This window comes from Hetaerina americana, unplaced genomic scaffold (genome assembly GCF_022747635.1).
Source record: "Hetaerina americana unplaced genomic scaffold, ioHetAmer1.1.p SCAF_11, whole genome shotgun sequence".
Lineage (NCBI taxonomy): Eukaryota > Metazoa > Arthropoda > Insecta > Odonata > Calopterygidae > Hetaerina > Hetaerina americana.
The window spans coordinates 31,470,491-31,589,919 of NW_027286181.1; the positions used below are offsets into that span (position 1 = coordinate 31,470,491).

Here is a 119,429-nt window from a genome sequence, read left to right on the forward strand (position 1 = left end):
GTTCACAGAAGGAATGGATACATTTCAGAGAAAGTTGAGCGTGACGGGCATTTGAGAGGAATTATTCTCTAATAGGTCCACCTGGCTCGTCTTCTTATCGTAACAATGTAGCAGAAATGGAATCCAGCAGATTTCCTCTGAACTTAATCTAATTTTTCATGAATGATTTTCCCCATGGATCCCAAATACTATACCAGTGGTTCCTTTAAGTGTTCATCGTCTCACTACGTTTCCATATCTTCTCCAACCACTTTTTATCATAAGTGGTAGTCTAACGCGTAAGGCCAGGTTTTCGATAGAGCCTGTACACCCTGCTATACCCGTAAAACCGAATAGCACGACCAAAAATATACATAAAGCTACCCTACAACACTAGTGGGGGCTAGTTCTGCACTAAAGGGAGGATAATGAATACACTTCACATCGATTTTCGGCAGATTTACAGCAAAACAATTGCGTTTCTTGGCTGTGTATTATCATGCTGCAGCATCCAGCCTGTTTTACGGTTACCATCGAGTGGGTGGGCACCCAACGGAACTTATGAATTCGATGTTTTCAGGCGAAACTTTGTGGAAACCTATTATAACTGAAGTAAAAATAACAATGTATCTTTCCACTCAATTTTATTCGGCACAACTAGTTTCGACACCGGGTTCTATTCCCGGGCAAGCCTCTCTGGGCACCTGCAGCTCCACCCAAGTTATGTGATTTTTTCCGGTACCAGAGTTTCCTGAGAAACCTTAACCGGCACAGGGAAAGGAACTGGCCCCCTACCCTGATGGGTGAATTTCACACGCCATCGGGCTTAGTACTGGGTGAACTCTACCATCACCTACCTAACCAACCTTCGGGTTGATTAGTTTAAGGTTTTATAAATGCATACATACATATGTATATATATCGGAAATCTTCATATAGATATGCAACCTCGAAGTGCCAAACGAAACCCAATAATGAATGCAATGGAGGTCAATACTTAGCTTTGTTTACGTTCTGTTTACACGTAAGCGTAGACAATACTATTTGACGCATGAATACACATTAATTTTAACTACCAAATCTTTCAGGGCAACCGCCCGCAAGAGAAGCAGAGAAAGGAACTTCCTCCGCTACCCTGTTAATGTGCGAACGAATTCTTACGCCCCAGGGCTAAGTGAGAGATGAGCTGTAGCCCTACAAATCCAACCAAACTTCGGGTTGGATAATGAGTTGAGGTTTCGGGCCTCACACTCTACACCACGCAACCCACCCTCTCCTTGGTGGTTGCGCCCCTTCATTCGACATCTAAATCCGTCCTCACACCTTGGCTTTAACTGTTAGCTATCTGAGAATCACGTGGAGGAGATCACACCTACGACACCAACTCCCCCCTTGAGACAGTCAATACATTTCCCAGAAGGGTGGTTGGGAAATCCCCCAATTTCTTCCTCTCCGTACCACGTCCCACTAAACGCTCGGCGTGAACTCCGGTTGTCCGTTCTTCGCTCGGACAATGTCACCGCCAACCGAGCCAAGGTTAGCGACTTTGAAGGGCTAACTTTCATTTCGCGCTGCAGTTATGAACACACGGGTTTTTTTCCACAGCGTCCTAATTTCGTTATGAGTGGGCGTAGGTGGTCAAAGACTCCGAATGAAGAACCAAATGTTTTGGTGTATTCGCCCATGTGTCATAGTTTCATCGCTTCTTTTGCAACTTTGTTTGCATTTTTTTGAGTATTCAAAACATTTTACCACGCACGAGGTCTGTTCAAAAAGGATCGCGAATTTTAAATTTTCGCGGGATACGGATTTCGATTTTTTTGTGGCGTTATGTTGGTACTTATGTCTCTCACTTATGCCGATAAGTTCGGCATTTTGAATGTTAGGTTAATTGCTAACAGCTGTTTTGCTTGGAAGTGTTCTGGCTTGTCTTCGATTAGTGCCTGTTCCCAAAAATGGATCAAAGAATCTGTAGCAAATTTTGTGTGAAAAACGAAATAAAGTGCGCGGACGCATTCCGAATGATGACTGTGGTATATTGAGAAGCTACCTTGGACCGAAGCAACGTTTATCGGTGGTACAAAATATTATCAGAGGGCCGAGAAGATATGAATAACGAAGAGCGTGTCGGACGCCCGAGAACGTCAACTACAGACGAAAATATTGATGAAGTGAGTAAAATAGTATTGGCCAATCGTCGAATCACCGTTGGAGAAGCTGCTGACGACCTATACATATCGATTGGCTCGTGCCATTCGACTTTTACCAATGATTTGAGCATGACACGGGTCGCCGCGAAATCCGTACCAATATTTCTCAATTTCGACCACAAACAGCAACGCAGTAACATTGCTATTGAGGCGTTGGACTCTGTCCGCGACGACCCAAATTTGCTCCAGAGGGTGGTGACAAATCATGGGTTTATGTTTATGACTGGAAACTAAAGCTCAATTATCCCAATGGAAGCCGCAGCACGAGCCAAGACAGAAAAAAGCGCGCCAAGTTCGGTCGAATGCGAAAGTGTTGCTTGCAGTTTTCTTCGAATGCAGGGGCATGGTACATCATGAGTTCTTGCCACAGGGTAGAACGGTAAATAAGGAATATTACCTACAAGGTATGCGCAATTTGCGCGAAGCAATCCGCTACAAACACCCAGATTTGTGGAAGAACAAAAATTGGCTTTTGCACCATGACAAAGCCCCTGCTCACACATCGTTACTTGTGCGCGAATATTTGGTCAAAAAGAACACAATAATGATGCCGCTGGCACCGTATTCACCAGATCTGGCTTCCATTGACTTTTTCTTGTTCCCGAAACTGAAGAGGAGCATGAAAGGACGACGCTACGCTACGATTGACGAGATAAAGACTGCATCGAAGGAGGAGCCGAACAAGATCACGAAAAATGATTTTTTGAAGTGCTTTGAGAATTGGAAAAAACGTTAGCACAGGTGTATAATATCTAACGGGGATTACTTTGAAGGGAAAAAAAGAGATATTAATGAATAAATAAATAATTTTTGAAAAAAAAACAAAATTCGCGATACTTGTTGAATAGACCTCGTATTTTGATCGAGAGCAGTGGCTCAAAAAAATGAACTCTAACCCCTCCAAATATATGGCAAGGGGTATTATTTCTGTAGTTGTGGCAAGGGAATTTTCCTTGCTAGTTAGTCTTCTCCTATTAAAATAATACAATTAATGGAAACAGTACGTGTATTCGAGTATATAGGAATAGATTGGGGGAAAGGAGACTTATCCACAACCTCTACGCATCTGAGACGGCTCAGGTGGGAGTGTGGGATGAAGAGTCCGGATGGCAGTATTAGGAAGGCGTGTCCGTAATCACCTGTGGTGTGCAATGTATAGGTGGAGGAAATGTTTAAAGAGGCATGGAAAGAACTGGAGATAGGAATGCGAGTAGGAGGGGTATCCGTAAAATCAGTTCAGTTAGCGGATGATCAAGCTTAGTTTGTCAGTCAGCCGAGGTTGCAAGAATTACTGAATAAATTGGAAATAATGTGCGATAGATATGGGATGAGGATAAATATAAATAAAACAGAGATATGCAGTTTGAAATAGTAAGGCAAAAACTAGAGCAGGTGGAAGAGTTTACGTTTAAAAAAATGCATACGAAAATACCGTTTATATTTATACCTCGGAAGTGTTTCGGGCCAAAATGATTAATGCAGTACGGACAGGAGCAGAAGAATTGCACAAGTCACAGAAGCTTTTACAAAGATGACGAATGATTTACCAACAGTAGTTACAGGGACTATTGGTAAGGATGCAAAGAAGCGACTCGTCAAAACTTTGATATATAGCGTAGTTTTGTACAGGGCGGAAATATTCGTCATTGAAGCAAGATGATATGCTTAGTTTGGAGACATTTTTAATAAGGGTGGGGAGAAGGATGGGAAAGAGGAAGTGGACTGAAAGGAAAACAAACAAGGAAGTACTAGTTATGGTGGGGGATGAGAGGGTATTGTTGAGAGAAATCCAGAGAGGCAGGAAAGATGATTGCAGAGCATTTTGATTGGCAATTGGATGTTGAAGACTGTGATAGAGGGGAGAATGCTAGGGAAGCGAGGAAGGGGGTAGAATAGGATAAGGATATTGGAAGAAATGAAAGGAGGAAGAAATCATGCGGAATTGAAGAGGGACTTATTGTAGTGTCGGATGTCATTGTGTGCTGTGTTGGGAGAGGAAAGGAAATTTGCCGCTGTACCGTTGCACAGTCTGTGTCAATCCAAAACCTACCTTAACTGAAATGATATCAATAATATTCATTAATATATGTATGCATTCCTCTTTCATTGGTCTGCCTTCTACTTGGGAGGGTTGAGGCGAAACGCTTATCACACGCGAACTTCATCACGGACAAGGGAGAGGAACGGTGGCGCCCCTGTCGGTACCCAGTTAGGGGGAGGCCCCACTCGCCCATAAGTCCACCTCCTACTCAAGGTTGGTCACAAAATCCGCGACACGGAGAGGGAGGGGGGGCTTATCGGCGAGAACGATTTTGCGGTCAACCGAGAAAGAGGGGCGCACACGTGCATTCGCCACCGAAGATGAACGGTCGACGCGGCTCACGACAGTCGGAAATAATTGCACGGGACTGGAGGCTTTATCACGAGGGATTGCCTCACACAATTCTGGAACTTTCTGCTGAAACGTTTCGAAAATAAAGATTTGAATGGTCCGGGCACTCAGGGGTGCTATACTCGTGTTGATGAGTTATATCAGAGTCGGAAATCGTTAAAAAAAACTTTCCGGAAAAAAAGATGTCAAAGACTTCGTAATTAAATTACATATTCATCATTCCTTGCAAGCCATCATTATGGTGTGTTGCAAAGGGGTTCATCCACACTATGTTACAGTAATGTACAGTACCATGTAAGTCTTATAGTTACATAGAACTTGTCATATTACACAATGAAAAGAATTCTCATTACATTAAATGTTAATATTCTCATTACAAAAAATGCCTTGTCACATAAAACTGGCTGTGATCAATTTTGTGAGCACAAGGTAACTTATTCTCCCTTGAAAGAGTGCAATGAAATTCATTTCCTCCTCTCAAATAATCCCTGGTTGCATTCAGGCTGGCTACTGACTGTGAGAGATGTAATATCATTCCAGAGGATATAATGGTAAAAAATGTAATTCAATAATCAGTTTAGGTAAGTATATTAGAAAAAAAACTAGCCCAATGGCTAAGTCCACAGCACACTAATATTATGCATTAACTGAAGAAATGGAAATGATATGGATGGCACATCATATACAGATAACAGCAATAAATACCATGAAAATGTTTAGTTTACATACCCTTACAGATACTAGCACAGTTGATTATAATGCATCATTAAAAAACATAAAAATGACAAGATGGAAAAGAATTTATATTGTGGACATTAAAGTTCCAAGTATGAATGAAAATAGGTAAAGAACATTTATTATTATTATGAGGTAATCTACTGGTTAAGGTAGGCTTTGGATGGACCAACTACCAAATAAATATTTTGTGACTCCTAACAAAACACAATCCAGCAACCTACTCTAAATCAAGTCATCCTTCATCTCTGTCTACTTCCGTCCTCCCTTTATCCCATACAACATCCGTCACATCGTTCCTGCCCTATTCTCATTTGCCAAACATTCTCCCCTCCATTACAGTTTTCAGAATCCCAATCATGATCAATACGCCCTTCATCCATTTTTCCTGCCTCCTTAGGATTTCTTCCAACAAACCCCTCACCTCACCCACCATACCAAGTACTTCCTCATTTGTTTTCCTTTCAGTTCATTTCACCCTCTCCATTCTTCTCCACCCCCACATTTCAAAAGCCTTCAATCTATGTCTATCCTCCTGCTTCAATGACAACGTTTCCACGCCGTACATAGCTACGCTCAAGATCAAAGTTTTTATGAGTATTTTCTTAACATCCTTAGTCAACGTCCCTATCATCAACTCCCTCCTCCTTAAGAATGCCTCTTTGCCTAGTGCAATTGTTCTAATTAAATCCCCACTACTTGACCATTTTGGTCCAAAACACTTCCGAGATATGTAAACTGTTCTACCTGCTCTATTTTTCGTCCTCCTATTTTAATGTTTACCTTAGCCTTTTTTTTCTGGAAAACCTTATCATCTTTGTTTTATTAATATTGATTCTCATCCCCGATCTATCACAATGAGCTTCCAATTAGATTAGCAATGCTCGCAACCCCTTGGCTGACTAGCAAACTAGAGCTTGGTCATCCGCAAACCTAAGTGATTTTACATATTACCCTCCTACTTTCATTCCTACGTCCAGTTCTTCCCATGCCTCTTTAATCATTTCCTTCACATATACCTTGAACAGCACCGGTGATAATGGATAACCCTGCCTTACACCCATCCAGACTCTCCGTTCCCCACCTGCACCTTAGCAGCCTGAGACATGTACAGTTCGCAGATTAGCCTCCTATCTCTCCCATCTATTCCTATTTTGCGCATTATACTAAAGAGTTTTTCCCAATTCACTCCATCAAACACCTTTTCAAAATCTACGAAACAGGCAAACACCTCCTGATTGTATTCTATATTCATCTTGATTAGTATTCTCATTGCTGCACTGGCATCACGTGTGCCTCTCTCCTTCCCCAACCAAACTGTTCATCCCCTAAGTAATCATTTACCTTACTCTCTATCCTTTTGTTGATGATCCTGAGAACAACTTTAGCAGCGTGGGAGCTCAAACTTATTGTTCTGTAGTCCTCACACAATGTAGCCTTCACCTTTTTTGAAATAGGAACTAACACTGATCTCACAAAGTCTTCCGGCCAGATTCATTTCTCAAAGATACTATGAATCAGTCCACATAGTCTTCCTCTCACATTTTCCTGAACATTTCAGCAGTTCTGCAGGAATGTTGTCGACCTCCACTGCCTTATTTGATTTCATCTACCTTAATGCCCTTTCTATGTCATCGTCGAGTATGTCTGGACCTAAGCTATCTTCATCTACGTCATGCTCCTTTTCTATGTCAGTCAAGGACATTATCACTGAGAAAACCAATACCCCCCATAACAAAGATTTAGCAAAAATCACTGGATCAGAATAAGGGAACATGCAAATAAAATATGTTAGTTCACAGAGGTATAAAAAATTGATTTTACACAGAAAATATTGATGATAAACAATTTCAGTTATATTTTAAAAATTGTGTTCAATATTACTTACACAGGGGCAACCTCCTGCACCATTCAAGTATCAACCAGGCCTGGAAATATAAGGTTTCCCCATAGTTATTCCTCTCAATGTTTTCTTTCTTCCATCCTCAAGTTATTGCCTTAATTTCTTGCCAATAAGAATCTAGAAATGAGGATTTCATTGAATCAATACCCACTTTTTCAAGAAAACAAAAATGTTAACTTCCCTATTTTAGTAAAATAATGCAAAATGATAGTAGGTATTGGCTGGACTTGGAAGGAATTAAATGCAAAGACTCTTTTTTAAAACTATTTTGAACATTACTCTTAAAATATATGTACCACCTTACTTTTTGACTGGCATGCCAGTTTACCAGTTATCCTTAGTAATAAGATTCACATGCATAACCATTGAATGCATACTGTGAATGTCTTCTAAAGCATTCAAACCCCATTCTTCAGAAGACAACTACTTTATAAACAATGAAAAAAATCACATGAAATAATCCCGCAACTATGGCGGGTAAGAAATTTAGCAAAAGAAGTGTGGTGAGAGACGGAGCAATGATATGGAAAGCCTATGGAAGGATGAAATTGGTGCCAAATAAAGGAAGGTTAAAACTCTGATAGGAGATAAGAAAGGGAAAATTGTGATTACAATCAGAATTACATAAGGAAAATTATAAAATGAACCAGGGAAGATTCAAGATAGTAGGAATATTTGGAGGAACTATATGGTAAGGATATCAGGCCAGAAATCTTAGATATAGACAGAGAATAAGACATACATCCGGATAGCTTAGCTCCAGGCATTCTGGATGGTGAGATAGAAAGAACATTAAGGAAATTTAAATCAAATAAGGCCATGGGGGAAGATAAAATTCCCATGGAACTACTTAAAGATTTGAGAAAAGGCAGGAAGAAGAACTAGAAGAGAATGCTATTATCTTCACCTTGTATTTCCTATATTCATTCTGTCCATTCCATTAGAACTTCTCCAATGATTAAAATTCACTTGGTTCTATCCCTGATAGTTTTAACTAATTTACAATTCATAAAACCTGAAAATTCTTTCCCTTCCTGAATAGTATGACCATTTTCCTTTGCCACTGTTAATTTTCCATAACCATACTCTTTCCCATATTCTTTCTACCTAGATTCCTTTGCCCTATTAGTATATATCTGCATAATCATATCTTCTGTGAGATTCATGACTTCCTAACCCTTTTTCTATTTGCCAGCCTTTTTTTAGATATCCCCACCTTTCTTCTTCCCATCCCTTTATCCTTCTTCAGAATTGTATTCACTGCCCCCTGACATTCTTTCCTCGACTCAGTGGCCTAACTTAGTAGTTCCTGAATATATTCTTTCCATCTTGACCGAAACTTTCTCTTTGATAGATATTCTACCTATAGCATCTCTAACATTGCCCAAGGAAATTTATTTCTACCATCCCAACAGTCCTTCACCTTTTCATACAGCACACTTAACTATCTGTAAATTCTTCATATCCTCCCATAGCTCTTTCCACCCAGCTTTCTTTGCCTTATTAGTTCATTACCTCAGTTTATTCTCTCTAATTCTATGTTCATGTTCTTCCCTTGCCTTAATTCATCCATATTCCTAATCCTACCTTCTGTAATCCATGGCTTTTCAACTCTTTTTCTATATACCATTCCTATTTTTTATTTTCTGCTTTTGTCATTCATTACTTAGGATATTCCAATCTTTCTTCATTTGCACCTATCCTCTTTTCTTAACTCAAGTATTTTATTAACTGTCTACTGGAAATCTTTCCATTTCCTTCCCTTCCTCAGACTGCTTATCAGAATGTACATGGATGACCACTAGGTTGATGGATTTGCTCTCATTTCTACTAATAATATTGTCTCCCACAAGTGACACATTTACTACCCTTTCCCATTACCTTTTCATTAGGCTAGCTACCTCGTTTTGACTTCCCACCACACACAAGGTCTATCCCAAAAGTAGCATGACTTATTTCTGGATAGACCTGGACAGCAATTTCTCAGGCTGGGGTTGAGGGAGGGCAGTCTCGGGAAAGGCCTGTGGCAGTTGGCTCCCTGCATTTGCAGAGTGCAGGTTGTTCGTTTGCTAAACATATATAACATGATCTCGTAACACTTTGTCATGAACCAGTTATTAGAACAGAACTAAGCCATCAAATTTTGCGAGAAACTGGGCAAAACCAGGTGCAAGGCTCATGACAAGTTCAAGGCAGCTTATGGTGATAACTCCATGGGTAGATGAGGTGTTTTTGAGAGGCAAAAGTTGTTTCGGGAGGGAAGAGAAGATATTCATGATCCTGAACGTTCAGGATGCCCTACAACATCAAAAAGTAACAAAAATGTTGAAAGAATGAGGATTTTGATGATCAGGGATCATAGATTATGTGTTTGCATGATTTCCGATGAACTTGGCACCCCTAAAAGTGGTGTGCATTGACTTGTGACCCAAGACATGGGCATGAGATAGATGCGTGGCAAGTTGGGGCCCTCAGTGCTCTCAGACGAACAAAAGGAAACTCACACATGGATCTGCCAAGAGCTTTTCCACCATGTAAGCAAGGATCCAAATCTTTAAGGCAATGCCCCACCATACTTCCTTTTTTCCCACCTCAAACCTGTACTTAATGGACGTCACCAAAGTTCAGTGGAAGCATTACCACAGGCTGGGTCAAGGGAGCTGAGCAGCATTCTGGGCACCACCTTCCAGAAGGTGTACAAGGTATAGAAAACCCACTGGTATCGGCGTGTAGACGCTTGAAGAGTTTTGAGGGAATGTATCAATCCTCGTAATTATTTTTTTTAATCAACCCTGTCTTCTGGGACAGCCCTTGCACATTTACAAATATTGCTCCCATTACCTGCTAATCTTCCATCTCAGTTTGAATAGGCCAGACATATTTCCTCTTCCCATCTCTCGCTCGATACTTTTCAGCTTCCTTATCCTCAGTATCATCCTCACATTCCAAGTCCCTATTCTAACTGGTTTGGTCCTCTTCTTTTCTCCTGCCATTTGCACAAGGGTTCCATATACTGATGAGAAGGAAGGCAAATTCCAAAGAAACTGCGGGAGATGCCGCAACAGTAACTTTTTAACGGAGTCATTTGCTAATGTGCATTTCAATGCAACAATTTCAGAGTGTAAAAATCATTCGCCTTGACTGGGATCCGAACCCAGATCCCTCAATATCCGGTTGAGTGCTTTAGCCACTTAAACTACCGAGGCGTCCTCTTAAACTCTGAAATTTTGGGGCTTTTAAAGGAACTAGATGTTGTGATGAAATACCGTACATACAATGTCACAGGCAGGTGTTTAAAGTTGGCTTTAACCTCGTGGACTGTGGCGCCTTGCGCACGACTACGGATGCCTGTGACATTGTATGCACGGTATTTCGTCACAACATCTAGTTCCTTTAAAAGCCCCAAAATTTCAGAGTTTAAGAGGATGCCTCGGTAGCTTAAGTGGCTAAAGCACTCGACCAGATATTGAGGGATCTGGGTTCGGATCCCAGTCAAGGCGAATGATTTTTACACTCTGAAATTGTTGCATTGAAATGCACATTAGCGGATGACTCCGTTAAAAAGTTACTGTTGTGGCATCTCCCGCAGTTTCTTTGGAATTTGTCAAAGTGAAAACACCATAAGTGTTTAAAGTTGGCTTTAACCTCGTGGACTGTGGCGCCTTGCGCACGACTACGAATGCCTGTGACATTGTATGTACGGTATTTCGTCACAATATCTAGTTCCTTTAAAAGCCCCAAAATTTCAGAGTTTAAGAGGACGCCTCGGTAGCTTAAGTGGCTAAAGCACTCGACCGGATATTGAGGGATCTGGGTTCGGATCCCAGTCAAGGCGAATGATTTTTACACTCTGAAATTGTTGCATTGAGAAGGAAGGCCTTATCTTATTCCACTGCCAGGCACAACACTCAGCCCAAGGCACTTCCCATAGCTGCCAAGACTCTCATTCATATTAGGTTCCATAATTTCTTGGAATAATTAATTGAGATGTTGTCCCAATGCATTCCACAATAGTGTTTTCAGCATAACATGATCATTTAAACGGCCACCCCACTAGGGTCAGAAGTCTTTGCAGCCACCTCACTGAGGAACAGACTCTGCACAGAACACATTTTCACTAGCTCACAACCTTTGACCTATGGATGAGACTCTACGAAAAATTACCATTCCTCCCAGCACACAGCTTTATGGGTCATAGGTGCATACAACCACTTCCATCATATCAGAGTTAGAGTCCATTAAGATGGACAGCTCATTATATCCCCCAAAGTTACTGTATGATAGGTTAAAAGTCCTGCAGCTTCTTGTTTTGGAATTGATACCATTCGTATGTGCAAGGAACAGAAAAGGCTTTGATGTTACCTTGATAATAAAAAAGTTACTTGTCCATACTACATTGTTGAAACTTGAGTTTTCTCTTATTACCCTTTGTCTGTGTTGGAGAATGTCATGATTCCAGTTTCATTGTCAGTATTTCAATCTTAAGATTGGTATCCTGCAGGCCTCAATTTTTCTCAATTGGGTCCATTTCCTTACCCCCTATAGCTTATTTGTTTTACGTCCTTCTTTATCTCTCCAATGCACTTGGATTCCAGCTTGTGCTTAATTTATTACACACCCTTGCAACTTGTAACATGAAGCATAAGATTTCACTGAGAGTTTTCTTAAAACCCCAAAAAAATTCACCAACACTTTTTTTGAATGGGTCTTTTCTTGATTTTAAATATGGTTTTAGAAGATTCAATTTCACATCACATACTGAGTTTTTTCATTAAGCTATCCTGGTTGTTAGATGCTGTCATGATTGACAAAGAATATCAATATTGCTTTCAATGACAAGTTCTGTGATGTTATAAGCTAAGGAGGTTAATGAAAGTATTTACGCATTGATATATGCAAAAGGAATGAAATACAAAATATTAGAATTTCACATGGCATTAACCTGAAAAAATATAAAACAAAACATAAGAGAGAGGTGGAGATAGACAATTATATTGACTGGTCAGTAAGACACTTCATTACTTGCAGCAATAGGTTGAAGGTAAGCAGGGTGCAGAATAATTATTATGAGATGTTACACTAATATTCCATCTGAAGTAATAACTTCTGCCTCTAGTAATTTACTGCAATTGTGACACTATAATACAAAAAAATTGAAATAAATAAATTAGCATTCCCACCCAAAAGCTGAGAAATCGATGGGTTTAAAAACTCTAATCTTTGACAGAGGCAGCCTACATTATTACTTTTCTCCACCCATATTATTATAGCTTTTTTAGCATGCATTTAAATCATGGGCCTAACTTCTATCCACACTTGCAAGGGCAACTACCATCCTCTCACATCATGCATATTATTTAACACAGATGGATATAAATTAATTATTGGGTACCAGATTAAATACTACAATTGTGGAAAGGGGATTTGATTTAGGGACATGTCATTTCATTCCAAAAATGGTACAATACCCTAAATTGTATACTGTGAACATGTTTAAGAAGCTTTTTGTAAGAGATGATTTGAATAAAATAGATGAAATTCCAAAGACAAAAAAGAATTGAAAATGAAATTACTGAAATAGAAGATTAAAAACTTTTGTTATTTGTATATTTTTTAGCTATTCCTGAAATGGATTGACAGTAGCATTCATTCAATGCATTAAGGTATTTTTTTCAGCCTTTCCAGTATTCTTAATGTTTCTTAAGCATTAAAAAAGACATGCAATTTTTTAAATTCTCTTTATTGATGGAATATCTATGATCCTTAATGAAAATGCATGTAATGCCTTTGACTGAGATCCTGCAAAAATTATAAGCTTCTGCCTTAACTTAAAAGTTTTAAAGCATCAATTCATATAAATGCATAACAATGATGGCCACTTACAAATATGGAGAGCAAAGGTGCTAACTCCTAACACATATACCAACTGACATGGCATGGCTCTAATGAACCATACAATAAGACTCATTTTTTTGATATTGTGTATTTCAGTTCCTCCTCCAATGGAAGGACTCCAATCACCTTTCAAACATCCAGCATTTTTTTCCAGCTGAGCTTGTCTTCTACAGATAGTAAAAAAACAATTATTTCAAACTAAAAAATTTGATATTTATAGAATATTAGTAGTTCACCTAGCATTGCGATGATATCTGAATCCATGTAGATGAAAATTGGTCCACGATTATAAATTAGCTGAGCACTACTTGTCCAGAGCTTCATTTAACACAGTTGTGTTCACCCTATTCATCACTTGCTTAATCAGGGCACAATTATGTATAGGATTCCTCCTGTATTTTTGAGAAATGTTGAAATATATTATACTTTCTTTAAAGATTTAGGAGAGATAGATAAGCAATTAGATCAAAAAAAATAATCCAATACCTTCTACAATTAACTTTGAAATTTCACAATGTATTGACATGCAAAATTCATGACAATAATTTTCATCTTTTTCCAACTTAGATAGTATATTCTTGTTTGCTTCTGCCTCAATAGCATGAGCATTGTGTTCCATTTATCTACATTTAGATGACTTGGAAGTATAGCCACATAGTCCCGCAGCATTGATATTGAAATTCACAACATTTACATTGGTAATGCGTAATAACAACTTTTACACATTACCAATAGAATCAATACTTTACTTTCAATTCGAAAATATGGTTCATAGTATGTACATTAAGCATGCCTACATTACTAGGCATAAAATTGGTAAGAAGAGAAAACAAAACAACATGCTAGGGGGAACATGCAGCAGAAAATCACAATAAGATACCTAAATAGCTTTGCAATCTGTAAATATTTCAGAAAATAAAATACATAACAAAATAGACTGAAAAATTAGGATAGCACCTGAGCTTCAATGAACAATAAAAATGTAAGTAAAACATTGCAAGGATTAAACTAAAGACATATTGATTCATGGGGTCAAACATACATTATTACAACAATTCAAGTACTTTATTGTACACCGATTATGCTCTTGTTCACATACAGTAATAAAGCCTCATGATAATTTTTGATTGTAGGAACTTGGTGAGAAAATATAATGCACTATTACAAGATAAGAAGTGATGCTTTTTCTTGAGTTTTGGGCAATCAATCCACATGATAGGTAGCTGGATGTGGACCACTCACCATAAGCTTGTCCCTCAAATGGAGGAACATATACTCGTAAACAATCTAGTTCTTGTGAATCTGTGTGCTCTTAAAAAGCTCACTTTTTGTCATAATAAAATACTGCTTGCATTATGGAAATGTTATTCATATCTTCAAATGTACGTATGCAACATGAAATGAATTCACTGAACATGTATGACCTCAAGGACATCGTATAAACTGGTCCACTGACACATTAATGGACTGCTCAGCCATATCATCTAATCAAATCCCTACTACATTCATAAAAACAATTACAATAGTATTAAATCAAGCATTATAAATTTCTTCTTCTTCACCACTTTTAGTACCCTTCGTGGCTTATGGTATAAACACATCAACTATAAACATCAGCTAGAATGAACTTTCTGAACAAATAACAATAATTTATCCCTCATTTAAATCAAGTTAGGTACTCTTGATTGATGATGACATATTAGAACATACTATATAATAACAATAATTATCAATGCAAAAATCTTACATTAGTATTAAAAATACATTTTCGTTTGGAATATACAAAAAATGTGCATTAAGTAAAAAAATTATACTCGATTTAATCAGTCCATGTAGATTCAATTATAAATAAATTTGACAATTTTTTAACTTAAAAGTTAAACGCCGTTAAGGAGCTCTAACTCACATCATACAGGACTTTTCACACATCACATTTTCAGGCACACAAAACCCTTACACACCGTCAACAAAACACACTTTCCACATCCAGAAAAAAACTTTAACTCACCTAATTGAGTTTGCATGCATTGGTGCTATGCACTGAGTATAAATGTAATTATTGATTTCGTAATTACTCTCAACAAAGGAGGGGGGGGGCCCACAATCAAAAAAGAGCACCCTATGAAATGAGAGAAACATCAGACTTCATCATTAAAATCCATTCATTAACATGTCCGTTGGTGGATTGTTTTTGGCTTGACATTAGTCACATTTTAAACCCACATACACACACACTTGATATTCATTGTGAATAAACTAGGTAATGTGATGCGTCAAAACAAGGAAAAACAACTCAACAGAGGAGGAAACAAACAGGACGGAATTCTGGGAGCACGGTGGCAGCAAGTCAGGATGCGTGGGGGCAATCAACCAGGGCGCCAACCACCCATCCTCTGCCCTCGTCGGCCACTCCCAGGCCCACCCTCACAGTTAACATCAGTGGGAACATTTAAGCGTGGTGGCACTTGAACACAAGTTCTGCTATGTACCACCGACCATGAAGGTCAGGCCATGGTTGGGTTAGGTACGTGACCAACCCGTGAAGCCTCCTCGGGTGAGTCAAGGTCCAACTCCGACTCAATCATTGTTGTGTCCCTTAAGAGTCGGAGGTGGTTGGCTGTTGGCGTGGGAGGCAGTGGGCTGACACTCCCGGGAGATGGGATTTCCAACGGTTCTGAGTACGTCGGTGACAATGCTTGGATGCTGGCTGTATTTCCAAAAGACAACATCAAGGATTGCAAAATGAGCCCATGCAAATTAGAATGTGTTCACATGCAAAATAAAGGTTCCCCAATGTGGTACGGGATGACACTCCTACATTAATTAATCATTCATAATATCTATCGCAAGAAATAATGGAAGTTTAAGTGTTTATCTAAAATCTGAGGAATTGTTAGAGGTTGATGGTATGGACTAAGGGAATATATTTAAAAAAATAAGATTTTTGATCGATTTCACAGTTACCACATGGAAAATCACTGAAATAATTTTGAACAACGTTAAATATTTTATTTAGTTCACCATAAATATGAAATATACTGCCCTTGCACAGAACACATGAACAGAAAAGTTCATAGTTCAGATAATTAATGTAATCTGAAACATGTATCTTGTGATTTACCAATTGTTTGTATTTTTGATCAAAATGCTGTGTGCTTAAATTTATGTAAACATAATGTTTGGACCCTGATTCAAAAAATATTTTTAATTTCCACAGAGATTTAGCATCTGTCATACCTGCATGGATATGTCATGAGGGAAAACAGTCATATGGATTCTCATAATTGTGGATGCGAGCATTGTGGATACAGATTTATATTTCACTTTAAAAATAAAACAAGACAATGAAGCCAAAGGAATGCATAATGAATATTTTACAGACTTATCCGCAGAGGAGATTTTATATAAATGATAAAGACACGATGGTGATGGTGTTAACAAAATAGCATGAATAAAAGAATGTGTCATTTAAAGTGTCCCAAGTGCTGGAATATAAACCATCGAGAAACACGTCCCTAAAAGAAAAGTTTCCACTAAATAAAACCATAAAATTCTCTGAGAAGTGAATGAAATTTCTCACTTGAAGTGTAGACATTGCTGCAGTAAAATAGTAGCTCTTCTGGCCATTATAAGATTTCCAATTTTACAATTTGTTAAAAAAAATTAAATTCAGACTCACATAGAACATCTACAAATTAATTCAGTGTAGAGTTTAAGAAAGAATTTACCACAGAGGATATTATTTATTTTTCATATTTTTGACTAAATTATATATTTCAGAATAAAATATAATTAATGAGCCACCAAGTGAGCTATAATAAGTTAACATGCCACGTAATATCTACCATTTAGATTGGCTACCACATTATGATCGCAACTTGTCATAGTCCAACCTTGATTTGTATGTTTCACTCATTAGTACAATTAGAATTCTGGGTCCCTTGAAAGCATGACATAGACTGAATAGTTCACTGAACCAATTTCTTTGAATATTCAATGAATCCACATACTTGACCAAACAGTTTCTACCTTAGCAAAAATATAATAGTGCTTAAATAGATTCTCTTCTCTAAAATGGTTTGCAAAATAGTATTTTGAATTAAAGTGACTTATGGCTTCAGATATATTCCATATTTGTAAGAACATCTGAGTTGCCACAATGAGTATTTGCTGTAAAATGTTGTCAAAAGAAAATCTAAGGGAAATTATAGGTAGAAAAAATAAAGTAAGGGTTGATGCAATGGACAGAGGCAACGTTTGGGGAGGGGAGTGAATAAAAGTATGCACTTTCCACTCACATCCATTTGCCCATTGCCCAGAATATTTAATTCAAAGCCAAAAGTAAACAACTTTCGTAATATAAAGATATAATTTCCCGAACAATTACATAAATGTGATTTCAGAACCAAAGTTCATATTTATATTGATGAAATGACCTTTACACCAACTCTCATCATAAACATCGCATATATTTCTCCAGGGACAAGGTGGTGCAAATGACCTTGAGATCTCTCAGATGTCTTTTAGTACTGGCTCATGGCTAAGGTAGTACATGTACAGGGCTGTCAGGATATACATGTATTGTATCAATCAGGACATTCAATGGATTTCTACCATCATGAATTATTTTTGCCAATTAAATTTTTCAAAAGAATGTTATTATGTCCCAAAGTCAGTTATCTCATATACAACAAGTCACTGACAGGGTGACTGATATCAGATTGTGCAATACGTTAAATAAGAACTCAGAGATATCGTGTGGAATATCTCTGCGATTATGGCATTAAAGGCCATAGATTCCAATTACTCTCAGAATAATCTCAGAATTTCTCACACGTTTCAGAGAGCTGTTTGCACTAATTGGTTGGGTATGTGAGACATCAAAACCAGATATTATTGGAAAATGGTAAGTATTTATTCTTACAATGGAACAGTTCCACCAATTTACCCAGTTAGAAATAAAGAATTAGCACTAAATTTTTGAAAACACTTCTAAAATCATTAGGGAAAATTAAAAATGTCCATTATTGCCAGGTTGACAATGGATGCAAGAACATAAATTAATAGATAACTTTACTCTAATGCTTGCTTGAATGTTTATCTTTTTCACTAAGACCAATGTCAACTAGTTGTAAATAATTTTTCCCTTCAAACATGGTCAATGGGCTTCCTCCATCAAAGCATATTCCAATGGTTCTGTTTTGTGTTCACTCCACATATTTAATGGTATAGTCATGCTTATACCATTAAAACTGTTCACTTACCTTCCCTTGGTCTATGGGTCTCATTCCATATTTTGACCTTAACTCTGAAGTACCCCACATAAAATATTTACTTTTATCTTGATAATGCAAATATTACCCAATATTGAGCTTTTGTGTTTCATGTGACGTAATTTTGTGTAACTTGTGGACCTGCACTCAAGCATGACAGAGAGCAATATCACTAAACCTGGTTTACAAACTGTAATGGGATGAGATTAGATGGAAATTTTCTATTTCCCTCTGATCTTTGAACTTTTGAAAAGTTTATTTTATCATGCCAGAACTTTTTTTCATTCTCTTACCAACCCAAACAACAACCTTAATCATTCAAGACCAATGGATGCTGTTTCATTCCAAATTGCAATCAATTTCAGGAATAACCATGATTTGACAACTCAAGGACTTGTTTTTGCTAGAGATGGTGTAACTAAGTGGCAAAAAGAAATGAGCATGACCTCTGTTCAATTCCAAGTTGTATTCTTAAGCTGCAGATTCCAAGTTATGCTACTAAGTTATATTCTTGCGTAAGGTGTGAACTAGATCTAATTGCGGTGGATGAACCAGATCTAATTCCCTATCCTGAAAGTCTATTGTTAATTCAGTATCCCCACTCAGCCCATCACAAGCCGTTTCCTCTTAAGTGAGAATCAATCCGAAATTTGAAGCACTGTAATGATCATGATGGATTAGAAGGCTTGATTAAGTGAATTAACTGCCAGTACTGGTCACTGCTTACCCATTTCATCCACCACACATTCCTCATCATGGGGAGAGGCAGCAGGGTTGACTCTTGGAGTTCCAATGCTCCCAGGGATGTCTTGCACAAGGCGATGTGTGGACCGACTCGATGGAGGGGATGAAGACGATGATGTGGGGGGGAGGGAGGAGATAGGTGACGTGGGTGAGGGCGGAGGGGAGGAAATTGGGACCATTTGAGTCATCTTGGTCGGTGACTCCAAGTGGGCGATTCCATTCTGAAATGGATAGAATATAATCAAATGCTTTCCGACAAAATGAGGAGAGGTGGACTAGGGTCAGAAAGAGTTCAAGACTAGAAGATGATAAACCAAATCAATACACAGCAAGCCACTCAAAGGTGTGTGACAGGAAACGCAAGCACCAATGGAAAGAAATGGAGATGGGAAAAGGATTGGATCAGGAGTCAGAGACTTAAAATTTCTATGCATCAGAATTGATTGTGAAAAATAAACCTGTACCTAAAGTATTGATTTTCTAACTAATTTCTTATTCATAGTACATTAGGCACATAAATAATGGATATTGAATAACTGGTTGGGCTTCAAGTTTCTCAAATGATTTCACTATTCTGTTATATTTCCTGCACTCTAATGCTGGATCAACATGGACAATTATCAAAGAAGAATCATCTGCCTTTATCTGCATTAAAAATTGGATGCACCAAATGCAGGTTAAGTGTGTGAAATTGCATCAAACATCCATTTCAATTTAAGGTGGACTTCAAAAAAAGGCCACGCAAATATGATGCTCACAGACTTGTAGTTAACAATGTGAAACAAGTATCCTTAATTTCTTCATTCTCTACCACCCACCATGCTCTCCAAAATGCTTATTCTTTTCTGCATCCTACTTAGCATCAATAACATTGTCCTTTCTTTCATAGTCTTCAATGTCGCACTGCCTCTAACAGGTGTCCAACACAATAGGCTTATTTCCTGGTTTTATTTAGGGATGAGGAAATTGTAATACAGCATTAATTGTTCATCTCACACACCTTATTGCCTAAATCCTGGTGTTGACAATTGGTTGAGCATCAAACATGAGTCACATAACTGACCTTTTACCCAAAATGTTAAACCAATGAACAAATACAATAATTGTTCATGTATTTTTAATCCATATTTATTTTGAGTTATGAATCCTAACCATTTTTCAAGTGTGACTTTTAGAAAGATATCAAAGGCTCTATCTGTCAAGGAGAGATTTTTCAAATGAATTTGAGCTTTTCCTCTCTATGTACTGTCACATTAAGGACCAGGATTTCAAAGAGAAATTTACTTAGATAAATATTCAGCAAGGATAGAGGTTTGATATTGCCTTACAGATCTATTTACTTCAAGTTTGTATACATATTATTCCCTTCGACATATTAACATCTTCCTATAACTTAATACATTTTTTATCTCTTAGTTTCCCATCCAAGTAAAAAATAAAGGCTTTATTGTATCTTGGCTACAATGGAGCAGCGATTGTCACAGCAAGGGCTTACTGTTTTTTCTCAAACATCTGTGGTTAATTCAGGTAAAGCATTTGGTAGTGAAACAATATATATTATTATTGGTATTCTACTGGTTAAGGTAGGCTTTCGATAGACAAAGCCTATAAAATTGTACAACAACACTCTCCCTATGGGCTACAACCTTGATGTGGTGGAAGGGCTAGTGCATTCTGATGACCATTATAGCTGTTCTGTCAGGAGCAATGATAATTGCTCATGGGATGGTCACCCATGCCAAATTGGTCAAAGGGTATGAGCCAGACAAAAAGTGGTCCACATGGTGTCTATTCTACAGTGAGGCAGTTGCAAAGGCATCTGACCACACTGGGGTGGCCATTGAGTGATATACACTATATAGGAAGGCAATGGGAAACCACCGTAACTATTTATTCCAACCTTAGTACACTGTATAGTGAAATAATTAGATATCTGACATAGTGAAATCACCTTTAGAGTCCCTTCCTTAACAATGTACGTATTCCGTACATTGAAATATACTGTATGATTCAAACTTTTCTCACTGTTTCAAAATGGTGAGTATAACTATTCATTTTCCATTTTATTTTTGGATTGAATGGGATCTGACAGGTTCAGGAAAACAATGGCAATAGAAGTTTTCATAATTAGCATTTTTTTTATGAAAAAAAATCTACTATGGTTGACCCATTGGTGAATAAACCAAAAAGAAAATGCTTCAACTCAGAAAAGCTAAAAATCATAAGAGAGGTAGAAGAAAGTAAACTTTCTAAAGTAAACATTGCAAAGTATCATGGAAATAATCCACCAACAATTAAGAAAACTTGAAGTAATTCTGAGAAAATAAAAGAAGCTGTGTTATCTGGGTGAACTTAATGCAAGTAGCAGAAATGTGCCAAATAAGAAGATTTGGGTTAGCAAATATCCAAGCGTTTTTGTGAGTTTCATGAAAAAAGAATTCCCATAACTGGAAATTTGTTGGAAAAAATATCAAAAGACTGGAAATACCAGGTCCATTCAATTGTTCCAAAGGGCATATAATGCAGTCCAAATAATCTCACAAAATTAATCATGGAATACACATAATTTTGATGAAATTGGCTTGTTTTTTTCTGTACTGCTGTACTTAACACTTGGTTTAAAGAGTGAAAAGTGTCAAGTGGGAAGGAAATGGTGCTAGATTCATATTACAGTGTAACATAAACTGTGTGTGTGTGAACCAAACTGATACTGTAAGTTACCTAATATGTCCTTCTAATTCTGGAGAGACTTCAGTCAATGCGACATTATAACCGCTGAGAGAGGCTGCCAATGAAATAGGAATGTCATGCTGCGAAAGTCATTATGAGGAAGATGTGGAATAGCAACCTCCAGAAAAGTCTGCAGCATTGAAATCCTTATGTATCATTCATCAATTTAACTTTGTTGAACCTGGAGTGCAACCAAATTCAATACACATCTCAACGAGGGAGAAAACATTATCACTGATCACTATGAAAAGAAAAACTTTGAAAATAATCACAGACCATTTCAAATAAAGTTTCAACTCATTTTCAGTACTCTTTGTTTGACATCTTCTAAATGAAGTAATACTCTAGTAAACAATACCTGTTTATGAACTTAATTATAATATGTATCTCCAAACTGGATTTAAATCATGCCTAGGTGTAAAACTTAGCAAAGCTTTTTCATTAAATGAGCATGTGCTTGCATAATCCTGAACTCTTACAAAACCCCATATTTTTTGTACGACTGAGTTTTACATTAACTGTGTAGAGCGGCATATCACCACTTTTATTTTATCATAAAGACATGATTAACATCACAACACTAAGAAGTGAAATTTGATAAGATGAAATAGCTCAATAGCTTATGTTAGGATTAATAAGATTTTTGAAGGCATGAATGAAGGAGCTCATATAAAAGGAGCTATTTAAAATAAAATGACTTGATCACCTGCATTTCAGGCAACATGAATTAATGGTTTTCTTACATCAACATTGAGGGTATGGTAGTTCAAAGGTTAGAGCATTGGACTACTGACTGGAGGGCCTAGTTTCAATTCTGGGTGATGCCTCTGTGCACCCTCAGCTTCAATCAAGCTGCGTGATTTATCAGGTACCAAACCATTGGTATCCCTACCCTGATCCCAAATTTCACATGCCATTGGGCTTAGTACTAGATGAGCCCTTCACTCACCTATCAAACCATTTTTGGGCAGAAAACTTTGGTTAAATATCAACACTGAAAGAACTTAAAAAATTTTTTTTCTTGATCTTAGACATTAACCAAATTTTGATGCAACTGGGACACTGATTATAATAAGAGATATGAAAAGCTTACAGATGGATGTGAGTTCCACACAGTCCCATATGTCTTCCCTCCGAGTGATACTACATCTCTACAATCTTCTGCAACCCCACGAAGCCCAGAGTCTGGAGATGAGGTCAAATGCTGAGTTGAGATCACTCCTCTTCGATCTACATAGCAGAAATAGACCTTAGCTGTTGTGACACTAGTTTAATTAAATGTATAAACACTATGTTAACATATACAGTGCCTTATTTAAAATAATCAATTGATTCAAGAAAATATTACACAATACAAAAGATGTACACAAACAGTACTTGTGCTTAATTTTTGAAATAGAATATTTTTCTATGAATTTAAGTGCTTGAGTCATTATGTATTTCATTCAAAGATTAAAATAAAAAGTATGTGTTGGTGGAATGACTGAATTTAAGGCTAAAAGTTAGTTAAAATGTTATTTATGATTTTAAAAATAAGCAATATACATTGAAAGAAGAAATTATTGTTTCACTGTTTCCACTACCACAGGTAAGCAGAAGTTAATTGAACGATTGTACAGATATTGAAGGTTTGCTTACCCAAGAGGCTGGGAGGTGTTGGACCACATAACACATACAAACAATTAGAACACACATTTCCTTCACTATAAGGATTGAAACTCTCCTGGCCTTGTTTGCTACTAAATGATCCCTTGATCTACAAAGAAAATGCAAGATAATTACAATTAAAATTTTGCAAACATTGCAAATTATAGAAAAAAAAACAATAGCATGAACAAAATGTCATTTGAAATATTCAGAACTCCGGACTTAAATTATTTTCTTTTCTTTTAAATTATCTAGTGATTCCCCAATGTTCTTATATATTTAGCTATCAAATACCCAAAATACAGCATTTATAATCATTAGCTAAACATGTGCCACAGTCAATCGAATGGTATTTACAGAAATCAATGAATACTTGAAAATTCCAAAAAATTCAATTTTTAATGCACAAGTATTTGGATGCAGTGCATACATGACTTCTAGAGGATCAATAAAATATTATTGATGAATATTTATCAATTTTATGACCAGAAGCTAAAAACTTTATAACATATACACAAAGAGTAAAAAAACTCAATAATCAAATTTTTGCCACTACATGCCAGTGTGATGAAAAACTTAACAATTCACAGAGTGATTAACTTACATCTTCATTTGTAGTTTGATTAGATGTGGTGAGATAAGTGTGAAAACCAGCTAGTCCCAGGATACTCCAAACACTGAAGAAGCAGACGACACCAACCACGACACTTGCTGGAGTCTCTCTTACTGCTTCCAAGAAAGGTCTGTTGTCCCTAGTTACTGCAATTATGAAAAATAGAAAACCTAAAAAATGCAATTTGCAAGCGATATAACTTTTATACTAGGTCTCAATTTGTAACAGACATTAAAAGGCTAGAAATATGAGTAAAACTTAAAAAATATATATAAAATTGGAAATTACACTGAAAATCGTTTGACAGAGTGATACTCCAATTAATGTTTTTAAATCCATGGATATTCATGACTTTCTAAGATAAAAAATGTACTAATACTCAAATATTTTGAAAGTATAACTAAACTATGATAACTATAATATAACTCAAGCTAGATGACTCAGACATAATTTTATAATAGTAATTGGAAGGTGGGTGATATGAACCCTAATAAGGCATTTCTTTTCTAATTGTTGTCCAAACTTCACAAAAATTCCATTCCTAAGAGTGCAGTCCATCTTATCAATTTTTAAGGAAATATCAAGTAATTACTCGGAATATTCTTGTTTTTAATCACTGCATTCTTCTTGGGGTTTTGACCATCCCTGATGGCTTGGGTGTACAAAAGTTTTGCCAGCATTCCAACCCGTCTACAGTTGAAGGTGCAGCTTTCATCATCTGGTCACATTCAAAGACACTAGCTGGTGAATTTGCTTTCTACCCAAAACAATAATGGAAACGAACATCGGAGAAACTATGTCTAGAATATCTCCAAATGTATCTCTGTTTTCAGGGATATCAACGTGTATGAATCAATACCAATGATTCTAATATGCAACACTTGCTAATACAGTGTGCTTGTACATTCCTACAAAACTATCCACTATATTTAAGGCACGTTGTGAATTTGTTGAACCTGAGTATATGAATAAAAGGATTTCATTGGTGAAAAACATACCAACAATTTTAAACATAAATCTAAAACTACCAAAAATGTCTCACTTAATGTAGGTTGAATCTTTCAATTCTGCTCATCCTTAGGCATATTCAAGTACCGAGTGTAGAATATTGTTCTCCAAGAGCAAAGTTTACAGGGTACTATAGATAGCAAAAAAATTATATTTTTTAACTATTCACCTATTCAGTAATTATGCAAAGATTATTACAAAATAAATGTGGCCCACTGAAGAGAAAAAATCAATATCAGGATAAATATATTCGAGGATAAACTCAAAACTGTAACAATATTATAACAATTTTAATTCTATTGCCATAAATGTGTTGTCATGGTATAATCACCTACCTTCATAATACAATTGTACTCATTAAAATAAAAATTTGAAGCCTAGAAGCAACAGACTAACTGCTGCATAATATATATATTTCACCATAGGTAGCATTGATGCATTGTATTGATATTAGATGAAAATATGATAAAACTCAGAAACTAGCTTAACTTAAAAACTTAAACACCATGTTCTATATGTCTTGGCAAGCTGCTTTGTAATATTTGTGTACACTGATTAATCACCTCCAAATTATACAGAATAATTTATGTCATCCAGAATAATGTCATTTTGGTATACTGTCCATGCTACATCTATTCATCTGTAATAATTTATCTCATAATGTCTAACTTTTAATTCAATTAGAAAATGCAAAGAATGTCTTGAACATATTTTTCTAATAAACCCCTCTGTAATTGAAATACTTCAATTTTTAATCCAGCCATTCTCCTTCTTTAATGTATAAATGCATTTTACTTCTGCTATAGAATCAGCTTCTTAGAACGAAAATTCCCAGCCGAGACAAAAATCCTGATTCATGTAATCATATCTTTGCAGTGGTTATGAAACTCTGGCGTCAGATTACATCAAACAATTTTTTGCCCAAATATCCAATGTAAAATGAGAACTTACTGTAATTTTTACAAATTTTACATTCTTCTGCACCCAGAAAAAAATGAGCTGTGCTATTCAGTGATTTAAAAGTAAAAATGTAACCACAAGTCCATCTCTACTGAAGACACAAACAAATAAAGTTAAAAAGAAATCAACAATTTTAATAGTTTAACCATCATAGTTGTAATAAATACTAATATGAACATAGCCCAAAAAAACATTTTTAAAGACAGATATAAAAAACCAAGAGAAGTTTGCAAGATGATTACCATAATTTGAATAATATACAACGAAAAAGTTTGAAAATTTAGTTTGAAAATATACATCTATAATTATGAATAAAGACACTTGAGAGCAAAGATAAAAATGAAGAGATTCACTTATATATTGATGCATTTTGATCATATATATTCCATTCAAAACAACTGCTACTTGGGCTACGTAATTAACATAGTACAAAAGTAGCAGCTATGTTTTCCAGTAGAAAAACAAAAAAGTAATAATAACAAATAAACTGGTTAATGATAGAAATATTTTTAAAAATCCTGGCAACCAGGAAACTCACACAAAATTAGGTGTGTAAGAGAGCAGGCAAAGATGAATACACAGAGGAATGCTAATGAAACAATAAACATGTAGAAATAACGATAGTTCCGCTTTCCAACACAGTTTCCTACCCAAGGGCAGTGGTGGTCAAATCGCTCTGTGAAGAAAGAACAAGTAAAAATCAGTTTACAACGCCATTTTAAGAATGGCACATCTGAACTAAATAATACCCAAATATTGAAGAGCACTTTAAGATACCTACTTTATATTTGGATTTTATAAAATGTATTCCACATTAGGATACCATTAATGAACTACATCCACTTTTTTTGGAATAACCAAGCCCTAAACAGACCTTGGATGACATTTCCATAAACTCCCGAGTTCTTAACAAAATCCTTTAACACATACCCAGAAAACTGGATATGTAGTGTAAAATGGTTAGTATATTATTCTCAGCAAGTTTACCCTAACATTAACCTAACTTAATTTATCAATGTCCCAATATCATTGCAAAAAGTTAATAAATCACAAGGTTAGATTTTAAATCACAAGAATGTTCTTTTATTTAGTACAGTGAGTAGCTTAAAAATCCCAATAATATCTAAATAATTATGTGAAATTAAGTAAGTGTAAAGAATTTCAAGTTCATTTAATGACTACACAGGGGAAATGTATCCATAATGAGGAATTACCTCTAGCTTCCCCTTTCTTCAGCCATTTCTATTGTACTGATCCTGATTTTTAAAGCACACACAAAATTCTCGAGTTAGTACAATTGACCCTTTTGAACTTGCAATTATAAAAAAACAGAGCGCTCTGGCACATTTTGAAATGAATGTGCCAATATTTTTAAAAATGTACACATGAAAATTCACAATATCTACAAGATTTTAAGCAACAGATAATGTGAAGTATTTAAACAAATCATACCACACAAACTTATTTGAGCTGTCATCTGACATTTGTGACCTTTAGAACAAACTAAAGCAATATTTTTTATGGAAGAGCTACTTCATGTCTATGCCCCTCTCATGTCATTACTAAGGAGTGGCCAATGAAAGGCAATCTGTGGTTGCAAAATGACCTTCTTAGTAATCACGAATAAAAATGACATGGCACCTCATCCATTGGAGGGTACTCAGAAAGTGGTAACATACTATGAATTCATTTCTTTCCTACTGTAATTGGGGCTCCTTTATTTATTATTATTGCTCCTTTGTTTATTATTTTCCAAAGTGAATTCAAAAAATAAATAAAAGGAGGATGTAAATACAAATGTTTAAAAAAATCAATCACCATTCATCTTGAAATAGAGTATGAACCCTGGTTGATATATTCTCTTATTTTCGTTGATTTTTTTCTGCTATTGTTGATGCTGATATCCATTGTATCATCAAGAGGAAATTTATGGCATTCACGGCACGCAACCCACAATACAAAATTGACGTGCGGGTTGCATTTTAATAATTGCCCTTCTCATGCCTTAATAATTAAGGCCAGTACCCGACATTATAAGGCCAATAACAGACTTACCCTCAGGCAAGTTTGAAAATAAATGTCATCTTCTATATACATTCTACCACATGCAAATATTTTTAGGCAGCAAAGCCAAGGCACCCTTTAATAGGTATATTAACAGAGTTGATGTAATTTTCTTTATGAATTAAGTTTTATTTCTCATACGTAAAGACATTTTTCAATGAATTATCCATGGAATGATATGAACAGCACTATACATATGCTTAAGTCAGGCTTTATAACGTATTGTTAAACTGAAGGTTAACTTTAACCTCTGGTTAAGGTCAAAACTTATTTTATATATCTGTATGTCATTTAACCTTTTTAATAGGGGCAAAATTGAGCCTACATAATCCTTTCTTCCATCAAACTCCTAAACATAACATTAAAGACAATTACAATCACCCATGCCCAGGGAGAAACCACCCTAGATGGGAATCGCACCCGTGACGTCTGGATTGGCAGGTGAGGACCATTGCCCCACCAGCATTGAGGCCTGCATATGACCAATATACACAAGAACAATGGTTTATGACCGATAATTAAATTGAAAAGCAATTTTTAAACTGCTCAATACCTGACAGATCGTATTCCTATGGTTACAATGCTCATATTCACTAATAAGCAATCTTATTTGTATATGAAATCAGATTCATCAGTTATCTCCATGCTATGTGAATGTTCACATTGATTAACAATTACATTAAAAAAGACATTATAATCTGGGCCTCAGTGTGCTAATAACATATTCAGGATCTCTCTAGAGAATAGCTAGGAAATATTTAGGTATCATAATACTTAAATGAAATTACATGAGTGGAAAAAACAATAATGATGCCTTACACAGTAACTTCTGAAGTTCCATATACAATGATATGTTTCCCAATTTCTATTTACCCAGCAGTTTCATATAAAATGGTAAATACAATAAAGGGCTACTTCATATTTATATCATCACCAAGGTGCTCAGGCAAGCTATGCTGATTGAGAGGCTAATATACATAGGCAGTGATATAAATGATCATGGATATTTAATTTTTTATTCATCTCTGTATTTGAAAAAAGGGGTACAACTTCCACTGCCCCCCATGGAACATAGAGGTCATAATAGCACTGAACTCCCTAATCTAGAGTCTAACTAGATTTAAACAGACATTGCATTCATGATTTTTCCTTTTGGGAACATTTAACCGTTTGTTCTGACACTGTTAAGGAAAATTTCTCCAGAGAATTCCAAAACATATTATTGCATACATTTTTACAGCACTCAGATTTATAATGAAGATGAGAATATTTTGTAGTCGAAATGTTTCCAATCTGCAGAAAATATAACTCATCTCACACCAAAAAAACAAGAAGTTCCATTTAAAAAGGAATATTTCTACAAGTCTCATCATCAATTATACAGGGTACAGCGGTTAAATCCAGACAAATTTCAATTTGAATTTCTCACCATATCGTAGTTTCACTGGAGGTCACGATAGGCATTTCTAAAAGCTATAGGCATCTAGTAAACAGTCAAATTCAATTGGCCGAGATGTTACGTACAAGTGCAGAGTACAATTGAAGAGCCGCTATTATCGAAAGTGTTCGTGCTGGGTATTATATTTCAAAATAGTTCGATTCTTCTGGTACCCCAAATCAACTGTTTACAATATTGTGGCTAAGTATAATGCTCCGGAGAAGTCTGGGGAAGGTTTCGCTAACCTGGCCAGGAAACCTCATTCGAGGAAACGCGTGCTTGTCTGGTGCCACGAGTGTTTTGAAAACCAAATATATTTTCACAGTCAAATAATTTTTCAAATGATCAAAGGCTAACTGCACTGGAAAACATATATATTTACATGAACACTTTCCACTTAATATAGAGAACAGGGGAATCTGATGATGGACTACTGTCGTCAAGCTTTTCACCCTAACATCACTTCCTTTATTCAATCAATAACCTAGATATCACTGGATCAATTAATGCAGGGGTGCCATTTTTTCTCACATATTGCATGAAATCATTAATTGAATCCTCTATCAATTATCTAATAATTAATGAATTATTTAAATATTTTTACAAAGATCTTTCTACATTTGCCATTAATAATGTGGTAATTGTAGCATTCAAACATTTAAGAAAAACAAATCACGGGCTAACCTCTCTTTACGACTCACGATTCACAACCCTTGCTATGTCATTCGTCTCAAAAAGTAAATACATTTTATAAGTTCATAGAGGGAACTTACCTATTTTGACTCAATCTGCAACTACACATTACCATTGTGTGTAAATTGGTGAACTACCAGCACAGTAAATGGTAAACAGAAATGTAGTATTCGAATTTAATTTCTGGGTAAAGTGGGGTTTTGGACTACATGCAGTGCTCAGTACCTGATTCAACCAAAAATCCTTTAAGATCATACAACTCAAAGAAATAATTAGTATTTAAAACAACTTACCCACACAATTATCACATAAACTACAGTGAGAAGCTCGTGGAGGGCGGAATATTTTGCAAGTGAAACAATACTTGAGCTTAACTGGATGACCTCTGATAAGAACCTCCCTTGTTCGAGGGGGTGGCCGGAATGCTGCTGAGGAAATGAGGAAAGATAAATTGCACAAATTAATAGGTGAATACAACAGTATAGCAAAACATTTATGCATCAAATAATAAAATACAAAAGTTGCATTATTTTCCAAAATTGAAGAATTAGATTCTTGGAATAAGTAGACTTTTGAAGAGCCAGTTTGAAGACTTCAAAGTCTTTCAAATTTTTTTAATCATTCTCACCTAATCTAACAAGTTAGAACACTAAAACTAATAGTAGTGTTATTATTTTGGGTATTAATCATGATTACTATATGCCAACTCACATTTGTCGCTGCAGTATTAGAATGGATTTTATTTAGGATTAGGATGGATTAGATTGATTTTTTTAATTTTTAACCCAGACAATTTCAGTATAGAGTAGGTACTTGCTTTATGATGGGTTTATAATACAATGAATTCTTTTTATGATGTAATTTTGGACAACACTTGTGGTTTACATTAATATAAGAAATAATCATGAAACGGGGCTTTCAAAATTTAATGCCCTATCTTTGTTTCACTTAAGTTAGTCTTCCAAAAAAACTGCCGGAGATGTTTCAAAATTTCAGAGTTTAGGAGGATGCCTTGATAGCTAAACTGGCTAAAGTACTTGACCGACCATTGAGGGATCTGGGTTTGAATCCTGGTCAAGGCGAATGATTTTTACACTCTGAAATTGTTTCATTAAGTTAGTCTTATTTTTTGCCTCAATCCCTACAGCAAAATTCAATATAAATAAGGAACTTAATGCAATTAAAACGTAAGCAGTAAACAATGGCTATTCTGAATATTTAATTAATAAACTTTACTGGAAGAAACTTATGAAAATAGCCTTCAACCACATTTGCAACCCCGAATATTTAAAAGATTCCACTGCCAAATGGCAATGAATACTCTACATAGGGAATATTTCTCAAAATCCAATCAAAATTTCCCCTAAAGAAAAGTTTAAAAGTGCCTTTTACAGTGGTTCATGCCTTAAGAACCTGATCTCTCACACTAAAGACAAAGTTCCCAAAAACGAGAGGAATGGAGTATATGAATTAAAGTGGTTGGAATGTAACACGAAGTACATTGGGCAAAAAGGACGAAAATTTAAAGTAAGGATAAAAGAACACCAAACGCGTTAAGAATAAGAACATGACATCCCTCTTTGTGAAGCACCTCATTAAGAATGACCACAAAAGTGACTTTTTGACTAAAATTCTTCATTTTGAAAATTAAGGTCAAAGGCTCGATGCTTTGGAGCAGTTGGAAATTTTGTCTCCCTCCAACTCCCCACTCCTAGACCTACCACTCTTCCAAGTCAACAACACCGAAAGATATGATTCTCGTTTCCTCCCAGCTATATTTTAACCTTTTTACCCCTCCCTTTCCCTCCCTCTCAGACCAACCCCCATCCCTTGATTAGAAGGCATTGATTAGAAGACACCAAGTTTGCTTCTATGAGGACCACCTGATGATGACATTCAACATTGAAAACTGGGTTGTAATTTTGAATAAAGTGTGTGGAATTAAAAAGTCAATGATTTCATTTCAATAAGTTAGTCTTGGTACTCATTATTTCTATCAGAAACTGAGTCAGAAGGTTACTCATGTATCAGTGGATTTTTATTTAGCAACCCTGATTCAAAGAGGGCATAAATAATTATAGTATATAACTAAAATTATGCAGGCCCTCAAACCCAAGTAAGTTATTAGTTTCCACCCCAAATTTTTATTCCATAGGTCCAATAACATTTTAATATGCTATTTCTGTACATTTAAAATGCATTTTAACCCCAGTAATTTGCAATTCTGACAAAAGAAACACCATAAACTTTCATCAATAAATTTAATCTCAATCAATAAGTCAAAAGCACACCTGTGTGTAAAATCTTAGCATTGCTTTAAAGTGACCTCTGGGTAATTATGTGCTATTCCATTTCTATTGATACACAACTTCACTGGGAATTGAAAGGTATTTACTGCTGGAAAGGGGTACTAAGTACAATTACTTTTCCACATTATCTTACATAAAACCAAAGTAAGCCAACCCATCAATCTGTTTTAAACATATAATTGTTTTTCAGTAATCTATCGATTAAGGTTGGTTTTGGATGGACACAATTACTAAATCAATATTTTGTGACTATTAACAAAACACAATCCAGCAACCTACTATACATCAAGTCCTTCTTTATTTCTTTGCACCTCCTTCCTCTCTTCATCCTGTTCAACATCCTTATCCTGTTCCTGCCCTTTCCTCGTCTGCCTAACATTCTCCCCTCTATTACAGTTTTCATCATCCCACTGCCGATCAATATGCCCTTCTTCTATTTTTCCTGCCTCCTTAGGAGTTCTCCCAACAAATACCTCCCCTTGCCCACCATACTCATACCTAGTACTTCCTCATTTGTTTTCTTCTCTGTCCGTTTCACCTTCTCCATTCTCCTCCACAACCACATTTCAAAAGCCTCCAATCTACGTCTATCCTCCTGCTTCAATGAGCACGTTTCCACACCGTACATAGCTACGCTCCCTATCAAATTTTTTATGAGTCTTTTCTTAATATCCTTACTCAACGTCCCTGTCATCAACTCCCTCCTCCTTGTGAAAGCCTCTTTGCCTAGCGCAATTCTTCTCCTTACGTCCCAACTACTTTGACTGTGTTGGTCCAAAACACTTCCAAGATACGTAAACTGTTCTACCTGCTCTAGTTTTTGCCCTCCTATTTCAATGTTTAGATTAGCCTTTTTCTTTCTAGAAAATCGCATAACCTTTGTTTTATTTATATTATTGACTATCATCCCATATCTTTTGCACTGAATTTCAAATTAACTCAGCATTACTAGCAACCCCTTGGCTGAATGACAAATTAGAGCTTGGTCATCAGCAAACCTAACTGATTCTATGAATTCCCCTCCACCTTTCATTCCTACCTTGTTCTTCCCATGACTCTTTGATCATTTCCTCTACATACACGCTGAACAGAACCGGTGATAATGGAAAACCCTGCCTTACTCCTCTTCCTAACATTGCCCATCCAGACTCTCCGTTCCCCACTCGCACCTGTGCAGTCTGAGACATGTACAGGTTGCCGATTAGCCTCCTGTTCCACCAATCTATTCCTATTTTCGGCAATATGCTCATGAATTTTTCCAAATTAACTCTATCAAACACCTTTTTGAAATTTACAAAACAAGGACATATTAAAATTTGTTGTCTCAGGCGTAACTTTGTGGAATTTGCATAACATATTGAAATGTAATGAAATAATTGACTTTGTAATTCCACACACTTTATTTAAAAACACACCTTGCCGAAGACATCCTCATCCGGAAATCCATCCCAGTTCCAGTTATAAGTGAACTTTGTGCATTACTTAAGACGTGTGTTTCCCAAAATTATTTCATTTTTAATGGTACCTATTTCCAACAACCCAATGGTTTAGCCATGGGCTCGCCCTTGTCCCCACTCCTGGCCGATATGTATATGGACAATTTTGAAAAAGTTTTGTTCTCCTCAGCCTACCCTCTCATTAATAATGTATTTTGTTGGTTAAGATATGTAGACGATGTCTTCTGTGTGTGGACAGGTTCTGATAGGCAACTAGATCAGTTTCTAGCACATCTAAATTCTATCAATTCTAATGTACAATTCACGTGTGAAAAAGAGGAAAAAGGTTCCCTGAATTTCCTCGACCTATCCATTTCTAAAGACAAAGATGGGTTACAGTATTCCATTTTTAGGAAAGAAATGTATACAGACCAATTAATTAATTCCTCTTCAAGGCATTGCTTCACCCAAAAGCTTTCGGCATTTCATGCAATGATCCACCGTTTGACCGCTATCCCTATGTCAAAATTCAATGTAAATAAGGAACTTAATGTAATTAAAACGTTAGCAGTAAACAATGGGTATTCAGAAGATCTAATAAATAAACTTTACCGGAATAAACTTACAAAAATAGCCTTAAGCCACATTTACAACCCCGAACATGTAAAAGATCCCACTGCCAAATGGCGGAGAATACTATATCTTGGGACTATTTCTCAAAAAGTAATTAAAAGTTTACCTAAAGAAAAAATTAAATGTGCCTTTTACAGTCGTTCATGCCTTAAGAACCTGATCTCTCACACTAAAGACAAAGTCCCCGAAAACGAGAGGAGTGGAGTATATGAGTTAAAGTGCTCGGATTGTAGCACAAAGTATATTGGACAAACAGGACGGAAATTTAAAGAAAGGATTAAAGAACACCAAACATGTGTAAAAAATAAGAACATAACATCCCTCTTTGCAAAACACCTCATCGAAAGTGATCACAAAAGTGACTTTGTGACAAAAATTATTCATTTTGAAGAAAAAGGTCAAAGGCTCGATGCTTTGGAGCAGTTAGAAATTTTGAAATGTGTCCGTTGGAAAGATGATCTTGCCAACGAAATTTTGTATCCCTCCCACTCCCCACTCCTAGACCTACCACTCTTCTAAATCAAAAATGTAATTCTCTTTTCTTCCCAGCTACATTGTAACCTTTTTTACCCCTCCGACCTCCCTCTCTGACCAACCCCCCCCTCCTATGATCAGAAGGTATATATAGCCAGCGTGCTTCTATGAGGACCACCTGATGATGACGTTCAACGTCGAAACCTGGGTCGTGTGTTTTTAAATAAAGTGTGTGGAATTACAAAGTCAATTATTTCATTACATTTCGACATATTACCTGATTATATTCCATATTCCTATTGATTAATGATCTCATTACTGCAACGGCCTCACGCATGCCTCTCCCCTTCCTAAACCCAAACTGATCATCACCTAAGTAATCATTTGCCCTACTCTCTATCCTTTTGTTTATGATCCTGAGAACCACTTTAGCTGCGTGGGAGCTCAAACGTATTGTTCAGTAGTGCTCACATGATGTAGCCTTCACCTTTTTTGAAATAGGAACTAACACTGATCTCACAAAGTCTTCCGGCCAGATTCATTTCTCAAATATACTATGAATCAGTCCATATAGTCTTCCTCCCACATTTTCCTGAATATTCCAGGAGTTCTGCAGGAATGTTGTCTACCCCCACCGCCATATTTGATTTCATCTCCCTGAATGCCCTTTCTATCTCATCATCAGGTATACCTGGACCTACGCTATCTTCCTCTCCGTCATGTTCCTTTTCTATGCCTAACCTTGTTGGCCCAAGTTCTTTACCATAAAGTTTTTCTATATATTCCTTCCATCTCTCTTGGATCTTTTCTATTTCGACTATAATCTTACCCGAATAATCTGTAACTGTTAGCACAGATCTTCCCTTCTTACTTCCCAATAGTGATTTCACCTTGCTGTATAGCACACCAATTTCACCCGTCCTCTGTAAACTTTCCATATCCTTGCACTGTGTCTTCCACCATGCTTCTTTTACTTTATTTGTAGTCCGTCTCTCAATTTATTATTTAACTCCTTGTACTTTTGCTATATTCTGTGCCTTTTGCCTATTTCTGTGTTTACATTCTTCCATTTTCTTCCCTCACGTACCTTTGTAATCACCTCATCAAAACATCACATCAAATAAGCAAGATAATAAAAATAACGTCAAGATGCATTAAATTATTTTTGCCAATAGAACACAAGAACAGCCACAATCTCTGAAGAAAAATAAATAACTCTTTAAGTTATAAATTCCTGATGAAAATAAAACCTTTCAGTCCTATAGGTCAAGAACCCACAGAGCAATGAGTTAATATCATACCTAGAGAAATGGTCAAACAAAAAAAATTAACATTGCCTGGGCCGACACTGAGGGGGCAGCCCATGGTTCTGACTCCAGACATTCTTTTACTAACACTACATGAGAGGCATGCTTAGGTGAACAAGGGGAAGGCACCGGAGGGTAAGCAAAAAATGCGATGGAATGACAAGACGAAGAAAACTGAAACTTCAAACACAATGGAGAATTTTTCCTATCAGCTTTAGTGTTAATAGTGTGCATAAGAATATAATGATTTTCTGGAAGTTTAACCACTGGTTTCTTGACATCTGATATCTCAAGTAATTGGCTCCAAGGTTGGTTTGACAAGTTAAGATAGAGGTAACCCAATAACCCCATACAGTGAGTGATATTCACACATTATCAGGGTAGGGTGACCAGTTCCTTTACCTGGGTCACATGCAGTTTCCCAGGAAAATCTGACATTTAAAAAATTACACAGCTCAAGTGAAACTAAGGGTGCCTAGAGGCATCACCTGGACTGAAACCAAGACCCTCTGGTCACAAGCTCAGTTCTCTACCCACATTACAATACCCCCCACTTCTGAGATGCATGAGTAAAATTCCCTTTCACCTCTCAAGGTTTGATGCTCATTCAAAACAACTGTTAAAGCAGAAATTATATATCCATCTGGTGCAGCAGCAATTTGGCAAAAGAACAAATACCAAGGCATCATTTTCTAGCAATGTATCCAGTGGTATAAATAGTTGATCTTGAGTCAAATATGGTAAACTGTAGCTATTGCGAATCATATATTACCCTGAGAATTAGATGCCATTCATTGAGTGAAATATGATGACAACTCTTCCAGAGGTTTGGATTTTTGTCAATTACAAACATGCATGAAGTCAGTTGATGATGAATCAATACTAGAGTTTACAACTAATCCAAATGCTTAATTTTCACCTGGGTTGCCATCCTGAGCCACAGCAGACACGGCAGCTTCTGCCGCCTGCCGCTCAACATGAGCAGCTTCTTCGGGAGTTGCCCGTGGTATGACTCCAGGATCACTGAAGCTTGTGCGAAGAAGCGAAGACAACACAAATGCAAATAGGGCAGCACCCACGACTGGAATTGCTGGAGTGAGACGAAGTGCAAGGAATGGGCAACTGGAGAAGAAAAAAATGCAGCTATTAATTTTTTGTGATCAACCAAAGCTTGACTGTAATGTTATTAAATATTAGGTCAGCAGTAGAATAGAAAGAGATGCTAGAAGGACCCAGGGAACTATTTCATAACAACATGGTCATCTCTTTTCTGTTTTTCAAAGGATTTCAGAAGCACAGCACAATAAAAATGCCATTACATGTTTTAGCTTCACACACTTCTCCCCTCTTTCAGGCCAGCCAAAATACCCAAATTCTCTTCTTCTCTCTTTCCTGTTTAGCACATCTCAATGTTGACTACACATTTTTTTTTTACCATCATTGAATTTCCCACAACATGTGTATGCTCCCTTAAACATACAGTCCTTCCTCCATCCTCCTTCATACCCAAATGCAACAAACATTCAATTTTCAACATCATCTTTTCTCAAACACCATTAGTAGTCTATCATTTAAGGTAGGTTTTGGATGGACACAGACTGAAAACTGCTACATTTCTTAGTCTTTCATAACAAGACACAACCTAACACTCCACACAGATTTTTAACTGTTCTTCAATTACACATATGTTCTACATGTATATTCCTTTATTCTGTCCAATACTCCTATCCTTTTCCAATCTCATCCTGCCTTGGTTATGTCATCACCTTTATCACAGTTTTCAACATCCCATTACCAATTAAAATACTTGTCATCCATCTTTCCTGCCTTTTTTTAGATTTATCCCAAAAATCATCTCCTTCCCACTACACCTGGCACTTCTCCCTTTATTTTTCTTTCACTACATCTTCACCTTTTCCATACCCACATCTCAAAAGCCTCCTACCTGTGCCTATCATCTTGTTTCAACGGCTATACTTTTGTATCATAACACTAATGTGCCATTTTTGCTTCTTACAAAATCAAAAGACTACAATTTAATCTACAGAATATATTTTAATATAATGTCAATTTTTTTTAGCATTATTCACCAAATTCATTCCTATATTTCTCTCACATGATTGAAAAATTTCAACCACAAAATTATGACACTAACGAGATATTACCACCTATTCAATGTATTCATTTCAAGTCCGAATTTTTATAAGCCACTTAACGGCAAGAAATCAATGAAAAACATTTGCACCATTCATTAAATTTTAGTATATTCAGAATCTTCCCCTCCTTATGCAGTTTAGGGGATGTTAGATAGATATTTAAAATTTCTCTAAAGGAATCACTTGAGGAGATATTTCAATGCTAGCCGATACCTCAAATACTTGGATGAATTGCTGAAGAATATAGGTAGGCGACAACATAAAACAGCAGGCTTCAATTTGAAACAAAAATGTAATTGGTTACACAATTGAAACTCTCTTGAAATAAATCAGCATCAAGATTTATTGATGCATGTCTTAGAAATGCTGTCATTTTACGACCTGAAGATATTCTGACCCGATAAGGAGAGATAAAGTTGGATGCCTTCAGTTTTAATGATCACAGCAAGATATCTTATCACAAAGGTGACAAACATCTCCATTCATAAGCCATACTATTTTACCTTATGCATTGAAGTGGCTGGGCTAAGCTTTTTGGAAATTCCAAGGCACTAAATGAAGAAAGAATTCTAGGTCTATCATCTGAATACAGCATCAGGATTCATTAACAAGGGCAATTTAAACATCCCAGATATCTGAATCACGTTTGCTGCACAAGCTTTTCTCAGCTACAGCACACACAACATTTATCATATCTTCCATATATTTCAAATACTTTTTTGTGGCTGACAAAAATTTTATATTTGGAGTCAATGACTAAATAAAGAAAATTCAACATTGTGTTCAAGGAGCAGCACCAGCTGTCATCAGGGGAGATCATAGACAGCTGATATCATTCATACCATTTGGGTTATTGGATAGGTTGGCGGTGAATGGCAAAAGGGCCAAGAGAAACAACAATTGACAGCAACCTACTAATTGAGAAGAGGCACCATAGTTTGATGCCCCATCTAAGAGGTAGAGAACAACACTCAAAATACTCTCCTTATGGTAATAACAGAGAAACTACAATAATACGGAAAAATTTGACTGCATCAAGATAATAAAATGACTCCTCAGTGTGGGAAGCTGGCACACTAACCAGTACACTAATTATCTCTAATAAGGAGCAAAACAATCAAGTAGAAAAATATATTTATGCACAAAAAATAAAGCTAACTAGGTCAGAATATTGCTGTAATTCTACTAAACGTCCAAATAATCGGTTATTTTTCGCACTCTTCACATTGGAATGAATTTCCCTTCAAGATGGGATTTGTACTTCCAAACTTCTATTAGCATCCAATACTAATCTTACAATTTTCTGCCATTGCTGATGATCTTCCAAAATTCCTAACCCTTTCTATTCATTCAAAAATTGCATCTTTTTCATTTACTGGGATATTTAAGCAGTAATTATTTTAGAAATTACATAAATTCTGGGTTCATTAGTTCAATTTAGGCAGAAGTGAATAATTAAGCCCAGACAGGAATGAGGCAGAGCAATGGGATCGGAAATAAGACACAGAGTGGAGGAACACTCGAAACTATGATTTTTATTTGTATTCAAGTTATGAACTCAGTTTTGAGAGAATGAATTGCCTATTAGATGATACTTAAAATAACTGACTTTTCAGGTCATAGAGAGAAAATGGGGCATAGTGAGAAGGATGTGGAAGAAGAGGATTAATTGCTTTATTAACCCAGACCCAAAAGACACTACACCACCCGTTGTAAATATTGCTATGACAAGCCTGAGGGACAGGCACATGATTAGAGGGAGCAAGGGAATAGACATTACGTAATTCTTAATGAAACACAATTGGGATTTCCATTACACAATCATGAATCACAGCCAGAAAACTCCATTCTCCACACTCAAAACAAGAGTAGACTATAATAACATTAATAACAACTAATAAAGCCCATCAATTAAACTTAAAGAGCTAGTACAATAGTCACTGCACCAGCTAAAACCAATAAACTTGAACCTTATAATTTTTCAAAAAATGCACCAATATATTGCAGTTTATCAAAAGAACAAAATTAAAGGAATAACATTGTGTAGGGCATATGAAAAAAATATCAAAATCATAAGTAAGGTGGTCTTGAGGTGATTAAGATGTGAGGTATGTATAAGCCTTTGAATGGATAATAAAAGTAATGTATCATTTTGGTCCAAAATAATCCAGTTCCTTTGCTTGTAATAATCACCATAATCGCCTTCCATGCAAGTGAACACTGTCTTGATTTAGAAGCCATATACTACTTTGAGAATTTGAGATGTAGGGGGAAATTTCAATATATAGGAGAAACCTTTTGATTTATCTCAACTGGAAATTCTATCATGCCTCCTCATTTAACTTGGATGAAATTTGCTGATTTGAACATCAAGTGGCCATATGTCTAACAACCAATAATGCTACCGCCATTCACTGTGACTTAATGAAGTTACATTTAACACAAAAATCAACATCACCCACAGCTATATGCATGCATTGTTGCGGTGATCCCTTGGGACTTTAAGCAAATGTTGGATTGCCACTAAAATTAAAGTGAGATTTAAGAATACTTCTCCAAAAAAATCTACATAATTACCAAATACACTAATCCCTAGTCAACACCTATGGTTTTATATTCAAAGAGGATGGTATCTGCTCCAATCACCCAAAGTAAGCTTAGAGAGGTAAGTAAATAGGCTAGAAACTGAACCTTAATGCTAAATTATGGTGGAGGCACCAACTTAACTCCAAAATAACTCATAAGTCCTGAATGAAATTGGAGAAATTATTTTCATTGTACGAACCCATTGGGCGAAGTAATTATAACTAAAACCTCAAATGACTGCATCAGATTTGTGTTTGGTTTTTAAATTTCTTGATAGCTCAGAGCGCTAGAATACTTGCTCAGATTGTCTTCAAATTAATTTACATTATAAGAGAGAAAAGCAAATCTACATTATTATATGGTTTCGATTATCTGTTGTAACTTGGAACATAAATAATATCTTTTGTAAATGTCAATTATTTAAGGAGGAAACGCAACTAAATACATAACATACTACCGTGTTAGATTGTGCAATTGAAATATTTATCCATTGTTAATGAATCTTTTAGGTAAAACACAATAAAGAATGTTTCCCCTTGCTCGGCTCCACTACAATTAAATTGCATTTTTCATTTCATTGCTAACTCCGTACATAAATACTTTCTCAATTCTTTGACATAACTAACGACCGCGAATTTTACGATTCCTTCAATAGCTGTGGTCATTATTTGCCTGCCGTATATTAAACTGAACTCAATTTAAAAATCCAGAGTAAGTTTCTACTCAGATTGTTGATATATTACCATAAAAATATTACTTCCAACGTAATGGCATCTGCATTCGTTTTTGTCGACATGTCCATAGAGTTATTTAACGAAAATGACGAATTTTGGGCCTACTGAGAACTTATATCCAATTTTAAGTTTATTAAGGAATTCCAAACTCAAGTATCTACTACTGACACAAAATAATGTTTATATTGGGACACAACACAATACAGAACAATGTTAAAGTTAAAGCTCTTCCGTGCATTTTTAATAAAATTCAGCAGCCACAAGTAAAGATTTTGAGAAGCTCGTAACAAGTGTTTGCTACGAAAATGTAATTGACTGTGGCAAAACCTAAATATAATGCACGGAATAAGCTAGATGTGATATCCTGCAGATGACAGGAAAACACAAATGTTTTGCTGCCACTACAAAGGTTGCGATTTTATCTCTTTACAAAAGTACGGGTACCGTAATCTTTACGATAAAAATTCGACGAGGTAAATGTAAATGGTGAACTGCTAAGTAAATAATTAAACTAATTGGGCACCAAAGTTAATTTTCAAATATACTATAGTGAAATAGGTGGGGAAAACAATACAAGCTCAAAAACTTACTCAAAAGCGAAGAACAGTCCACTGGTTCCGACTATTAACCCTAACGTAATATAAAACACTCCAGTCTGAGGGGCCATCATGATTCGCCCATCACAGCAAAACTTATTTCTTCCTGGAAAGACTTCCCACTTTCGTGTTACATGCGGCATCTTCACGTTAACTTCGTCCTCGTTGTCAGATGGTGAATCTGTACGCACTAAGTAATAAAGATAGTCAGGTATTGTGACCATGAGAAATATCCAACATTGGCACCGTTTTACTGATTACACTGCCGTAGCAGCAGTCATTTTGGCTGAGAACTTCACATGAACTCATGTTTCATTTTCACAAAATCACTGAATCCAAACTCTACACCCATGGTAAACATCTTATCGCCAACTGAGTGGCAAGGGCGTAAGACTACTTGCAACTTGCTGTGATCGTGATCAACTTCCTTTCGACATCGCACGCTCAGGTGTTATCTGCAGGAATGAATTCGAGAAACAAAAGTGAATCGAAATATAACGAAAACATTGCCGTGAAGTAGTGAAAGAAAAGATTGCAGAAGAATTTAGCTTGTGTGCAATATTTTTCTTACGTGATAAATGAAGATTTTATCATAGGAACATGAATAACGTTAATAATGATAGAGTGTTTACTTTTTCTTGATTAAGTTTTTCTTACGTTATTGAAAAAGTGTTTAGCGGTTCATCCTCCAACCATGCTCGATAGTTCTTCTTCTTCGGTAACTTCTCTAGAGGGTAGCCTTAAGGATAATAATGTGAAAGAGTTAGAGAAAGACAAATCATTCAGATTTAAAGGTAAATGTATATCTTTGCTGTATTAAACTGATTATATATTTTAGTTATGTTGCTTACAAAATTATGTCTCCGTAGCTGCTATATTCCTCTCATCAGTCACCGGATTGTCAATGTTAGTTGGATTTGGGACGACATTAGCAGCAGCCAAAAAGAAGGATCCAGCATTTTTTAATAAAGGACTTTTGCCCACCAAAGAGCTACCCATAAGTGGCTCCGCATTAGCAATGAAAGCTTTGGGCATTGGCACTTTATACGCGTTCACCGGATGTGGTATATTATTTTATTCCATTTGGAAAATATTGGGCGTTGAAAATGTGAGTAACAGCCGTTCGATAAAGGTGTGTGTGGTATGAAATTTCAATATTATATTCTTAAACGAATTTTTTTTAAGCAGCTGTACGAATTCCGGATGAAGGTTGGATCGTTCCTACCAAGGATTCCTAAGAATGATCCACCTCAAAGTAGGGTGGAATTTGAAGGTCTTACCGATTTGTTAAAATATATCAGTGATGAACAAAAACCAGAGAATAAAGTTGCACAAAGTGAATAAGAACTAGTGTTAATTAGTTTGTATATATACCTTTTAGATTTGAATACACTATATTTATCAAATATAAATGTCATTTTTATTCTTTCCTTTAATTGCAACAATTTCCTTAGTAGGGGTCTCTATGACGTTCCGAATCCAAAGGCCTTAAATAGCGTGGTGAAAACAGGGTAAACTAGAAACCCTAAAATTTATAAGCGTTTGAGGTAATACATCCAAATTCCATCATGTTCAGTAGCTGAATACTGCCCTTGGACTTAAAGCACTGATGATAGGAAGTTTCAAACGCCGAACTCCGTAGTCCTTGTAACATCACAGCAGATAATAAAAATCTAGTACCAAGGAGATGTTTAATTGCTGAACAAATGGGTTCTCTGCTATTCTCCGTGCCTACATCATCATCAGAGGGCAATCACAGATAACTTTTCTGTCTACGTTTCGTTTCAATCCTAAACTGTAAGAGATAACAGCCATCCGATGGACTAAGTTTGTAATATGTTTTGTTGTCCTTTACTGCCAAGTCTTTCATGTCTGTACTTCATAAATATAATTTTGTCATTTATTTATTACTGGGCAAGGGGGATTACCGGGCCGGATGGTCAAGTACGTGATCATCCGGCCACTAACAGGTCCGTTGGATCAAACCTCGACATTTGTTTTGTTTCCTTTTTGGGTATTGAATTCATTTTTTAATTGGTGTGATATTTATATTTCCCTATCTGTTTGTAAATACCTTGTTTACTTTGCCTGGTCTGCCCTTTCCAAAGGGCACGAAACAATTCACCAGAGCCTGTAAGCGTTGCAGTTTAAGGTGGGCTATGGATTTATTAACAAAATCATCATACGCCTATGTAAAATTGCGAACGCGAAACTCGTAAATGCCGATTATATTTTTAAAAGATTAATTTGCAAATCTTATTTCGTTTACCTGCAGCGTTGTCATGATAAATAGTAATTTTTAAAATTAACGTAAAAAAGCATTGAATTTTTTTATTTTTAAAAACTGCAAGTATAATCCTGATTGTAGTTCGCAACTAAGGGATAGGACCAGCTGGAAATATGGTGTTATTAAATGTGATGCGCGTCCACGTTCAGCCAACTGGAAAAGATTGAATGTTGATTTTTAAAATACCGCTGATATGCTTCAAACTTTCGAAACTAATTAGAGTTATAGCAATAAATTTTTTCTTTTCCGCACTTATCGATCGAAATATACCATCTTTAGTTTATTTAACATCGTCCTAATAATTTATTTAGATGATTGCTTTCATAGCTTGAAGAAAATTCGAAAACTTTCACGAAATCCGTATTTTTGAAAGAAATTAATTAAGCGATTTGTGTTATCTTTGCTGTTTATGGGAAGAAATAATTCATAAATAGCCGTAGCTAATAAAATTCAGGATGAAAACATCTCGAGTAATGTCCGAGCTATTTAAATTCTGGCGTTCACATCGCAAACTAGGGAATTTCCTCCTTAGGAGAAAAATCGCGAATCGCTTGAGGAAAACGCTTCGAGATTCGTTTACTCCCCTCATTTACAAAACTCCAAAGAGGAAAAACATGCATAGCGGAGCGCATGAGTTCAATCGTTCGATTTAGGCATCAAATCGAATCCGCCTCTCCTTTTCGAAGGTCTTGCCAAATCGCGGGACGGTGGATTTCCAATCGACCCTAAGTGTGTCTTGAGTGAGAGGGTGTACTATGCGGAATATTTTTTCTCTTACGCGATGGAAGGGTTGGGGAGATCCCATTAAGTGCTCGAAGGCTGCATGCGGGCCAGGGCAGTATGGCAAGCGCTTCATGGAGGATGCGGCACCAGTGGGAGGGCACCGAGAAGGTCGAGGTCACATTCCTTAGCACGGAGCGAGTCGAAACAATAGGCGGGTGACGTGATCGGCACCTTCTCATCGGTATGGCTGGTCAACAGCTCTCAACAATCAGTTTCACTGTTACAGTAGATGATTGATCGGGTATAGTGATCCGAGCTGATCCTACTTGCTGAGCATGCCTCTTCTTTCGGCGACAATTCGCTCAAATAATTGGGTCATCAAACGAATTTAAGGAACAGTAGACACCAAGGATCTGGTTACCATTTCGGCCATGGCCATTTCTCTTTTGACACAATTAATCTTGAAGGCACGACTCGTTCTTTGTCATTTTACGGAAAATAAATGCCCAATTCGGGTCAGTTACGCAACCAGCCGGCATCGTGCTAGTGTCTTTTAAGTTTCAGCAATGTTTCACTCTTCTCCGTTCCCTTGTGGCATAAAGGAGGTAGCCTTTAGATATTCGAGAGAAATTGGGGTGGCTGGAAGGCGATTGCTTAAAATCTACAAACATTAATTAGCGTTTTACAACTTCAACACAGAGTTATGGAAGTTTGCTCTCCTTTATCCTCTTATCGGATGGGAAAAATCAAACTATAGCATGCGATCATTTTGATTTGATGGCTGATTTGTTCCTCTAGCCCAAGTTAGGCGAACAGATAAGTAGAGCGTGCCCCACAATGAGCAGACAGAAAATTAATAAATGTGTGGACGACGAGAAGAGTTAATTATTAACAATTTATTGTTTGCATAATTTGTGGAGAGTTGAATAATGTAATTCTCTTTTAAGTAATTCTAGTAGTTTTGGCCAACCTGATAACCATGTGAATAAACGTATCTCACAATTTAAGAAGGCTCTGGTTATGGATAAAATATTATATAACCTTTTTTAAGGAAGTATTTCACGAGGCAGTACCCCGAACTGTGGAAAGGTACAGCATTTCCCTTATAATGGATTCTCATGAATACAGCTATTAGTCCTTGTAATTTCATTTCTTGCTAGAATCCTGTAATACAAACCATCGTGTTTGGGGATCGGTAGCCTGGAAGATGAAATGATGCTTATCGCTACGAGTTTTCTCCAAGGGAAAAGAATTTGTAGAGAGGCATCCTGCCGGTTACCTAAGTGTAAACCATATTCAGAATTATCTACCCGATGGTCGGGGATCCAAGGTGATGGTTCACCCAGTACTAAGCCCGACGGCGTGTGAAATTCACATATCAGTTAGGGGACCAGTTCCTATCCCTGTGCCGGTTATTGTTTCCCAGGAAGATCTGGCACCCGAAAAATCACATATTTGGGTGGAGCTGCAGGTGTTCAGAGAGGCTTGCCAGGAATCAAACCCGGGCCCTGCGGTCAGTAGTCCAACGCTCTACCCCTGGACTACCGCGACCCACTACCAGTTACAGCATACAGTTTCCTCTGTCGTAGAAGAAATTAAATACCCAAGGTCCTTGAAGACATCAACGATTTACGACCTCGATCATGTACTTCAAAGGACTAGCACTTCAAAAACTCATCCATGGAGAATTTTTCTTGATTAATCATTTAGGCGAGTTCTCTCTGTTCGTACCCGCATTGTACAGTGATTTTTAATATATTTTTCTTTCAACCGTCTATTCTTCTCAAAAAAATGCAGCCAAATTGATTTTTTTCACTTATTTTTAAGATACAACGCGTTTCACCGACTTGCGTCATAATCCTATATATTCCAGTGCTGCACGTAAATGAAATTTGAACCTGATGATGCCACAAGTCGGTGAAACGCGTTGTATCTTGAAAATAACGTATGCGGAAAAATACTAAAAATCTTTAAATATGTATCACTCATATTGTCACGAAGTGAAGCCTGAAACCGTAGAGTATACTATTTCACAGTTAAAGAGTTTAAGAAGTACGTTGAATGTCTCTAGTAGGATAGAAAGCGTTTTCATTTCTGTGGAAAACCTAACCTTTGAGAAAGCTAATGGAAGTAATAGAAATTTGAAAGGTTAATATCAAAATTGAAAATACCAAACTTGCATGGCGTTCTTAAAACCGAAAAGAGCATCAAACCAATAATGGTAACACATGGCCGAAATGCACTGTATTATACGCAATACTTACGGAAGTCTAATGTATTGTGAGTGCAATCCAGGGGTTTTCCTTCGGAGCCTCAAAAGGATTTATTGTCGACGAATGAAATGAATCGATTTTATCCGACGTGTGTCGTGCCGAGCAGTTTGATTCCGTGTGCTGCGAGACCAATGCTATTGATATGCCATGTCGCAAGCAGGAGTCGAGGACACCCAAGGAAATTGCACCATTTCAATTTCAAGGAAGGGTTTTCACAGTTCAATACATGAGGGACGTTCGCTGATGTCCTAAGCATTCATCCACCAGCCGATTCCCACATCGTGTCTCTGTTTTATTATTATTTTTCTGTTATAAAGGTGACCATGTTAAATCATGTTAAAATGTTTTGAAGAACTCGGTGATGAATGACAAATAGTATCTATTAATTGGCGATGTGATCCTATTAGGATAAACTTTACAACAATCACGAATTTTTAATCCATAACCTGAGGAACAGAGATTAAAATTTTCTATGAGAAACCATGAGTATTTGCGACGCAAAAAGTCCATCTAACCAACAAACCATTTGTTTTTCCATGGGATTCTTTAAGAACAGATTTACAGACAGGCCGGGAATGTGGATCATTTTCTTCGGAGTCGGTAGCCGAAGCGCAGTGAAAACCAATGGAATTATTACAATGTTCCGTTGCATCCATTTCATTTTCTTCCCTATTTATTGTTTTGACAGTACATATTAGTTTGATCGACATTTTATCATGAACCGAATATATATATATGTATATATTCGGTTCATGATAAAATGTCGATCACACTAATATGTACTGTCAAAACAATAAATATATATATATATTTATGTATATATATATATATATATATACATATATATACATATATATATATACATATATATATACATATATACATATATATATATATATATGTGTGTGTGTGTGTGTGTGTGTATGTGGGGGGGGGGGGGTCGCGATATTCCAGGGGTAGAGCGTTGGACTAACTAAACCATAACCGGCACAAGGTAAGGAACTGGCCCTCCTACCCCTCACCCTGATGTGTGAATTTCACACGCCGTCGGGCTTAGTACTGGGTGAACTCTACCATCACCTACCAAACCGAACTTCGGGTTGATTGCTGTGTTTATGGTTATATATGTATATATATATATATATATATATATATATATATATATACACCCACACACCATTTACACTGCTTCATCTCCAGGTATCCGGGTAAAAAAAATCTTTTTCGAATTCCCGATGGACTAGCACTGAAGTTAAATTTTTCCCCCGTCGATATGAGACAATGAGTAATTGTTATTGGTTTGTATGCTGACCGAGTGTTAGAAAACTTCTAACTGGAGAAAACACTAAAAAGTATTAGAAAGCATCCATATGACAAACAATAGTGTATCCTTTAATTATAAGATTTAGTAGTTTCATTTCATCCGCGGAGCTACTGCCAAAAACTTCATGATTGTGTATAATGTTTTAAATCTAACTTAAATGTAAATCAGGAGCATAATAATTAGCGCAACAGCGCGTATTTTGGACGCACAATGTTTCTTCTTGTCCCTTAAGTACAACAAACAACAAATAAATTGTCATGAACTTATTGTCGTGGGCAAGCTTCAAGTTTGACATTACGCCAAGCTTCATAGGGCACATTTTTAAATATTCCGCCAGCACGTGTTGACATGGTTCATTACCTCATGCGTGGGATATAAAATACACGAGCCGAGGCGGTTTTATACTACGAATAAACTGATTGCAGGGGTTTTCAATGATAACCTATCTATAACTATGAAACACTATCAATAAGCAGTAAGTCCTACAGTAATGCATAAGTTTTTATTTTTAATCAGACATTAACAAAGTACGCTTTGGTTGTAAGTAATGAAATGCATATACATACTGCTAACACTTAACAATGAATAAATTAATAAATGTAGCACGTATTTTCTGGATGGAAATACTCTTAACATCAATTCAAAGATTAAAATATACTTTCAGGGATGGGAAGCAGTATGAAATACACCAGGGTAAACAATATATAATTTGATCGAAATAACCGCGAATTTCTCGCAAGGAGTCCGCGTGTTCGATTAAATCCAAGCACTAAATCAAATTCATAAGTTGAAGATCATTGTTTTTTGATTACTTATGAGATTTGGGCATGCATTTGGCAAGAAAAAATTGGTGATTTCATAAATTGAATTACAAAAAACAGATGAATTATCTAATTTTGGTTGGCTTCATAACATTATGGTTCATTGTTCTAAAAAATGTAAGTTAACTCACACACTTGAAAGAAAACAGCCAGAAAATACAAGAGGTCCAATGAAGAACTCCAAAAAGCAAATGTCGTGTACATACAAATACATATTATTCTCTTGCTCCCATTACCAATGACATAATTACACTTATCTTAAAGCATTAGAGTCTTTCATAAAGTGGTCATTTTCATTATATAAATGAGGTTTGCATGTACATAGCAAACACTGTCACATACACACAGGAGTACAGGGGAACATATCTGTTCGGCTGTGCGTCTGACCTTGCGCCTTGACTTTCAGTGACCAGCGCGAAGGTGAAACAGGTCTATAGATAACACGAACTGCTCACAAAAAAAGAGTCTGCGGCAAATGTTCGACGAGAACAATCATCAGTTCGATGACTAACCAACATTTTTCTCCGTGAGAACAAATACTGTCTGTCAATACGTCTTGTGTGGTAACTTTCGTTACGGCGTTGAGGAAACTTGGACAGCGCCGCGCATTCTTCGGATGCCAACTGTCAAAGATTCCGCGGGAGCCCATTTTTTCCGTTGAAAATAAAAGTACTCTCTCCCTGATTTCCAGGGTTTAGCGACACCGCCTTTCCTCACCGCCTAAGGTGAGCAAAATAGGCATTCGGAAGGAATGACGAGCGTGTGGAGACCTGAAACGCGAGCGCCGCCCCCACGTGGTGCTCCACCGACGAACTAACGTCCCCCCCCTTCCTCCCCTTTCTCTGCGCATTTCGAGAGGAAAAGAGAGAGAGAGAGAAAGAGTAATTTTGGCAGCAGGGGCGTCTTTAGCCACGCGCGGTAGTCGCGCCTTCGAAAATACTGCGAGGAATGCTGGGGTGCGTGGGAAGCGGAGCGTCAGCAGCGTCGTCCGCTCGTCAGCTGTCTCCCGTACCGCTGCTCGAAGAGGATAGTCCGGCGATAGTCCGGCTCGTAAACGTCGGGAATCAGGTGGCTGTTGTCCCCGGTAGGTATCCTCACCATGTCCACGGATGACCGGCCGAAGAGCCGACGCTCGTAGGATATCAGCTGGCGGAAGAAACCTGTGTTGGGGCGGACGGCTGGCCTTCTGGATCGCAGATAAACGAATGCCTTCCGCAGGGTCATCCTTTCGTACTTCATCAGGTAGGCAAGGCAGAGGGCGGCCGATCGAGACACTCCCGCAACGCAGTGGACCTGAAGAGAAGACAATGAATGACTGAATAATATAATAATTAATATAAAATATATTAATGTATGCTCAGACTTCCAAAAACTAGATAACAGTTGAATAAAGAGGGCAACCCCACATTTCCTGATCGAATGGTATGACCATGTGAGGAGACCCGGATAGTAAGATGAATGAATTGTTCCTAGGTCACGAGAAGAGCAATAGAAAGCGAAATGTTTAGTGAGCCAAACGGTTAAAACTTAAGCCACAAAGGAGATGCGCAAGAGCAAATGTGAAGTCTCGTGCCAGGAAGCATGGATTATATAATACGGAACTGTGTCAATACGTCTTTGGAGAGTGTCATGGGACGATTTTAACTGAGTTGACCAGCCGGACTCCCATGCCCAGCCCGCGCAAATAGTTTAATTTAGGACTGAACCCGCCTGAATCGTTAAAAAATTTAAGAACACATAATTGTATGCAGCTATGCCACATGGAAATAACTCCCAAATCCAATTTCAGAGTAAAAGCTCTTTGAACAAATCACTACAAAATAGACGCTTCGTTTCGTGTCATATTTAAACATCATATTTATATTACATGCCATATTTATATTTGTTGGCTCACATATCTCTATAAGGCAACACGTTATTTAATAGGAGTCGGTTCAATTTTATATAACATAATAAATACAATCAGGCACCCTTTGGATTCGACAAATTGGTTGTTGGTTCCATACTAAATAAATGCCTCCGAATTATGGGCTAACACTTTTTGTCCCACATTGTTAACAATAATTTTATATTTATGACAAAAATGGTAAAATATATTTTTTTACCAATAAATACTTAGACGGGAAAGAAAACGGACCAGGGGTAGCAGTCGTAGTAAGGGGATAGAGATTGCGAATTGAATACGAATACAATAAATGTAGAAATAAAGATAGAGGAAAGTGGAAATAGTGGAATGAAGAATTTACTGTCACTACTAAGAGATCAGACGTTTAGGTTGTATGAGGGAGCTCATAAAATGTCCGCCTAAAGCCGGGAAACATCCATCGGGAGGTTTATAATGAAGTAAATAGGCTTTCTTTTGAAGCATAATACATCAATGAGGGATTATGACTTGCGACATTTGATAATAATATGTAAACGGTGAATGCAGTCGCCGTTAAGTATAGTTTGGTGGGGAAAACATTGCTACATTTCGTAACTCAACTCACGCATTTACCTCAAGGCATGAGATTTTTTTTCAGAAAGGACAGTCCTTCAAAATGCCAAACAGCCTTCAGTCCCGAGGTCGATTTGAAAGGTGAAGAAAGAGCTTGCCTGGTACCAACAAGAAGTTATACGTTGTGGGAAATATTTAATACGTGGGAAACAATTTATATACATGGGTTAAACGGCGGTTAACTTTATAACTCAGTTATTTTTGCATTTCTACTCACGCAACGTGGTTTATTCTAAGGAGGGAAAGCTTTGATGACCAGTTAACAATATGCGTCTCTGAAATTATTTATTTGATTCCGATATAACGTTTAAGAGAAAGCGAAGTCTGAGATCTGATGACAACAAATACATCGGCGTTGTTGTTCACATGTACTTATAGCTGAACAACCAAAAATTTTAGACATCTTTCATTATGAACGCACCTCTAGTATAAGCGCGAACAGAAAAAGAAAAGATAAGGATGAGAAAAATCTAAAGCAATCTTGCTTTTCAGAACGATAGATGGACCTCGGAGCAAGAAAATTTTCAACATTATCATAATTTTCAATGGCTTGATAACTGTTGCAATAGATGACGTTCCGCAAATAAATGGCAAAATATAACAATTCAATTGTTTTAGGGTTGGTATGAGGTAACTCGACTAGTCTTTGCGATAGGAGGTTTTTGCCAGATTTGGGCACTGATAACTTAGAAAGATGTTAAAGATCAAATTGGGCTGTAATCCACACCATAGAGATGTTTATAACCCCATCGCAGTAAATCTGAGGGATTTCCCTTCCCCAATTGATAAAAGAAAGTCCCCTCGGTAAAGGGAACTAGGCGATCACTATATCGGCAAAATTGTGCTTAACACTTATGAATGCTTGATCACTTTCCACTCGATCGAAATACTCGGATGTGCCAAATTTCCTAATCAAGCCCCGAGTGAGTCACACATTTGCACGCTGACGAAGCTCCAATGTGTCGTTCGGAAAGTGGAACGCTCGATAGCTCATTGTTTTCTCCTATCTAGCTGTCACACCCAGGAAAAAATATCCTCTCTTCAGAACTCACTTTCACAACGTCCTCTTTTAACTTTTCTGAAGTTCTCACATTTTCGCTTCTTTACATTTGATGAGTGCCAGGGCGGAGAGAAAAATAAGTTTTGTGCGCACAACTTTTCGATTTCGAAACTTAAACGTTCTTGAGGAGTCCCCTAAGTGAGTTGTGCACCCCGTTTACGCCAACCAAGGTAAACAAGTGCGCGCATAAGTTACCTCCGAAGGCCTCACCCAAACTTGTAAACACTCCATTTGCAAACGCGATCAAATTGACAAATGTTTTACACGGTTATCAAGAAATTCTTGTCTGTCTTGTCTCTAACAGTCTTGAACAATTGTTAGAATGTCTTCTGACAGCATAGCTTGGCAGCTGTGTATGTCGTTTGTCCCGTGTTCAATACATGTTACCAATTAAGTGAATGCGATAAACAGTTGTACTAGACGGCATTAGAATCATCAGGTGTCAGTACACTGATGAATGGGTTTTCCATTCGGGATAGCAGCCTCTTGATATATTTTTTGCAATCTTAGGAGAGTAGCCAGCAAACAGTTGTTGGCAAACACCATCTTTCACATAGTTTTTACGCAACTTCGTGTTCGTTTCCAGATAAGTGCATGCAGACAGAGGTGAACGATGCCTTAAAACATTTACGTGCAGTATATGTTCTATTTTCATCTAAAAGCTGCACAAATATAAGAAAATCAAGTGCAGAAATATACACAAGAAAATAATAGAAATGTAAGTAAAACGCTGGAAGTGATCACTTTTATGAAAAAGAGTATACGTTGAGTCAAAAGGTCAACATCCTTTTTTTCTTACGAATTTCATTTGTTTGCTCTTGTAGGAACGCTCTCATTTATAGAAAAAAATATTATTCTTATATTCTTAAGATAAACTGATCTAAAATCCACTGCAATATGAAGAGGAAGATTGGGAGTGGAATGCATTCATCCAGCCACCCTCCCACAACGAGCACCCTTCCCAAACGTTTCCCTAATATCTTTATCTCACTGAGTCTAAATACTGCAATCAAACCGATCTATTTCCAAATGAATCTTAATGACTGAGTCCAATTCTGGCGGCGCAAATTTTTGTAGAGCAAAATAATTTGATTTCATGGACATGACGCTGTACGAGCTGCAAAATATAAGCTCCGCCTTGAATGGGAAATGGAACGTCTTCTGATATGGCTTCAAATTACACTGCATGTTATTTAAAATTAAGTTAAATCTTGAATCTGCTCATAGGAAATAGGAGAGCACCGCCACCCTTTATCCCTATTTTTTCCAGGGTGTCTGGAATATTATTTGGTGGATATTATTTCGTGTACCGTACCGCATCGCTTCGCGTTGCCCTGATATCACCGAAGCCGGATTCCCTATAATTTTGATATTTTCCAGGAGCTGCACGAATGATGGCCTACGGTGAATACCAACTGACCTCACGACTAAAACGGATATCGTTCTCATCGGGAATTCCGCATTCGCATGTCACTTTCACGATTGGCACATCGAATAACCAATTTTTTTCCTAAAACCTCCTATCGCTTACCCATTTGGGTCAGAGATGTCTCGGGTTGATTAATTTGAAAATATTTGACTTACACTTACCAGCTATCAACATTCCTTGCATGCAGTCGTCCATGTGAAGGAAAATAATAAAAAAATAACATACAATTAATGCGAGCGAGCAAAAGGGTAGAATTCATATCTGTTCTGAAGAAGGTAATTCATAAACAGAAGTGAGGTTAGGCGTAGGTCGCTTAAAATGCAAGTAATTGAGATGGAGACACCGCAATAATACTCATTTGTCAGCAACCCTCGCCATAAGCGTAAATGAGCAGTGTTTAAGACAGTTAATTCCCGAGTTTAAGCGCATTCAATAAAAGATTATTCAAGGAAATTAAAAACCTTCACTGCGGTCCTGCAACTACATACTCGTGCATGCCATGTCCAACGGAACTCCGCATGGGAGTGTGGTAAGTAGCATTAGGACATCCGCGTCTTCTCAGCTTTTATCTTGGTTCTAACACTCCATGGCACGCGTCCTTGCAGGAGCTTGCTGGTTTCTGTGCAGCTGTATTTCCGCAGGATATTAACCTTGATGAGATCATGAATTGTCCTAAGGAAGGAGGGGCATTTAAAGATATCAAGGTGTGAATCGATTACTCTGATTGTATCTGGGTGCACTAATCTGCCGATAAAAAGACCATAGTAATTCCCTTTGAATCAGAAGTAAACACGAGCGCCCAGTATTATCTAGCCTAAGGTATTTGCCCTGGTAAAACAGTCGGAGGGCGATTTCATTAAATACGATTCAATGGATAAATTAGGTGTCCCACGCAACAGTATTTCTTTCGTCCCATCACCAGCTCAAACAAGGTGGAAGGCATTACCGCAGGCATTTCACCATTCTAATGAAGAACTCCTTCATGAATAATAAACAGATATCTTCAGGGTATTAAGATGTATTTAGATTTTGCTTCAACTATTATTAGGACTTAAATACAAAAGGATAGCAAGAAAAAGAAAAGAGCAAACTGTCCCCGTCAGATCTTAGGCAGTAACTAATGATAAACGTTTCCTTCAACCACTAGACGGCTAATTTGAAATAAAGAATTAAAGGCGTAGGAATATATTTTTGTTCGTCAAGAAAGGCTTCAACACGTAGTCCCTCCTAGATATTTAAGACAAGCAAGTTCCTCAATCGAATACATTTTCCGGAAAAGAGTTGCGTAGAGATACCGTGAAAAGTCAAGATTAGATAAATTTAGGAGACAATCATTGCAACTGAACAAACATTCCAAACAAATAAAAAAAATATTCTCAGAAAATGAAGCATACGAGCATACTTCACAAGTTTATGATGGCAAACTATTGCAATTAACTGCAATAAAATAATAACTAAAATTCGCGTGAAACTTTGGCTCTCATGTTGATTACTCAAGGAGATTTGCGTCAAGGAAATTAGGGCAGCAGATATTGTTTAGCGAAATGTCATAAGAAAACCAATGAAATCAGCAAAGAGACATAAAACAATATGAAGAAACATGGGACGAATGTGGGAACGTTGCTATTAATTATTTTTACGAAATTCCAGTTACATCAGTGCAGTCCATCTCAAAGAACTTAAATCTCTTTCATGCTACCATCAACTTATTTTTAAAGACATCCGTCAAATTACTCTCGGAATATTATCTTTCAACCAGATATATATACAGCACTATGACAAATATTCCAAGAATTTCCAGCTCAGACGTTATCGATCGAATTTAACCCGAGTTTTCCCACCCTTACCCGTCCCGCTACTTATTTTTCAAGCGATGGCAATTATAGTTGTTTCACTTAATGCAGAAAGATTATCCCTAATCACAGAAATGTAGAAGGAATGTAAAACTGAAAACGTGTAAGCAGTAAAACAGAGATATGGGTTTGGCATTGACACCAAGAACGGCAATTCCACCCGGGAAATATTTGGCAGAGTTCGTGGAAAACACGTTTCTAGCGCAACTCAGTTACCCTGCTTTACGAGAATTGGGAGTCTTGGATTGGCCCACGTCCAAATTTTAAGAGTCATGATATCAGCATAGCGATTCTTTGAATTGCGGTGAAATTTTCCTTTCACAATGCACAGGGAATGCACTCTGGCTCAGACAACATGTCGACTAAACATTTTGATGTAGAGCATGGTAGGAGTCTTAAACGAACGACAAAGAAAAAAAAAACAAAACGAAAGTTGATTCGCGAAGGGTATGCATCAGCTCAGTAGTGTCGTAAGTATTGCCGAATTAAACCGCGCCACTTGGTGCCAAAAGTCGACAAACAATGCAGGTGTCGTAACTTGGCAAAGAAAAAGAAGTGACCAAATACTTAACTCCCACACAGAGTGACATTCCAGAAGAAATTGCGATGCACTACAGTTATATTTAAACGCGCGCTCGATAAACATCAAGTCAATGCGCCAAGTTGAAAGATATCCGTTACGAAATAAGAACAATCCATTCATGAAAGCCATGCCGCGATGACGCACACATGATAAAAGTGATTTTGAACGGTATCATCGCATTACGAGCGCACGTAACTACAGGACTAATCTGTAGACGTTCCCGTTCGTACTCACTTTTTTCCTTCTTTTTAGGAAGGTTGTTACATTTTGTTTTAAAACTTCATCCTTGAAATAAGAAACTGCGACGAAAGTTCTAAGCTAAGTTAATTTATCCCACGCTCGAGCATCAACAAGCCACAAAACAAAAGTGAGATTTAAATGTGGACAAAGAACGAAAGTTTTGGATTCGAAGGAGAGCCCGTTTCGGGAATCGGGTCAACATGAAATTTACGAGCGCTTCGAAAATAAACGTGAGAACATTTTTATGCTAATATTTTCCCAGCTGCTGGAAGAGAAATGCCTAAGCAGACGGTTTTGGCGAAGGATTAGCATTCGCTAAATACTGAAAGCTGCCACATTCAACACTTCGGCAAAAGTGAAACAATTTATCCACACATTTAAAGCTTCAAAGAACATTTTAATCGCATGTAATTACACTCGTAATTACGTACTAATTTCAGCGATTAAAAACACATGACGAGATTCAGATGCCTTACGCTCTCATTAGAGGGATCAAAAGTAAGGTAAAAAAAATCACGCTAGACTTCACGGCTATCTATTCCTGCAGTTTAAGTCGATGATCCAATTCCCAGTAAAATTAGACTAGATCACTTGTATTCAGTCTCAACATACACTTGCGGAAATGCCTGGTTAGAGGTTTTGATAAGTAACTCGAAGTCAATACAGATATTTGAGTGCCACAATCACAGAATTATGGAGAACTCTCTCTCTCTATAATTATATATATATATATATATATATATATATATATATATATATATATATACTACCTTGATCAAAAATTTCCCGGAATTTATTCAGAAAATTAAAAATACAAGTTTATTCATCTAAATCTATATTGTCCCCTTCAAAGTAATCCCCATCGACTGCAACACACTTATGCCAGCGCTTGATCCAATCCTCGAAACATTTTTTATATTCGGTTTTCGGTATGTCCATCAGTGCTTCCTGCGATTTTTCCATTACTTCCTCTCGGCTGCTAAAACGCGTTCTCCGTAATGGTTTTTTAACTCGATTGAACAGAAAGAAGTCACAGGGAGCCAAATCAGGTGAATTCGGTGGCTGTTGGATGGTATTTGTTGCATTTTTCGTCAAAAAATTACGAATAATGATAGCACTGTGCGACGGTGCGTTATCATGGTGCAAAATCCACGAGTTTTCTGCCCACATTTCTGGTCTCTTTCGGCGAATTGCTTCACGCAAACGTCTCATAACGCCCAAATAATACTCTTTGTTTACTGTCTGGCCTTCTGGCAAAAATTCATGATGCACTACACCGTTGTAATCCATGAAAACCGTCAGCATTGCCTTCTTTTTTGACTGAAAACGACGTGGTTTTTTTGGTCTCGGCTCATTTGGTGAACGCCATTCACTTGCCTGATGTCTGGATTGCGTGTCGTACTCATAAACCCACGTCTCGTCTCCAGTAATGATCCTTTTGATGAATGTGGGATCGGATTCAGCCTCGCAAATCATGTCTTTTGCGACGTCAACACGGTCTCTTTTTTGCATGAAATTGAGGTCTTTTGGCACCAACTTTGCTGCTACACGACGGAAACCCAAATCATTAACCACAATGTCTTGGGCGGATCCATAGGCAATGTTCAAGTCCTCCGCTATTTCTCTGATGGTTAATTTGCGGTTATTGACCAACATTTCTTTTACTTTATCAATTTTTTCACCGACTTTCGATGTCGATGGTCTGCCACTGCGTTCATCATCTTCGATTGACTCACGACCACTTCTGAACCGCTCGTGCCACTGGTAAACGACCGTTTTTTTTAGAGAATCGTTGCCGAAACACTTTTCCAACATTTCCAACGTCCGTGCGCCACTAAATCCGTTTTTTACGCAAAATTTAATACAAGTTCGTTGTTGCAAATTTAAATCCATTTCTGAAATTGTAAAAAATCGCCAACACACACAGAGATAGATGTACTCTTGGCTACGTAACTTTTGCAAATGTCAAGTTATGACACTAAGATTTAAAGGGAATATCAACAACAGATGTACCAATTTAACAAAAAAAACAGAACTCAAATCGGAACGATGGGAGCGCCACACGGTGGTTATTCCGGGAACTTTTTGATCAAGGTAGTATATATATATATACATATATATATATAGTTTTAATATAATATATAAATATAGTTATATAATTTTAGTTTTTGTTTTTGATATGTGTGTATATATACATGTCTTTACATATTATATATATGTACATATATATATATATATATATATATATATATATATATATATATATATATATATATATATATATCTATATGTATGTATGTATGTATATATACATATATATATGTATATATATATATATATATGTGTACATATTTATAATATGTAAAGACATGTATATATACACACATATCAAAAACAAAAACTAAAATTCACTCGATTGAAATGTTTTTGGCGAAAGGCTGACCTCAGTTAGTGGACACTTAGTAGAGTCCGACGATATTTACATCTAGGCACATATTTGCAAACCTTCGACTCACCATAGGGGTGGGTGGCCTGATTATGAGAAGCGAGACGACGGCAAAAAAAAAAATAATGGGCCCATATCCAAGTTCACTCCCATGCGTGGTGGAGGGTTCAGCGACCGGCCAGAATAAGGCACCAATGCGAATAAGTTTTTATAATGATTTTTTTAAAATTGGAAACCGCACAAGCTTTACCTTGATGAATGATGCGATAAATAAACGTTTTAAAAGAAAAAAATTCACACGTATTTTAATGCATGCTAAAGTGAAATACTTTTTGGAATCGAAAAAGTACGGATCGAACGGTTTCCATCTAAACCAACAGCTACCATGATGATTCGGTGTTTTACCAACGATTTAATAAAAATACATCCATCAACATTTGATGAAAATTGCGCTGAATGCAAAACATACCTAGATAATTTACATGTAGGATATAGATTCGTCTTTCCGCCACAGTTTTCATGTTCAGGGTCCGAAGAATCTTCCGAATGTTGAACCAGAAATACAAAATTCTAAGGAAAAATATGAAGAGCTTGTAATTTACACGCTTAGGTTTGATATATATATACATATTTATATTATATATATATATATATATATATATATATATATATATATATATGTATATAATTCTTTACTTCTATTTCATCCGATGAAGACGGAGCTGAATTCCGTCGAAATGATCAGGAAATAACGTGTGAGTGATCTTTATATATATATATATATATATATATATATATATATATATATATATATATATATATATATATGTGTGTGTGTGTGTGTGAAAATACCAAAGACGGCCCTTTACACAAAAAGTCAGTCAAATCTGTGCCACGTCAGTAAAATATGAGTGATTAGCCTTGGGAAAAGTATTGCACGTGATGATGAGGTGTGATTGCCCGTCATTCAGTGCCAGAAAGCAACCGGAAGAGAATTTGGAAAGGACGCAGAAAATAAGTTGGACGAGTGTAAAGGAGCAAAAAAATAAATAAAACAACTAAGTCGTCCTGGAATTCCAAAAGGAAAAGATTAAAGACAAAGAATTCGATCTGTCGGTCAGGAGAGTTGAAAGGACCTCAATGTCTTCTTCCTCATTCTACTGTGGTGTGGTTATTGTGGGGATATCTTGAGAGCTGAGGTCGTTTGCACCTTTAAGGGCAGGCAGGTGGGAAATTGGGCCACAGGAAGGGATAAAGAATAATAGAAAAAGCGTTTAGAGGAACTCCTCGGAGACGGCTTTTACGTAGCCGTCAACGTCAACGGGCCCTCCGGTTCGAATCTGATGGGACTACTGAATCCATTACTTTGACTACGTAATTTCGGGAATTTTGTCACAAATTTATGCGTCGATACACACGGATGCACCCTTCGGCGGAGCACGGACGCAACGATGCATGTCTTTCCCACCTTTCTCTGAATGTTTCTCCCGCCATCTCCGTATGATTCAAAACTTACGGTTGACTTTCTTCGCTGGAGGGAATTCTCTATGCGGACTCGTCAGAATAATACTCGAATTTTTACCCCACAAAACCTTAGAGACTTAACTTACAAAATATATTGGACTCTGTGGTGGTGATTCAGTTCTTTGAAAAGGAGGTGAAATTCACCATAACCAAGCTTTACGATAATCACGATACTCACTCAAATTTTTATTTGCATGATCTCACCTACCGTGGTACGATGGGGTTAATAATACATTTTCACATCACTACTAAAGAGACATCCTTCCAATTTATGCAAGAGATGTAATCTGTAATTTAACCTTCGCTCCGTAAGTGATTCCCAGCCTAGCTCCTCTGACATTTTGGATCTTTTTTTAATAATTTTGATACGCTACTCAGTTTATCATAACATGGTTCTACAAATCTTGCTCTTCTACGCTGCACGCGATCTAATTCGGCCATCAATTCAAAATCATAAGCTTTCCTTATAAGGGCTGTATATTCTAAATGAGGCCTAACTAACTAAAGAAAAAATTTCTCTTTAACCTTTTCATCAAATTTCCTCTATACTCTTCCAATAAATTCTAATATTTTTGGCTTCTCCACATATTCCCCAAATATGTTTCACCTAGGAGATGTTGTGAGTGGGGGCAACACCTAAATATTTAATCGAGTCTACACTTTCTAGTTCTGCATTGTATATTTTTTAAATTATTTATTTTAAGGGCATGCATACACAAGCGGAGGAGAGAAATGAACTATATGAATAATAATATACCTATGGATAATCAAAAGTGCAATAATAATGTACTTAAGAGGAGGATAAAATTATAATTTATTTCATCATTAATGTAATTACAAAGTAAATTATTTCATTTTATTTCAATGTGTTATGCAAATTCCATGAAGTTACGCCTGAAACAACAAATTTCATCATTTATGCTTTGGGTTGTAATGCATTTGCCCCGGGGTATTATTATTTCAATGATTAACTAATTTCAAGTAACATTTCCTGATTCATATCCCGGTAAGTTAAGAAGAGAATACCTCACCAAATAGTAAAAAATAAAAGAAAACATATTATTACCAGAACCAACGAGTACGTGCAAAAAATCGCTAGGGGTTTAGAACTCGTAGCAAAAATTTCACCCGTTGTGAAGCGAATGTATGAGTTTCGTAAAAGTCTCAAATAAACTCGTATATCACTTTGTCTGCAATTCACACAGCAATACGTGGCTAGTCAGTGATCTTCCTATGCATCCACTTAGATGATTCTATTTTTAAACCGACACTGAGAAATTGGTTCCATTAAATTTTTTCTCTCTCGGACTGAAAGTACTTTCTAGAGCCAAGAGCAATTCGAGAAATTAGTTCAAACGGATCTTCATTTAATTAACGTAACCGGCCATGCAGAAAAGTTTCACCTAATTCCACGGACAATTGAAATATTCATCGTGTATTATAGTCTAAATACCGCCCTCTAAAACTGACGTTGGTAAAATAAAATGAAACATGCAAGGAGTGTTTTTTTTAAGGGAAAGCATTTTACTGCGGAGATTTTCGAAATTTTATGCAATTAGGAATGTCTGACACCTTACCAAAATGATTAATTTTTACAGGGATCCATTATTACGAGGGTGCGCGCGCAAAGTGCGCTCTTTGACGCATAAATGCGTAGTCCACTGCCACCGTGAGAAAATTTAGATTTTCTTCAATTGTTTTAAATCGTCATGGAACGCATGAAACCTTGATCTTGGATGCCTATAAACTGATATAATACTGAATTTACCACATTATGTGCATGTAATAACTATTTATATACTCCCTTTACTAATCATAAAAATTGTTAATAGTAATAAGCTGCTAATGGTAATAAATTGCAAATAATAAATCCTTTTTTGGCAACTCCCAAATACCCTAATCTATTTCCATTTAATTTTTCCAGCAAAATCAAACGCGCACTGTACCTAATTACTCTTTTTTGAATGACTTACAGCGTCTTCCCTAAGATACGAAGAACCGTGTAACTAGGAGATCAAAATATCAAAGTTACTACAGTTCAGAGTAGATTAAATTCTCTATTTTGACACACGGCATCGAAAAGCAATCGTATACCGAAGATTAGTACAGCGCAACAGAACTGAAATAATAGAGACTGAAAGTAAATGAAATATATCTGAAATGCCTCTGATGGAGGCTGGAAAATGAATTCATCGATAATATTAGAACGGTTTTCACAACCGCCAAAATGCGTGTACCAACTGGAGCCTACGAGCACTAAAGAATAAATGGACAAAAAATTAAGAACCCGGATTCACAACCCCGAGAATAATTTTTACCCATTTTGAAGTAAATATAGAGAGTCATTTTGTCCGCAATCCACAAAGCAATGCCTATACCGCATGGCCCAAATGAATCCACCTCGGTGATTCACAAAACGAAAGTAAAATCGAATTTTCAAGTCAAACTTCCGGCGCAAACATTAATTTTTCCCTCAGAATATGTGCCACAGGTGTTTATTAAGTGGCAAAGCTAACAGCCTCCTTTTCACCTAGGGCGCCGAGGTCTAATTTGTCTAATTTGTTTGTGACTGGCTAGGAACCGACCTTTATCTCCCCCAAGTAATGACTTAAGCTCGAGACATCCGCCACGCATTACTGATTGTAAATAAGTTGTACTCTACGTTGGAGGACACCCCGCACAAGGGGAAAGGGGGCATTAAAGATATTTCGGGAGCCCATGTATCAAGTAAGATAGCGGGGGGCATCTTCCTCAACTTTCCATTTAGCCTCGAGCAATTTAAAACGGAGACTGGAGTCGACGCTTCAGAGTCCCTTTCCGTGCAGCAACTCGGGAAGAGGATAATGCGAGCAAATGCAAGCGAAACCGTATGTTGCACGAGGGCAACTGGCTCCTCACGCACGCGCAAGGACGGAGGATATACGCGGATGGTGGCGCGTTAATAAAAACTCGTGCTTTTAGGAGCGGGCGATGATCCTGTGACGGCTGTAGGAGGCGAGCCAGCCGAACCAGCGTGCACCAGCGATGAATCATTACCCTCTCCATTCAGGCGCCGCTCGGTTTATTCATGAGGGGCATGTTGTGGAAGGTGAGGGCTTTTCAAACTAGACGGTTTGAACACGGGTGAAGCCCACCAACGGCGGACGAGGCGGGCGGGTTAGAAAAAACATGTCCTTCGTTGAGGGGCTTCGATTATGGACGGTTGGCGCATAACAACGCTATTTTGCTCAAGGGAGAGAGAGAGAGAGTGGGAGGAAAAAAACGATTCAACAGCGACCACTGACAAGTGCATTTTTTAAATTCTATTTCATGGACGAGACTGCAAAACACTAACCTTGCACTTATGTAAGGCACTCTTTGGAAAAGTCATTGACTATAGAGCCCAGAAATACATTTAAGGATTCATCGCTGCGGAACAATTAGGGATATTTTTAATCGGGTGATTGAAAATTGAAAACATATATTAATCATAACATATATAAATCAACATATATTAATCCATAATAAACATTAAATACTAATTTTTTATCGGTCTTCCCATGCACATTTTATTAACAGGATGATCAAAGAACCATGACTTCAACTCAAGAGCCGGAACATTCACATTCCTGACTTGGTCTCTATGATTTAACGGCCTCGTGCATTGTGACACGAGATTGGGGATTATGAAGGTATCATAAAATTGCGATAAGAGTAAAATTACGGCAGGCGATAGCACAGCGGAACCATAAAGTAGAAAGGTGAGCTGCGACTAATTTCTATAAACTCGCACTCTATGAAAGAAAAATTAAGAGACGAAGATCAATTACCTCTTGAGCAATAATAACTGAAAACGTTGCTACTAAGTCTCATTCGAAAATTGCAGGAGGATCCAAAACGATGAATGCTTCTTCAATCAACTCGCTTCTCTCCTCATCGCGATTCAACGCGAGGATCACTGACGTCATGAATCGCACCAATGACAAAAAACACGCATGGATCGCCAGAATCTCAAGGCATGAAAATGTTCCTGATACTAATTCGTCCCATCAATATCTTAGTGGAATACCAGCTCTACATTAACTAACGGTATTAATCAACCGGCGTGTCATGATGGAAAAGAAGAACACGCTTTGCATTGTCCGATTATTCAAATAAGACCGTTTTTCTTTTATGTAATCATGATTTAAGTTTGAATATTTATGACTTCACCGACAAAATTAATACATGTTTCTGATTAATTTGGGGATCGGGATGGTGCGGTGGCCAATATACCAATGGATTTCCACCGAGAGGACCCGGGTTCGAATCCTGGTGACGGCAGATATTTTTCAGTGGTATCCCGATCCCTACTTGAAGTGCTTTATGGAGAGCACTTTAAGTAAGTACGCCGTCCGCCCGACAGGACGTTTAACTGCGGACCCCCTTGGCGCCTTTCGTTACGAGTAGGCTAATATCGACGCCGGGTTTCCCTTCATCCATCTCTAATGGTGCAAATGACCTCAGCTGTCAGTCGCCTCCCATAAAAAAATACTACTACTGCATTAATATGACACGAATGTCTCACACTCTTTCAAGGGAATTACACGTCGAATTCCAGTTTTAGAGGCGTTTCATCTCATTCTTTGATATAAAAAAATGTATCCCCTTTGGTTGTGCACTGAAATCACGATTACACTACACTACATATTGCGGTCCATAAGTTTCCGGACTGAGGCAATAAAAAATTCAAACGCATGTGAGTCTTTACTGTGTATTTACTCAAAATAGGACCCATTTGACAAGGTACATTGCTCAGAACGGGTTTTCTGTCTCTTCATTGCCTCAGAAGTCTTCCTCCAGAATCATTTGATATGACATGTTGGTCAGATGTGGTAAATCCATAATTTGGCACGGACGTCTCAGGGATGCTTAATTTCAAAATGCTATCATAAATGACTCATATATTCAGTTAGAAAACAAGCGATTCTCAAATGAAACATTTTTCGCGTCGTATAACAGCGTTAACGTTTTGGCATACCGGGAGGATTTATTATTTCCCTGTGAAAGTCCAAACCAGATCTGCGCGTCGGGCGAACTGGACAGCTTGAAATAAACTACACGCTGAGCAAGTAACCCAACCTTGATTTTCCCCCCTTTTCCGAAAGACGGAGGAGATCGCACCCTGATCCATGGATACTTCTTCCAACACCACTCTGCGCAACATCGCACTAAAAGGGAAAGGACAACAGAATGAGATGCTCTTAACTGTAACTACCAACTGCTTCATCGTCACGCTATCTCCGTTGATTGGCCTTATATTCGCGTCATCGAGTTTGACAATATTATAACATATCAATAGTTTCTACTTTAGCTTAAAATTTTCTTCGCTCATAAAACCGTACGGTTAAACTACAGGAATAAACTCAAGGATTTTGATTTGTGAAGGTAGAGCTCATTCTAAACTAAGGCTTAAGGCATGGGAAATTCACTTGTTCGCGAGATTTCCATAGAAGTTCTAGTGATTGCATGGATTATAGATGGCGCTGTCCACTAGTATAAACTGGGACTTGAACCTAGTGCCCTCCGATTTCAAACCCCAGTTCGCTTATTGACCCTCTCGTTAATAAAAAAATTGATACATTGAATATCAATGGCCGTGCGTAACCAATCCTTAGAGATCCTCACGGAAGATTTGCATTGATGACGTGAGTAATTTTTATCCATTTTACTGATTATAAATTGCCTTTTATCATCCCAGGGTTTTAACTCGTTTGAAGGAGAGAGAAAAGATAATGTAAGTAATTTTTTATCTGTTTTACTGATCATAACTTTAGTTTTAACGTCTAAAATTTTAGCTCGTTTGAATTAGATTGAATTATTTTCAACGGAAATTATTATGGCACTGTATGGATCATGGATACACCTAATCCAATCAGTTGAGGTGGACTGTAGTTGATGGATGAAAGGTGAAGCATTCCGCTTAAGTTTTTCTTTCAAATTTGGAATAGGAAGAAATAAGGAAGAAATTAACAGAAAAGTTAATACAATCATTAAATCAGGCTGAATGGTGTGAGAAATAGAGTGAATTTTTCAGAACCCGATACTTAATTAAACCAGCGATCGGTATTAGAGCCAATTGCTGAAAATTCCTAACGGCTGACTTTAGACCATAAGGTTTTTACATTCTTTTGCAAATTTACTGCAATTAAAATGATGCCAAATTAATCAATATTTATTAACGTGAAATGAAACGGGTCTTTCATTAAAAATGAAACAAATTCAATATGAGGGACGGGACTTAATGCTAATCGTCGTAGAGATAAAAAAACCAGAGGGAGGGAGTGGTTGCCCTATTTACCCAAGTATAATCCGCATGGGGTACCGTGAAAATCCAAGTTTTCTAGTTTAAATCGTTTATTCTTCACGTATTATCATTATTATTACAGGCAGTTCATGGTGTAGATATTGAATAGTTCGTAACAACAATATCTTATCGTAATTATTTCTAGGGTACATTCGAAAAATGAAAATATTTTGACCTTTTTCTTTTGAATATTTTAACAATTTCCTTCTTCGGCACCGATAGTTTTTCAATCCAAAAAACTGTACAAAATGCAAGAAATTTCACTGCAGAAAATGAAAGCAGTAATTCTACCTCTTCTTCTTTTAATTGACATTCTTTATTATATCTCAACCTTCAATATATCCCACTACCTCTCAACATCTTCTCCATCCACCTTTTCTTTCCTCTTCACATCTCTCCCCTACAAGGCCAATCTTCCACCCAACCTATCTAACACTTCTTCGTCCTCTCCTAGCGCTTATCTTCTTTATCGAGAATATGTTCGTCCGGAGGCAGAGAATATGAGGCTGTCCTATATCTGCCGTGAATTGACGGAGTACACAGTACGCAGAAGCAGCAGATTCCGAAAGGATGTCGCGACCTAAAATGAAATGGAACGCATTTTCGCGATCGCCAGAAGTTCCTCATACGCTAATTGTTTTAGCATTCATACGCGGCATTTGAAATTTATTGCAATGCACTTGGAATGATGTCTTCGGAAGCATTCATTAAAAATGGTAGCCATGATTCGGCAATTACGTCATCTGCGTAGCTGAAAGGGTTGACGCAAACTGGAGGGATAAATGAACTCAGATAAGCACACAAATATAGTACGATACAAATTGCGTCCATGTCCACGGCCAGAGTCGAACCCAAGGCTTTTCCGTCGGGCGAGTGAATAAAACTGCCAACACTATGAGAAGAGCGTCAGTTTAGTGGCCCAATAAAACTAAGTTATGGACCACGAAAGCGAAAAAAACAGATGCTCCTTGGCATCGAATGCTTAAGACTGAAACATGACTGACTTAGGCTCCAACGAGTTCCAAGGCACGTTCATCCCTCCGCCGCAGCGCTACTTGGAAGTTTCCGAAGGGAAATGCAACGGTACATTTTATTCTGACGTACACACATGCTTTACTTGGCTTTTCACACCCTCATCCTCAAACAGCGGGTCAAGTGAAAGTAATGTCACAACGAAGCGAGGTTGGTAACAAAATAAATAAAATCAATATTCATAACTAGAAAACAGATGTGAAAATGATTCATGAGCAGACATTTAATACGAAATGTATAAACATCTGTCTCGTCTTGACGTGTTCTCTCACTGAAGTTACATGGCGCGTTCGTCATAATCTAGAAAGCACTAAAAATACGAAAATATCGTCCATGTTCATTTGAAACTGGAATTTTTACATAATATTCATTGAATCAATCTCTTTGAACCAGTCAACAAAAAAGGTACTCCCATCACTTTCCACGAAATTTTTGCGAAGCGAAATTTTCATTTAGGTTCTGTTATCACTGAAAACTGTGACGTGATCGTGAATGAATATCATTTTATGGAACAAAGCTTTACGATTCCATTTAGTTATCTTATCTCGATAGGCATCATCCATCATCGACCGACTTTAAGCGTTCAATTTAGTACGTTTCGTTTTGCTTGGAGTTCGACAAGAATTTTTATAACATTTGATTCGTCTTCATAACATCAATTGCTATTAAGGATTAGATTGATTAAATATCAATCCCGATATACGTAAAGGTTACCTTAAGCTTCTGGACAGTTTCCATAGCGTCATCAGCAAACTGGTCGTTTTACAATTACACGGTAAATAAGCAGAATTTTATAATTTGGCGCATGAAATTTACAGAATGAACTGGAGGGGCGTGGTGCATGCGTTGCTCATCAGGCCATCCGTCGTGTGTACATAGCCTCGGAAAAGCCCTCATCCGTGACCCTGACTCTGTTGCGCGTGATCCAAGATTCCACGCAAGACTCACCGCTGCACGTCAATTAGAGGTCTTAGCTGCTGCATATAAACCACGCACACGTAAGGCAGCTCTTGGAGCACACGAAGGCACCAAAATCCCAGACAGGAAGCGAGCATACGTCGTGCCAGACGACTAAGGCGCCTAATTAAGGCTCTGAGAAGAACTGAGAAGATTTGTTAAGAAACACTGACATTGAAAAATTTTGGTTACTGCATTACTAAAAATTCCATTTTAGAGATCTCTCCCAACTTGTCCGTCAACAAGCTGAAAAAATAAATGATGAAACCACCGAAAGCCAATTTGTACAACTTATAATAGCACGGGTACAATTCATTACGTCGCGCATAGGAGAAATAGGTTGATGGTGACTTTTAACAGAAGGAACACGGGTCTCAATTAGGAAAACACAATCGTAGCTCTATCTCTCCATCCCTCCCTCTCTCTCTAATTATATATGTGAGTGTGTGTATATATATATATATATAAATGCATATATATTCAAATAAATGTACATATATTCTTATATTATATCATTTTATTATTTTTTCAAAAAGTGTTTCTATATTTCAATACACACACACATATACCTGTATATATATATATATATATATAAAATATCTTCGAAATGGAACGCTCATCGGCGACACACAAATATATAAAAACACAGATGTAGATTTTTAGAATATAGAGACACAAAGAAAGGACACTCACAATTTGTTATTTTACGTTTCGACAGCACGGCTGTCGTCTTCAGAATGGCGTATCCGCACCATGCAACCGCCCACGCTGCAAATGCTGTCATCTTTTAAGACCCTCCCCCTCACTCAGTACCAACTCCCAACCACTCGCCACCTGTACCTCAAAAAATATTATATATCGCCTCTCCTGTAACTTCTGCCCTGCCTTCTACGTGGGCGAATGCACGACCGCACTTTCCCTCCGCATGAATAACCACCGTTATTCCACCAAATCCCCCACCTTTCTTAATTATCCCATCCCTACTCACACCGCTTCCCACAACCAATCTTTTGACGACTGCTTCTCTGTTTCGGTGATTGAAATCCTTCCCAAATCTGCGAGTATAATAGAGGTGAGAACCCGCGAGATGGCGCATATCTGGGTGGCCCAATCATTCAAACCGCCCGGGCTGAACCAAGCCCACTGAATGCATCAATTGGCTGCCTACATATCCCCCCCACCCCCTTGTTCATTTCCCATTGGTCCCTTTACCTCTCCTTCCCCCACCTCTCCCCCGCACATCCTCTCCGCTCTTCCCCGAGGACGCCATTCTGAAGACGACAGCCGTGCTGTCGAAACGTAAAATAACAAATTGTAAGTGTCCTTTCTTTGTGTCTCTATATATATATATATATATATATATATATATATATATATATATATATATATATATATATATATATATATATGTGTGTGTGTGTGTATATGTATGTATGTGGGTGTACTATATATATATATATATATATATATATATATATATATATATATATATATATAAGGGGGGAGGAGATGGGAAGTCGATAGCGTATATATACTATATATACCCGTATACGTAATGCAATGGAAATGTCCTGGTTTTGAAAATCCTGGCATCAAATCTTAGGAATCACAGAGAATTTAACTAGGTAAAAATATCAAGAAAAAATTATCGGTTAAACGCATTCAATTAACTAGGAAAATCATTTAAACCAGGGCTAAGTTACATAATGTTTACATCTACTCTGGAATTGACATGCTTCATGGGCTAAAATTACGGCGTAGTGATTTGGGGGAATTATGTCGTCGAAGTCTTTGTTGACTGGATCAAAATTTCTGAATAAACGTCACTAATTGGGATTAAAGTACTTTAAATTTTACTTTCAAACATTATTGAAATATACTAATTACTTAATAAATATTAAGAGATTCGAATAGGTGGTTTCCTGTTTACTTCTTCGCAGACTTATAAATGATGGAAAACGAAAAATTGTTCTATTCCACATATGTTGCTGATTAAATAAATTATATGAGTTTTAGTTGACTAACTGAAATTAACCGGTAAAATAAAGCCATTTGGCATGAAACAATCATGATTTAAATTGATCTAAGCTATAGGAATTGTTTTTAAGTAAATGGACAAGGCAAATGTTGGATGGTCTTTTTACTGTACACAGGTCCTCCTCAGATCATGTCCTGAACCTTATATTTTACCGTTTTTAACAATTTAACTTACCTTTGGGCAACCTATCTTTTTCTTCTTTGATATCTTCAATCCATACCTATAAACATCTTTAGTCAATCGCTATTATTTTGATATTATTGGGCCTACTATGATCTCCGGGCTCATTCGAACTTAATTTGATGACATGCATAATCAGTATGTACATAATGTACGTTACAATGTGCGTAAATACTACGTTTATGTTATTTTAGAAGCAAACATTATCTCATTAATATGTGAGGTATAATCACTAAACAAAATGTGTATAGAACAACTCAGCGTTCCAATCTATCTCGCAATGCCACCCAGGAGATCCTATGATCGTTCGGACCACCTCCTGCTCTCACGCCATAACACAGACCCATCAGTGGAAGCACGCGAAGGAACTATAACAACCACCCTTCACTTTGAGGACGGAGCACAGAGTTAAATTTACCCGGAGTTTGGAAAGACAAAAGGCCTTCGATTGAACTTCGAACAACCATCCTCCTGCCCTCAGAACAGATGGAATGCAGTCACGAGTGAAGGCCGAAACGGAAGTAGGCACGCTTGGACCAATATAAAACCCCTTTGGAACGCGGAAAGAATGAGGTAAGGAACTGCCGAATGATGTGAGGCAGGATCGACTCTGGAAAATTCTCGATGGGGTGTGGTTTAGTGGAGGAAATAATTAAAGACCATTTGCAAAGGAGGGTTGCACAGAACCAAATAACTGTTACTCTTTATTTTTTACATACCTAGTGAAATGAGTCGTTTACTGTTACTACACATTACCCATTTCCTCGATTCGATGAGAATTTAAGGAAAAGGCGATCATCCCCGTTCAATTAGAGCACTGCGTGGATGAATAGAAAAGAGCCTTAAACATTTCAACCCGCGTTATAAAACAATTGTGCTATGCATAAAACAATTCATAACTCGAATGTTCATTTCATTAATTGCATTTCCATTTAAATTGAATAAGAGTAAGACAAAATTTGATTTTCACGAAAATATATCACAACTCAAAAAAATTATTTTTATAGCCACACGCGCGTATTTACTAGTGTTCGTGTTCAATTGCACCGATGGTAATTTTATTTAGAATATCTGAGGATGCTGAGACCATATATTCGCTCATACAGGGAAAGGAAATGATAATATCTCACCTTTACTAAGAATTTCGATCTTTTGGAATTTTTAGTGCAGGCCACGAACTATTAAAAAAAAATTAAAAGGATGTATTCAGTGATTATAATAATTACTAAAAATCGGTAGAACTTACATAAGACGTTGATTTTATGATCATTGATTATACCACTAAAAATATTTGAAACCTTACCTTTCCCGCATGAAACGAATGACCAGTGAAGCAATACTTGCTAAAATATCTTTGGCCAAGTTCATTTAAGTGGTAAAAATGTTAAATTTTCGCAACTAAGCAAGAGAACAGCATCCCACAGGTGTTTTTATTGAAATTTTTACATCAATCTTCCGATGATATGATAGATAAGCGATGTCGATTAACACAAGGAAAACTAGATTTTTTCAAATTAATTATACTATTTCCCATTATACATACAAATCAGGACTTCTGGTTAATTTAATCAGACTCCCGATTCATTTCAATTTTAACAAGAGTAAGTTGAATCAATTTGCGGATGCAGTGGATTCTTAATCAGAGATTTTATCGCATCATACGTTTGAATGGCGCACCAAATGTGCACGGCGAGTGTGATGCCTCAATATGATACGGATGATTAAGTATGCGCAAAGGATACTACCGCATTCATGAATACATGAAGGTCTCATCTCAAAGACAGATCAAATTGCGTAGTCTCCAGAAATGGGTAGGATTTCCGGCAGGAAATGATTACCCAGCCATAAGTCGACGTGAGGAGACAAAGCTGGTGGGGGAGGATAAAAATCAAAACTGACTGTGAGTACAACTATTTTTTTGAATAAATTAAAACGTATTGAGAATCGAAAACAGTAAAAACCTTTAAAATGCAAAAATAACTTACTGATAATACGGATAGGCCAACATTTTTATTAAAGTCTGACTCACGAGGAGATCGTAATGAATTTAAGGATTTTGTCCCCGCCAGAATTCGTAAATGATATTTTCCCAATGGATATCTGTCTTTGCATAGTTCATGTTCCGCAAGAAATACCAGAGAAATTCACACTGACATCCACAGCACAGGAAAAGCCACAAGTAAAAAAAAGATATATGCATACATGTATATACAGGTATATACAGGTATATACAGGTATATATATATATATATATATATACTACCTTGATCAAAAATTTCCCGGAATTTATTCAGAAAATTAAAAATACAAGTTTTTTCATCTAAATCTATATTGTCCCCTTCAAAGTAATCCCCATCGACTGCAACACACTTATGCCAGCGCTTGATCCAATCCTCGAAACATTTTTTATATTCGGTTTTCGGTATGTCCATCAGTGCTTCCTGCGATTTTTCCATTACTTCCTCTCGGCTGCTAAAACGCGTTCTCCGTAATGGTTTTTTAACTCGATTGAACAGAAAGAAGTCACAGGGAGCCAAATCAGGTGAATTCGGTGGCTGTTGGATGGTATTTGTTGCATTTTTCGTCAAAAAATTACGAATAATGATAGCACTGTGCGACGGTGCGTTATCATGGTGCAAAATCCACGAGTTTTCTGCCCACATTTCTGGTCTCTTTCGGCGAATTGCTTCACGCAAACGTCTCATAACGCCCAAATAATACTCTTTGTTTACTGTCTGGCCTTCTGGCAAAAATTCATGATGCACTACACCGTTGTAATCCATGAAAACCGTCAGCATTGCCTTCTTTTTTGACTGAAAACGACGTGGTTTTTTTGGTCTCGGCTCATTTGGTGAACGCCATTCACTTGCCTGATGTCTGGATTGCGTGTCGTACTCATAAACCCACGTCTCGTCTCCAGTAATGATCCTTTTGATGAATGTGGGATCGGATTCAGCCTCGCAAATCATGTCTTTTGCGACGTCAACACGGTCTCTTTTTTGCATGAAATTGAGGTCTTTTGGCACCAACTTTGCTGCTACACGACGGAAACCCAAATCATTAACCACAATGTCTTGGGCGGATCCATAGGCAATGTTCAAGTCCTCCGCTATTTCTCTGATGGTTAATTTGCGGTTATTGACCAACATTTCTTTTACTTTATCAATTTTTTCACCGACTTTCGATGTCGATGGTCTGCCACTGCGTTCATCATCTTCGATTGACTCACGACCACTTCTGAACCGCTCGTGCCACTGGTAAACGACCGTTTTTTTTAGAGAATCGTTGCCGAAACACTTTTCCAACATTTCCAACGTCCGTGCGCCACTAAATCCGTTTTTTACGCAAAATTTAATACAAGTTCGTTGTTGCAAATTTAAATCCATTTCTGCAATTGTAAAAAATCGCCAACACACACAGAGATAGATGTACTCTTGGCTACGTAACTTTTGCAAATGTCAAGTTATGACACTAAGATTTAAAGGGAATATCAACAACAGATGTACCAATTTAACAAAAAAAACAGAACTCAAATCGGAACGATGGGAGCGCCACACGGTGGTTATTCCGGGAACTTTTTGATCAAGGTAGTATATATATATATATATATATATATATATTTCTATATATGTATATATTTCTATATATATATATATATGTATATATTTCTATATATACATATATATATATATACATACATACATATATATCCCCCCCCGTGCCCCTTTAACGAATCCACATGACTATATGACTGACCCATTCACATAATGAAATTTTTATCATAATAATCTATACAAAAATTATCACTTGTCTACCATCCAAGGGACGTGATATTCAGTTTCAGAAAACACATTTTTTTAGAAAACTACAGACTGACTCGTAGAATTGAGAAACGAGCCTCGATATTCACACATGACTGCCAAGAAAGCTTGTCTGGAGCAATTATATTGTCGCATCGTCACATTGCTCTTGCAAGCAAGCTTCCCTGCCCACCCCTACTGTTCCAGCCTTAACACACAAGACAAGTATTAAGAGTGCATTAATATTCACTAATGGCAGACGCAAGACAAAAATATCAAAGTAATAAAACAGATTAGAAAAATTAACGAAATTCAGTTTCGCAAATATTCGACATAAACTAAGAACGTATCCTTGGTTACAGAAACGCAGAATTTTATCGCATTTTCGGAACGAGCGAATTTTATATCTTAATCATTAAGCCTCTTGTTGTTAGTGGCGGAAGGTTTAACATTGCAAGTATGAAACCCGTCTTGCGGTGTCGAGATCGTTGATCAATAAGCATGGACTTTATTTCTGTAATGTTGGTCCCAGTAAACTGTTCCTCGTCAGAATTTAATTATATTTTTCATTTAGGCGAGGAAAGGCTTATTGATAGATCAAGGATTATGAGCAATAACCCAGGTAATATTACCGTTCTTCACGATACACGTTTAATTCAGCCGACTCGATTAAACAACAAATTCTAATCCAAGGCTTGCGATTCTTACCAGCGTTCTTCCACCTTTCGCCCGGACGGCATCCACCTTGTCCGCAACAGCATCGAATAGCGACTCTATGCAATCCCCTGGAGAATCCTTCAGGGCCAGCCGGACACTGTCTTCCACCGGCGGTCCCAGGGGAAGAGGGGGCAACTCCGCCGCGGCGGTCACCACGCACGTGACACCCAGGGCCGCCAAAAGGCCTGCCTCGACCCCCCTGGCCTCGCCCAACAGCAAGCAGGAGCTCACCTCGAATACACCACGGGCAGCGGCGGGCGGCCAACACCTGAGTGAAGAAGGAAGGCGACGCATTCCTTTGAACTTCTGACGGTAATACTCCCCGCGCTCTCATGACTCTTCGGCATTTGAAACAGCCATTACTTACGGGGCGAGTGCTCATGCGGAAGGGACACTACCAAACCCTTTCCGTGAAGAATATAACTCTCCAAGCAAGAGAAACGAGCCTCTTTTTTGAATTTTCACATACTCCCCCTCCCTCCTCACGCGGTCACCACCAAGAGTGAATACAGACGAGGACACGCACCTGTATTTTACACCCTGACCTCTCTTAAGTTGAAAAAAACAGTGCGCTCTTGGACAATTTTATTTGCGAAACACAATTGTTCATAAACACGAGCTTTCTCATTATACCAATTGGATGGCATTGAGAAAATCTAAGATTTCCAGAAAAGTAATGAAAATAACCGCTAACTTAAACAATTGAACTACGTAAAAAATCCCTTTTTTGCTCTCAGGATAAATTTGGTGACTCGTTTGCCCCTGAGGTCCAGTTTAGGTGGTTAGGTCACTGCTGGCTCGTCACCAGGTGTCTCAAGGGCTGTGCCAGAGGAGTTTACAACACTTATGGCCGAAGCGGGGCTCGAACCCGCGAGCTTTGTGTTTCAAGGCGGGGTGTAACGCAGCCGAATACTACAGCCCGACTTCTACTTTAATAAGAGTTCGTTTTTGGACAGTTCATGAAATCATTTTCACTGGTTTCATGCATTGCCAGTAGAAATTTGAGTGCTCGAAAACCCGTGGTGGTACCGTAATAATTTGTAAGAGTAGCATAATTTCAATGCATACAAGCAAATATGACTCTAATTTTCAATGCTTGCTTGAGGCAAGTACGTTTTCTACGGTCCGTGTCCTTCGATGAATTCAACTAGGAATGCACCACCCGACTGCACCACTCCTGTGCACTGCACAGCAACTCCGCTGTGGCGTACAAAAGAAAGATAGTGCATTAGTGCACTATTATAGTGCATCCATTTACGACCGTTCCATCACGATGTGAAGATAACTGTTCCAGAACCCTCAATAGTCTTTTCACAAGGGTGAAAAGAATACCGAATAGAGCGTTTGCAAAAACTCAGTAATGGACGCTGATCAGCTAGTAGGTACATTATAACCCGCATTGCTAATAAAATATTCATGGAACGCGAGTGTTCGTATGTGCATACTTCAGTGCACTTCAACATTAATAAAGGTTATTGTCAGGAAAAGCTATACACAAATTTGTACTCCAAATAGAGAAGGAATAAGAAGAAAAGATATTCTAGTTCATAAGAGATTGATAAGATAATGAAGATTGATGATATTAAGATAATTGGTATCAAATAGGTAAGAATGGAAGGCTGAAATCAGCCATTCTTCGAATAAAAAGATTGATAAAGATGATTTTATCATATTCATTACGTAATGGATCTGGGGAAAGTAAAAACATTCCTGTTTTTAAAGAGACTTAATTAACCCTACCCTACCCTACTTTTAAGCTTCAATTAGGATAAGAGATCAGTTCATAAAAAGTGGGGCAATAAAAAACGTCGATTTTAATTTACGGTACTCCAAAGGCTAGACGAAGTACCTTTCCCCTTTGATAACGTTTCCGGGGTGATTTAATTGTTCAAGAGGCCAAAATCCATAGAGGATTATGGTGTCCAAAGAAGAACCTTTCTAAAGAAAAACATTTCTTTTCCGAAGAAAAGTTACATCCAAGAATATGCTTTACCTAAACTAGTAACTAAAGTTACTAAACCTAGGAAAAATATAACATCCATGCTTACCATAGGGTTCGAGTCCGCCTCCTTTGAGTAGCTAAACCAGTGCGCTATCGACCTGTCTACCTCACCCAGCTCGAAACGGTCGTTCTCTGATTCTGCGGACCCTTGAAATCGTTCACCTGATCCTGACGATTTTCGACTTCCCGCCATCTCACCCCAGTAGTTATAGTCCTCTTCAGAAGAAAAAGTAAGAAGCGGATTCCTACATACTCTCATACTTTTTTAAAATCTCTTTTATGAGTGCGTTGAAGAAGAGACTCTTCCAAGCGAAGTACTCCGAAGTGACCGGATTCAGCCCACCTTGGACATCAAGCCAGCCGAGTTTTTTTTCCTTTTTCCTAAAGTTGTAGATTTCCCGCGTTTCCAGTCCATCGACATAAAGGTGAACGTGCGACGACGGTTTTTTTTCTATAAGTCAACGATCTAGATGGAAGACGGGAGGCTATTTTTGGTTGAATTCACTCAACAGTTTGATTTCTTCGGTTAGACATAAAGTTTCCAATAACAAGAACAGGGCCCCGAGGAGTAAGGAATCTACGGCAAGGTATAGTCCCAGAAGAGACCAATGAAAAACTATATGCCCAATCCTACGTGTTTTTACCGTTCACAGACCGCCCTCCCCCGCGTTCCAAGAGAGCAACACCCCTAAAAAGAAACAATTATGATGTCTCATTTGCCTCATGACCTATTGAAACGTTTCAAATGTGAATCCTTATACATGTATATATCATCTGTACAGTTTGCTATCGATCCTCTCACGGACTGGAGTACGAAAGTGACTATTTTATTGGCTTCTGTCGTGTTTATCGCGAGAAATTCGGGCGCTTTGCGTGTTGCATAACAATTAGTAATCCCTCCCTTGACCATCTTACACTTTTCCGGGCTCATCCTAGAACCGTTGGGAGTGACGCACTACCTGAAATCCCTAATAGGATCGATAAGAGTTGAGTAGTTTCTAAATACATTGCTGTACAGATCTTAAAAATAAAATGCAAACAGAATTACACGCAGTCTCAAATATTTTGGTAGCTTGATTAGGCCATTAAAGCCTTTAGGGTGGATTCCACGTTGATGTCCGGGTAAATGGTATTTTTTCGTGTTTATTGTTTTGAGATTACTGTTTTTCGTAGGAGTTTGAATTGGTTGGAGTATTCAGGATTAAGAGGGGTGTTACGTTTTGAACGGAGAGAAAAATTAAAATGTTATATCCAGTGGGGGAGGATAAGAGTTATGAGTTGAAGACTGGAATGTGGAGAGGAGAGAAAGGCTGGACTGTGGAAAATCAAAGGGCGCCCCAATAAAATGTAAAAGAAAGTAAAATGATATAAAAATGAGGAATGGAGAAGGAATAGAAGTGTTATTTTGGACTACACGAAGGGGATGCGGGAGATATCATCAATTATGGAGAATGATTGAGAGGGAAATGCTTCACGATACTGAATGATGTTTTCCGTTCTACTTCTGAAAAAAATACGCAATCCCAGCAGATTAATAAACATATCATTATTTTCGGGCTATAACTCATTAAAGGATTACGTATCGAAAAGGAATTTTTAATATTGAAGACATTCTCATGTCATGAAAAAGTTTATTTCAAAAACATCCTACAAAATTGTTTTGATCAATATTATTTATGTCGATTTATTATATCTCTAGAACCATCTTTGGTTGAATTAGCATAAAGATTGTTTCCATCAGTCATAGATTCGTGAAACACGTGCTACCACGGATTTTGTTTCATAAAATCTATCGATTGAAAATCATCGACGACAATTCGTTTTGAATAAATGAGCAAGATCTGCAAAGAAAGATAACTTTTACAACCCCGGTGATTTGGCAGAGCAAACAGATTTCCTTGGAATGATTTATAACCGCAACCCTCAATTTTTCTTCCTTCCTATTCAATTCCCAAATTAAATGTACATTATTTAGTGCTACCCTGATCTATCTCTCTTGCGCCAATTTCAATTTTGCGGTTAAGGCAATAAGTGGACCAATTTCCAACCTTATGATTTATTGATTCTCATATTAACAATGACCATAATTTACTCTCTGGAATCACTTCAGTATAAAAGTAATTTACTTTCGAGGATACCACCATATATAACCGTTTTATTACTCATCATTGCCACTGAAACGTCGAGGCAGGTCATTTTCAAAATATTTGGGGAAAATTGGAGAGACAAAGGGGAAGATATTTATGGAAATCCTAAACTACTGAGTAAATAAGTGTTCAACAACTACTTCTCATTTATAATTTAACTACAGCGTGCAAGAAATTGACATCCATGCGAAATAACGACATTATTCCAGATATTTAGCCATAAATTCTCATGCCATATATTGACTTTTATTAGCAAGTCTCATGATGACTCGTTGAAGTACTCATTGATGAATCAATAACACGCAATATTATTTGTATATTTAGTATGTTAATGATCATGAGCGGTAAAATATTACGAATTGGTAGAGGGATAACCTTTATAACACGGTAAATTATTTAATACGAGTATCTCCGTAAAAAATAGTTTTTCTTGAGTATGACACCTGGATTTCAACTCACTTTCCGGCAAGCATAGTCAGAGATAACTTACTGAATCGCACAGAAATAACTGCATGTACCCTTGATAAAATTGCGGTTGAAATTTAATGCGGCAGTTAATAACAGATGAATTGATCGCAGATAAAACAGAAAAAATGCACCTATCAGAGTGATACCATAAGAGTGTAGTATTTATTTAATTAATCAATTATCTACTGATGCTTAATTAACAGGTCTAGAGTAATTTGATAGAATACATTATGAAAGAATGTGTTATCTACAATCAAATCAAATGTACTTTTTTCAATGCATAGTTTGTTTAATATGTTGGCCTTATCAATTATCTAAATTGGAAAAAGATCAGTTTCAAATGGTTTTTGAGAAAATTCCAAAAGAAAAATGTGAAAACCAAGAACAAATTAATTTACCCGGAATTTAAATTAACTGCTCATGATGGGTGAGTGCAGAAAGTAATGAGTAATATTTCGTGGTGAACGAAATAATAATATTTTTTTGCCAGGATCATTAATGATTAAAATACCCATTACGTAGAAAATAGCTATATTACAGAGAAGATAACTTTCTCGATGTGTTAAGTTAATTTTTCAGTTCAAAGTATGCGTACAAAAATTCTTAGTCATCACTTAAAAGCAATACTTCCAACGTATTATAAGCAAATTAGTGCCGTGACAAGGGAGGCATTATCGAATTTCTAAAGTTCTGGAAAAAGGGGATCGAGACGAGAAATAATTAATGAGTCAAGTGTCGTGAAGAGAAACATCTTCCAGGGAGCCCACTAAGGTGATTGGAATGCGGCGAGAATTTTGGCGCCAGTGGGTGAAAAAAAATTTAAACCGTGCCATATGGAAACGATTTCAAATAGGACATCAGTCCCACCCATTTTTAACCGAGGAATGTACACGGTGTCTCTTGACAGCCTCTTGAATTCACTTCTGTCATAAAACAGGAAAGTAATTGCGGTGCTCGCTGCGCTGGCTGGAGTCCATACCATTTGATTATGCAGATTAAAAGGCAATGGTGAGTGGAGAAAAAGATTAATGACACCCCAAAAGGACATTCAACTGTGTTCAAAAAGACATACTTTCAATTTTATCCGGATAATGTCAATGGCACTCCATTAATAAATTATTAAGCGGCTGAATACTTTTCTATTCGTATTTAATTTGTTGCCATCTTTATCTCACTACGAATGTTGTTTTAATACAGCACTATAAAAAGGAAATATTCCGCATTATAACATGCGATCGAAATCCTTAATCCGATCAAATTTAGTGAAATGCTTCGTTAATCCATCCGCTTACAAGTTTTTTTGACCAGTACTGGCCGGTACTGTTAAATATAGTAAGTGTTGAAGACGGTAACTTAGAAATTTTATAAAAGTATAGAAAATAATTGTTTTGATCTCAGCATTGAGAGTGTCTTACTAATGTCATAAAAACATCAGTCTACGTTCTACATTTGATAAATCCCCCACATCCATGAACTCGTAAAATGCATACTGCTATGGAATTTTCCACTCGGACAAAATGCGTATTCTCATTATTTCAGGACCGATGAATGAATCCTTCGTGAAAGGAGAACACTAATATATTTGAAGTGGAGGATTACATTTTGGAAGGACGATTCCCCTAAGGAAAGTCGCATTTTTTGAAGTACGCATCAAAGGTGAAAAAACCTTACGCTATAACCACTCTGACTACGACATCCCCTATAACGTTTCGTTGAGCACTCGGGATAGGGAGATTTCCCGCCGAGAAAAATAGCATTTCCGAATTATTAACCACGAAGCGTACCGGCAAGAGCCACTTTGCAATGGCGGGAGACTTACGAGAAATAGAACACGGCAGCAAATTGGCCTTTTTTCCGGCCCTACGCATCGCCGCCGTCACTTATCACGACTTCCATTCAGAATACTATCGAAAGAAAACAGTCGTAATGTTATAAACTAATTCCACTCTAAAAGTGATCCATCTTCACTACTAATACCTCCACTGGTCAATGTACACACTTGATCTTAATATTTAAAAAATCTCACGGGAGATACAGTGGAAACGCTTATCCTTATGAATGGTGAGCTGATTTCCACTACATGTACACTTACCCTTATGAAGAGGTTACAGGCAACTTCTTATATAAATTCTATCATTATCATTAGGTATAATAAATAGATACAAAGAGCATCCTACATGTTTATTATGGGTACGTAGTAATTATAGCATAAAATGACCGCCCATATCCATGATATTATCAGCCCAACGGTTTTGCTCGTGAGGGCATGTGGCTGCACCCTGCAATAAGCAGTAAATCTTTCTCGAACCAATATTTACATCAAGTGGCCTCTGTTGAAAAGACTCTCGCGGGTGAGGCACATATTAATAATGATTAATGAGAGACATAAACGTTCACATTTTTTAGAGCGTGAATAAAATATGCTTTTAGGGACGTTTTTTCAGAGTTATTACCACCATTGAAACTTGTTTACAAGAATTCGTGCCCACACACAAAACTTGTGTTACTCTTTTAATAAAGCAAGGCGAGAACAATTTATCATACCCTCTAAAAATTCGACTGAACTGACGAGCAGCCTGCACCAAAATACCACTTATTTACCCGCTAAAGAAACGATAAGAACGCCAATGTTAACACAGTCAATAAATTCCTCGTCTTCGCGGAAAGGAAACACGCGAACTTGAAATACCGTGCCACTGTTTATTTCATCGGGGAAATAGTTACTCTTCCTTCTCACCAATGCGATAAATAAACACTTTTTAGCACAGCGCTCAATCCTCGATGACACAACTACTACAGCTGCTCCCACCACTATCACCACCATGAGTCGGCAAGGCGAGCGCATCCCGCAAAACGTGAAACGAGAGGCTGGGATCGGAGTGGGAGGGGGGCAGTTGTGGTCAGCTGTTCTCGACTTGACAACTCCGGCACGCGGCGGACGGAACGAAAATACGAGGGGGGCGTAGAGGAAGAGACAAGGAAAGGTGAAGAATGAAACGTCACACTAACCTCGGAGTCCCTTGCGACTCTTGACCCTTCGTGTCGTCCTCGGCCCGAGGGATGTCGGCCTCGTCCCCACCTACCGGGGAGTCGTCCATCTCGGGCGGCGTCAACTGCGGGGCCATTGCCGAAGACACGCTCTGCGGAACCTTCATATCTCCCTAGCTCTCCGGCTAACACTGAAGATAGCGGGGCGGACACCACGTCTGCCGCACCCCCCCCCCCCCACACACACAAACCGACCCTCCCCCCCACACCCCCGGCTCTCGCCGCGACCTTTCTCTAGGCTTCCCCCGGAGAGGACGGGGTGGGAATCGCAGGAATGCGGTCGAAAGGGTTTTTCGAGAGAGAGAGAGGACTGTGTGTGAGAGAGAGAGGACTCTCGCGCGCGCGCCTGTGTGTGTGTATTCGAGAGGAATGGGGTGGGAGGTGAGGAATAGAAGGGGTTACGAGTCGGCGAGCTGAAGAGTGCGTGTGTGTGTGTGTGGAAGGAGAGGAGAGGAGAGAAGGGGAGGCTGCTGAGGAGGTGATGATGCAGCCGAGGGAGTGAGGGGGAATGGGGAGGGGTAACCTCCCAGGAGAGGGAAGGGGTTTGGGAGGGGATGGTCGGATCCCGAAATAGAGAGGCGGACATTCCTGAGTGAAGAGTCAAGTGGTCCCGGGAAAGCCCTCGAATTTCGAGATTGATGCCGCCTTGAAAGTATGCAGTGTGGTGGGTGGGGACGGGAGGAAGGGTTCGGGGAAGGGGGGTCACGAAACTTATGGGGGTCCACGGAGGAGGGGAGGTTTGTACTCGCATCCTCCCCTCCCCGCGAATGTGAGGAGTGGGAGGGATTAGTTAAGGGTAAGAGGGACGTGGTAGGTTCCCCGGGGTAGGGGGCGTATTGTGGAAGGCTGAGTCGGGGGGAGGGGGGGGTTGTATCTGGAAGGGGGGTCCGAATAAAATCGGCAGGAGAGTGGAGGGGATCACTCCTGCAGGCTCGGATTCGTTTCATTCATCGGGGGAAAGCGTCTGGGCGTAAATTCTATGCGCAAGCGCATTGGCTTACGGGGAAAAATAAAAGAAGCCCACACACACCACCGACGGCCATTCTTCTGGGGGGAGGTAGGGGGGAGGAGATGTCGGGTCGGGAAGAAAGGGGCCGAGGGGGGAGGGGGAGAAAAACCACGGTTCCGTGTGTATGTATGTAGACCGGAGGGAGGGGGGGGGTGTGATGTGGAGGGTGCGACCACCCGTCACCCCCACGACCGTTTTTCCACCCGCACTCCCAACAAACACTCGCAACTCCTCCCCCTCCTGTCTCAAAAACCGTACCACACTAAAAAGGCTATTCTTTGCCGCAGAGTTTGTTTTCGTTGATCGGCACCAGCCGTGCGAAAAAGAAAAAAACGACGGGATACGTGGAGGTCAAGAGAGCCGCGAGAGCGCGTTGTAGTTGTGCAACTCCCTCGCCGGGGTAGCGTCTTTGTGGCGTTCAGCTCCGTCTTGCCACCCCCCCACCTCGACCACCAATCTCGACCCGTGTGTGTGTTTGCTCGGATTCCGACCAATGTGGCGAACGAGACAAGCACCGCGCAGTGCTAAATAAAAATTGCTCCCGAGTCCCAGGTGCTAATTCTCCACGGTTTGTTGCCACACGTCAACCTCCCGACGCCCTAAACTCCTCCAACCCCTCCACATCCCCTACCGCGGTCCACACATATAAGAATATATATATATATATATATATATATATATATATATATATATATATATATATATATATATATATATATATATACACACACACATATATATCTTATTTTTTTCCTCGAGAAAGCTAAACTTAAACAACTCGGACCCGATAATTACGGTAAGTTTGAAGAATGCGAAGGGATTGTGGTGTAAGGTGAGGTTCGATACCTCTAGATCGAATCCCACGCTCCCTTGTTTATGTTTATGACACTTACCGAAATAAGCGCGTATTATTTAACTAGCTTCGGGTTATTCTCAGACTCTAATTTGCGTCTAGGAATTTTTGGACCGTCGGAGATTTCGGGAGGTGCCAATTTTTTTTCGGGAATTTCGTCCGGGGGGGGGGAGACGTGCCATTACTACGGAATGCGGGGTGGACAGAGGAAATAAATATAAATATCCTCCCTTTCCCCTCAGTTGATATTTCCGTTATGATACAATTCGTAGGGAAGTCACCGAGTAAGTGAGAGAGATCGGGGAGTACAGGTACCCTTTCCGTTTCATTCCCCACATCGGGGAACAATGATGGTTATTTTTTCCTTCGTCGGTGCGAAGAGGTAAACAGGAAATAAGTGGCGTCGGCTGGTCCGCCACAGCCGTGCGAGAGACTCCTGGTGCTCTGAAGGGCACGCCCTCCTTTCGGGATACAATTAACGACTGCCAAACGCCTCTGGATTCATCAACGGTGGACCAAATTTTACTCGTCAAAGTCCCTCGTGGAAAAGTTCCGCGAGTAATGATTCCTATGCCGCAAATAAATATGTTTTGGCTTCCTCCAACTCCCGTGGCTTTGTTTACGTTATTATCACCTTTAAGCATAAAACTTCCCAATCGTTAATACACGAACCGATACTTAAAAGACTTAATGAGCATAACGGTAAAATATGAAGACGGCACTGACATGAAAGGCATAAACGAAGCTAGTTTCATTCAGAGTGAAACAAACCCTGGGGGTGAATGAAGTTAAATGATGGAACTTAATGAGATAATGGCCAACTACTGTAAATTAACGGTGCCTCCTTAGGAATGTTGGAAAATCTGATACGAGTAATTTACACAGGATAGGGGTAACTCCGTGAGAATAGTTTGGGGCAAATGATTGTGAGTCTGCGACTCGTTTACACGTTTGCCATTTTGCCTTCCTTACACAGGTTAAGTGTCCCCAATACTGAACGTCGCGACACTTAGGAAAGATTCCTAAATGCTTTTAATTGATTGGAACATTTCATGCACCTCCCTAAGTTTTAACATATTACTTGCGAGAAGAATTATGGAATGAGAATAATCTTACTACTATGCAGTTGAGCAATGAATTACCTTCTTTTATTGATAAAAGTACTAAAATGAGCGATTTTAAGAAAGTATGTGCATCGTTAACAAAAACACTGGTGCAGGACTAAACATGCAAGAAGTCGTGGTTGAAACGGAATCAACAATCTATGCATAAAAATGTTTACTGGAGCATATTTCGAATAATAATTTATTGAAGAGTCTCTCTCGAGACAAATGGAACTATTACCTAAACGCACGAAGTAAATTTCGCTGATCAAAACAAGAACTTCAGTTATCTTCCAAATAGTAGCTTCCGTAGGACGAGGAAATGTGACGGGAGACTTCTCAATTCGTGCAAAGAGATTAAAGCAAGCCTGACTACACAAAAAAAGAGGCAGAAAAAACAACCATATAGAGCAAATGAAATAACATAAATCAGGGTGAAGGATGGATATTAAAACGAGAATGGAAAAGAGGAGCGCTTTATTCCACAATCAGGGTTTACATGTTTCCTCCAAACCACATTTTGTAAGATGTCGGAGTATTTCCCATATTAATCGTTTTACCGTTCATCGTAGATGCTCCATCGATGGGTAAAGCCACTATGTGCTTATATTTCCAAATTTTAAACACACATTCCAACAGAGACGCGAAGAACACTAGCGGAGCAATTTTTTTAAATGCGTATAACTTAAGTGACCTTTGAGTATTGCGTCATTTGGGATATCGACGAATTTATTGATTGCAAAGGAATATAACACACACATTAGGAGGCATCAGGAAAATATATCCACATTCTTAGGTCAGTTCTTGATCCTCCTTCCGATTCCTCAACCCAAGCTACTAGCTAGCATCATTTTAAAGGGGTAGCTATTAGCTATCAGTTAAAAGTGGCAACCATGGCAGCGATAACATGCACCTTCAAACTGAATGGTTTTATTCCACCATACGACATTCCAATCACATCTCACGTGCAAATATACATACGGAAATAAATGCCCCACGCCTTCTTAAAAAGGTTAGACTGAGGTAGAAAAACACTAATTTGAAGCAATTGCTGATGGCATAGACATCCTTCTATTACTTTCCTGTAGTGACCTCATCATCATCGCGATCTATTAATTTGAGATTTGATATGCAGCAGTTCTTCAGCCTCCTCTGTTAACTTCCAGTCTCTTCGCTACTCTTAAAAAAGTATAATTCAATTCACCAACATCTTTGCTTTCTTAGAAAAAATAACGTTTTCGATATATTTCGCATACTTATTGAGGAGAACCCCTAAGCTGACAAAAGAGATTCCTCATTGATTCCACGCCATAAATTATTCTTCAAATTACTGTGACTAATCTTATGGAACTCTTAGTTTCTTTTTATTACGTTTAATTTTAGGATGCCAGGAGATATCGCTCCCCTCTTTCTCCCTTGACCGACTTCGTCTGATTTCACGGCCCCTCTCCCTCTCGTAAATCTGAGGCCGTCTTTTCTGGCGCCACCTTATGCCCATCGAAGATATCAAACTTTGATTACGCGGATGTAAGGAGTGATGCATTGGCTAAGGTTATAGTCACAACAGTTGGATAACAACAGTCTTTCCATGAAAAACTTTGGGCATGTTAAACCCAAGTTTTGTGGTGATGGCGGAGGGTGCGAGGGACGAAAGAGAAATGTTTCAATCGGAGCGGGAGCCTGTTTCTCTCATTTCAAACCATTGTGTGTTTTAATTCTCAGGCTCTTACAGGCCCTACGCGTCAAAAGTAAGGAAAAGTCGAGAGCTCCGCTTATCTGAGGGGTATGTCTCGAGTGGGCCGTTTAAAATTAACCATTTAACCCTGTGAACTAGGCGAGATATCCAGTGCGTGCACAATGAACTGTGAAGTAAAAGATATTTATATCCCTATTTAGTTGCCATTTACGGTTCCAAATTTGACTTTCCTGGTTTTCTCCATGATCAATACGGAAGAAAGGTTTTTTTTTCGTGAAGCAGATGATTTCTCCTGGAGACGTGACAAAAAGGAAATTTAGCAGTGGGGAACAGAGCTCAGCGAAGTGCTCAAATGCAAAAGAAAATACAAGTGTTTTCGTACCATCATGACACTGATTACCCTTCAGCGCGTGAAAATAAAAATTAAATAGAGTTAAATATGGGGACCTAAAAAAACGTGAGGGAAAATATATGAAGGCTCATTTAGCATCCACCATATGGAGAAACAAAAAAAATGTTTGTAACAGATGCACGATAATAAAACTCGAGAGAAATCAACAAAATATAAAGAAGAACGCAAGAGAAAAAATATTTCAGGGGTAGGATCTCAACCACAAAACTCCGAGCCGAGAATGTGCTGAACAATAATGCCCTTAGCGGGTTTAAAAATGTGTTAAAGAATGCATACCTTTTGGGAGATAGAAATGCAATATTTCACATTAAATATGGATCATCTATCTCCAAAATGGTACATTACTGCAATTAGAGGGTGGTAGAAGTAAGTAAATTTGGCGACTCGTATATTCGGTTCAATTTCCTAGTGGCTCAAATTTGTATTCGTTGTTTAATAATCGCCTCCTAAGGATGATCCGTTAAGGTACGCTACGCTAATATATTTTCCTTTGTCTTGTGCGGAAACAACTAGGAGGATATTTTGTCAGCGTGGGTCAGAAAATTCTCCGTCTTTTTAAGAACTGGTAGATGATTACGCTAGATTTTAGAGGCGCTATTTGGTCGCTTAAAAACGTCTCGATTTATGAGTAATAAAAAAATTGGAGACCGCCGCGGCGCGTTAAAGGTTAGTCTCTCGACATGAACACTGTTCCATTAATTTTCAGTTCCAAACAAAGAGGTGAAAATAAACCGTCATCTTAAGTGCACGAGACCTTACCTATTTCAAAATAACTTTCTGAAATTTGATATTATATAACCGCGCATCGATCTATGATAGAAAAGCGAATGCACTTTCCCAGTTTCATAATAGTAGTTTTTATGGGAGGCGACCGACAGCTGAGGTCATTTGCGCCATTAGGGATGGACAGGATGGAGGAAAGGATGAAGGGTGGAGAGAAACCCGGCGTCGGCATTAGCCTGCTCTTAACGAAAGACGCCAAGGGGTCCGCAGCTTAACGTCCCATACGACGGACGGCGTACTAACTCAAAGTGCCTCCACAAAGCAACTCAAGTAGGGTTCGGCATACTATTGAAAAATATCTGCCGCCGCCGGCATTTGTACCCGGGCCCTCAGGGTGGGAAGCGAGTACGTTAGCCACAGCACCATCTCGATCCCCTACAGTTTCATATTTTCCATATTATAATGTTGGGATGATATTCAGAAGTCAGGGGATGGTAGGCTTGGGGGATGGGAGATGGTCATGGGGTGGAATGAAATTTAAGCTGGAGGGTGTTATGTGCGTTCACGGGGTGGATGGGGAGTGATGAAAACCCAAGGCGAAGTAGTAAAGGCGTGACTTCGGCGACTTTAGGCGTTGTGGTAAGGTTTCGCTTAGCGAGGAAAAACGGCGGTTTGGGACACAGACAACGTCACCATGTGGCCAACGCTGCGAGATGGGATATTATGGAAGAGTGGATCTAACTACGAGGAACAGACTCTTGCTTTAACTTATATTTTCACGATAAACATCCCCTATGGACATCAGCTGATCAGCTGTTTTCCTCATAGTAGATCTACATGTGCCGCGTCATGAGGCTCTCCGAAGGGTAAATTTTTAAAATGAAAATTAAATTGTGAATTATGATAAATATAATATCACTACTAAAAAATAATCTCATTATAGCAATCGTAATAATTATAACTATCGTAAATGAATACTATGAAGAGAACGGTCCCTTCTCGGTCCATAACGGTTCACAATTTACGTTTGCTGAGAATCTATTATTTAATCTCTAAAATTAAACGAGGATCCGCTATGGACTTAAAAAAAAATAAAACACAATGCCTCCGTCATTTAGAAAGGTCTCCATCAGCCCCGAATGAATAATAGGAATCAATAACTTTAACGCATATTTCAAAATGGGAACAATAAATTCTGTATTCTAACACGTAATTAAATAATGTATTCAGTGAAAATTTCTATACAGGGAACATTTAATAACAATTTTATAAGTTCAATGCTAACTTTTTAGTGGAGGAAACCGTGCTTTGGGAATTTTAGCGCTGGAACCCAGGGCATATGGTTGGAAGTTGAAACTCACCAATTCGCGTACATAGTCATAACCTTTGTATCCCTGTTAGCCTTTAAAGTAGATCAACGCCATATTGTTGTTCCTTCATTATCAATATCTATTTGAACTAACAACCTCTCCTCCAGAAAAGTAAGGGGTGTAGATTAATGCAGTTGATACTAATTATATTTGAAAACACGGCTACGGTGTGTAAACATCTTATTTAAAGAGATCAGTGGCATTTTTAGGTATATATGTATTCCCAATGACATCCATTTTCTTCTAAAATATACGGTCAATGAAATGTCGATAATATTAAAGCTATCTTTCATAAAGACACTTTTGCATTTATTAAGCCAAGCTGGCTAACATTATTTCAAATAAGATGGAGTATAATTTTGCACCATTCGAAGTATTAATGGCTATCCAGACCCTTATTATGCATATTATTCAGTAATTATTATTCTAAAATTCAATAATACTGTCGTTTACAGACAAAATTTTACTATCAAACTTACGGAGGGAATACCTTCTATTAAGAGTAAACCTGGCAAAAGAGAATGACTGGTATAAACTAATGTTAAACTAAACTTGGAAGTATGCCTCTTCAGCAACATGAAAATGTGATATAAGCCCCATCGCACTACGATAGATAGATCATGTCAATAAAATTTGAGAGATTAAATGTAGAACAGATGAAAAATGACATCTTAATTCTACGTAAAAATATCTTGAATCTAAATCTTCTTCCGATGAACGATAATGGATCAGAATAATGTCGTCCGACCGCGCTGAGAGAGAAAAGTATTTTAGGTGAAAATTAGTTTGGTGTGTAATCACGCCCTACCACACACCTAGTGGTGGCTTGCAGGTTATTACGCTAAGAAAATACGCAATAAAAATAAATAACCGATCATAGTAGGATCTTCCAACTCGTACAGCAAAGTGATAAAAATACGTCGAAAAATAGATTAATGAATTTTACAACTGATAAATGGTACTTTTTAACACTTTTATTATATTAAAGATTTTCGACCGTGGATTTTCTTTGAACTAAAGTAAATACATGGTAAACATTTATAAGATGAGAAGATGAAGATACGAGACGCATCGAAAATTCCACAGACAGTAATTTATAGTAAATTACGGAGCATCGTAAAGTAAAATTGACGATGACCGGTTTTCATCCTAATTTCGTCGAGACTGGATTCTTCTATCATGTTTTCCATTTTCGCGGTTGCTTTAAGGCGGGGTGTCACATATAATTTTGAATGCCTCCTGGGTACCGCCATAGACTTTGGAAACCACCGCTCTCGAGAGACATAGCCTTCGGTTTTTAGTACTGGCACTTCCTTCATTCCGCCAACCCACTCCCTCCTCCCTTTAAAACTTCTTCGTACCGCCCGACGAGTGAAATGTTTCCTCTACTCCTGTTCCATGTCTTTCATCTCGCAGGCCTCAGCAATCGTACTGGTAAGCCGTGAGCGATTTTACTAGAGGCTTTACGAGGAACATGGTAGAATCACGGATGATAGAAATGATTTACATCTGGGAGATTAGCGGATGGGAATATGGCGTTAGAGATGTTTGCTTCAAAAGAATCATGGATCATTCTTCAAGTGTCGACGGTGATTCGTAAACTGTGAAATACAGCGTTCCCCTGGAGACCCTCAAATTATCCTCCACGGAACCCGAAAGTTAAACCTAAATACCATTCCCTCGATTTCTAAGAAAATAATAGAGTACAACGAATTCTTACTTAGAAGCCAGTCATTCTCAAACCATGCGTAGCTTTTCTGTGGATAGAAGATGAATTCCTTGAGTAAGAATGCAGGTGGAAAGAAATAGAAATTAGTACAGCTTATACAAAACCTATCGACTTATCCTGAAGATTATTTTCTTTTTAAATTAATGAAACTTGCAGAATTGATCAATTGTAAAGTATTACACTGAGATTAAGATTATACATTACAATGTACCTTGAAAATCTTTTTTATCGCATTCCACCTGCCTTGAGAAATTTTATTATCTGTACTTACTCGTACATTCATTAGCACACAACATTTATTTGTAAGAGGAAAGTATTATTCCATACTCCTGAGGACAAATAAACCTGTATGCACATATATAAATACCATATACTGAGAAGCAATATTTTATATCCAACACCTATGGTAGTACGCGAGTTTTAAAGCTAATCAATCAATAAGTAAAGTTGACTTTATATATATATATATATATATATATATATATATATATATAGTGTATATATAGTGTATATATATAGATATATATATACCATAAACACAGTAATCAACCCGAAGGTCGGTAGGTGATGGTAGGGTTCACTCAGTAGTAAGCCCGACGGCGTGTGAAATTCACACATCAGGGTAGGGGAGCCAGTTCCTTTCCCTGTTACGGTTATGGTTTCCCAGGAAGATCTGGTACCAGAAAAATTATATAAATAAATAAATAATATACAATTAAAGAGATCTTAATTTTCATACCCTTTCATTGCTTAGCAGTCCTAAGCAACTTAGTCCTTGTTTCACTCACACAATATTTTGTGCAGGTACATTTCTATTGTTCGTCAATGAAAAATATTTAAGACCCCATGCCTTAAGATGGATTCCATTCTGGCCTTAGTTTTATTCCAACTCAGTTAATTTAAAAAATATAGAAATGATACTGAAATTTAAATCATGCGATAAAAAAGAAATTATCATCCAGCGTTTTTGCCACATATTTTTAAATTATTGCTTTGAGCAGTGGGGGCTAATTATAATGAGTTACAAGCCGGCAGAAGTACGTGGAAATACGTGCAAAATCGAGAAATTCGTCCATTTGCTACGCATTAACCACCGCTTTGACGGATATTAGTGCCAGTTGGCAAACTTGTATGACTTAAATTATTCGGCGTTGATTTCTACCATGTTTACCAGGAGCTTCCTCCGGAATTTTACACATTGAAATTTGTCATTCAGAAACGACAACCAGCCTCAAAGGACGTCGATGTGTGGACAACATGAACTCGCAGATGAAGATAAGTGAAAAAAAGTCCCTTCTTTCTAGAATACGGAACAATCCTGCGGATGAAGATATTGCATGAATTATCAAAATCAAAACTGAGGTTTTATTTATCTATTTGTTGTCTCAGGCGTAACTTTATGGAATTTGCATAACATATTGAAATGTAATGAAATAATTGACTTTGTTATTCCACACACTTTATTTTAAAAACACGACCCAGGTTTCGACGTTGAACGTCATCATCAGGTCACCTGATGATGACGTTCAACGTCGAAACCTGGGTCGTGTTTTTAAAATAAAGTGTGTAGAATTACAAAGTCAATTATTTCATTACGTTTCAATTTATTTATCTATATTTATTTTTTATCTATTTAATAATTATCGCTTTATATCGTTTATATTTATTTTATATCTATTTAATCTGCGCATAATTCTCAAAACTTCCTTCGTCCCCATTTTTTCTTTTCACGGATCAAATCAGAGTAATTGCAATGGAGTTAAAGGACGAGGAGGATTAAAAAGGACGGGTGTGAAAGGGAGTTAGCTAGGAGAATCTTTAGGAATTTCAGTGGGTAGGGAAAGAATTTGGAACTGATGACGAAGACGGTCTCAATTTGAAAAGTTCATTTTTAGTGCACCTGTCTCCCTTCTATCGCTGAGTTCTTCCGAGGTGGTAGCTGAGGATTAGAAAAGGTAGCGTGATACTTCGATGTTTCGACTGCGGCCTGTGATGTACGGTGATATCGCATTGCGAAATTATGGTGCCAAGAAAGGAATGGGACACGTGGAATGCGAGGCGTGCCGAGATGCTGCGAAGTTAATTGGGTCGTGCGACTATTATCGACTGAAAATGTTGGGGTAATGAGACCGTAAATGCGATATGATACGGAATTGCGTTCCGAACTGCACTCTGGCGAATCCCCTTCAATGTATTTCGCAAATTGGATTCATCAAAACTTTTTCAACAATCAAAATTTGCACTTAAAATCTTAGAATAAGACCTAATTAGAACGAGACGTAATTAATACCATTTTCAAACGGTCATCCGGTTTGTGAACCGATTCCATTTTACTCTGCGAGCGTTATTGAAGCCCATCCCAGATCGTTAAAAAACTTCTCTTTCAAAGGATGCCATACAGGAATGGGACGGATAGGAATGCGCAAATATCGATCCCCCTTGATTTGATTATCATCACCTCCGCTTCTTAATGCAACCATCGGGATGGAGTAATGCCCCCACGACAAATGCTATCCAGAAACTCCAAACATTCCTCCATCAACGTTCTTCCTTTTTTACGACGTCAAATATAGACGATGGAGGTTGGGGAGGAGTCAAAAGCTTTCTTGAAGCCCATAAACCTCGGCCAAGGTTTGGTTGGTATTCATTGCAGCGTACTATTACCCCCTGCGACACTTCAATGTGAACCATTGTACTGAATCCATTCCAAAATCCAGCTTGTTTCCTCGGCTGGCCCGAGTCCAATTTACTTTTCAGGTGATTAGCGAAGACCGTGGTGAAGATCTAGTGGACGACAGACAGTAATCTTAAAGGTCCGGAACGCTCTCGGCCTTGCCTTTTCTTTATTGTCTACGCAAAGTAGGAAGGGAAAGGCTATCCCTAACTAGCAGAATATTTTGGATCTTGGATTCGCTTGGTGATGAGTTTTCAAAGCGATTTTAACGCAGTCGTCCCGGCACCGTTTAGTAATTTCATCTTCCTCTGAACCCTGGCGATTTTTCTTCCCTACTTATTACCGAGCTCGCAAGGGTAATTCGTGTGGAACTGGATGCTTATTTTGAAATTTCACTTGTTTCTTTAGAAGCGGGCGGCGTCTAACTTTCTTGGACTTCGCCAGAAGATTTTTAACCAACTTCACCATGAACCTGAATTACCTCCCCAACTGCTCCCACACTTACCTTTAACCTTACCAACCTGAGTGTCCATTTATGCATGACAATCACAGAAAAGTATTAGGTGATAATGGTATGATAAGCACAAGACTCATCATACACGTCCTAGAAATCTGCTAAGTGGAAAATTGAAATTTGTCTACTTGTGAACATGGAATGTTTTCGCTCATGTAAGGCCTGTGATTTTTCTAACCAATATAATTTCACCGAGAATTTTATGAATCCTTTAATGTCAGCCATTAGGACGATAATTTGTTCCCCAGCAGTATTGACGTAGTTGTCTCTAAGACCTAGCCTTCGATTGCCTATTTTAAAATGTTGAACAGCATGTTTTACCAGTTTATAGTACGCTCCAATGCACCAGGTGCACCCCCAATTAGTATTTTATAATTAGAAAAATAATCCATTACAGCTACTAATATTTAACCCCTGTGAAATGTCACCTTAATTCAACATAATTTTCTCATTAATCGTGATTAATTCGATACGATAGTTATATCTCACCATTCTATGCCCAAATTTATAGCACTCATCACAACCTTCAACTTAACAGGACGCGTTTTGATTTTTAGGTACATTCAAAGGCAAAAATGACTAAAATAAGGCGCTCACTTTGTTGATCCGTTTTTAAAAATAATAATATAACAATGAATCCTTTTAGTTTAATTTACTTTTGTGTTCTCTTTTTTTATTTCATCATTCTCAATTTATTATATTACTATTCCGCTCGAAAAAATCTATGCATGCCATAAAGAATAATTAAAATCGATCTCTGACCGAAAGACCTTGAAGGTTTTTAGTTCTAAAGCTTAACTTTTTTATCAAAGAACATTGTTTAGCACCAAAAACAATCTCCAAGGGAAATTTGTCCAAGAATTAGAATACCAGATAAGAAAGCGTTTCCCTCATTAATCACGAATAATTTATAATAAAAAGAAAGATTTTAATGTCATAAAGGAAATTTGAAAAACAGTGCAAACGCAAGCAGTGACGAAGAGATAAATATTATTCTTTTATTTTATTTAAAATCATAAAATTAAGGTATTAAATTATAGAAAATTCATTTTCATTTTCCTTTCATCCGCATTCCCCTCGAATGCATAAAGCTAAGCAGAAGGAGATAGAAAAACAAAGTTTTGAGGGAAAAAACGACCACAGTTTTACGATAAAAAAGAGCACAAAAAATATTCATTTTCAAACAGAAGTATTGTTGAATGGAACCAGCCACCTGGAGGGTTGTTTGGGCCCTTTCCATCAAATATTAGGAGTTTTAACAATAGGTATAAAGAAGCCTCAGTACAGAGGACTGGGTAATAAACTTGACTTGTGGGTGATTATTATATTATTTTATTTATTAAAAATATTGATTGTGGACGGCGCGAGAAGTTTGATTGTAAAAGTGTGTGGTGCAATCACGGTGCGTGATTTTGGAAGGGGTATGACGCAGAAAAATGTGTGATTTCGGACAGGATGTGATGCCGAACGGTGCGTTGCTTTATATGGTATGTGAACCTGGGCAATATAGTATGTGATCGTACACGTACGGTTGGGAAATTAGAGAACCTTTAAGTACCATTGTTTTTAAATGCATTTTGTATCATTATGTTCTTCTTGTGGATTATAATGTAAATAATAATAACAATCTTGGAGGGAGGCTGAGGCTCGCGGCATTCGTTGTCTGGCGTTGAATTTTTTTTAATTGAACGATATTTAAAATTTGATGTTATAATTTCCGTATTTCAGAATACATTTTTAATTAAATCAAACTAAAAATGTGTGTTAATTAGCTATATTATTTACCTACTGATGCCATAAAATAATTCAAATGCATGAAGCAATCTCTGCAATTTCTAAATCTTTCCTCATTCGACCCGCAAGCTCGAAAAATGCCTGTTATGCAGGCCATTGATAGACAAAGGCTGCTCATCACTCATCTGGGATGCTTTGTTCGGAGTGGGTATAAATGTTTCTGGCCTCTTACTAAGAGAAAGTTATAAAAATATAATTTATTTATTGAAGGAAAACGAGGCAATTGCCACATCACTCCGGATGTTTGTGATAAATTCCAAGCGATTAGGAAGTCATGAGGAAGTGTATCTCCCGCTGCACGGTTGGTTTCATTTAAACAGCCTCCATGGTGCTGAAATTCTGTCTAAATACTAGAGTTTTATATTACCAGGGCACGTAGCCAGGGTTTCCATTCTTGGGAAATCTGGAGAGGCAGGGTGGAGGGAAGGGACCCAGAGAGTCTAGTCATTGAACACGCTCGATAAATAACGTAAAATAATTGTGTGACCTGCGATGCGCCTCACGGAACTCACGACGCCTCCTTGGCTGTGTGCCCCCATGCACCTGAATCCGAAACCCACAGTAGTTTGGCGTGAGTGTAACATAGGTCAGGGTTCCTCGTAAGAATGGGAGCTCCTTGCTTTCCAACTAGGTGGCGAGCGATTGTTTATTTTTAAGGTGGTGGTAAAATTCTTTCGATACGGGGAGGAGAGGGGGATCGGGAAGAAGCTTAGTTCATTTTCGAACGAATTATATATAGAGCCATCATGGACCTTAAGCAGAATGGAGGAATTTAACCTTGGATGTACACGATCCCACCTACGCAGTTAAGTCCCTCTGGAATTCGTGCATGTTCACAATCCCCTCCTCTCCCAAGAGATTACATATTTCTTAAATTCAGCACATGGAGACGGGAGGGAGGGAATGGAGAGAAACAATGATTGGACCTAAGTGCTGGAGACGTAAAGCATAAGGATGTTCGACAGCTCGTTTTCACTGGCAGGCAAGAAGCTAAAAATACTTTTAATAGAAAACAAACGACTCCCGGACAAAAACTTTAACTGCTTACGAATGAAGGCGCTATCATCAACAATTTACGCACAAGAGTTTCCCCCACACCTGGAGAAGCTTTCCTCATAGGTTGCGGAGGGATGATCTTAAAAGATTGTGGGGGGGGGGGGCGGTTAAAAATTATATCAGAGAGTTAAAAATGAAAATTATTTTCAACTGACAAACCACCACCAATGAAGCAGTAATTACGATTATTCAATACCAAAACGAAAATTTTGGTGCATATAAATATCAGCGTCATTTTTATCCATTCCACTCTTACAGGTTACGAAGCCATCCAGTTGGTAATTATTAAAGTTTGACACAGTATCAGGCGCAACATATTGGAAATCCTTCATGATGAAAGAAGACACATCGATTTTACACATATATTTTTTTTATAACGACCTAGGCCTTACAGCGTAACATCTTTCGTTACGCTGTAACGAAACCTACGTCGTAATAAAAAATAAATGTGTGGAAAAGCAAAGTTTCTTTTTTCTTCATAATTAAAGTTTGCTTTGATACTTGAATTAGAGACGAATTACTATATTAAAAATTATTAAAACAGATGATATAAACTACAACATCGCCATAAGTCATGCATAAGAAACTCGGTCCAAAAATTAAATTCAAATACCTCCATCCATCAGAATTCCTAAGAGACTACATAAAGGGGATTTTGATCCAAATTATTTCAGCAGATTATTTGATTGAGCACGCTCCAAACAGATGTAAACTCATTTTTGTATTCATACAAATACGATAAAATTCACCCTTTTTTCACTTACTCGGACGCTATAAATGAACGCGAACGGAGGGAAGTGCTAGCGACGAACGCTGCTCTCAAACCGGGACCTTAACCAGCCGTGACCGGCTCCTTGCGTCCGGAGGTGTCGACGGAGGGTGAGCGGGGAGGCCGGTGGGCAGGCCCGGATATGGGCAGACCCACATCCGATCCCCCGCATTTCGATCCCAGCACCCGGGAAACTTTCGCAATCGCCGTCAAACGCTTCCGCCCGCCCCCCCGTGCATTCCACCGAGGGAAGGGAGCCGCCCCGCACGTCTCCTTTGGCAGCCAAGCAAAACAACGAGAGAGCGAGGGGGGGATCAATCCTTGCCTCCATCCATCCTCCCTCATCCTCCTCCGTCCATTGCCACGCGAAAAAAGCACGTTCCTTCGGATGTACCGTCCAGCCCAACACCGTTCCGCCCCCTTCCATTTCACTCTTCGACGAAACGGCGATCCGAGTTGGTCGAAGAGAGGGAAGATGGGGGAGGGTGTTAGGGCGACGTCGCTCACCGAGGAGACCGCGACATTTTTCATCTTCAAGGGAGAAAAACTGATGCGTTTATTGCGGACTTCGGGCACACCAGACCCGCGGCAAAGAGCCTCCCCCCTTCGCCGCCCCGGGCTGCAAAGTCGAGGCGGACCCGGAGTCTCCACGCCACTGCTCAAGTATATCCCCCACGCCGTGCGGGCCTACGAAGCGTGCCCCAGTAGAAAATGGTGAAAATTAAATAATATTTTTTCTCAATAAATCGTTTAAAATCCGGCCACTTGGACATGAATGATACGTTTGCCTCCTGTGCATTCACTAGGCAAGTAAGGTATTTATATGGATGAGTACATATATGGTGCGATATGACCCTTACCGTCAGATTATAAAAAATGCAATTAGCATCTATTAAAACCGCCATCACCAAAGCAAAACTCTCACTGGATTAAATCAAAATTCACAACTAATTATTAACATAATCTACCGGGCTAGGGTAGGTTCTTTCGAAGAACACTGAGATTACATCTTACTGATGGTATCTTTGAAATGAGAAAGATAACGTAAAATGATTTGAAATATTTTGCATTAATGCCGCAGTGAGTGCTTCAAACGCAAACTAAAATCTCAGTCTTGGGGACAACTGGTGTGACGGCGAAATGAAAGGCGCGATTGCCATTAGTTAGAGGGTCCGTTGAAATGTTTGCACGTGGGTGATGGATGCACCTTTCTAACATCAGGTTATGGTCTCTTTAGAATTTCTAGACCTAATATCGTAGCTAGTAAAGAAAAAAGAAATGAAAAGGGAACAAATACACTTGCTATCCGAATCGAGACAGCGGCAGGAGGTTCTGTGGTGAACGCTTTCTCTCTCGGGAGCTCCATCATCCAAACGATTTCGGTATTCACTTGCATGCCCGGAGAGGATACACAAAACATCGGTTAATTTATTAAATCGATAGATACAGACTATTAACAGAGAATTATGAGATATAGGTGAACAAATAAAACAAAAATATTGTCAAATTTACCAAAAATCGATTTTTGGAGAAAATACCATTTTTTTTAATTTTAAGGAAAGATGAATTATGAAATACGATACGCCAGAAATATTTTGAGAGAAAGTGATTTACGTTTCGGCCTGGCGTAGCGGTGGGTAGGGATAGATCCACCATCTTGGTGTCTAAACATCCCTACACTTAGTAAGCATCCTCCTGTGGTAGTTTGCACTCTGAGGTTCTGCTACTACGCTCACTTCTAACCTTTAAAATGTGCGCTACGATAGAAAACCCCGAGAGTTGTGAAGTGCGTCCTATGATTAGGTTTTTACTGGTAAAAAACAACAAGCCAATTGAAATTCATAGGCAAATTTGTGCAGTGTACGGAGGCGGAATAATGAGTGAAGGCGGAATTAGGCAGTGGTGCATTAAGTTTTGAAATGGCTGCGGCAATGTTCACGACGAGGACCGCAGCGGTCGGCCTAGACTTGTGACAGATGAACTGACGGTGAAAAATCAACGAAAAATTAGTGAAAATTGCCAATTCACGCTATTCCCACCTCTTTCCAGCGATGAAGAAATGGCTTCCAACGCAGCGCTTTGATAGTGACACAGATATGCATGCTGATGTAAATGAATGGTTAAAATGTAAGGCGGCAGACTTCATCAGAGACAGAATTAAAAATCTTGTGTATCGTTACGGCAAATGTCTCAATTTTAAAGGCGATTATTTAGCAAAATACATATGGTGTAAGAATGTACCTTTCATATACATAAAATAAAACTTTCAACTGTTGTCAATAGGTTCATATTTTACTTCAAAATGCAAGTTACTTTCTGTAAAGCCCTCGTATGTGTATGAATAATGAACTGGTGAGAGAAAATATGGCAAAGGAGTGCGATATTGAAGGCCACGATAGAAGGGAGAACTTAAGGCAAGCATGGTAGAGGAAGGAACAGAGTGCAAGCATTTTTAGCAAGCATTAGATAAGGCAGAAGTTACTAAAAAATGAAGAAAGGCAATCAGGCAGAGAAAAGGAAGTGCGTATGTGAGTACGACATGCAGAAGACAAGTCGTTACGGAGCGTTCAAAATCTACCTTTAAAATGTTGAACGCCTGATGTAAATGTAAATAATTTGTTAATTCTGAAATTTAGTTTGGAAAATCATTACTTGTTCGAGGAAAAATGGAAGTGCGCACCGAAAAATGCCAAAATTCCTGGAAGCCAAAAGTCATGTGGTGAAACGACCTGCATTACCGTTGTTTGACATACGAGTACATAGAGCAGCAAATTTTTTGAACATGATTATAATCTGGGATTCTTGCTAAAAAATACTATTACCTTCATGGTATTTTCCCCGTTTAAGCTTCTCACATTTCCTCTCGATGTCGGCTGACTAAAAATGACTTGTTATTAGCAGAATCTCGTAAATAATTAGGATTTTGATGCACGGAATTTTTCTTCCACCGCTACTCTCAGCAGATATGACCGTGCGTCGTGGACTTAACAAGACAAAAGTGATTATACATTGATAATACGATGGACAAAAAATTTCATAACGAAAATCGCATCCGCAACTTGTAATTTACGTTGCATGTTTCATTTAGTGCCGAAAAATCTCATTGACTTTTTAAAAGATATCGAATTTTCACCGCCAATCGCTCACCTTCAATCGAAAAATAACAGTCCAGATTGTTCAATTTACCGCATTGCTTTATCCATGTTTTCGTCATTTCGATATTTTCGACAGAGAGTCGATGTTGGATATGGAAAATTCATTGTACATGCCAAATTCACTTCCCATCACCTTGTGGACTCGATATCGTAATGGGGGTTCCCGCACGCATCGCAGCCGGTACATCACCTGTGTCGCCCAACCCAATGCGCAGACCTCGGCGACTTTTCAAATCCCGGAGAAGAAATGTGGAAGCGATGAGAGACGGCATTATGTTTCTCCCTTTGGACCTCCGAGACCGACTTGGAATATTGCCGCGTGCCAGTCCATTTCTCCCTCCTAAACAACCGTAACGTCTCCTGACAAAAGAATAAGGAATAATGAGATCGTTGCCGCAGGGACTTATTCAGCGATCATTTTACTGCTTCGAGAAATTAATCGTCTTCTATTACCATTAATTTCAATTTGGTATAACTGATGATAAGCGACAAATACTTCCCCATAGTTTACCTACTCAATTAAAATTAACTGCAAACATGATACTAATAACATTCGTCACGAGGAATATAGTGTAATCTTCTCAATGTACTTAAAATTCAATCATATTAACTATCCAAATCTTAGTATCCCTGGGTTTGAACAGGGTGCCCGCACATCTATAGCAATGTCAAGGGATTGGTGGAAAACCATATGCGACACAGAAAAATAAATTATACGGCCCGAACGCGAATGTACTCATTCCAAACGCCTCAAGACTTAAGACGAAGTGAGTTTGACCCTTCACCTATCACTGTCATCTATGGCCGGCTGATGGATAGAGACTGTCCTGAAGTTTCCTTTTGACGTAATTATGACGTAGTTTAGACTCTGATTAGTTTGTATAAAAAACCTGAGCACAATCATTTGCATCCCTTAAACAATAATTTTCCTAGTTTTGCCAGAAGCCATCCAATCGAGTTACGGGACCATTTTACAATACTCATCGTACTTTCTTTGGAAATATTTACCAGAATAATGGTACATGAAATGAATATTTTAATTGAATGAATGAGGATTTTTACTTCGCCAATAGGAGGTGCAAAAAAATTCTAAACATTAATAAGCTGACATTTGATTCCCTGTTCAGCAAAAATGTTTCCTGTTCTTCCACCTTCCCCTAAAAACTTGTTCTCGTCCTTTGTGCGTTTTTTTATCTCTTCCCTATCGTTTACACCTAAACAGTTGAGAGATAAGCACACCCATAAGTCACAGCAACTTAATGTTTATACATAACCTGAAAGTGGGAGCTGCGTATTTTTTTACGTCCGGACTGTCCTCAGACGAGACGACGAAGGACAAGGACGAAACGTGTATACGGAATCTAACGGAATGAACTTGGAATGAAATTGAATTGGACACCAATCGGACGGAAAAAGTCGATAGGGTTGAACAAATGACGGAATGAACTAATAATTAAACTCGTATCCAGATGCAATAGCCATTCCTCGATCCACAGTCACTAGACTGTAGTAATGAAGCAGTTATCGCGGGGCACGCGTTCATCCTTTTTCAATAATTTTGATCTAATACAACGAAAAGTTTAATTTTTACTCATTTAATTTTCTCACTTCAGAAAAAAATGTGTTTTTAAAAATAATCTCTTTTTCTCTTCGCTAGCTGGATGTGTAATGTGCTGTGTTTCATTAGGGAGAGGCGGCTAACTCGAGACTCATCCCGGGCGGCATAAATTCTATGTACCGCACTTCTTAAGCGGCGATAATTCCTTTTAATTGATTGATTATAACTAACCCCTTCAAAAATAATATTCATTAGCTCTCAATTTGGTGATCCTGGATATTAACTTGTTAATATGATAAGAATTGATCTTACTTTGGTTCGCGAAAGTAAACTATTGTTAAATCAGGACATAATACGAGCCAGAACCAGAATGAGTATTTAATTACGAGGGTCATCCGGAAAGTAGTACCCGTTCGTGCCGCATGAAGTGCTGACGACGCGAGTAGCCGCTGGACGAGGTCAGATAGCTTCAGTGGCTTGTCTGCCTTCTCTGAGCCAAGTTGCGTGACGCTAGCATTGCCTGTGTTGTTTCTGTGATTGTTTACAATGTTTAAAAAAATTGAGAACGCCGCCAGTTGTGAAGTGAGGGCAGTGATTAAATTCCTCAATGCAAGAAACGTTCGCCCATGTGATATTCATCGCCAATTAAAGGAGGTGTATGGAGACAATGTAATGGACGAGTCGTCTGTTCGGCGGTGGTGTCGCAACTTCAACATGGGGAGGGGGAACACACACGACGATGAGCGTTCGGGGAGACCGTCTGTCATTACAGACCAACTGGTGAGCTCAGTTGACGAATTCGTGAGGAACGATCGGCGCGTCACAATTGATGACATCTGTGAGCATTTTCCCAATGTTTCTCGAACAATTGTTCATGAAATTGTTAAACACCATCTGCATTATGCAAAAATTTGTGCAAGATGGGTCCCTCGCGTATCTCAATGAGCTGGCGGCGAAGGACTATGCAGCAGGAATACAGAAACTTGTCACACGTTATGACAAATGCCTTAATTTGCTTGGAGATTATGTTGAGAAGTAGTTTAAAGTATCCTCTTTCAAATAAAATTTTTTATGTTTGTTAATATTTACTTTTGTGTCTTTATTTCACGAACGGGTACTACTTTCCGGATGACCCTCGTAATACTACTATTGTACGAGTACTCGTATATGATGAAGACTGTAAGCAAATGCCTTTTGAATTGAAATGTTTATTTGTACATGATGAATAAAGAATAAGATATATGCAAAAAAATTTAAAAAATGCAATGCTAAAGATAAAAAATATAATTTATTAAGTGGTATGATCAAAACGATAGAATAAGTTAAGAGCAAAAGAAATTTTTAAAATTAACGATTGTCATTAAAAATTACACAAAAAGTAACAGTTACGCTTAATTCGATTGTTGTTGCCCACCACTTGAAATACTTTACTTCGCAAGGCTCGTATACCTCGTCTTCAGGGAGGATAATACCCGTCGTGGAGGGATTATTCCCACATGATGAGCTCCCTTTTGAAGTTTATTACTAGGCGGGAGAAAGCGGAGTAGTGATGGCAGCGGGGAGAAGATGATTGCTATTCTTGAGTGAGGCATTCGCTGGAAGGAGGAGGGGTGGGTGGGAGGGGGATTAGGTTTTCCGAGTGAGGAAATGGCCATATTAATCATAAAAGCACGAGTACGTGCATCAAAGAAATTCCGAGCACGCGGGCTGAAACCAGAAACGCCATTTTCCTCAGCGGATCTTTCTTTTATCCTTCCTCCCGGACGAGACGGCGATAATTCTAACCTGCCCCGACCGAACATTGTTGGCGCCGCAAGAGAATTCTCCGGCTCCAAGGTAGGCGAAGGTGTGTGCCTGTTGCAGCCAATCAGCGTCCGGCCACCCTCAGGATACTTTATATGGCGCAGTCATCTGTCTCCTCGACATATGAACGCTCGCTTCCCGACCAAGAAACTTCGTTCCATCAATGGAGCACTCAATAGATGGAATATACTGAGGGAGCATGACTATTTCTAATTTTGAAATGGCCATAGTCAACTCCATACAGAGGGAGCATGACTATTTCTAATCTGGAAATGGCCATAGTCAACTTCATAAAAAAGTGAAAGCCGCGAACCAACCATCCCACTGAGATCTGAAAACAATATAAGGTATTAAGTGTACCAATAAATTTACAGATGGAAAACTTTGAATTCTTGTCCCTATTACATGCGATAATCTAATTTAAACAAAAAATGTATCCTATCGTATAATTTATATATCATGTATATATTATAATTTTGATATCTAAATTAAAAATAAACATTTAAAACAATAAAAAATTTTGAATTGTACACCCTTTTCTATGTAGTGTTCCGTAAGCGGACATAGAGCTCTTCCAAAAAGTTCATTCACGAATGAACGCTCAAGTATTTATCATTTTCTTGTTTAATAATTATTTACAACAGCAAGAATAATTGTATGAATTAATATCAAAACAATTACAGAATCATAGGTGGTTTTGACGAAGGTGTGCCAGGGCATTTGTTTGGGAAGTGGCAAAAGCATTGAAAGAAGATTGGCATGTCAAGTTTTTACACGGAGGCGAGGTACAAGGATTTTAATTGGAGACGTAAAGAAGAGAATGGCGGAGAATCGGATACGGAGCGTGATTCTGAATTATCTGAAACTTGATCCCTAAGCTAGAGGACATGCATTGATGGCAGACTTTCAGATGTTTGTATGGAGAAGAATGCGCATGGTAGGAGAAAAAAGTGTTTTCGGGTTAAAGTGGAAGAAAGCAAGAAAATTGGAAGCAGGGCATTTTAAATGGCAAGGGAATGTTGAAGACTGAGATAGATGGGAGAGAGGAGAACTCAAGCGAGGGAAATAAAGACATGTTAGACAAAATGGAGGGAAGCAGAAGGTATGCAGAGCTTATTTAAGTGTACGAACAGGGTGTACGGTGTTTAGTGTCGTCTAAGGAGAGACTTAGGGGTGAAACAGTGGTTGGCCACGGTGTGCATAATAAATAATCTTAATAGGTAAGCTACCATTAACAACAATAACAAAAGCCACGTGCAGTAAGTATCTAGCGTGCTGAATTGCTATAAAAAGTATACATATTCAGTCAGCGAATAATATTAGCAGGGTAGCAAACTGCATTAGATCTTGGTTGCCGGGTACGTTACCTTAAATTCTCAATTTATACATAACGATTTACGGCATTGTACTATTTTTATATTTGTGGAATCAATCTCAAATTCAATTCTGCAAAAGCGCCTTGAATCATAACTCGGACTCAAACCAGCAGCAGGGACAAAATCTTGGATAAATTTATATGAGAACTCTAAATTTCTATGGAACAGGGATGGTTTCCCTATTCAATGCCCTAACTGAACCCACCTATGCATTTCTCTCATTAAATTTGGAAGAAAAACCAAACAAAAATATGTCGAATACCTACCCGCTCATTCAAAAACAGAAATAAACCCTCTTCCAGCGTCCCCAGGGAAAACCAAATATCTCGGCGCAGTTGTGAGCTGGAAGGGGGCATGCCTCTTGTCGGGCGAGAAATTGGTGCGATAATTCCCTCCGCCAGTAATTAATAACTGAAGGCGTTAACTGCCTCTTTACTTTCGCAATGGGTCCCGCGGGGCGCTCCCTTTTCATGCGAGGGTATTGCAGGCACCGCTTCAATTCACACGCGCGAAATGCCTGGGGGAAGGAAACAGCGTCAGCGCACGCCTCATTACTAACTCGTGTGTTTGTGGAAAGAACAACGAGAATAACCAGCATATGAACACTGAAGGAACAATGAGGGGTGGAGGCAGGCAAACGTTAGAAAATATTAAATAACAGCGAATGAAAAGCGCAATGAAAATTAGCTATAGGCTCACATAGGACATGTTAACTCTATCGATTCATACCTACAGTTGACTGTTTATAAAACATAAATGTGGGAATTCTGGAGAAAAAGTCTTTTTCAGCTATGGAATAGAATCCCGAGTCACCCGAGTTAACACGAATTTCTATCGAGGAATATGGGGTCCGAATACTGGTCTAGGTGAACGATATTTGTACTGTGGAATGAAAGCATTTGTGCGTACTCTAACGGATGAGCCGATACTACATAATTGCCGAGTCGCTCCTCATAGTCTCAACGCATTAGGAACACAGCAACTCTTATCAATGCTTTGAAGTTGCTTTCGTTGGAAATAAAAATTCTGGATTAAATTTTGAACCAAACACACACTACGCATTTTTCGGTCCCTGCCGGAATAGTAGAAGACAATAAGGAGTCACTAAGTGTCTCTTTAAGATTTTAATTCTAAGAGAAGTGATAAAGAAAATTAAAAATGTCGTAATATATACACGCCATCAGTATTATGGTACTTTTCAAACGATATTTCTGGATTTTAAAATAATTTACCTTTTTAATAAACTTTATTAATTTTATATTATGCATATATATATATATATATATATATATATATATATATATATATATACATATACATATATATATATATACATACTTAAAATATCTTCGAAATGGAACGCTCATCGGCGACACACAAATATATAAAAACACAGATGTAGATTTTTAGAATATAGAGACACAACGAAAGGACACTCACAATTTTTTATTTTACGTTTCGACAGCACGGCTGTCGTCTTCAGAATCTGAAGACGACAGCCGTGCTGTCGAAACGTAAAATAACAAATTGTGAGTGTCCTTTCTTTGTGTCTCTATATTCTAACAATCTACATCTGTGTTTTTATATATTTATATACATACTTATATATATATATATATATATATATATATATATATATATATATATATATATATATATATATATAAGTATGTATAATATAAAATAATTAAAGTTTTAAAATAAAAGAAACTCACACGTTTTCCGTGTGTGTGTATTATATAGACACACACACACACGGAAAACGTGTGAGTTTCTTTTCTTTTTTGTGTGTTTCTGTGTTTTTGTTTTTTTTCGCTAGCACTAACTTGATATGCATTATTATTCACATCTGTGAGACTTTCACACAAGTTTTATACATATATACATGTATCATATACACACAAAAATCTGTATATACACATACATATATTAAATATATGATTTTAGTTACGTTTGTTTCTCCCATGCATGTTGTAATCGAAGAGGCTTTCATTAGGTGCTGCCAAATTATTTCCCACTGCCTAATATTAATTTATGTTGTATATAAAATACATGAAAGTAAAAAAATTTATATATATTTAATTTCAAAATGATCGTTATGCGTTTCATATGCTTGGTTAAACTCTATTATTTTCATTTCAAAATCAATATTACCAAACTTCGAATTATGCGCCTCCGTGCAAGAGGTAGGTACATCATAACCTTCAATAGGCACAAAATAGCTTAACACTATCGCATGCTTTAGAAAATAAATTGATCAAGGAATATATGAATACCGATATTAGCTCATTTAAACAGCTCCATCAGCTACTCCTTAAAATACGCAGATAGAATCTATAATATAATCTATAACATAATCCATAATATAATCTATAATATCTTAGATATCATAATAATATCTTGGAATCTATAATGTATTAAAATACGTATAATAGAATTGAAGAAATGTTACACGAAACACACCTGAGTGGGCATCAGTGTTCCGATTGCTGCACTCTTAAGATGAAAATATAAATCGATGATTTTTATTTGCTTAAAAAAAACCTCCAGGGCCTTATACCTTAACGGACCTCTCATTGACTGAATTAGATCATCAGATAAGGAAAGGATACATTCAACCCGATGTTAACAGTAAGCCTTGACATCTTTGCATAAAGTCAACTCCATCGGATGAGATATGACGACATACATATGTATATGCACTAGTATGCTTAGCGTCGAAAATGAGTGACTTGTTGCCGCTCACAATCTTATTTAGATATTTACAAAACTATTAGTGAAACTACCCAGGCGTTGTTTACGAGTTCAACAAATTCAGATAATGCGTAGCTGAGAATCTTTTCGTCACTTGAAGTCGTGCATTGCGTCATCTATGAGTATGTATTAACTTCCCTTGTGTATTGAACAGTTACTCAATTTGCAGCTTTGATTTTATAGCTTCAAAGCTCAAAGGGAACAGCATTACTCTAGTTAATAATTTTCAACTCCAAAATTTCTAGCCCCGCAGTGCACGCGAATGATATTATCCTCGAAAAGCTCTACAGCATTGGCAAAGGGAAAACAATTATATTTCTCAATAGCCACTCTGTATAATTAAGACGCAAAATATTAGAACGTAGCTATCGTTGAATATTTTAATACCGAGGTAAAATGAAACTATGGGAGCACTTCGGAACCCTAGATAACCTACTCGCACTAGGCAGTAAACAATACGGAAAGCGGATGTGGAATTCTCCATCCCCTCGTACTCGCCGACAGAAATAGGAGTGGTTTGTACAGAAAGAGTAATGAAAAAAAATAGAATTCCGTACGCTGACGGTCGTTAAGCGAGTCTTGAAGCATCATGGCTTGTTTTCGCTCTTAGCTCTTCTCGAATTTGTGTCGGCTTTCACGTTTGGTTTAGCGCGAGTGCGCTAAGGGAGGAAGCACATCCTGTCTAATATGCCATATGCCGTTTTGGACCGGAAACCGCTGTGAGCAATTAGGGGCTCTTTAAAGACATATTTTTGCGGCTGGAGAAGCAATGCCGAGTCTTAGAATAGGATTTAATGAGTACGAGCAATGATGGAACCATTCCTTAAAAAATAAATCAAGCTTCCGTTTTTCGCTCTGAAGGCGAAAGAAAATAGGAAACGTGTGAATACAGCACGCCGATTCCGACTAAGTTACCAGTTAGAATGCAAGAATATTTTGCCTCCATGTATGCAAGGAAACCGTAGATTAATGCTCCCATGATTAATAAAGTTAACTACCTCGTTATTATTTTGAAAAGTAAATAGATTTTGAAACAGAAATACATTTTTTATCCTATTAGATGCTGGCATCAGCAGCTGTTCAATAAATTATTCAACACTTGTAAATATAAAATGAACGCATCTACGGTCTTGAAGCAATGAAAACGGGATAGCCGAGATCTTAAACGGTTTACGGTATCGGCTATCCCATATTTAACTCTTCCTCATCGATGGAAATCAGCACTTACACTCAAAACTCAGAACACTCCAATTATTCAAGATACGCATGTGTTAGACATGTCCAATGTCTATCCTTAGCGCTTTCCCCAAACCTCATAAGATGTGTAACAAACTGTGAAGCGAATAGCGGATAACGTTAGCTGATGAATTCCAATCTAGTGTTAAAGGGTTGAACAATTACGCACGTAATTTTTCAACCGTCTTATGCTGCGTTGATATCAATGGTTCCTCAGGCAGCTTAATGCAATCATGATGAAACAAATTGAGTTAACTTGAAAAATGTCATGTCCAGCACATTATCTGCGCGGCTTTTTTATTATTTTGACCACAGATAAGGTCAATATTTAATAATTTTCTGTAATATGTCACGTTACTCAGATCTATTGAAAGTGCACACTTTCAGCAAAAAAGCAATACCTCCGATTTCAAGAAATAACTAATATCTTGAATATGATGTAGGACTTCAATTTCTCCCGGCGGATGATGGCAGTGAATTCTTCTCGGGATTTCATCCGGGTAATCTCCTCCATCTCCATCGCTGCCGACGTTTCGATGAAATCCTTTTCCATCGTCATCAGGGCCAATGATGCCAGTCTGAAGGTGCCGGTTTATATATCCTCGGTGGTCATGTTGGGTCCCTTCTGATTGGCGGAGGCCGAGCACGTTTTCCCGCCTTTTTCAGGATTGGGTCCCATGTCCTGCTTAGGTCATGTTGGGTCCCTTCTGATTGGCGGAGGCCGAGCACGTTTTCCCGCCATTTTCAGGATCGGGTTCCATGTCCTGCTTAGGCTGAAACCCTCGTCTCTGTTAAAGTTATTCTTAGAGAGTCGTATTTCAATTGCCTCCTTGGTGAGGCGGTCCCAGTAGCCTTTGGAATGGTGGAGCATTTTGGTTTCTTCCCAGCGTATCGCGTGGTCGCAATCAATGGCATGCTCCGCAACCGCCGATTTTGATGGTTGGTAGAGTCGGAGATGACGCTTATGTTCTTTAATTCGGGTCTCAATCGTTCTTCCCGTCTCACCGATGTATTCTTCGCCACACTCGCATGGTATGCTGTAGACACCAGGCAATTTCAGTCCGGCGGGGTCTTTGGCGCGAACTAAGACTTGTCTTAGTTTTTTGGGTGGTAGGTGCACTGTCCGTATGTTATGATTGCGCAAAATGCGCGAAATCTTGCCAGATACCGTAGAGATGTACGGCAGGAATGCGTTGGCCAACGGTTTCCGCTCTTCTTCACGTCTCTCCCTTTTTTCTCCGAAGGCCCTTTTCAGGGCCATGGAGATTTCTCGCGGACTGAAACCATTTTCCCGGAATGTCTTCTTCAGATGTCCGAGTTCTGCAGGAAGGCTCTGCTGGTCGGAAATGACTTTGGCTCTATGCAGCAAGGATGAAAGAACCGCCGACCGTTGTGCTGGATGGTGGTGACTTTTCGCGTTCAGGTATAAGTCGGTATGAGTCGGCTTCCTGTATACCTTATGGCTCAGACTCCCGTCTTCTTTCCTTTGGATGAGTATGTCGAGGAATGGCAATTTTCCTTCTTCCTCCGATTCCATAGTGAATTGGATGCTTGGGTGTCGGCTGTTCATGTGGTCCAAGAACGGCTTCAGGGTGTCAACTCCATGTGGGGAGTCGTCCACTACGAATTTGTACCTGAACGACAAACTGTAAATGCTGCATTTTACGTCCAAGTGCTCGACAGGCTTCGAAAACGAGTCGCCCGCGTCCGGCCAGCGATCAAAAACATCTGGCGGCTGCATCACGACAATGCGCCGTCTCACACCGCGCTTGTCGTGTCGGACTTCTTGGCCAAGCACGGCGTGGCAACGCTGCCGCACCCGCCCTACAGCCCGGACTTGGCACCACCGGACTTCTTTCTGTTCCCGAAGATAAAGAGGAGTTTGAAAGGAACGCGATACGGGACTTTGGACGCCGCCAAAGAGGCCGTGACGACGTGTCTTCGAGAGGTTCCCGATGATGCCTTCGCGGGAGCGTTCCAGGAATGGGAACGCCGCTGGAACAAGTGTATCGACTCACAAGGGTCCTATTTTGAGGAATATTAGCTTAAGATATGTAAAAGTGTAATAAATTTTTTTTCCTGAGCTTAGTACACTTATTTTCCGGACGAACCCTGTAAGTGTACATTATCTAAAGGGGGACTACTTCGAAGGGGATAACATTGATTTTGACGAATACCTAGAATTCCACCCAAATAACTGAAACTGCCGTAAATATTGGGCACAACTCGTATGAAGCAGTTAACAATTGAGTAACCATTTACTGAATATATTTGGTGATAAAAACAATCACACATTCACCAGAAAAAACAAGTTGCTTCCCAGTAGAGAAGCACATCGGTAAAAAGCTATTGATTAAAGGATAATTAAATTAGAAATTTCGATGGACCCATTGGAAGGAGGCAAGCGTGTTTATTAAATTTTTCTTCGACTCGCCTGCGGTCAATGGGAGCGAACTCTCAGATGAATAAGTACGTCCCGGGGCCTTCTCTCCTGCATGCCTTTTCAACCGAGTGAATACGTCTTTGGAGCCGATTCAATCGAGATGGCGCATGTGATTCAGTCTGACACCGAGACTATTGTACAGGGCTCGTCTATTCCTCCACATGAGCCTCTCGGACAAAACTGAGTTCAGATTAAGTCAACAGTAGGTATTACAATTTCCTTAAGTACGCACGTATTTAATCATTCAACCATCTTTATTTTATTCCATATTTATATTAAACTAAATTGTAAAGGTATAGTAACACGGCTAGTACGTTAATTTAAGGTTATTTAATGCAGTATATGAGGGGGTTCTGAATGTATCACTACGGATATTATTTCTTTAACGCACGGAACAGCAACTGGTTTGCTCTTGAGACAAAACAGATGTGGTGGTTGGACACCCAACATCAACAAAAATGATTTTTACGACTATAAGTAACGACTTCTCAGTAATTACGATAACAAAGTAGGGAGCTTAATAATTATGACCCAGGGAATCCCGTAATAACTGGAAGATAAAGAAAGCACCAATTATGGCGCATACAAATAAAAATGAATACAATTTCAGACACAAAACAACTCTTTGCCGATAAACTTTTAAGATCGCGGAAAATTCATGATCGGAACCTTCCGATGGTATGTAAAAGATATAACCACAGTTTTAGGCACTGCTTGGTAGCTACTAGCACTCGTTTTTGGCCAGTGAAATATTTGGAAAATTAAACGCCATCTAGAGAGAAGAACATTTATTTTCCAATCTATTTCAGAATTTCGTATCTGCGGATAAGATTCATTAGAAGGTCATGACTTGACGACCACACGTTACAATGGTGGGCTACCGGATTTGCTGGGCTGTAATGATCGAGATTACATTATCACAAGAAAAATTTAGATCTTATTCTTCACACGTTTTTATCAGTTTATTTGTGACATTCAAAGAAATATTTCATCTTGGGCAACCGCCTGGTAGCATCGTGGAGAAGGGCGTAAATTTTCACCGGAAGCGTCAATGAGCGCACGCTCCATTTAAAAATTAGAAGTTATAGCGTATGCCATGAAATTATGAATATATAGCCAGAGCGAAAAAGTAACGATAGTAAAATATCCAAATTTATTTCTTATTCCCCTCTTTTACGGAGAAGAAAGTTCAGGGGCCTAAACTATTAACTAGGGCGAGAAACTATTAGGGTGAAAGAAGCACGAGGAAGACTCAGGGTAAGAATATGGAGAGTTTTCAGAAAGAGGGGAAAATGTGCGCGCCATACAGAAGGGTGAACAAACTATTAGGGTTTAAAGTGGGGAATATCCGTTTACACTCTTAGAGATGTGAAGGGTAAAATATTACTGGTAGCAGTTGAGGTTGATGCAAGATGAAATGAGTACACTGAGTAGCTATATGGTAGAGATAATAGGCCAATGAGTTCGGATGTAGAACTGGAAGTTGATTTCGAAAGGGATAGCTTAGGATAAGGAATACTTGACCGCGAGATAGGGAAGGCATCAAAAGGAAATAAATCGAAGAAGATTGGAAATCAATAACATCCGTAATGAATCACTCAGGAATTTTATACAAATGGAAAAATGACGGACTTTATAGGACTATATATGTGTTTCACGCGTAGCAAAGCTAATATTGATCATCAACAAAATTATGACGAAGAAAGAAAATAATTATTAGGAAATCAGTTTGGGTTCAGAAAGTGGCTGCTGCACGTGATGAGGTCACCAGTAGAAAGGAACATAATCGCAGAAGTACAACCAGGCTGTATTTGTAGGTTTCTTAAATTTTGGGAATGCATTCGACAGATTAAGTTGGGACAATTAATGAAAATTTACAGAAGTTAGGAGTAGAATGGAGATGTAGATAATTTATGCGGAACATTTCCATGCTTCAGACTGTATTAAAGCGCATAGCGAGTGGAGAGTCGGGATGGATAGTGTTAGGCAGAGATTACTTTGTCTAACGGGCAGGGAAGTAAGACAGGAAAGTCCATTATCATCTCTTATTTTCAATACACGAGGATATACGGAGGAAAGGAACGGTAGGGTGGGAGCCAGGATTGAAAGCAGGTAGGGAGCTCATTAAATCAGTTAGATTAGCGAATGATCGAACGTTAGTCAGCCAGTGAGTCAAAGGGTTACCTTCATTGCTTAGCACATTATGGAATCAGTGTGATATGTATGGTTGACCATACATAAGAATTGACCATAAGAAAAAGAACGTAATGAGGTTATCAAGAAATAGGAAGGCTAAGATTTACATTAAAGTTGGAGGGCGTAAACTATAGCAGGTAGAGGGGTTCTATCCTTTAGAAAACATTTTAGGATTAGGGGGGAGAAGTAGTAAGAACATTAAAATAATTTTTTCGGGAAAAAAATTTCACATTAAAACGAGAGTTGCTGGCCTTAAGTCTTAAGTTAATAAATAAAAAAACACTGGTGAAACATAAATATGGAGAGTAGTTTTGTGTGTTTAGGAATCTTGGTCGTAGTAGCAAGAAGATAAGCGTGGATCGGAGGCTTTTCGTGACAAGTATGGAGACCCTAGCGTCTCTTCATTTCGTTTGATAATTATTTGCGTGATTAGTGGGCACATTTCCAGGACTCCAGCAAATCAAATTATATTTGACAATTAAGTCAGTCGTCACCAAAGATAGTCCTAATATAGTTACGACCAGAGGCATTATGAAGGGTGAATTGAAAATCCCTTGCTTTTAGGTAATTCGTCGATTTTGTAATCGTTTAAATTCAAGAAAACATTAATGTTTCATCGCTGCTCGTTTCTCCAAGCTGGCTTTTGTGCAGTGGGCAAATGACAAAACCACCAACAGAGAGAAAAAGTAGCCTGCCATCTCTTCAGTGCGTCCTCGGGGGTAGTCAGGAAAAAAATATGGTCTGCAATACGACTTGCTCTCCATTCGTTGAGTGCTCATAAATGTTTCCATAAAAATTTAAAACGCTATCTCAACATCAGTGAGAATGAGAACCAACATTTAATTTTACGTCTTGAAAAAACCTGAAATATTCACGAGTATATAACTAAACATTTGAAGAAGCCTGACCACTGCAAGGAACGCGACCCATCTGAATAGTCTTTTCACCTCAGTCCTATTCTCAAGGAAAATCTAAATAATTACTACAACCATCCGCCACTTAAACGCAATTCAGCATTTAAAGGAAATTAGTTTTCGCTCAGAAAGTATTTTACGGAAAAGAGTGGCACAACATTTCGTTAAAAGAGAAATAGCATTTTAATTAACGTTTAGTTTGATTGGCTAAGTTTATAGTTTTTTAAACATTGTTAGAGAAGAAGGATTTCGTGTCTTCTACGAGCAAACGGTCTCTTTTCTTACCTACAACATATGATGACCTCACCCATTAGTGTAATGTGGGGTTTAAAATTATCTTTGCCATTAAATCCTAAAAATTGCATTTTTCCTGTAATTTATATCTTGCGTGTTGTCTTTGCCCAATGTTTTCCTGTCTAGATTGTCTAAGAAACTTCAGACGATCTCCGCTCGTCCTGAACAATTCTTAACGAATCGAACAGCTTTTAAAAAATCATTTTATTCACATTACATCTTCACGTGAACCATTTTGCGTGCATACGTGCTCCCGAGGAGTTTTACTAAAAGGCATGCTCACGTTATGAATTCTGCCAGCGACAATATCTCACAAATCCGGTCGCCCTCCCCCTACCGAATTCTTTTCTATTTCAGAAATCGTAAATTTTACTAATGACGCCCAAATTATGCCGTGTTCCGCCGAGGCGTTATTTCCATCTCCCTCTCGTCGAAGTTACGCGCGGAGGTAGAGGGAGGGGGAAAAAATGACGCTCCTTCGAGATGGATGGCCATATTTTCGAATTCACTCGTGCGCTCGGGAGAATTCTGGGGTGCGTTCCACGCGAGAGAGGGCGGCGGAGAGAGAAAGAAAAAGAGGGAAAAAAAAGATGAAAGCTTTCAACAACATTCCGAAAGGAGATATAGGTGAATCGCGTGGGTGGGCTTAGCATCGGAGTATGGTAGTATCAATATTTCAAGCATCGCATCGATGCTTGAAATATATATACTACCATTCATTCCATTTCCCCAAAGCAGGAATAACGTAGAAATAAATGCAAGACCTGCGATGCAAGGCCGATCCAATTAAACTTTTACTAACTTCCGAGTGATTACGATTCAATTCTTATATAAACCTTAAAAAATAACCTCACAAGGCTTCATTTCGCGGCAGTTTTGTACATACATCCATCAGATGAAAGAAAGAAAAACAAATAAATTCTGTGGAAAAGTACGTTTTCTTCCATATGATGAATAAGTTCTCCACGTTTTGACGAAAAGTACAATCCTCCAATATGATGCCTGTCATGTATTTATTTAACTCATACCAACTTTTGTGCAAAGAATAATTACAATTAAATTTCAATGAAAAGTAATATTCTCCAAAACGATGTCAGACTTGCGAGCTACAGGCCGATTTATTTAATTTTCACAAACTTTTGTGAATAGAATAATTGAAATAAAGCTCTTAAAGTATCAATGAATAGGATAATATCCCGATGGGTTTGGAGTTAGCCGTCCAGAGGATTTCCAGAGTTCTTTGAGACAACTTCTCGTGGGAGACAGCCATGATTGATGTTCCGAAGAACGTCGAGAGAGGTGTCATTCCGTTCAGCATTACTCATGCTGGAATTCCTACGAGCCCACGCGTTCGTTTCTGGGAGAGATTTGCTCGTTAACTGAATAAAGAATCCGGAGTCCTTTAAAACGTGGAATGCTCTCGTAAGCGTGGAACGTACGGACGCCATAATCGTGTGCACGCTACCCGTCCCGGGTGAACCTTCCCAATTTTCCCACCGCGCACCCACCCACCCTCCCCGCCTTTTCCTTAGGCCGCCGACCGTCCAAACATTTCTTCCAAACATTGTGCGTCCTCCACTCCCCACGAGCCCTCTCCCCGATAAGAAACCACTTATCCTTCCGCTATATTTTCCTCCCCTTGAAGCCTCCGCCGGCACATCCTCCCCTGTGCAGGGAGTGAGGCCCTGAGAGCTATTCCCCCGCAACTC

At 38.2% G+C, this 119,429-nt stretch overlaps 2 protein-coding genes across 4 annotated transcripts; both read right to left on the reverse strand.

The window, feature by feature from the left end:
* Positions 1-12,986: 12,986 nt before the first annotated feature.
* app (Palmitoyltransferase app) lies at positions 12,987-43,138 on the reverse strand. Of its 2 annotated transcripts, none has more exons than XM_071599558.1 (9): positions 42,510-43,138; positions 37,363-37,565; positions 30,578-30,709; positions 26,628-26,765; positions 24,113-24,267; positions 23,500-23,617; positions 22,955-23,091; positions 19,115-19,352; positions 12,987-15,821 (listed from the first exon to the last, which is right to left on the reverse strand). In XM_071599558.1, exons 1-9 carry the CDS (start codon positions 42,737-42,739, stop codon positions 15,619-15,621), a joined length of 1,554 nt encoding a protein of 517 aa, XP_071455659.1. In that variant the 5' UTR covers positions 42,740-43,138; the 3' UTR covers positions 12,987-15,618. The 2 variants fall into 2 exon arrangements, with proteins under 2 accessions (XP_071455659.1, XP_071455658.1); XM_071599557.1 differs by having other exon boundaries at positions 30,578-30,712.
* A 6,467-nt stretch (positions 43,139-49,605) lies between these two features.
* LOC139700846 (dual specificity protein phosphatase 14-like) lies at positions 49,606-84,407 on the reverse strand. Of its 2 annotated transcripts, none has more exons than XM_071599276.1 (3): positions 84,251-84,407; positions 76,616-76,892; positions 49,606-51,236 (listed from the first exon to the last, which is right to left on the reverse strand). In XM_071599276.1, the coding sequence occupies exons 1-3, from the start codon at positions 84,394-84,396 to the stop codon at positions 50,919-50,921; spliced, it is 741 nt and encodes a 246-aa protein (XP_071455377.1). In that variant the 5' UTR covers positions 84,397-84,407; the 3' UTR covers positions 49,606-50,918. The 2 variants fall into 2 exon arrangements, with proteins under 2 accessions (XP_071455377.1, XP_071455378.1); XM_071599277.1 differs by lacking the exon at positions 49,606-51,236 and adding an exon at positions 72,863-72,924.
* Positions 84,408-119,429: the final 35,022 nt, after the last annotated feature.

Excerpts from the sequence above, each read along its gene's own strand:
- LOC139700846 (XM_071599276.1), bottom strand. The coding sequence starts at position 84,396 with ATGAAGGTTCCGCAGAGCGTGTCTTCGGCAATGGCCCCGCAGTTGACG. Across the intron at positions 76,893-84,250 it reads GAGTCGCAAGGGACTCCGAG|GTGTTGGCCGCCCGCCGCTG; the intron begins GTTAGTGTGACG and ends TTCTTCACTCAG. Across the intron at positions 51,237-76,615 it reads CGAAAGGTGGAAGAACGCTG|GTCCACTGCGTTGCGGGAGT; the intron begins GTAAGAATCGCA and ends TCTTCTCTTCAG.
- app (XM_071599557.1), bottom strand. The coding sequence starts at position 42,739 with ATGGTCACAATACCTGACTATCTTTATTACTTAGTGCGTACAGATTCA. Across the intron at positions 30,713-37,362 it reads GGCTCAGGATGGCAACCCAG|CAGCATTCCGGCCACCCCCT; the intron begins GTGAAAATTAAG and ends TCATTTCCTCAG. Across the intron at positions 15,822-19,114 it reads ATGTGTGGTGGATGAAATGG|CCAGCATCCAAGCATTGTCA; the intron begins GTAAGCAGTGAC and ends TTGGAAATACAG.